Source organism: Sinohyriopsis cumingii, chromosome 14 (assembly GCF_028554795.1).
Source record: "Sinohyriopsis cumingii isolate HCF-2022 chromosome 14, ASM2855479v2, whole genome shotgun sequence".
NCBI classification, from domain to species: Eukaryota; Metazoa; Mollusca; class Bivalvia; order Unionida; family Unionidae; genus Sinohyriopsis; species Sinohyriopsis cumingii.
In genome coordinates, this window is record NC_142974.1 from 19,812,171 (window position 1) to 19,931,742 (window position 119,572).

Sequence of the window (119,572 nt, forward strand, 5' to 3'; positions counted from 1 at the left end):
CATGGGCAGTATGACCATTGGCAGTATGGCCATGGGCAGTATGACCATTGGCAGTATGGCCATGGGTAGTATGGCCATGGGCAGTATGGCCATGGGCAGTATGACCATTGGCAGTATGGCCATGGGCAGTATGACCATTGGCAGTATGGCCATGGGTAGTATGACCATGGGCAGTATGACCATGGGCAGTATGGCTATGGGCAGTACACACATTAAAGTATACACTTAGATATTTAGAAAACTATCCATCTGTATAACAAAAAGTGCTTTAAGATATCCTGCATACACACACCCAATTCACCATAGATTTCAAATAATTGTTATTTTATTGTTTTCCACTTAACATTTCCCTACCTCTTGCATCATTGCAGACAGCAGTAAAAACAAAATGTTGGGCTATATCTACCTTGAGTGGTTTCTTTATTTGTAATGGCCAGATTCTCATGACAACATGCATGCTTGGCGATGATTGCAAACCTGTGACAGTAACATAAAACCTTGCCTACCCCTAGCTGTTGCTTGGCCATGATTGCAAACCAGTCATAGTAACATAAAACCTTGCCTACCCCTAGCTGTTGCTTTGCCATGATTGCAAACCAGTCACAGTAACATAAAACCTTGCCTACCCCTAGCTGTTGTTTGGCCATGATTGCAAACAAGTCATAGTAACATAAAACCTTGCCTACCCCTAGCTGTTGCTTGGCCATGATTGCAAACCAGTCACAGTAACATAAAACCTTGCCTATTCCTAGCTGTTGTTTGGCCATGATTGAAAACCAGTCACAGTAACATAAAACCTTGCCTACCCCTAGCTGTTGCTTGGCCATGATTGCAAACCAGTCACAGTAACATAAAACCTTGCCTACCCCTAGCTGTTGCTTGGCCATGATTGCAAACCAGTCACAGTAACATAAAACCTTGCCTACCCCTAGCTGTTGCTTGGCCATGATTGCAAACCAGCCATAGTAACATAAAACCTTGCCTACCCCTAGCTGTTGCTTGGCCATGACTGCAAACCAGTCACAGTACATAAAACCTTGCCTACCCCTAGCTGTTGCTTGGCCATGATTTCAAACCAGTCACAGTAACATAAAACCTTGCCTACCCCTAGCTGTTCCTTGGCTACGTTTGCAAACCAGTCACAATAACAAAACCTTGCCTATCCCATGATATTGTTTCATTTGCTACCTTACCACAATGTATAATACAAGGAAAATTGGGGGTGGGGTGATGTAATATGTAAATTGCACACATAAATAAAATGGAGGTGTGTTTATAGATTTTTTTAGTACAGCAATCATTGTTTCAGAAAATGTGGTTCTGCAGGCCCAAATTAATATTATGAAATTAAAGGATTTTCAGTTTGATAAATGGTAATATTTGGTATATCAATGTGAAGGACTTATTTTTGTGCTTCATACATAATGGCAGCTAGTAAATGAGCTACAGACAGAGGAGACAATGTAGAACAAGCACCTATACAATGGTTTCAGTTACTGCAGTTATTTTCAAAAAGAGAATTTATTATCAACTTAGATTCCTGCAGTTTATAGAATTGGTAATTAAATACATTTCAAGATGATAACTGAAAGTCAGTTCATGACTTGTTTGTACCTACCTTGTGTATGGTACATCAACCAGATAATTCATTTCTTTCTTAAAGGCTTAAAATAAAATGCTTGTACAAGCAAATATTTTATTACCAAATTACTGTAACGAATCTGATTTATCAAATAGCTTGGTTAATCATTAGGAATGTATCAATTAAAAAGGGGTTGTGGCTTGTGCATCATGTGTAGCTAGTTTTGGGGGTTCTTTATTTTCATGGTTTGGGGGGTCTTCATTTTCATGGTTTGGGGGGTCTTCATTTTCATGGTTTGGGGGGGTCTTTATTTTCATGGTTTGGAACAACAACATAACCTCATTAAATTGGTGTAACCACATCAGAGAGAGAGAGAGAGAGAATGATTTCAATTTGTCACAAATTGAGCAATCTCACAAATAAAAACATGTGATATATACCAAAAGTAGAATTTATTGGTAAAATACCATAAACTAAATAGTAATGAATGATGTTCTATGTATACAAGAATACCATAAACTAAATAGTGATGAATAATGTTCCATGTTTACAAGAACTGTTTCAACAGATGATAAATGCAGCTCTAGGGTTTGAAACATTTTATTTCCACTCTGATATTACAAAATAAAATTAAAATTACAAAATAAAAAGCTGTTGTACACAATCTCATTGCATTTTATAACCATGTAATTTATGTTAAAAATGAGCAGCACCAAAGGAGATGAACAACCTATTTAATTCATTTACAAAGGAAACATACAAACATCTTTGTTGTCAAAATTGGTATGCTTTGACGCTTGATTTATTTTCGCAATAAAATCTAGTAGAAAGCTTTTTGCAGTGTCATTAGTAATGATTAACACCAGTCCATCCTGCATAAAAAAGGTAAATTATAGCAAAACTTGTCCAGTACAGACCATTAACAAGATGGAGGAAAAGTGTTCCTAATTGTCGGGTTTCAGAGGATATATTTTGCCATTAACACTATATTGCTGATAGTGTTAGGGTCCTTAGTGCTCTTACCATATTTTCTTGAGAGTGATATGGACCTTACTGTTCTCACAGTATTTTACTTAAGAGTGATGTAGACCTTATTGTTATCTCATTATTTTACTTAGAGTGATGGGGACCTTATTGTTATCTCATTATTTTACTTAGAGTGATGGGGACCTTATTGATATCTCATTATTTTGCTTATAGTGATGGGTACCTTATTGATATCTCATTATTTTGCTTATAGTGATGGGGACCTTATTGTTATCTCATTATTTTACTTAGAATGATGGGGATCTTATTGATATCTCATTATTTTGCTTATAGTAGCGGGGACCTTATTGTTCTCACAGCACAAGATTTTATTGACAGTTATGGGTACCTTACTGTTCTAAGTATTTTACTGATAGTGATGGGGACCTTAATGTCCTCTGTGTTCTACTGCTAGTAGATATAAAATTACTGACAGATATGTGTTCTTACTTTAATAATGGTATATTATTGATGCTTATGGGTCCTGTCTGCTCATCAGTGTTTTTTTAAAAATTGTTTTTAATACAAAAATACCATTTGAATTTAACAAAACTAATGTCAATGGTACATTTTATGCCCACTGTAACAAATTATTTAGATGACACCATATTTCAGTCTCTGTAAATTTGACCTAATGACTGTCAAATTCATCACTGCCTTCCTGGTCTCAGATGTAAAACTTACACAAAGTCTGTGGCAATGGACTAGAGTTATTTTGTCAGAGCTGTTTTCCTTCAAAGATTCCCTATGTCCTTACTTTTCACTTTTTTAAACCCAAAACTCAAAAGGTATCTTCCTTGTCTCAAATGCAACCATCAGCAAAGTTAAGTCAAGGCATATGGTAAAGGACTTGCATAGTTTTGTAAAAATTGATTTTCTTTCTTTCTGTCCCTATGATATTGGCCTTTGACCTTTCAATCACAAAATAAATAGGTGTCTAACCTGCCTTGAATGCCAGCCATCCACAAACTGAGGTAAAAGAAGGCAGTAAAGGAACACAGATACTACGTAGAAAACAGTTTTCTTCTTGGACTTGCTGTGACTTTGACCCCAAAATCTATCTTATCTCAAACCCATGTCATTTACAGAAAAGTTTATACTGTGGAAATGATTTTCAAATTTTATTTTCAAATCCTGTGACCTGGACCACTGACCTTTTCACCCCACAATTAATAGGATTTCTCTCTGCCCCAAATTCAAGTGATTTGCATGGATTTTTAATGGTCTGAACTGAAGTTGTTATGCAGAAACAAAATGTGAAACTTACTGAAGGACATTACATACATAATACATTCTTCATTATAGTATGCAGATATAACCTTTTTCAGGCTTAGCAGTGGGAAAGAAGAATAATTTTAAAATAAAAGTTCAGTAATACATAGCAGTGAGTTGGAACAAATTAATACAGTTTTTATAAAGTAACACTTTTTACATTTTTCAAAATGCCAGAAATCATTTATAGGTGTAAGCATAATATGTAAAAAGAAAGCATATTCACCATTACAAACTTTAAAAGGAAAACTTAATATTAAGAAGTCTTGTACAGTTAGTATACAATGTTTATACGCGATTGTAAGGTGATTCCAATTGCAAGCAACAGAGACCCTGATCTGCCACCAATGCTGTGCTGATCTGGGTCTGTGTTGTTCTAATGACTACTTCTATCAAACTGCAAAGACCAAGATCAGCTAGCCCATAATGAGATGGCAGATCTGGGTCTGTGTTGTTATTATGATTACTTCTATCAAACTGCATAGACCAAGATCAGCTAGCCTATAATGTGATGGCAGATATGTTTTTTTTCTAAAGATTACTTCTATCAAACTCCATAGACCAAGATCAGCTAGTCTAAAATGGGATGGCAGATCTTGGTACATGTATGTGCAGTCTGCAGTTGAACTCAACTTATACTGTAACAGTTTTTGGAAAATGAGGTAGATATATCTTTGATGTGTATAACTATAATGGAGCAATATTTTTTAAAGAGTCTTTTCACATGTAATCATTTACCCTATGATTAAAAATATCAGGAAAAAATGTTTTATAAGCAACAGATTTATATATCGAGCGATAATCATTGAAAAATAACAGTTTAGGCAGTAAATTCATGTATCGAGAAGTGGACCTGTTGTTTCTACAGGGGAATCAGTGTTCACTGGTATCTTTAAATTTGTTATTTATAACAAATACAAAATCCACAGAAACTGGTGCCCATTGAAATCCACAGAAACGAGGGCCCCATGAAAAATACTTAACTGTATTTCAATGTACAAAGAAGATAGCATAAAAAAGAATTTGTGATACAAGTTTAGAATTGTTACATATTGACTCTGATTCCTCATGATTATTGTATTTATTATATGCAGTGTATTCCTTCATAATTGTAGGTATACATTTACCTGGCTTTTTACACTGCACGAACAATAAAAATTACCAGTACTTAAATTTATGGATGTGTGATAGATGGTCCTGTTATCTCCTACAATGGACCATTTACATTGGGTCTTTATCTTTTTTGGTTAGAAGTGGTGATTGGAAGACACAAATAAAGATGAACATTGATAGCCGCAAGTAAAGTGAATGACAGTTACTACTGAGATACCATTCCATTCCATAAGTGTTTGCATAGAATTACTGACATTTAAGTTGTTTCAGGTTTAAATTTCTTAACTTTTATTTGAAAATGCTCTTAGAATCCAGCGAAATGAAGTCAGATTCCACTTAGAATATTTAGCCTGCATTTATTCAAGGCATGATTGAAGACAATAAACATTTTTTTAAATTTACTGAATATCTTAGATGCTTTCAATATAAAATTGCAGACAATTACAATTTACTTTAGTAAATTTTGCACTTGGTTGCTGACAAAAAAAGGCATTCATTAGAAACATTAATATAAAAAATTGCGAATACTGATGGCCAGGATGGAAATGTAATACATAAAACAGGATGGAAATGTAATACATAAAACAGGATGAACATATATTGTGAAATATTTTAAATCTCATTTCATTCTATGGCCAGATGCCAATACAAATACTCTCCAAAAACAATAAATTTTAACTTTAAATGCTTAAGACTTACTTCTCTTTATCTCTTCACAAGCAAACAACTAAAAACTTGTTATAATAAAATGGTTCACTTTAATTTATACAAGTAATTACCTTTTATGTGGGGCCCCCAAGTGGCCGAGCGGTCTAAAGCGCTCACCGTTCCGGATCACTGCCATCTCACCTCTGTCTGCGTGGGTTCGAGTCCAAGGCTCGGCTAGCATGGGTATGTGGGAAAGCTTGCCAGTAGCTTCTCATGGGTTGGTGATTCTTCCCTGGGTTTTCCAGGGTTCTTCCTTCACCAGTTATACTGGCCGCCATGTATAGCCTATCTTGTGCTGAAAATGGCATTAAACCCTAGAACAACAACAAAAACCTTTTATGTGAAGTTGTACTGAAATAACTCTGGACAATGGAGGTAACCATTCAAAGTAGAATCATTTCCTCCTAGGATTAAAATTTGAGTTACATCCCTTGATACAGCCTGACTTGATTTTTCAAGGCCAAAAGGACAACAAACCTAAATGCAGAAAAGTACTAGCTGGTAGACATACAAGCCATTCTTATTAACAGAGAATAGAAAGCATGCCATTGTAATTTGTAAACAAAGTAGCTATTCCATACATTAGTACATTAATCTCACTCTCTCACACACAGACACACACACACAATAAATAAATCTATTCATTCCAGACCAAATGGGAAAGTTGTTGCAATTTGCATTCATTTACAATATAACTATAATTTTCAATTTTAAGTAGACCAAAATGACAATTTCTATCAAAAGTGATGTAGAGCAAGCGACTAAATTAAAATTTCGCAGAGTTATGTACACATTAATGTTGTTGTGTACTGATGAATCTGCACTTGTGCATTTAGTTTGAAATACAGCATAAAATCAGTTCTTTTGTTTCTTGTAGTGTATTTTGTTTATAAAGTTAAGCCTTAGGTAAAATAAAAAAATATAAAAGAGCACATAATAAAAAGGTTACTGTATTTGTATGGGAAAACATGAACTCGTTTTGTCGAATGGATATACTGCACTCCCAAGGTCATGGAGTATCCATCTGAAAAAACTCATTCATATTTTCCCATACAAATGCAGTAACCTGTAATCATTAGATATCTTTTGGTGAAGTGAATCTGGGCATCCAGTCAGGAAGAGTAGCAGTAACAACGTTTGCAAAATGACCATAATTATGGTCATAATGGACGTCATACCATTTTCATTTCAGATAAACTAGGCATCATAAGAATTATTTTCGTGAAAACCCCAAGTTGATAGGATCAAAAGCTGAAATATTCATCTGTGGTTATTGTCCTTCAAACAGTTCACAAGCCGATAATCTATAACAAATGACAACATCTGCACTTAATTTATAACGTACATCCCATTCACAATAAAAAAGTAGATGGCTTCCAGACTTAAGCGGCTTTGAATGTAACAATATTTTTTTCTTCAATTTTTAAATCCGTTCACATATGATACTACTTTTTGTGACTGATGGAGCTGACGGCAGTGTTTTTACAATATCATAAGTTTTCTATCTAACTGCATTAAATGTATAATTATGCCAATTTTTCTATATTTAAAAATATTTATTATATTGCCTAATGAAATACTCACATTCTGGACATAATACTGATACATTCAAAATGTGGACCAGTCCAATTTCTTGGATTGGTTATTTTGAAAAAAGGTGATCCCTTTCTCTTAATTAATCATTATATCTTTGTTTAAGGTTCATAGTCAGAGGAATATCAAATGCACAACAAAACAAATTAATGTATTTATGCATTATTCTCAACAACCACTTTTTCTGTTATAAGAAATAATTTTCTTGCTATGAATAGTAAAACCACAACACTGCATGCTTGCCAAGCTATACAAAAGCACATTAAAAACCTGAATACATCCAATCCATCACAACAAAGTTGACAATATATTTACGTCTACACCAGTTGTCCAGTATTACTTATGAGACACAGAAACACAAGAACTGGGTATGTAATAATACAACAATATGTATCAATAACATGTAAAGTTTAGTGAGAACAAAATACACTGCGGTGTACACAAGAACTTCATATATTTATACACTTTTATAAATTCACAGACACTATTAAATTGGAGAAAATTTTGGGATTTTTTTACCGATATAACTTTTTCATATGGTAAGTTTTATTACATTAGCGTTGATTATTCTTACACTTGACAATTATTCAAATATTCAAGCATTCAAGTGATGCAGATTTGGTCTGATGCACTGTCCTGCAGGTTGCAAGACTTGACGAATCAAAACTAAAACCATCTTGGTTCTGTGGTTAGCATGATGGACTCTCAAGTTTGAATCCGACCATTAACGCAATGCAGCTACCATGGTGTGCCCCTGGGAAAGAAACTTTACTCCAACTATCTTGGGACTCAATAACTTCTTACTTGTGTTGCTATGCCGTAAGACACTGAACAAAATGCAAATAAAATGTTCACAAAATGATAGCAATGATTCAAGTTCATATGTTGTTGACATGAAAAGCTTACAAAATACGTATTGAAAAACATACTTATCAAAGACTACATATCATGATATATATTGTATCTTGACATCACATCTTCGACATTTGTGCGTTATTCCACAAGTCTGTTATTTGAGGGTCATGTCAGTAAGACTTATGATCAAGTCCTAAGGGTTGGCAGGTCTGCATACTTCTTGTACAGAAACAATTCTTAAACAATATATCTAATGATACTTGTATAAAGGAAAACCCATTCCTGCAAGAAATATGGCAATGATATGCTCAACGATATCAGATGATGGCACATATAACATGGTTTCTAATAAGTTTCAAGAACTAAAATTAACCCTTGTTAACTACTTTCAAATTAAAATGAGCACAACTTAGATCTGACAAAGGTTGTTTTCAATGAGAATATTTTTAAAAAATCCCATTAACTTAAATATTTTACAAATAAAAAATGCAAGCTGATATCAGACAAACGCTCATAGTATTGAGTCATATTAATTAAGCATTCCTTTCAAAAAGTCACTAACAAAAACTAATAATAATAACAGAATTCTCAAAGAATTTTTTTAATCTAAAAGAATTTTTCAATAAAACTAAAAACATGTCATTCAACATTTCATTATCAACATGTCATTCAACATTTCATTATCAACATGTCATTATCAACATGTCATTCAACATTTCATTATCAATAACTAAATCTGGCATTATTATATATCATTACATGTATAAAAGATCATGAGATTCATCTGAGGGAAGAAAAATAAGATTAATCTCAGCTCCTGAAAAAATGTTTAAAAAAGAAAAGACATCTGTGAATCATGTATTACAATACATTAATGCACATGTAGTAAACTAAAACATAATTCAGAATGAAGGTCAGTAACAATGGATGCATAGCACTTTAGTGTTAGTGCGGAGAAAATTTATAAAGTAACATTTTCCCTTTTTCTCTGACTTATATAAAATCACATCAGGATTCATCCGAAGCATCCTTAGAAAAGATGTAATATTTAAACATTTATTAGTTTTATTAGCCTTGACATGGACATCTGAATATTTTAAAAAGTTGGTGAATATGAACATGTAAAATTTTCTGTAACAAATTATAAAAAACACTAAATTGATAAAAAGGTAGTTTGTTGTCATTAATGATAATACTATTAGAGATTTTCCAGCAATTCTTTTCTCAACACAAATTAGACAGTTAAAACCTCTGACACACATTACCACTTAAGGATGAAACAATGATGAAGAATGCATTTTGTCAAAACTAACATCTTATACATGTTTAGTCTCTTCTGAGCAAATTAATAAAGCTTTCTGAAATTTTTTATTATTCTGCCTGTAAAGACTCACCGAAAACAAGAATTGCTCTGTACATTTAAAATCAGTACCTAACTATTATTTTATATTCTTAAACAAGTCTAAGGACAGTCTAATGGGTAATTAGTATTGTAATGAGGACACCTCTGTAAAGTCATCTTCTTCTTCATCTGTCTCCTCATTTTCATAAGCCACAAGATCTAGAATTGTCTCCCCTTGTAAGCCTGGTATCAATGCATTATGAAAGGTAAAATTTGAGAAATCAAAACTATCTGAAGCATTGGTTTTGGATTTACCTCCCTTCTTCTTTATAGCTGGGCTGTTTTTACTGGATGCTGGTCCATTCTGACGATCAGAATATATAAGAGATCTATCTGACCTGCTGGTTAACAGTGGATATGTGTTTATGGTTATCCTTGGTTCATTTGGATAATCTGGTTGCATTTCTTCCAATGCATCATCGCTTAATTCAATCCTAGGCTCACCAAACTGAGAGTCAGGTGTATTGGTTTGCACCCTTGGACTGGCTTGTCTATCAAACTCCTGATTATGTCGAGAATAACTAGTTTTTGAATCAACCCTATTTTCTGTTAATAGCCGACTACTATGACTAGACCCAGACCCAATGCGACTGGAACTAGATCCTGTGTAAGTTCCTCTACTCGAATGACTAGAGGCAGAACCCACCTTTTGTTTGTTGTCCGAATTTACAACTATTCCTTTTCTATCCCTTTTCTTTCCAGCTGAACCAAGCCGCTCAGTGTCCTGCGGGTGATGGACAGCACCGTTTTTTGAAGCTGCCCCAGTCTTGCATGCTTCCTGGGTCTTGCTCCCATGACTTGATGCAGAACCTTGTCTTGTTTGTCGTAAGTCTTGTCTACTCCCTTTACTGGAAAATGAGCCCCACTGACTTGTATCATGGCTGTTTCTACCACCATTTCCACGTTGTGAAATGCTACCCAACTGTGTGTTTGCCACTTTCTGATTATTCTTTGTCCCAGCAATATCAATTGATCCTTCCTCCTGACACTCGGAATGAGAATTGATTGTTCTGCTTCCACCAATTTCAATCTGATCATCATCCTCATGATAAAAACTTGTCTCTGTCATTTCCAATTTGACTTCCCGGCGTCTCCCTCTTCTTATACTTCCATGCTGTGATGAGTTATCTCCCATGGCTTGGAGAGCTGGTAAGAAGCTACTTGCAGTAAACAAACTATAATTGGGCATTACTGGCTCAGGAAATATTGATGAGTCCATGCTATCATCATGAGTTGTCACAGAATCTGACAGAATTTGTGAAGACAGTGAATTTCCTTCCATGGCAGATTGTTCAATTGCAGCAACTGCACCAACGTTTTGAATAGAAACATCACTTGCTCCAGATGTTGCACTTCCATGGCGACGACGACGGTTTCTTACTCCATGCCGCTTCTTCTTTACATGATGTAAAGCCTGCATAGCACTTGAAATTGGCTGAAATACAGGTTGTATTGCATTTCGCCTCATCCTCCTTTTCTTCTTTCTCTTCCTTCTTTGTCTTCTCCTCAGCTCCATTTCAAGTAATTCCTTATCCAAATCATTCAGTTTGCGGCTCATTGCAGATTCTATAGATTCCCTGTGAGAACCTTTGGATAGCTTTGACAGGTAGGATGCCAAAGATGCTATGTCTGAAATCAAAGAATTAAGAGTACTGATGGATATGAGGTTTCAAGTGTACCAGTTTATGTAAGAGTAGATGGGAACAAACCTCCAGTAATACCGCTAATTGACGATTTTTTTATTATCCAAACAATACAGCTCTAAATAATCTTTATATTTTTCAAACTATTCTTTACTCTATATGGCATAACAGAATTTACATTAATATTTTAAACATTATTAATGGACTTGTGGTGATTTTGTTTAACAAAAATTAACATCAGTGGAATAAGATCCAGGGGAGATAACTATTACTATGGTTAACCCATTCATAACAACAATGGGCAATGTCTGTCAAGAGATGAAAAATTGTGGAATCTGTTGTTGGAATATACACCAACTCGATGTGTTATGTGATTTGCCTTTGATGGAGCATACCAATTATGTTATGACAGCAACGGTTTTTCTGATTGTGACTTTCTTTCATTCTGCTGCCATATTCCATGTTCATGAAAGTAGTTCAGAGTATAATTCTCAAAGGTGACAAATTACTTCTGCGATTTCTTTTTCAACTTGACAGAAAAGGCAGATGATGTTCCAACTGAGTTGCCTCCCTTGATGGATAAAACTGACATGCTAGGCCAGTGGATAAATAACTTGTCAATGATTTTAGTAAGACCACCAAGTTATTATTCATAACACAAACTATGCTTGGTAAAAGAAAATGGACATTAAGCTATATGAATGGATGGACTGAAATCCCAATAAGCCAAAAATATCATCATACATTGGGTGGGGAGAGTGATGAATGATGACTACAAGTGAAGCTAGTGGTTACAGTAGATAAGCATATCAAAGATTTGATACAGAGAGCAAAATACGCAGTAACATTTAATAGATACCCAGTAAAATGTAATAGACACCCAGTAAAATGTAGTCAATAAGATACCCAGTAAAATGTAATAGACACCCAGTAAAATGTAGTCAATAAGATACCCAGTAAAATGTAGTGGGGAGGGGGTAAAACTAATTTTAATTATGCAATACTTACCTATAGCTATTGTTTACCTTACGGTTTCATGCCCCAAAAATGTGCCATCCATTTGATGTGTATACATCCTTGATTAGAGTGGAGAATTGTAAGCATGGCACAATTTCTTGTGCCTTGTCCTTGGTATGTTATATGCAAAAGAAGCACAGATAGTTCATCGTTCATCTTTTTCACAGATGACTATTACATCAGGATATCTGAGCAGGGTGGGAGAAGGGTATTTGACAATAGCTATGGGTAAGTATGGCATAAATAAAATTAGTTTTACCGGAAACTAAATATAAAATGATTTTGATACTAAGCGTTCCAACTCCTGGATTTAAACAAAGTAATCCGAAGTCCTTGGAAAAACCAAAACCGGAAGGAAAAGGTTACAATATAAGGATTTGGGAAATAAAATGAATGGTTAATGTAACACCATCGAGATAATTACTGTAGAGTTCAGGACGCAAACAGGCTAATTTATTTCTGGTGTTTGGCACACATCAGATCAATGTCCTTGAAAAAGATGAGATATCTGTGCTTGTTCTGCACAAAACATACCAAGAACAAGACGAGTTGCATGAGGAACTGCTTCATACTAACAATTCTTTATTCTAATGGTGTATTTTTTTGGCATCAAAAAGAAAGCTAAACAATAGCTATTGGTAAGCTATTGCTGCTATTAAATTTAGTATTTTAAAAATCTGTTATGGACATTATAGCTCACTTGCTACTATTGTATTGCTTTCCTTTTCTGTGTTGCCAAGTTCCTAGTCTGAGCTAAATTAATGCCTCATCCAATTACTAACTGATAGTACAGAATTGAAAAGAACATGGTCCTTGTCTGACTCTTTAGTCATAATCAGCATATGGAACATATTTTACCCAGAACTAAGACTAAAGGACATCAAATTAGGGTGGGAGATGGGTATCTTTGTAATAGTATCAGGTAAGTATTTACAAGTTTTATCTCCACCCCAATTTTTTTTAAAAGCAGTAATACATTATATCATGTTGTCCAACCTTTCTGATGCCATGGGCCACTGAAAAATGTTTTTCTTGAAGCCGAGGGATGCAGCAGGAAACTGAAAAGCAACAACTTTATTGCTGCTTGAGCTCTGGTGGGTCATTTAAAATCAACCCATGGGTCGCAGGTTGGACGGTACTGCATTACATGCTACTACTCGATTGCTGAATTTGCCAATCAGAAGGAAGGCTGAAGACCTCAAACAAAAACTGGTATAAAAAAATAAAGAAACTTGCACGTTTGTAAGGAGTGTTCATAGCTGTAAGCTGGTAGATGGCTTAGCCACATGTTGGGCTATCACAACTGGAGCCAACAAGTAAATACCTTGTTCCTGGTATGCCAAAGATTGAAGATAAAATGAGGAAAATGCTGCATAAGACAGGTAGGTATCAACCTGACCCATGTTCCCCAACTGACATGTCCACTTGTTTCACTGGCATTTCCAATCTGGTCACAACTGCTTGGAGCCTGGTGATAAGTGGCCAAATCCTGGTCATCTGTCAAAGACCTATCCAGAGCAAAAGATCTGACATGAACCCATCTGAGTGAGATTGCTGCTCTTCACTGTTGTCAGAAAGGTTGTTGTTGTAGGGTTTAACACCATTTTTCAGCACATGATAGGCTATACATGGCGGCCAGAATTAAAGGTGGAGGAAGAACCCGGGAAAACCCCGGAAAGAACCATCGACCCATGAGAAGCTACTGGCAAGCTTTCTCACATACCCACATTGGCTGAATCCGAGACTCGAACCCACACAGACAGAGGCGAGATGGCAGTGATCTGTAACGGAGAACGCTTTAGACCTCTCAGCCACTTGGGGCCCCTTGTCAGGAAGGTGTGACATTCTTATATCAGTTGCCAGAAAAGTAATGCAATGCAGTGGTAGCAGGTAATGTATCAACAATATTACAGTGGCTTCCCTTTTGAACAAACCCACACTAGTGGGTACCCACTTTTCACAGCCAGAATCCCTTGGCACTGACAAGTTTTTATTCGAAAGTACCCCTCAAAAACAGCCACCCCTCTAATGTGACCAGCGGCCAGCATATTAGTACAACAGTGTAAAGTTTAGCCCTCACAAGCTGCCACATTTTATTTTAATACATGTCCAGAACCAATATTTTGAATTCATATGATAAGGTATGTTATCTAATTATCTCTACTGATGTGTTTCCAGATGTCAGACTTCATTACTGAAGTTGGCTAACTTACACTATAACATGTACCACAAAGGAAATGGGCTCAACAATGATGTGACTGAGTTTCTGGGCTTCAAACAGCTGTTGAGTTCTTCTCTTTGATGATAATGACTGGACATAATTGTCAAGATCATAGCATGGTAAACAAATGCTAAATATAGGTTTTGTGGGTTAACACACAAAGAAAAATTCATCTTCAACAAAACAGTACACATATCACTTCTATAATAGACAAGGCATTTCACCTACCCTACAAAAGTTTTGTCTGCATAATTCAATTGCAGTAATGTACAATTAGCAAGATAGGAATAAATGGTCTTATGTTACGTGTTTAGGCTCTAATAAACAGCAACAAAAGAATGAGTGAAAACAATGAGCTTTGAAAAATTTAACAAATCATTTATTTCCCTGGATAAACACTGTAAAAATGAAAAAATAAGAACTTACGGTTTTAAGAATCAAATGCAAAAATAATCCACAAATTAAAATTTTGAAGTCCTAGTAATGAAATGTTCTAATGAAATTTGAGTTCGAGTGCCAATGAAAAATCCAAAATGGAAGGCGATGACGTATACTGTAGTCAGTATTGTGCTATTGTGTCTACAGTTCTTTGTTGATTCACAAATAATGATATTTCGATATTTGAATTTCCGAATAAAATTTAAATAAATTTCTTTGTCCAAGAATTCTGTATGAACACTCAAATATTTCCATCAAAAAGAATTGATCTTTTAGAATCCAAATAATCTGAATAAAAATTAAAATTCAACTCCAAACTGGTAATAAACAAACACTTTTCCAGTGTCCAAGGTAAAAGCCCAAACTGAGAAATATCTCTCTAAACATCACCAATAAATCTAACTACTGCATAATTTTGGAAAACACAGAATTGTGAAATAGGGCTGTTTACTATCAAAAGTCACATACTCCCAGTATGACCTCGATAAAAACCAATCATTTTACTCCAAGAATAAAATAAAAATATAAAGTTGTTTACTTGTCCCAGGGATCATATAACTAAATCTGGTTTCACTATAGACAAATGATTTTAATATTAAATTTATAATCTGCTACAAAAATTGACATATGACAAATCACTGCAATACAGGATTGGGGATGGTTAAGAGGTTAAAAATACCAATAATTATCTGTTAAAATTCCAAAAGTACACATTTTGCCAAAAAAATGTTCTAGGTATAGGAGCCTTAAAGTTTTCTTCTTAGAATCACAGCTCTTACTGAAGTATGCGTGAAGTAAAGGCCCCATTGTTATGCCTTTTCTATACTAGTTAATAAAGCAAATACTACTCTAGATGGATAATTAAAATCAAGTTACAATTAGCATGGAAAAATTAGAACCTGAGTCCGAGTAACGTCGTAATGTTCCAGCTATTGGGTGCATCATCCCACCTCGACGTCGTACTAGTTTTGGCATGGCAGCATGAAATGTTGACGACACTGAGTGGGAACTTGCACTGTTCATGTCAAACTTCATGCCTAAAATGCAAAATATTGGAAATTAATCATACACAAATCACAAAGGAGAAGGATCAAATATGGCGTAAATTCTCTCAAACAGCTTAAATGATATTTTAATAACAAACAATACTGGGATCAAATAACTCACTGATTAACTGACTGACTTGGGGACAGATATAAGAAAAAACAAAACATTTCCAAATATGTAGCCAAACCTGGTCTGGCAACCATTTGTGTATAGTATACTTTGTGGGTCTCAATTATACATGGCTTGGTAAAAAGTTACATTTCTGAAGGAATTAGCTTTGTGAATTTGGACATAAATTCTTCCATTTTCATTGAGGTGGAAACCATTAAAATTGGTACCCTATTAAAAAAAGTGAATTCACCGTACGTGATTTTTTTTTTATAGGGTTTAATACATTCTGGATAAAAGCAGTTTTTATATCATCACAAAATGACTCGTTTTATTGGGCAGTGAGAACATGTACTCCATAACTGGTTTTGTAGCCCTTTGAGTTAATTATAGGTGGGATGTACACAGCTTTGTCTACCATGAACAGTGAGAACATGTGCTCCACATCTGATCTTGACAACCACTTGAGTTAATTACTGTGTTTCCCTTTACCCTCAGCTGTGCTTCAGAACCCCTCAAATTTTTAACCTGTCCCCTCCCTTTTTGATAAAAAAAGATGTTTGTTTTCTACTAGTCTGATACCCAGTTCTGACACCAAGGGGATTTTTGACTCCCAATCTTGCACTCCTAGGGAATACACTGGATAGGTGGACTGTGTACATCTCTATCTTCCATGGACAGTGAGAACATGTACTCTACACTTGGCTTGGCCAACCCCTTGTGTTAATTATGAGTTGGCTGTGTACAACCCTATCTGTCATATATGAGGAGAACATGTACTCTACACTTGGCTTAGCCAACCCTTCAAGTTAATTATAGGTGGGCTGTGTGCAGCCCTATCTATCAAGTATGGTGAGAACGTGTACTCTACAGTTGGTTTTATCAACCCCTTGAGTTAACTGCAGGTGGGCTGTGTACAGTTATCACTTGGTTCTGCCAACACTGGAGTTAATTATGGCATGTATCAGGTAAGTGTTTTGAAAATTGATGGTGGTTATCTAATTCTGTTAAACTATCATGGGCATGAAGATCTAGCAACTCTCTGAGTGAAAGGTTTATTGTAATTTTCACCATTAGCAGATCTGACATTTAGAGGAACTGACATGGCAGAAGTTTTCAGGCAAATTCTCATAGGTTTTCAAAAATGTTTTGGATGATGTATTTGAGGAATGTATGGTTGTGACCATTTCTTTAAATAGTTAATACAGTTGCTTTTATTTTTTACTGAGATTTTCATATCATATTCAATGCCAATTTAACAGAGATTTTCAGATCATATTCAATGCCAATTAACTGGAGATTTTCATACCATATTCCTTACAACATACCATATGCCATGCCAATTTAATAGATTTTCATACCATATTACATGCCAATTTAATAGAGATTTTCATATCATATTCTATATTCTATGCCAATTTAAGAGATTTTCATGCCATATTTCACTGCAATATAATATTGATTTTCATACAATATTCCATTCCAATTTAATGGAGATTTTTATAACATGTTCCATTCCAATTTAATGGCAATTTTCATACAATATTCCATACCTATTTAATGGCAATTTTCATACAATATTCCATACCTATTTAATGGCAATTTTCATACAATATTCCATACCTATTTAATGGCAATTTTCATACAATATTCCATACCTATTTAATGGCAATTTTCATACAATATTCCATACCTATTTAATGGCAATTTTCATACAATATTCCATACCTATTTAATGGCAATTTTCATACAATATTCCATACCTATTTAATGGCAATTTTCATACAATATTCCATACCTATTTAATGGCAATTTTCATACAATATTCCATTCCAATTTAATGGCAATTTTCATACAATATTCCATACCTATTTAATGGCAATTTTCATACAATATCCCATACCAATTTAATGTCAGTTTTCATACAATATTCCATACCTATTTAATGGCAATTTTCATACAATATTCCATACCAATTTAATGGAGGAGTACAAGTTCAAACTGTCATGGAATAAGGCAAGAAAATAATTCGGTTTTGCATAAAATGAGGACAGCGTTAACTAGAGTAGCTTGTTTTTATTACCTTGACATATATGAAACTGGTGGATGGGGAAGTGTAGGTCGACCAGACTGAAACTGGTAGAGGGGGAGGTGTAGGTGAACCAGACTGAAAATGGTGGGAGGCATTGTTGTGCCAAACTGGTGGAGGGTGAAGTTGAGCCAGTATGAATCTGGGAAGTTGAGCTAAAGTGGAACTGTGATATTTTGGGGTTTTTTGTCCAATGGAAGTTTATCCAGTGTGGGTCGGAACTATATTTTGTTTAGTTTCTTTTTATACAACATATCGGTTACATGAACCGTCATCATTATCATTGGTAATTTCAGCACTGTGTTGTCATCATCTCAATCCTCATCATTATCATTATATATATATATATTATTCTTTTGTGAATGTATGTAGGGTGGGTGCGAGAGTCGGGTACTGCAAAGATTGTTTCATTTATTATTTTTGTGCCATCATCTTATCATACAATACACAAGTCTTGTCATTCACACACATTGTGTTTGTGTTATTCATTTAGTCCAAAGCCCACTCGGTTTCAATTCTGTTACACAAACAAGAGATATAGTCCATATTTTATCTCTTGCAATATCTCATGGTACATTGTGCTAAGGCATTGTATATATGGTATTTATTCAGATTTAAAGTTGTTGAATTGGCTCTGAAATGTATCCATTCCCTGATGGAATCATTGCATGCATCATCAATGTATGATTTGCTGAGAAATGTAGGAAATGCCAAAACTTTTGGTACTGTACCCCAAGCAACAGCCTGGAGAATCTTTGTTAAAAGGAATACTGGATCCACTACTTTGATGAAATAATCAGACCTAGTTTTTCCCCATGGTGTGTAGTATCCTCTTAGATCAATACACCAATCAATGTTGCATGACTGAAGATACAACAGTATCTGAGATATCGCTGATGCCTACTACTATAATGACAACAACCAAGGTAAGACAAAAATCAGGTCACTGCTGTATTTTGAAAGATTTTCTTCACATAAATATTATGATAAAAATAATAAATACATACCCAGAGGGTCATCATGGGTGCTTCCAAAGCTGATTGAAAGGCGTCCATTGTTCATCTCCTGTCGTCTTTCAAAAGCTTTTGCAATCAGTTTGTGTTTCTTCATCTTCACAGGTTTGCTAGATGGTATTCTAAAGGCTCTGAAATTATGTAAATTTTGTATGATGGCAGAATCTGAAGACCACTTTGAGTCTGTTGTAAATTAAAAAATGTATCTTTTCACATAATTAGAAGTCCATTAATGCTCACTATGAGTCTGTTGTGTGTGTGTATCATTTATATTTTGAACACAGCTTTAACAATTTTTCAACCATATGGTTACGATTTCTGCAGTGTGGCAGTTTATTGTGATGTCTAGCACTGGGTCATCATGTAGCATGATGTCCCACCCAGTTACATTATCCTGATACCAGGCTGACCAGTCCTAACACTAACCTCTTAACACTGAGCAGCAAGCAAGGCAGCTGTTAGTATCATTTTTTAAAGTCTTTGGTTTGACTTGGCCAGGGTTCGAACCTGCGACCTCCTGCATTCAAATCTGCTGTAAATTATAAATTGTATGTGATCACAGAATTACAAGTCCATTAATGTTCACGATGAGTATGTTGTAAATTCTATAACACATACAAACTGTATAAATTCTGGGGGCTTTGTTGCCAATATTTCAAATGATGAATGGTGTGTTGAATAGGAGGCATCATGTGGACACTGACACTTTGATCAAGGTATGTGATCTTGAATGAAAATTGTACAGAAACCATTATTTTCTTAATGACATGCCAAGGCCATGACCTCTAATCTTTTCACCCCTGAATCGATAGGTTTCTTTATTAGCCCAAGTGAAATTTTTCCAGAAAGTTTGGTCAAGCATCAAAACCATAGAACAAATGTGATTCTACAAAACCCAATACTTTTTTAACCACAGTAAATATAGGCTTTGACCTTTTGACCCCAAAATTAACAGGCCTCTTCCATATCTCAACTGCAACTAGGTTAAACTATGTGGTATAGAATCAAAGTTAATAAAAATAATTTTCTTCTTTAAGTTAGTGACCATGACCTTTTCCCTTAAAATCAATAGGTTTATACAATCATAATGTATACCTCATCCACAGCACTGGTCAAGCAGAGATGCTGCCAGGATTTTAACTAAAGGCTGGAGCTCCCCTTTGTCACAAAAATAATGGGGTAAGTAGAAAAAAGGAGGGGGAGGAGGAAACAGTAATAATTCATTATTTACCCAACACTACAATATCCATCTCTCTCTCCTCTTGCTCCACTCTGTTAGAGCTCTACTGACATCAGACTCTTTTAATGGTGTCGACTCTATAAGTACCAATCTGATGATTGTTTCTGAGGTTAATATGTGCTTTATTTACACAGAAATATTGTCCTGTGCTTGCTGAGATATCCCTTTCACAGTATGCTGTCTGAAGGGGCATACACATAGCTAGAACAAACTGAGCAACTGTTCTTTATGATTGTTGTGTACAATTTCCTCAGCTCCTAGGTATTGTACTTCAGTCTCCAAAAAAACATTTTTCATTAACATAAGCTCTGCCAAAGTTGTACTTTCTAAGTTCAGTGACCATTACGCAGATTTCCTATGTATTCCATAATGCTACATTAGGGTTTTAAATCCATCAGTACTATGGTGAACTTTTTAAACTGAGATATTTTGATCAAATAAATATTTTACTTTTTAATTTCATTTTAGACTCTTATCAATTTATCTTAAACCTTATAGGACTATAAAGTTTCATGGAACAAGATCCCACACATCTAAATTATTTGAGAAATGACAATTGCACACTACTTTTAAATTGTCTGTATTTTAATCAGGCTTGGTATTCTGCTTATTCTACATTTAATTTTGAAATCCTGCAGAAAGTGGGTTGGCCCGCATGCTGTCTGTTTTTGTCCATCCAGCATTTACCTCAGACTCATATTCAAAATCATAATTGGGTTCAAATTCACTCAGTGTAATCTTTATTACCACTTTCCCAGCTCCAATAATTTGATATTGTAGATAACTTTAAAAATGACTGTCATTGTCACTATCATCAACCATTATTTACCAAACTAAATCATCATTTGATGATGAACCGCACTGGGAATCAACCATTTTGGTCTTCTAAGTAGCATGGATTTTAAGCACACATCTATAAAAACTTCCTTGAAACTATAACAGAATGCTTGTTCCAGAGCCCAATATGCCAATCAAATTTAGTTTAACAAATATTCATGTCAAGCTAAAGATCCCAGATGTGTAAACAGTTGCCTACCTGAAAAGAGACAGATGCCACAAGCACTTTCAGGGTTAACATTTAAATAAAAATTGTATACTGCTCAGAGTACATTTTTATATCAGTGAATTTAATTTGTTGGAGTTCTTGCACATCATAGCTTTCCAAGTGCACAAATTCATAATTTATTTTAGCTACTCCCTCATTCATGTGTCCAGGTAGCATCCCTGGTGACGGTACATGGTTGAGAAATGCACTTTTTGTGAAGCAACCATTTTTTCCCCAGTGACAGCAGCTTTGACCTTTGACCTCTTACCCAAAGTATACACAAATCAACAAAGTTTATTATAGATCTATGATGCAGAATTAATATTATTGGAGAGAACACATTTTCTTCTTTCAGGGTCGTTGACCTTGACCGTTTACCTTTTGTTCCCCAGATCATTAAGCTTTGAGTAAAGACTTCAAAAAAGCACTGAAAGTAGACTGAGGATTGAAAAAGGGGTGGGATGTTTGGGGCTGAACTCAGAGTTTGAACTTTTTCAACTAAATAAAGTTGATTTTTCTCAAATTTCAACACAATTCTTTTTCCATACATTGTATGAAATAGATAAAAACATCTACAGACTTAATGAACAATGAATATGTGACGCTCACTTTAACACATTAACCCCTAGCGACAAGTTAACATGGCAGGAGGTAGTAGCCTACTGCCAAGCTCTGTAGTGTCATGGTCATGCATGATGCACTAAAGTGGGTGGTATTATACAATGGTAGACAGATGTAGCTCTACAATGATACCAAATAATCTGGGGGGCCCCGAGTGGCCGAGTGGTCTAAAGTGTTCTTCGTTACGGATCACTGCCATCTCACCTCTGTCTGCGGCGGTTCGAGTCTAAGATTCAGCCAATGTGGGCATGTGAGAAAGCTTGCCAGTAGCTTCCCGTGGGTCGGTGGTTCTTTCCGGGGTTTTCCGGGTTCTTCCTCCACCATTAATACTGGCCGCCATGTATAGCCTATCGTGCAGAAAACTGGCGTTAAACCCCACAACAACAACAATCAAATAATCTGGAATATCTATTTGCACTACAAAATATAGAGGGAAAAACCTCATTTTTTGGACCTGATTTTTTTCTACCCCAAATTCGCCCGTGGTCGGAATCCGATTTTGTGTCCGGATTTTAGACTTTTTGGTCTCAGATCTAAGGCAAACTGGTATGAATGTCAAGCAGACAGATGAACCTTTGCAAAAAGTAGGACAAGATGGGCATTTGGAATAAAGAGTGGTCTCGATACAAAAATAATCGTTCCGTTTAGCAACCAAAAACAAAAAAAAAAAAAAGAAAAAAAAAGAACTCCAACTTTCATCCTTCTGCTCATGCATGAGCCAAATGGCCAATGAAAAATGATGTTTCTAACACAACTAGATAGTATGTTATTGAAAGATCACCTGGGATTTGGTGTTTTCGGATCAATTCAGAAATAGCTTTCAAAATATGTTTCCTAATCGAATTTCAGACAAAAATGACAAAAAAATCCAGGGGTTAATGTGTTAACCTCCTTGGTAGAAAAAGTAAGATTTCCCTCTGGCTGACATCATATGGTCATAATTGTGCTGATGTACATTCAAAAACTACTACCTACATACATACTGGAACATGGACAAATAGACAGAAATGTGGCAATTGAAAATTCATAATTTTCAGAGATAATGCAGAATTCTTACATCACTGCTTACCTCAAGTGCAAGCCAGCCACAAAGTTTGGTCAAGCTCTCTGATTTCTCACATCATTGCTCACCTCAAATGCAAGCTAGCCATAAGGTTTTGTCCAGGTCTCAGACTCACACCACTGCTCACCTCAAGTGCAAGCTGGCCACAAACTTTGGCCCAGGTTTCTGAATTCTTATATAGCTGCTCACTTCAAGTTCAAGCTGGCCACAAACTTTGGCCCAGGTCTCTGAATTCTTATATAGCTGCTCACTTCAAGTTCAAGCTGGCCACAAACTTTGGCCCAGGTCTCTGAATTCTTATATAGCTGCTCACTTCAAAAGCAAGCTGGCCTCAAACTTTGGGCCAGGTCTCTGAATTCTTATATAGCTGCTCACTTCAAAAGCAAGCTGGCCTCAAACTTTGGGCCAGGTCTCTGAATTCTTATATAGCTGCTCACTTCAAGTGCAAGCTGGCCACAAACTTTGGCCCAGGTCTCTGAATTCTTATATAGCTGCTCACTTCAAGTGCATGCTGGCCACAAACTTTGGCCCAGGTCTCTGAATTCTTATATAGCTGCTCACTTCAAGTGCAAGCTGGCCACAAACTTTGGCCCAGGTCTCTGAATTCTTATATAGCTGCTCACTTCAAGTGCATGCTGGCCACAAACTTTGGTCCAGGTCTCTGAATTCTTATATGGCTGCTTACTTCAAGTGCAAGCTGGCCACAAACTTTGGTCCAGGTCTCTGAATTCTTATATGGCTGCTTACTTCAAGTGCAAGCTGGCCACAAACTTTGGCCTAGGTCTCTGAATTCTTATATAGCTGCTTACTTCAAGAGCAAGCTGGCCACAAACTATGGTTAAGGTTTCTGATGCAGAACTAATGCTATTGTGGAGAAACTAATTTTCATCTTTCAGTTGCAGTGATCTTGACCTTTTATCTTTTGACCCTAACTGAATTAAGCTTTTCTTCCAAATGCAAGTTTCATCCAGGTATGTGGCATTTTCCTTCCTTCGGTCACAGTTTCCTTACCCAATGAACAAGCCATCTAAAATGTTTGCTGAAGAACTCAAGTTAATATGTAAAAACGAAATTGGTAACAAATGGACAGCCTGATGGTCAACATCTTAACGGGCATATAGAAAGGAAGCATCTAAATCTGCCAGTATATTATTAAATCTGCCAATATACTCAAGAATTTGATGTGGCCATACCTGTCAGTAATTTTGTTCAGCTTTTTTCAGATGATTTGCTTTTGTTGAAGGCATAAACTTCACAAGAAAGTATCAGTAGATAATGGGAAATTATCTACAAAAATTATATATAAGAAGAAAATATATTCTTCAATTCAGCATTTTGAAGCAAATGTATGATATACTTTAACTGGAACATGATTCATACTTGTCTTTTCATTTATAGCTTAGAAGTTTCTGTTTCTTCTTATGCTAATTTGAATATAAGATACACATGTACTAAGAGGTTAGTTTTCATGCCGAGTTACTTCTGAAAGCAGAATGTCACAAAATTTGGACAGCTTGCTGCCCTGCTTACTTTAGCATAGGTGTGACCTACAAATCACACATTCTGCTGACAGTAGCATCAACACTAGTTAATGTTTTTTTAAATGCTTTTCAATATCATCAAAGTCCCAACCCAAGAAACAAGAGCTATCATACTGGGATTGAAAATCAAGAGGCTTTGCCCATTTATGTCCTTACAATCCCTGACCCTCATTCAAGGAAAAGGTGATCAGAACAATCTCAAGTTCTCAGCTGATGCTTTTCCGTTAAGCCTTTGGTCATGAACTCTTGAAATGATAGGGATCATATTTGGACTTTAGAACCAGTAATCTCTGCCATTCAGTACTACTCTCATTCTGACTATCATACAAGACAGAGGTCATATGTAGATGTTGAACAAGAGCATTAGTCCCAAACTCTTGTAAGGATAGTTGTCATATTCGACTCCAGCATCTGGAGGCTCTGCCCTTCCATATTCCCTACTCTTCTTCGTATACAAGATCAAGGTCAGTTGAAGATCCTGTTTAAGTTTATAGTTGAAGTTTATTTGTATGGCCACAGGTCCAAAACCCTAGGAGGGATTGCTCTCATAACTGGATTGTACAATCAGTAAGCCTATCCTGTCTTATACAATCACCTGTCTAACCCTCGTGCAATATCAGAGTTATTACCTGTCTAACCCTCAAAGTCAAAGTGATCTGAAAATCTTGGTAAATTTTTCATTATTTTTTTTGTTCGCATGTCATAAGTCCCAAACTCTGGGAGGAACAGGGCAGAAATGGAATATTAAATGTCATTTCCAATGATAATCTATGCAAAGGGGAATAAATATATGTAATACATACTTCCTTAAGAATCTTTCCCAAGCATCTAGTGAGGACCAGGTCCATGCCCACGAGCTCATTGAGATTCCAGATCCGAAGTAAACAAAGATGTGGAACAAAACTGCAACCACACTGGGCCGATCTTCCATCTGACAGTGTCCAGTAGACATTGTGTAATTTGATTTGATATAATCCACTGCCTCTCTGGCTTGACAACTGCAAAAAAACATTTTTATCATATACTCATATTAACATTTAAGGCAAGTTTAAATAAATTTTATAACAATGTCACAAGGCAAGTTTAAATAAATTAAGTACTTATAACAATGTCACAAGGCAAGTTTAAATAAATTAAGTACTTATAACAATGTCACAAGGCAAGTTTAAATAAGTACTTACAACAATGTCACAAGGCAAGTTTAAATAAATTAAGTACTTATAACAATGTCACAAGGCAAGTTTAAATAAATTTGCTACTCAAAACAATGTCATAGGGCAAGTTTAGATAAATCTGGAATCACAACAATGTCATAGGGCAAGTTTAGATAAATCTGGAATCACAACAATGTCATAGGGCAAGTTGAAATTAATTTAACAATCACAACAATGGCATAGGTCAAGTTGAAATAAATCTGGCACTCACAATAATGTCATAGGGCAAGTTGAAACAAAAATCTGGCACTCATAACTATGTCTGTGAAGTAAATTCTGACTCCACTCTTTTAAAACTGTCTGAGCAAAAAACCACCTCAATTCCTGCTCAGGTTTTTAATTAATCTTCAACTTTGCACCAAGAAATACAAATTTTAGATTATATAATTACTTGCCAGAAGCTATTTATACTAGCAAAATTGTAATTGTAATTACAGATTCTTAAATAAGCTTTTTCATTTTGGAATAGAGTTTAATTTTAAAAAATTCTTCTCAGTCTGCTTTTATAATGTACTTAATTATGGTAGTTAGCAAAAGAGTAAATTAATAATTTATAAATAATGATAAATATAAATAAGAGCAAGGTTACTGTAGAACAAATGTAAATAATTGTTCTCTTCATTTATTTTTGTTTGTATACATTACTGTGATTGTAATAAATTACATTTTCTTTTTTCCTTAAATTCACGGAACAAGGATTGAATCTAGTGATCCTAAAATTAATGGAATTTGGATTGATTCTAAAGGTCCTTAAATTTATGGAATGAGGACTGAGTGAGCCACCGCAGGACTTTTCCATCTGGAGTCATTTGCTTGTAATCACAAACTTTTCAAACAAAAGGCATGGATTATGAAGCAATGAACAAGTATTTTATTTTAAGGTAGTGACCAAAATCATTTTAATATGATTTGGTTGGTTTGTAAATGTGTACAAGTTTTAGACTTTTGATCGATCCCCTTAAGGTGGAGTTGAGGAAGTTGAATTTGGTTGGGAGATTAAGCAAAGGTGGAGATCAATGTATTGGGATGTGTAGGTATACTTAAAAATTCCTCTTAATCATTTACTGATTCTGTTAAACAAATACCCCTTTCAACACACACATGCACATACACACCTCAAATGAAGATGGAAAAGTAACAATGGCTCTGTTATCTGAAATACTACATATAGAAATTGCAAAACAATGCAAGCAAAGCTCCATACTTACTACAGATAGTTCCTGAAACTGATCTCCCAGGAACTCTCACGAAGAAATGTATACAGGTGTACAATGAATGTGATTCCCACAAAGACAATACCAAGGATGATGAAGATGACTATTAACAAGAAAAATATAAAATAAATACTCAGTAAAATATGTCTATCTACATATAAAAAATCAATCAATAATATTTAAGAAATAGGAATACTGATTAAATATAATCAAAATCCTAAAAAAGATCAAAGTCTCTGTATAAGAATCAACTGCCTACTAAGTACAGTTCCTGAATATTTCTTACATCTCTCTATATGGAGGTAATGCATTTCATTTTTGCAGTTATCAGTCATGGAAAAACAACTGAACTATCTGGCTACCTCACTAAAAATTAACAAGAGAAAATGTCTTCCAAAAAATCCAAACAGCTCTGTTACCCAGATGTTTCAGAAAATAGTGTGGATCCTGTCTAGCTTTGCTATTCACAGATTACAGATGTTTGAGAGTCATGATGGTTTGGATTCCCATGTAGCTTTGCTACTCAGATATCACTGATGCTTGAGAGTCACAAAGGCTTGGATTCCCATTTATCTTTGCTATTCAGAGATTACAAATGTTTGAGAGTCACAATGGTATGGATTCCCATGTAGCTTTGCTACTCAGAGATCACTGATGCCTGAGAGTCACAATGGCTTGGATTCCCATTTATCTCTACAATCCAGTATCTTAAAGGTCTAGATATGTTTATCTTAAAGGTCTATATATGCTTATCTTAAAGGTTTATATATGCTTATCAGTATCTTAAAGGTCTATATATGCTTATCAGTATCTTAAAAGTCTATATATGCTTATCAGTATCTTAAAGGTCTATATATGCTTATCAGTATCTTAAAAGTCTATATATGCTTATCTTAAAGGTCTATATATGCTTATCAGTACCTGTAATCAAGAAGTGTGCTCTCTCAAACAAGCATATGTAAACATTACAATCACCTAAAGTTTTGTCTAAAGTTGCGTTCTAGTAAAGTATGAGAAATATCTAAATTCCTCAATATGGAGATAAATGCTGATTTTAAACGACTCATGCCAATTACATACTGAGTCGGATTATGGTCCCTTTAATCTTGGATACAGCTTTCTCACTGAGAAACACTGGCGTGTCCTTCTGTACTGCAAGCATGGTTCTCAAACCTGTTAAAAGGATCAGTTCATTGTGTGTTAGTAAATTTTCATGTAATATTGTAATATATGGGATACATTTTCTGGCATGGAGTTAAGTCAATAATAGGTTCACTGATACTGAGATTCCTTAATACACAGTAGAGTTATTACTTACTTCACTTGAATTATAAAATATAAAGTATAGACATGATATTTGCTTCAAACGAGTGAATAATGGATATATTTCATCGAGTCGGTGAAAAACTCAGTATTTTCATGAGTGGCAAGTGAAAATGCTTAGGCTTTTCACACATGAGATGATATATAAGTTATACACTCATTTCAAGCAAATTTGTTCTTTTCATTTCATGCTCAAACACATCGGCAGCCGAGATATACTGTATAACACACTGAAGAAGCAGATTTCTTACTGGATCAGCAGTATAAAGTTTATGTTCTGCCGTGTTTTGCAATTATTCACATAGAAAATATAAGCAATAACATAATTCTCCTTCCCAATTCAAAGTAAATTAGAACATTAAGAAGAAAAAAAATCTGCATCTTGCTGGATTTGTTACTGTTGTAGGGTTTAATGCCATTTTCAGCACACAATAGGCTATACATGGTGGCCAGTATTAATGGTGGAGGAAGAACCCTGGGAAACCCCAGAAAGAACCACCAACCCATGAGAAGCTATCGGCAAGCTTTGTCACATACAAACCCATGCAGACAGAGGTGAGATGGCAGTGATCCGTAATTGAGAGCGCTTTAAACCACTCAGCCGCTCGGGGCCCCTGCTGGATTTGAACTCAAATCCTATTTACAGCTTGACTACACAAGTATCTAAGAATAACTTCAAAATTCATGGTTATAATGTTTAATCCATATCTATTGATGGCCTGTGGAAACAGTTCAATATTTTTCACTCCAGAGAAATATGAAGATCATTTCTCTCAGAAAGTAATTCATGGCTTAGAATATTTAAAAAAAAGGAATAATCCCCCATAATATCAAGTAATCAATAATATATGTAAAACCCTGAATAATCAATAATGCACTTATTGGTTAATTTCACATTGTGCTAGTGACAATTACCATTGAATCTGTTGGCACATGCCAACACCTCAGTATTGTTTTTTCTCATCTTACTCTTCCAGTTCTCGATGGTTATAGAGCATATAGTTATGTCCCTTTAGATATGTATTTAAAAGATTGAAAAAAACAAAGTGGAGGAGATTATGATAATGATAAATGATAAGAAGTTAAAATTGTCTGCCAAAATTAAACATTTTTTCTAAGCATTCTTACCCATTTTATTAATGACATTGTAATTTTTTCCTTCGAGATGAATACATACCTTTAATCAACAAAACAGTGCCAATGAGAAAACTGAGACCAACTGGAGCCAGGACAAAACCCCCACGTGCTGCTTTATTATAGTATCCAATAAAACAGATCCCACTGACTGAGTCTGCATCCACCTGACAACAAACAAGAAAACTGATGACGTGTGAAATGTGCAGTCATACTTTCTGTTCAAATTGCTTATTATCATTATGTTTGATCTGCTTTCTAAAAGATCAATCTGGACATTATGTTTGATTGATACAAGTCTGATAACAAAACCAATGACATGATAAAGCGATTTTCTAAAAGGTACAGTGTCAAACTGTGTCTGCCTTGTCATCACTGCATTCAACCCTTCACTGTCTCTCATAACGAAATGATATGGTATTTCTCATAATGAAATGATATGGTGTCTCAAAATGAAATGATATATCTCTCATAATGAAATGATATGGTATCTCTCACAATCAAGTGATATAGAATCTATCATAATGAAATGATATTGTATCTCATAATAAAATGATATAGTATCTCTCATAATGAAATGATTTACCATCTATCATAATGAAATCATATAGCATCTCTCATAATGGTGCCTAACTGGTTTGCATGCCAGAATAAGAATCACTGGGTTGTCAATATTTCTTTTAGCAAGATGATATAAGATAATGTTTCTGCTGACAAATGCTTAACAGCTATATTTTTACATTTACTGCAGGCACAATATAGCCAGTGATGTGCTGATGAGCTGTTAAACCCTAAACATAAACACATATTATGCTCATTGCAGTTGTTTTTAAATTCAATTCAACTTTGTATTCTATGCAGTTGCTAGTTTATTAAAGCATGATTTTAATATAAAATTATATGAATGTAACAGTACTCTCCCTTTAGCACTCTCAAAAATGGAAAACTCAACTTCAGTAAATGCAGGCCCATTTCATTCAAACTTATGAAAATGAAAGTAAGCAGTGATCAGAAGCAATACCACACATTCAAAATGTATTTTTGAGACCATCAACCAGAAAAACCCAGATGATAGGTGAAATGCAAAGCAAATAAAATGCAGTCAAAATGAATGGAATACAAATGAAATGAATTTCCGAACAGATTTAAATTAATATTTAATTTGTTACAACCACCTGCACATCAAGTGAATCACTCTTACCTGTGATATAGTTAGACAGATTATAGACAGAACAAGGGGCAGACACCAGCTGATGATGTGGAAGTATGCTGTCTTGCTGGTCAGGTTGTCCCGCATTGTACCAATGGCACTGAATGTTAAATCCCATGCATAGGCTAGTACTGCAAACCATACAAGCCCTGCTATTGTAAAGTAGTACACCAGTATGAAAATAATTGTACAGGAGGCACTCTCTCCAGCTCTGGAATAAATCAATACAACAACAAAAGTTCAACTGGTGTGATTTAGCTTCTGAGATTAATGAATAGAAACAAGATCTCTATGGAGAAGCCGAGTGTCTTTATGCTTTCCTCAGTTATTTATCTAAATTCCCATTCACATGGCCTCCAAATCTGATACTTCATTATTGGATTACACAGCTATAACTAGACCATTACTATTTTGCTTTAATTGGGACTTCTTTGTAAAAGTTACATGATGATAAAGTTTAATGCAAACAAAAACAGAAGCTACTAATAAATTTAAACATATAACATGCCTATATGATTTATAATATGCTCCTAAAATGCATCAATAATTTTCATATTTGCTCAGAAGAAGAAAAAAATCCCAACTAATCTCTACTGTGTCCATATGCTGATGTATTCCCTTCATATCTGACTTAACAAAACTTTTACCATAAAATATTTACATTGTTGACATCACTGCCCCCAAAAGCCATAGGTATGGTAACTAGGTATGACTATGTTAAATATTGTGAGAACACCCACTTAAACTATGGCTGACCTTGTCATGGATAGCATATTTCTCTCACTATGCTAACTGTGGTGAAAACACCCACTCAAACTAAGGCTGACCTTGTCCTGGATAGCATATTTCTCTAACTATGCTAACTGTGGTGAAAACACCCACTCAAACTATGGGTCACCTTGTCCTAGAGATATATCTCACTGTGCTAACTGTGGTGAAAAAAACACCCACTCAAACTATGGGTCACCTTGTCCTGGAGAGATATGTCTCACTGTGCTAACTGTGGTGAAAACACCCACTCAAACTATAGGTCACCTTGTCCTGTAGAGATATGTCTCACTGTGCTAACTGTGGTGAAAACACCCACTCAAACTATGGGTCACCTTGTCCTGGAGAGATATGTCTCACTGTGCTAACCATGGCAGGAATACCCATGCAAAACTATATCTGCTTTTGTCCTGGATAGTAAGAAGATTTGTCTCACTATTATAACTGTGTTGAGAACAACAACTCAAACTATATCTGACCTTGTTCTGGATAGTAGGTTTGTCTCACTATCCTAACTGTGGTGAAAACACTCACTGAAACTATGGTTGACATTGTTATGGATAGATTTGTCTCAATATGCTAAATGTGTCATGAATACACTTGCAAACTATATCTGACCCTGTCATGGATATCATATTTGCCATATATGTTGGGACATCATATCTGATGGGACACAGTACAACACAAATTAATTTTAAAAGTAACTTTTTTGTGCACTGTATGTTCTGGGACACATTGTATTTGTGTCAGTCATAAGCTGTGAGACACCTTTTAAATCATTTGAAAATTACATGTCGGAAAATGCACTCCAACTGAAATTTCATTTAATAAAATATAAAACTGTGTACTTGAGATAAAATTCTTTAATCTACTGCAGAAGCATCTCATCAACACAACCCTTCACCTGCACATGCACGATCCATTCTTTTCGTGCAAGAATATTTTTTAATAGTTTCACATACTGTGAAAAATTGTTAGAGGCAACACATCACCTGAAGTGGAAACTGCAAGGACTAAAGTCAAAATTTTAAAAATCTGCACCAATCTAATTCTCACACTTTTGACCCCCATCTTATTGTCAGTCCATCCAGGAATGCGATCAAAGTACACTAGAATTTCATCCATGTTAATGACCATAGTGTCTGCAAAATCATCTGCTTCTCTTCTGGCCTTTAAGAATTTATCGCATGATTTTATTTTCTCCAAATCTTCTGGACAATACTGGGTTATCAATGTCTGTGCATGAATCACTATATTGTGTCAATTTAAAAGTTGTTCTATTGTTTCAATTTATTTTCAAAATTCCCATAAACACCGGTGAAAAGAAACCAAAGTTTTCTCCCATATCTCGGTTGTCTTTGTGTATTCCACAAAAAAATCAGCACACTTAAAAGAGTCCATAGTCGGATACCCAGGTCAGCTTGCTTTGCAATAAAATAACCTTAGTATTGACAATTGACATACTATATAAAAAAAATGGCTTCAGAGTATCCGAAGTCAGCTTGCTTTGTAATAAAAATAACCTTTGTCTTTGATGTCCTGTCAGTAAGTTAAAAGAAGGAGTTTACTGCTTGCTGCCAGTTGTGTTTATTCATCACCCAGGCTTCTATGTGCTTGGCATCTGTAGTTGTCTGCGGGTAAATAGTAAGGATACTTTTGTAACCCAAGCTGGCAAAAAGATTTGTCACTTGCACTCAAGTGAATGTGTTTCAAATAATAATTTTTATTTGCAAGATACTGCCATACAGTAGACTGGGACATAATTCAATCTTGGTTATTTTGCACCATACACATTGTTATGCATGAATGGCAGTTGTTTTCAATTGATCTGTTGATTATTGTTCTCTTGTTTGCAAAATCAACTGCTTCTCTTCTGGCCTTCACAAATTCATCACATGATTTTATTTTCTGCAAATATTTTGGGAAACACTGGATCACCAACATCCGTGCACAAAGCACTATATTGTGTCACTCTAAAATCTGTTCCACTGTTTCAGTTTATTTTCAAAATTCCAGTGAATACCTGTGAAAAGGAACCAAAGTTTGCTTCCATATATCGGCTGTCAAGAAATTGGCGCACTTAAAAGAATCCATAGTGGGCTTCCGATGTCGGCTTGCTTTGCAATAAAATAACCTTTGTATTGACATCCTTTAAAAAAAAAAAGTAGCCAAAATCGGCTTTTGAGGTCGGCTTGCTTTGTAATAAAAATAACCTTTGTCTTTGACGTCCTGTCAGTAAGTTCAAAGGAGTTTACTGCTCACTGCCAGTTGTGTTTATTCACAAAATGGGCTTCTATTATCCTTGGCATCTGTAGTAATAATTAATACAAAGGAGGATTGATGTTTGTGGTTAAATAAAAATGATACTTTTGTAACCTGTGCTGACAAAAAGATTGTCACTTACACTCATTTGAATGTGTTTTCAAATAATGATTTTTATTTCAAGATACTGTCATATAGCAGACCTGGATATAATTCAATCCTGATTACTTTGCACCTAACACAGTGTCATGCGCGAATGACAGTTGTCCTCAAGATATTGGTTGATTATTTCCCTAATGTTTGCGATTTTGTTGGATCCAGTTTTCAGTCAGATAACATATTCAAACTTTTGAGCACAACTAAACACAATTTGTTTCTCAATGTTCATGTCAATAAAGAATGTGGAGTGTGTTACTGGACATAAGCAATACATGCTACAGTATGAAAGCCTACACTAGATATACGGATTTTGTGGATATATTTTATTCTTTAATGCTCATGTTGAAAAAAAGGAATAAATGATAACAATACAAGGAAGTTTCTTTCTTTTTATTATCAAATAAGCATTTTATCTATTTTATTGCAACATGCAGTGGGGGTTGGGAGCACAAATGCGATACAAATTTATTTTGTTTCTTAAGTCTTGGGACATATGACCTCGGTGAAAAAGTTTCACCATAAGTTCTGGGACAGGAAAAAAAATAATTATTTTATCGTGTCCCAATATATACCGGTAAATACGGTAGCAGATTTGTCTCACTATGTTAACTATGTTGAGAACAACAATTCAAACTATATCTGACCTTGTCCTGGATAGTGGATTTGTCTCACTATGGTAATTGTAGTGAGAACATTCAAACTATATCTGACCTGGATAGTAGATTTGTCTCACTATGTTAACTGTGTTGAGAACAACAATTCAAACATTATCTTACCTTGACCTGGATAACACATTTGTCTCACTAAGATAATTGTGTTGAGAAGAACAACTCAAGCTATATCTAAACTTGATAGTAGATTTGTCAAATCCTGTTGTTACTAGATAGAGTTTAGCAAGACTGTCACTTCTATGTCACATATAAACATCAACAAGTCAGGCAAAATATTCCAAACAATATTTAATATTCTTATGTGATCAGGGCAGTCATCTTCACTTGACTTTTTAATGTTTGTCAATATTTGATATCAATTTTACACATACACTGGAATTGTACATGCCAATAAAATGCATTTTTATATTTTTCAAAATAAACAAAACATTCTGTTGATAATTTATGTTTTAATAATTTTTTAAAGTTTTTACTTTTTATCCATTATTATGTATACATGTAACAGAATTCAAACATCTTTTTAGTTTCTATTTTATCTTGTGCTTTATGTTTACATTTATTTGGAAGGGTTATCTAATATTCTCTGTAATCTATGTTTACATTTGACTCATTTTACCTTTAGTTGGTACCATGTAGCCACTAGTGTGCTGAGGTGCCATAAAATACTGCTACATACATACATACACACACACATACATACACATACATACACACATTAATACATACATACAGACACACACATTAATACATACATACACACATACATAGACATAAACATACATACATACAACATACATATATACACATACACACATTAATACATACATACATAGACATACATACATACATACATACATACATACATACACATACATGCACATACATACATACATACCACACACACACACATGCATGTATGCATACATACATACATACATAACATACATACATACATACATACATACATACATACATCAGTGTATTGACTGATACTGGATAATAAATGTTTTACTATGTTCAATTATATGTGATCAGGAAAGACATTTGATCATTAATCAAACTCTGTAGCAAATGTTGAAAACCAATCAAACTGTGTATAATCCCTATATTACAGACATACTTTATTTGAAAGATATTGTTTCCAACCTGATCTGTGGTTCCTCTTTCCTGATGGTGCCATCTGACCGACACACAACGTCCTTCCTGACATTGCTGGAAAACTGTACCATCCAGCCAATACTACCCAGGAAGTAGCAGGCATTGATGAAGAACAAGATAAGGGCTGGGTACTTGTGTGCATTCTTCCAGTCAATGATAAATGTCAGCTGAAAATTAAGATACTGTAATCAGTATATGAGTGAAGCTAAGAAAACTCAAAGTGCTGCAGGAAAATATTTTGTTCAAATTTTTGATGGTTGGAGAAAAAGACAGGTTTTATGTTGGAGACAAGCATGTCAATATAATGATGCCAAGTTCTAGCTATTTGTATTTTGCTCCACATGTAAAGAATTTTCCAGGTGAGGCAATACGAGAACAACAAAAATACTCAGGTGACAAAACTAATTCAACAAGAAGGTCAAGGACTGCATGTCAAACCCCTTATCAAAGCATTATTTTAAGAAAAGGTGGAGCAAGCATGGCCTAGCTTCATAATGATTCATCCTATGTACAAAGAAACCCCATCAAGGGGTTTAGGAATTACAACAAATAAAATAACCAGAACCAAAACATGACAAATTTACATCACGTTAGCCCAAGATTAAAACGGAAAGCAAATGAGTCACAGAATTATTTGTTACCATAATAATTCATCTCAAACGTGAGTAAATTTTACAAAGGATTTAGGAAATTGTGAAATATAAACAGATAAAAAATTTGAAACTAAACCCTTAATAAACTGTTGCAGATGATGATGATAGTGCCAAAAAAGTAACCATTATGTCTCGTTTTTATTTCCACTAATTAGGGTCTTATTAGATGGGGATCATTCAAGGATTTTCCAAGCATACTAAGTAGTCATAAAATGGCCACTTGAAAAACTGGAGAAGGTTAAATCTATACATTAGCATAGCTGTTTCTTTAAAATAGGCATTTTTCTCAGTGAGAAAAATGATGACTGATGGTGGATTTTTAAATCTGAAGTAAAACTTCACGAAAATTGGACATGAAATGCTTCCATTATAAAGGGTTGAAACAACACACACACATATATATACAAGTGTGTGTTTTTATATATATATATATATATATATACACACACACACACACACACACACACACACTCTAGGGGGTACCTGTATAAGAGCCAGTCTAGGCTGATCTGAGTGCCAGTCTAGACTAGTTTTCTGAGTGACTGATCAACTGAATCAATATGAGGTGAAATATGTAAGCTGGTCAAATTTAAACCAAGCTGGGCAACTGGATTGGTCAGCAGACAATAACAATTTCTGTAATTGTTACCCGATTGCATACCACCAAACTAGGCCATGAAGACAACTGATTCAAAAGAAATAGACAATTACTGATGAACAAAAGCTGAATGCAGAATTTCAAATTTAATCAATTTACAACCAAATATTATCCAAAGTCATCTATATTTTTCAGATCCCGTTCACAATCTTAAAGGAAAAATCTCTTATACATTTTGGTTACACAGGAATTTAATGTCAACATACATGTATACTATGTGGAAACTGGTCAAATTTAGTTCTTCAACATGTACATTTGTACACCACAATGAAATCTGATTTTTGTTATGCAGAGAGTGACAATGTAAACAGGATCCAAGTTTCATAGCTCTATCTCATTGAGCATTAGAGAATCTATCAAGAGGTTTAAGAAATACAACCTAACCAAATGCTCACACTGGATAGGTGGCTGCTATGTTTAGTTTCCTATTACTGTGGCTCCAACATAGTAGTCAATAATCTATTCATTTTATTAAAAAATTTAAAACTTTATAATGTATTTATATAATTTCAATTTTTATTATGGATTGTCCTGCAAAGCATGCAAGATGCCATAAGGTGGTGTTTAACTGCCATATTTCTTACTCATACTGTGCACCCCTTTTTCAGTTGTCACTGATATATACACAAGATTCATTTCTCTATGCCATCCAGAGTTACAGTGAAAGAACAAAAGTATGATGGACATATGGACAAAAATGCAGTCTATGTCCCCTGTTTATGCAAAAGGATGGGGACAATACAAAGCAATGATCACCATCCATATCCAAACTCTATGTCCCCTGTTTATGCATAAGGCTGGGGACAATGCAAAGCAATGATCACCATCCACATCCAAACTCTATGTCCCCCATTTATGCATAAGGCTGGGGACAATACAAAGCAATGATTGGGGCCCTGAGTGGTCTAAAGCGCTCTCTGTTACGGATCATTGCCATCTCACCTCTGTCTGCGTGGGTTCGAGTCCAAGGCTCGACTAGAGTGGGTACGTGGGAAAGCCTGCCAGTAGCTTCTCGTGGGTAGGTGGTTCTTCCCTGGGTTTTCCAGGGTTCTTCCTCCACCAGTTATACTGGCCGCCATGTATAGCCTATCTTGTGCTGAAAAATGGCGTTAAACCCTACTACAACAACAACAACTGTCATTTGTATGATTCTGAAGGGCTTTATGTTAGCATGGTTTCTGTCATCTGTATGACCTTGAAGGGCTTTATGTCAGTATGGTTTCTGTCTGACCGTAAAGGGTTTTATGTCAGTATGGTTTCTTGTCAAATTGGGTCAAATTTTATTGAGCAGTTGTAATAACAAGTAATTTAAAGGTTATTCATTTTTGGTAATGGTGGGCCATATTTAATGATGTATAGGCATCATCTGTGTAAAATGCATTTATGCCAGTATGCTTTCCATCAAATCTGATTAATTTCTGTTCAATGGGTTTTGAGAAGTTGCTTGAAGCTTTTTCAAAATTTGTTAATGGTGGCCACATCTATGATGATTTGGTGTCATCAGTATTAACATGAAAGACATGCATGACAGATTCTGATTAATGTCAAACCTGGTCAATTGTATTTTACAATTTTAAAAGTCTTCTAACGGTTTTCCTTTTTTTCAATGGCAGCATTATTTGACAGCATAATGACCTCATTTGTAAAACTTAAAGGCCATGATGCCAAAATGCTCTCTACAAATCTGGATAAAACGAGTTCAGTGGTTTTTGGGTGGGGGTTTCTTGAAGACATTGAAAATAGCAATTGCTGATGGACCATGACAAACAACTGACGAATGATGCAATGCTATACCAACTTGGCCCAAAAGCAGTGTCATACCATATCCTGACTTGGTCCAATGGCAGTGCCATACCATATGCTGACTTGGCCATCCAAAAGCAGTGCCATACCACATGCTCACTTGGCTATCCAATGGCAGTGCCATACCATATGCTGACTTGGCCATCCAACAGCAGTGCCATACCACATGCTGACTTGGCCATCCAATGGCAGTGCCATACCATATGCTCACTTGGCCATCCAATAGCAGTGCCATACCACATGCTGACTTGGCCATCCAATGGCAGTGCCATACCACATGCTGACTTGGCCATCCAATAGCAGTGCCATACCACATGTTGGCTTGGCCATCCAATGGCAGTGCCATACCACATGCTCACTTGGCCATCCAATGGCAGTGCCATACCATATGCTGACTTGGCCATCGAATAACAGTGCCATACCATATGCTGACTTGGCCATCCAATAGCAGTGCCATACCATATGCTCACTTGGCCATCCAATAGCAGTGCCATACCACATGCTCACTTGGCCCAATGGCAGTGCCATACCACATGCTCACTTGGCCCAATGCCATTGCCATACCAAAGGCTCACTCGGCCCAATGCCAGTGCCATACCAAAGGCTCACTTTGCCCAATGGCAGTGCCATATTGTATGCTCACTCAGCCGAATGACAAACTGAGCTAACAAATCTAAAAGCAAATCTTTTACAAGTGTGAACCTGATACTATGGTCAACAGTTCAAGTGAGCTTGTCATAGACTGAACTGTTCTTACTTCAAAATTATTTCATCCCATTTATGAACCAATCCATCCAGTATTTCGTAAATATATGTAAACAGAAAACCTTATCAAACCCCACTGCTTACACCAGGAATGAAAAAAGTGGGGCCCAAGGGTCCCTACTAGGTCAATAGGTGGGGTAATTTATAAAAAGAAACTGTGCTTGCAAACATTCTTACCTTCGTTTTTTTTAATGAAAATTCAAACATATTATCTGTCTCTCATGCTGTGAACATTTTGTACTTGAAACTCAATTCATCATGCTTGAGTAACCATTCCCCACTAATCCAGCTTGGGATATTCAGTGTAAAATCAACTGTAACAATTTTTTATCCTTATTTTCTGGGGCTTTTTGATGCACCCTATGCACTCCATTGAGGTAACTTTCCTGCACTAAAGATGAAAAACAAGAATCAATGGTGCAGCCTTTAATGAGTTCTGCAAACACTTAACTGGTATCAGAAAAGTGACTGACATGTCGCACTTATAATTAACATGGCCTTGATAAAAGTACCTACATGCCCCACTTTTTTCATTCCTGGTGTAAGCAATGTTACATTGTCTATCAAATGAAACCCACAATTCCCCACACAACAAAGCCACCATATTATTAGTTTTATAACAAAGAATGAAACCGATAAAAATTTAGCACAGAAATAATTCTTCGAAATGATGTGCAATCAGCAATGAAAACTAGAGTCTTCTAGGGCTCACTGTGGCATGTCCTTTTTATCACATGTCTGATCTCCACCCCACCCCATCCCACTTATAAACCATGAGCTGGGGTCATAACCCAAAATCTATTACAAGTATTATGTGTCTTCTTCCTTTAAATTCATATACAAAGTTTGGTCACAAAAAAAAACTATAAAAAAAGTAATGTCAAGGTCATTTTTTATAGTTTCAAATTGCAACTTCTGCATAACTGACCTATGACCCCTCCATGAAACCCAAGAGAAGGGCCCAAAAAATGGTACCATTTTTGCAGATGGCCACTACTTGGGCAATCTATTCAGGAAGCTTGATGAATCTTCATAGGAAGGAATGGTTATGAACAGACGGAACAAAAGCATGTGCACCACAATATACCCACGCAAACAAGCAGCAAAAATAGTGTCACACTAACCTAGTTTAGAATTATATATTAAAACTTCACTTCCTCAAGTTCCAAAAATTTGAGGAATGATGAGGAACGACAAGGAATTTGCTCATGTAAATTTACCTCAGTAAAATCCTACATCCAACCCCTACAATCATGAAGGATAAGAGTCGACATGTTCAATTATGATATATTTTTAGCATCCAGCAAGTCAGTAAGGGACATAGCTCTTAATAAATATTGTGGGAGCACAATGTCAATATCCACATATTTGCACCATATTATCTACCAAGTTTCAAAGCTTCGATACAAACCTGCAAGACAAGTTACATTCACAAGTTTGTTTTAGATTACATTTAGCTGCAGGACAAGACTGGAACATACAAAAACAAATAGATTAGCGTTGTATAAAATATATGCCCCGACTGCAGTGCAGATCAAACAAGGTAAAAATCAAAATCAAAACAGTAAGAAAATTTGTATCAGTACGCACATCTTCTGATAAATACAAAATGCATACAGATTTCATTTATCTACCTATTGTGATTCTTGTTAAATTGTGCTAACCTATTTTAGTTTAAAACAGAAAAAGATCAATTAAGTTATTTTAAAACAATTAAAAAATTGAAAAATAGCCAGATAATTACCTGAAAATGAAACTGGGTCATATAAATATGAATACAAATTTGAATTTGATTGATGTGATATTCACTAAACTGTATTAACAATAAAAAATCCAAAACATGAAAGAAATGTGTAAAATGAATTTGAAAAATTTCTATAATGACCTAAAGATGTCAAATAGTGATAAAAACAATAAGCTGTGTAGAAAGCATCTACGTCCAGTAGCTTTTATGCTATCATTATAAAACGGTTTTCCAGCCAATATAGACTTAGAAAAGTATGGTAATATAGACAGATAGTCCTACAATGTAAAACATTGACCCTGATATATCTTCAAGTTCCATTAACCTACATTTTAGTTGGCTGGAAGCAGGGAATGCCAAAATCAGTTTAAAGGATGCAAATAATCTGAATGAAATAAAGCTATCTAAACACATTTTATAATATTAGTATATTTTTTATTTGTTTTGTTGAAGAAACATACTTCAACTTATTCTTATATTCCACTGCATTACAGCCAACTCAAATGTAGGTTAATGGAACTGAAAACATGTCCATTTATTTGTGTTCAATTTGAATTTATTAGAAAAACAGACATCAGATTATGTAAAGTCAACTAAAGCAATATGACTTTAATCTGAAGAAAAGCACAGGCTGCCAAGTGTGAGATATTCCTGAAAGTTTCACTTCTTCTGATGTCAGCCGACGTTGGAGCATGCTAAACAGCAGTTATTTTGGCAGTAAGACCTCGAACCCCAAAACACAAATATATGGGTTGATGTCTCACATTGTAGGACCAGACAGCATCAAATAGTCAAAGCTATATACCTCATTCTGTTTTTGCAATGGGGACAATCTAATGGTGTGAGCAGTGATTTGTCAATATACCCATTCACAAATGATGACCATAGCATGTACACAGTTTCAAGGGCATCCACTGAAAACCTAGACTAGCTGTGCTCACAAGATTGTATAATAAAGGGCAATAATTTAAACAAAAAGCTCATGCACAGTCACTCCACAAAAAACTGTGATGAGTTGGATTCACAAAATTATGACACAATGCATTCCACTGCAAAACAAAAAGACTGTAACTCTAACAATACTTGTAAGAGTGATTTCTTAATATCCACATTTTCTGAAGATGATTATAAGATTTACCAAGTTTCATGGTGATTTTAAGATTTACCAAGTCATGGTGATTTTATGATTTACCAAGTTTCAATGGTGATTTTAAGATTAACCAAGTTTCATGGTGATTTTAAGATTTACCAAGTTTCATGGTGATTATAAGATTGACCAAATCATGGTGATTTTAAGATTTACCAAGTCGTGGTGATTTTAAAATTTACCAAGTTTTATGGTGATTTTAAGATTTACCAAGTTTCATGGTGATTCACTAAACACTGCAAGAATAGTTGCATTCAAAAGAGTGTGTGTGTGTGTGTGTGTGTGATTTGGATTTTTAATGTGCCTTTACCAATTTTTCAGTCATATCGCTATGATGTCTGCAGTGTGGCAGTTTATAGTGATGTCTACCGCTGGAGCATCATGCTGCAGACATGTAGCATGATGTCCCATCCAGTCACATTATTGTGACACCAGGCCAACCAGTCCTAACACTAGTCTCTTAATGCTAAGCGCCAAGCAAGGCAGCTTTTAGTACCATATTTGTAAGTCTTTGGTATGACTCGGCCATGGGTTGAACCCATGACCTCCCGCATCCGAGAGATGAAAAGATGGAATGACATGAGACTTAAGATATACCCCACCGCTATATATCTAAATGCTCCAAATTAATCAGAATGTGTAAAAATAAATGCTTTACTGCAAAGTTTCACTCTAAGCCAAAAAAGTATACAGATTTACCAGATTAGCAAATCTTACAAGGTTAGTAAATTTATTTTTACTTACCCTGAAAAGGTAGACAGATTTAACAAATTAGCAAATATCACATACAAAGTTAGTAAATTATTTTTACTTAACCTGAAAAGGTAGACAGATTTAAAAGATTAACAAATTTTACATACAAGGTTAGTAAATTATTTTTACTTACCCTTTGATTCTCTTCTGACACAAGTAAATGAAAAGCAAAAGAAAGAGTTAGTATGCAAAGCTCATATTTTGTTAATAAGTTACAATATGAACAAACATGCAGTCTACAAATCTGAATATACCTTATCTACTGTGGTGAAAATTCTGGGCAAGTTAAACCAGTGTGAAGGCGATAATTTATGATATTCTATGCCCCTTATCACAGCCCAGGAGATTTAAATAGTGCTTGCTAAAATTCTATATCCTTCATTTTTCTTGACTTCAGTAAACACAGCTCATATATTAACATTAAAACAGAGACATAACTGTAAACTCTCACTTAAAACTACAGTCCAATGTAAACTGCATAGACCCTGGTTTACTGTTGCATTACGAGATGGCAGATCAGGGTTATGCCGTCTGTCAGGAGTAACCAGTAAAACAAAAACAAAGTAGATGATCATGATCTGCCAGTGCATTATGGGAAGGCAAATTAGATTCTATGTTGTTTGCAGTTGGAGTTTACTTGTACATATAAATGAGTAGATATAGTAAACATATCAGTTCCACGAATCTACTCTGCACAGTTCTGGTCTTGGATCTAAAAAGCATATAAAATTGTTGACAGTGAAGCATGAATACAATACAACATATTCAATCTAACTTTAGGGCTTCACTTTGTAGTTTTAAATGTAGAGTTCACAGTAACAATCTGTATCTAACTACACACAACCAGTGCCATGATAAAACCTTCCAAGGCCCTAAGCACTAAAAATATTATGGTGCCCCCCCCCCACACGTGAAATTTAAAAAAAATAAATATTAAAAGCTAAAAAGGTGGGAAAATACCAGTGTTGCCATCATTTCAAATCAAAATACTCTTACATGCAAATCGAAATGGCCATATACAATTCAGTGAACTTAATTATCAAAAATTAATTTGAATTTTATCGGGTGCCCCTGTTGGTCTGGTGCCCTATGCATGTGCTTAGTGTGCTTAATAGGTAATCTGGCCTGCACTGGATACAACTCTTACTCATTAACTTGTCAGCTTTGTTTTGTTGACATTTCTTATTCTCTTCATACAGTAACTGCATATAAGCTGACTAGTTTATTTCTTTATTATAAAACTATTCCCTTCTGTCACAGCTAATGCCATAGATACTATCTCCTTATTTCAGAAGTACTCACTTCATTCAGAGTAATGGCCTTAGATACCCACTATTATATATCTTTACTCCAGAAGTACTCATTTCATTAAACATGACTATCCTAGATACTCACTGTTATATATCTTTACTCCAGAAGTACTCATTTCATTAAACAAGACTGCCCTAGATACTCACTGTTATCTTTACTCCAGAAGTACTCACTTCATTCACAGTAATGGCCTTAGATACGCAATGTTATATATATTTACTCCAGAATTACTCATTTCATTAAACATAACTGTCCTAGATACTCACTGTTATATATCTTTACTTCAGAAGTACTCATTTCATTAAACATAACTGTCCTAGATACTTGCAGTTATATATCTTTACTCCAGAAGTACTCATTTCATTAAACAAGACTGCCCTAGATACTCACTGTTATATATCTTTACTCCAGAAGTACTCATTTCATTAAACATGACTGCTCTATATACTCACTGGTATATATCTTGTTCCCCAAAAATGCTCACTGCATGGTTGCAATTCATACTTACTGGTATATTTCTTTTTTCCAAAAGTACTCACTTCATTCACTATGACTGCCCTTCATATTCACATGTATATTTCTTCGATTAAAAAGTATTCACTTCATTCACTATGAATTCCCTTAATCCTCACTTATATGTTTCTTTATTGTGACAGTACTTGCTTTAATCACCGATTCAGCTTTAACCACTGGAATATCTCTTTATTCCAAAAGTATTCACATCATTCACAGAAAACATCCTACATTTCCTATGGAATATTTCTTTATTTCAAATGTAATAACTTTATTTACTGTGACTGGCTAGATACTCATTGGTATACTTCCTTATTCCAAAGGCAATCTCTTCAACAGTGATTATCCTAGATTCTCAATGGTAATCAATTCATTCACAGTGAAGTCCCATGATATTCCTCTCATTTGTACATCTTATCCCCCATAATTCCTAGCCCTTCAACCCATCAAATGTTGTACATTATTTGTACATTTTATCCCCCATAATTCCTAGCCCTTCAACCCAATATATGTCATACATTAAGTGATCCAAATGGTCGTTTTTTAACTAACATTTTCTTTGTCCATACAAATTTGACAATACACATTTTCAACTGTTATGGGTGACAGAAGGACAAAAGAAAATAAGCTTGGGTTCAGTTACAAAGTAATTAGTGTAATTGAGTAATTAATTACAATAACACAGTATTTGTAATTGTAATTGACATCTGCAAGCACATCATAATTGTCATTGTAATTGACAAAAGTAACTGAACCTAAGTCTGGAACATGCAAAGATACAAACACATTCTGTTAGGACATTTCATAAATATGAATATACTGCGAAGCTTAATGATGTTAGTATTACTAAACTAGGTCAATGTTTCAATACATAGGGGTCAACAAGAAACCATATGAGATACAGCTTTTATGTCCAATGTATTAAAATAAAAACTTCTTACCAGACAGAACAGAGTGGATGCGATACACAAAGAACCACACACAGCAATGAAGATATGGACTATATTGTGTTCATCTTCGGTGTAGAGTGGATTCTGACACTGGATTCCACAACCCTTGACCTCCTCGTACCAATTTGACTCAACAGTTGTCCTGATCAGAGGCGCAACACATGAACCACTAGTATCAAAAGTCACATCTTTCTCATAGTAGTTCTGAAAGAAAAAAGGAAGCAATTTAAACAAAACTGTATCAGTCTGCATATTAATTACTTTCACTTGTCTGTAACAAATGTGGCCTCACAAAACTTTGACTTTCAACCTATGTTTCAGTATGAAGTTACTCCTCATTTATTACAAGACAATTAACAATACTTAAAAATCGAATGACAATCTACACTGGAAAGGAAATAAGTCAGTAATGGCCTTTTAATTAGATATCATTTAGCACTATTACAGTTTTTGTCTAAAATTTAAATGAGTCCAAACTTTAGGTCAAAACTGTCCCTGTAGACAAAGAAATACAAAGTAACTGTAATATGTTTACTTATTAAATTAAATTCCACTGCCCTAATATTTTGCCTATTAAGAACTTCAAGGATCTTTCATTTTTCATTGTGCATGTAACTAAAATTCTTTCCCCAATTTAAGTTTTATCGGGCTGCGCACATATTTTAAAATAAGAAATTTATCAATTTACTTGACAAATATGGACACATTCTGGTACATTGAAACATTAATAACAAAAATACTATGAAAGCAGCATGTGTTTTATGAAATATCTGTATTATTTGGGAAATTAAGAAGCTGGGCAAAATGTAATTTTTCATTAAAGGAAAAATTAGCGAAACCAGTCAATAAAAAGGCTCAAGGAACAACAAAATTTTGTCTTTTACAGACAGGTGTCATGTATATAGAGGTGTCCACCACAGCAGTTTTCAAGACATCACTGAGATGTTCTTGTTAATACCTTGTGTTAATAACTTTTACCCTTCTGCTCATGTGCAAGCCAAATAGCCAATGAAAAACAATGTTTCTAACACAACTAGGCAGTATGTTATTGAAAGATAACCTGGGATTTGGTGTTTTCAAATCTATTCAGAAATAGCTTTCAAAATGTGTTTCCTACTCGAATTTCAGGCGAAAATGACAAAAATCTCCAGGTGTTAATGTGTTAGGGTACAGGTCTTAATGTCTAATTTAGATGTCCTTGTTAATCCATTATGTTAAGGTATTCTATGATGGCTAATATATTTCATTATCTTAACACAATATTTACTTAAAGTCCGTATCAATGATTACTGAGTGGTTACTCACTTTTTTTCAACTATATAAACTATATTGTGTTGCTGTGCTGTAAAGCAACAAACAAACCAACCAAGTCCAAAAGTCTGGCATTCTATGTACATGTAACAGCAAAACTTGAGTTACTTGGTCTTAACTGCTAATTTTGATTCAATGTTATAGTTTCATTTCAAAGTTACAGAATTTGACCTGCTCTGAAAATGATATGGGTGGTCTTGTTGAATAGGTGAAAATGAATGCATGTACTCAACAAAGGAAACACTTAAATTTCAAACAATGAAGCACTTATTCTCCATCCTGAGGTGGGATAGGACTGCACAACACAGATAGCCTTTACAAGCCAATGAACCATGACAACTTTTGACGACTTGAGAACTTCTAAAAGTTGAGATATTTCAAGTTGAAAAGTCTGATTTGTACTTAATTTGTGGATAACAGTGTCTGATATTACAACATTTAAAATACACAAACTCTGAATTATTACTGTTCTTATGGGATGGAAATTTCTCGTATGTATGTATGTATGTATGTATGTATGTGTGTGTTTGTACGTATGTATGTATTTATGTATATATGTATGTATGTATGTATGTATGTATGCATGTGTGTGTGTGTATGTATGCATGTACATGTATGTATATGTGTATGTATGTGTGTGTATCTATGCATGCATGTATGTATGTATGTATGTATGTATGCATGTATGTATGGAGGTATGTATTTGTGTGTATGTATGTATGTATGTATGTATGTATGTATGTATGTATGTATGTGTGTGTGTGTGTATGTATGTATGTATGTATGTAATATGTATGTATGTATGTATGTGTATGTATGTGTGTGTATGTATGTGTGTGTGTGTATGTATGTATGTATGTATGTGTGTGTGTGTATATATGTATGCATGCATGTATGTATGTGTGTATGTATGTGTGTGTATGTATGTATGTATGTATGTATGTATGTATATATGTATGTATGTGTGTGTGTGTATGTGTGTATGTATGTATGTATGTATGTATGGTTTAATGGCATGTCAGCACTATACTGATAATATAGTGCTGATTAAGAAATCCTGAAATTTTAACTGCAGTCTCCTAAACCTTCTATTTACAAAAAATAATGTAGCTGCCATGTATTTGGGAAATTTAATATAAAAACATTTAAAGGTTATAAAAGAAGTTGTGACAAAAAAGAAAAGCAATAAGAAAATCTCATATATGAAAGTGATGATTGCCCGCTGAAACATTTTTTTCTTGACTGTCGACTTGTTATGCACTTGACAGATTTAGTTCAAAAGAAAATCATTCAAATTATTTTCATAACTACCTCATTTGATGTTCATTACTAATCTAGATATATTATACTGTATGATCAAAGTTCTTTGGGTTGAAATATTCTCTGAAATATAACTTTCTTCATCTGTTTCTTTCCATGTATGTTTCTTTGCTTCAACAAGAATGATATTGCCTGCATGATTAGACCAGAATACTGAAGCAATGCGGAAAAACTGAAAGTAAAACCATAACATTCTGGTATGCTGACACTGATAGAAGAGTGTCTCGCTTCTCCCTAACATGAGCTCAACCAAAATTACAGTTAAGATGAAATTGCAATCTCCAATTAGAAAATTCCTATCATGTGGGACAATATTTGCATCAGAGAGCTTCACTAAACTTATCTCACTATTTGTATTTGTTTAGCTTTCAGTGGCACAATCAGTACACTATTCTCCAAAAATATTAACATGCCCACATTGCTGGTAGTCTTTATATTGTATCAGTCACACATACTGGCAATGTACGTGCAGATGCTGACAGGCTAAGTCTCCTTAGAGAAACTGTGTTGTACCCTAAATGGTTGAAGGTGCATGATGCTTTTAAGTTTAAGTACAGGGCAGGCAAGATTTGATCATATAAAACCAAAGACATTTAGAAATAATAGTTTAAAACCTTCAGCTGAAACTGATGATGATGGTATATGACTTTAAAAAATTTGAATAAAAAGTTTAACATTCTTTGTAACTGTGAAACAGTCCTGCTTAAGGAGGCAAGACATACAAGTGAGACAGGAAATACCAAACTCACAGAATGTTGAGACAGGCAGGACAGAACTCATAGCGTAACACAGACAGGTGAGACAGGCATTTATATCTCATAGCATATCAGAACGAGTTGAGACAGGCAGGATAGAACTCATAGCATACCTCAGACAAATGTGACAGGTAAGACAAAACTCATAGCATACCTCAGACAAATGTGACAGGTAAGACAGAACTCATAGCATACCTCAGGCAAATGTGACAGGTAAGACAGAACTCATAGCATATCACAGACAGGTGATACAAATATGACAAAACTCACAGCATATTGCAGATAGTTGAGACAGGCAAGACAGATCTCATAGTGTATCTGAGACAGCTGAGACAAGCAAGACAGAACTCATAGCATATCTGAGACAGCTGAGACAAGCAAGACAGAACTCAAAGCATATCTGAGACAGCTGAGAAAGCAAGACAGAACTAATAGCATATGAGACAGCTGAGACAAGCAAGACAGAACTAATAGCATATCACAGCATAAACTTCACATTATCAAAGAGTTTCAATTCAGTATAGCAAATAACACAGATAAATGTGACATTCAAGCTCTATAATGCAAAACTTTAAAATTAGTCATGCCCCCAAGTACAGAAAATGTGACTTTCAAACACTTTAATGCAAAACTGTAAAATTGTTCAAGCAACCATGAAAAGAAAGTTATTCTTACACATATATGACAAAAACTCCTGATAATTGCAATAGCTTCCATGTCTAGTTGAGCTTCTGTTACTATTGTACCTCACCATGCTTAGGCAGGTGAAACAAAAAGTGGGTATTTGTTTCCATGTCTGGCTGTGCTTCAGTTTGGACTAATTTCATATTCTCAGCAAGTTTTAAGAACTCCAATTCCAGCTCAAGCATGTACCTTTCATGACATTAAAAGAGCTACAATACACTGACTTTTCCTTTACTCAAGTCCAAGCTATTTTGTACAATTAAGAGGCATCAAATTGGTCTTGTATGGGATGAGTAATTCTTAAGTACTCTGACACGTAGAAAAGAAAACACAAGCTTTCATTGAATTTCAACAAGTGAGTGAGTGAGTGTGGGAGTTGATCTTATTCAATGCTTCATTCAATCTTCACAGGTTAGTCAGGGCAACCACTGCTATTACTGTATACAGATTGAAAATAAAGTTATATGTTCAATTGTCACAATGGAGACCTACCAGATTGTGAAACGATAACAAGGATTTTTATATTCAGTCCAATGTCCAAAAATAACTCAGATACCAATATACATGTAAATAACTCCTCAGTCTAAACTGACATGTGGAATTTCTAACTGCAGCAATTTGCAATCACAAACATTTTAATGGGCCTGGAAAGTGAAAAATTTGGCATCAAAATACTGTTGCTGCTTATTAGAGGTTCATTCCAAGAATAAATTAATCTGTAGGATCCCCATCAAGGTGACTATTCAAGACAGGTGATTGCAAAGTAAATATTACCTTTATGGTGATTTCAAATTAACCTTTAAAAATTGCATCAGAAATAGTTTTATTACCAAACACAAGCCTGTGCTCCATTCCCACAAAAAGAAGAACACTCATGGAAAAATAAAACTATTTATATAATCTGGCTGTATGTCAAATACTGGTGTGTATTTTTGATGCCGTATCACTATACTATGGTACAGATCCTGGTAGTACATGTAACACAGGACACCATAAATGATACAGATCCTGGTGGTACATGTAACACAGTACATCATAAATGATACAGATCATGGTGGTACTTGTAACACATTACACCACAAATGAACCATTCCTTTTTCTTACACATGAATAAGTCTGACAGGCTCCTGTTTAACTGGCATCATCTCAATTCTGGCTGCATTGATGACTATGACAGGATGATGTCAACAGTCAAATTCATCATCCCATTTGCAAACTTCACATCCTTTTACAGTCCTTACAAAAGGTAACGTTATCTATTAATTTTCCATCTTTCTTAGAAGCTTTTTTTAGAAGACTGTTTTCCTAGATAAGAAATTTTTAATTTTTATTCAGCACCTGCCTGTGCATGACTTCAGGCTCCATGTCTGTCATTTTGAGTCACTGCTATGCAACAGGTGGGATGTAATATACAGTTCTAACAATTTACAAGTTGATACATTTTTCACAACTCTGTTAGTGAGGTTTTAGAACAAAAAGTAATTGCCAACAACAAAACATTTAAACAAAACAAAAAGACTTAGGTAAAACTGTCCATGTGCAACACTATTTTGCAATCTTCCAGAGAAATTTAAAAGAAAGAAATATTTTAAGAAACTTCACTCTTTAATATAAATTTTCTGTTTCTTCAGATATTCACAGCATAATACAAAATGTATCACAATCAAAAATCCTGAATTGTGATACTGTACATTGCAAAACAATGTCTTGACCTGACTGTGCTACTGTACATCACAATGCAACGTCCTGACCTGACTGTGCTACTGTACATCACAATGCAACGTCTTGACCTGACTGTGATACTGTACATTGCAAAACAATGTCTTGACCTGACTGTGCTACTGTACATCACAATGCAATGTCCTGAACCAACTGTGATACTGTATATCACAATACATTGGTTTGAAATGTAATACTGCAAATTGCAATACAAATATTATCTTGTTGCCAAACCATGACATTGACATATTTCAGTTTTTAGCAGGATCTTCATCTTGTATATGCACATATAATATCATATGCTTACTTAAAAGTTGAGTCCAACTGCAACAACAAAGATCCTGATATGCCTCCACATAATGCACCAGCAATCACAAAGGCATTCATCAAATTTTCTACCATTCTCACTTGAACTTTCTGGTACATAATGTAGTGTGCAGTTATATGCTCCATCTGCTGCTTTATAGCAAGGTTCCCCTGTATTGCCCTTTAAAATAATGTCATTCAGATGGTGATACTAGACAGACAGACAGACATACTGGACAGACAGTGTGAGCACATTCCTTAACAATGACAAGACCAGAAACATGTTTATGGAGCATGGATGCCTCATCACATGGCTTGAAATGACCTGAATGCAAAACTTAATTAAGGTGTGATGGACAGACAATGCTTAACACATAATGCCCCTACAAATGTTATGGAAATAGAAAATGGTAACACTATATCCCTTACAAATGTTATGGATGGACAACAGGGGACAATATACACAGTGAATGCCCCTACCAATGTTAAGCATGAACTATGGTAACAATATATGGTAACAATATTATGGAAGGGGACAAGAGAAACACTAAAGAAGCTTTTGGTAACCTAGTTATCTCTCTAGTATTAGGTATTTACTACATCTGGTAGGTAATTAGGCCACTGGACAAGAAGATAACTGCAATCGTCTATCGTCACTAAAGAATCTGTCTTTGCTTAGTGTTTTGTTGACCATGATGCAGTGCTGAGTGATTTCTACCCCTCAAAGTATACAATTACTATGGAGGAAACAACAGAGCCAATACATATTTATATTGGGATGCTATAAAAAAATGTCTCTATGCATGTATATGTATTATACTATATACAAAAACTCCAGTCTCGTCCTTATTTAGAAAAGAATTCCTAGACCGAGACTGGAAGACCATCACAACACATAATTTTATCTATTATACCAAACAACATTTTTCTTCTTTTTTGTACGTAAATAAAGAAGTAAATAAATAATTACAAATTAAAAAATATAAAATGGCCAGTCCTAATACAAACACTATACAGAATTATTAAAACAATATAGCATGCACATGTAACACACATTAAATTGATCCTTGGCCAAGATCACTAAAATTTAGGGACCATGATATATATAGGTAACAGCCACAAGACCTGGTGTCTGAGGAGGGATTTATATGTCATAAAATATATACTGGCAAGAAAAACAAAGAGACCAGCTTTAGGTACCTTTTAAGTACTACTCAGCACACAAAACCAAAGACAACGACTCTGTCAATCAATGCATTATACATACTGTATTAGGATGCTGGCAAAAAGGAGAACGCCAGTACTTCATTTATAACAAACCTAAATGTACTGAGTGAGACTCTTGACTCTAGCTATTCAATGGACACTATTCAAAATGTAAAAGTAACGGATTGTCAGGGTCTGTATGTGACTTTGAAGATGCTAATATATACATGTATGAACATTTAAATATAGAAATAGGTTGACAGAATGATAAAGGTAGTATGGATACAATCTCAGTGAGTACCCCATTGCATGATGACATACATATAACTGATATGAAACTAAATACAAAAGTTTTAACATAGGTCACTTAAATGTATAAGGTATAGTTGGAAAAATTGACCAGATTAAGTTAATGTTGTCTTCCAAGGAAAAGAATATACATGTTTTAGGACTAACTGAAACCAAATTAAATGCTAACTAAAATGATATTCTATTTCACTGTCAAGGCTACAATAAACCATTACACAGGGACAGTGCAAGGGGGGGGGGGGTCTTGTATATATTAGGGAAGATGTAAATGAAGAAAGGCGACTTAACTTAAGTCACATGAAACTGAGAGTATCTGGGTGAAAATTTCTCAAAATAATGCAAAATCATTCCTAGTTGGTTTCATTTACAGGCCACCTTCCTCTAAAGCAATTTGGAATGATAACGTTTTGAAACAAATGGAAAATGTTCTTGCACAGGAGAAAGAAACATATATACTCAGTGATATAAATAAGGACCTCCTCAATACTCAAATAAGGAACAAATGGATGTAATTAATTGAATCATTAAGCCTAGTCCAGCTGGTAAATGGGCCCACAAGGGTAACAAAAAAATCAAGCACTCTTATTGATCTCATTTATACCAACCTACCAGACAATGTGGCTTGTGTTAATGTACCGAATGTTGGTCTTAGTGGCCACTATCCTACGTTTTTTGACAAGAATGGTTAAATGCAAGAGATATAAGAAAAATACACACAAAACGATCACTTACAGATCGTTCAAAATTTTTAATGAAGAACAATTTTTCAATGACCTATATAAAGTTCCATGGAATATGATCCAAAATTTGGATGGCATTGATGAAGCTCTGAGGGTGTGGACTGACTTATTTATAGATGTAGTCTCTAAATATGCACCACTGAAAGTACATTGAGTAAAGAATGAAATCCAACCTAATTGGCTTACTACTGAAATCCAAGACGTTATGAAAACACAAGACCAATTCAAGGCTATGGGAAACGATGCACAATATAAAGTATGGAGAAATAAAATAACAAGTATGATTAAAAAAGCTTTAAAAAAAACTTATTATCAATCATTGCTTGAAAACAAAAAGATCAGCACAAACTCCATTTGGAAAGTCTTCAATGAACTGGAGGAACACACAAAGATCAGACAAATAAAATTCTCTCACTTGGTAAATGACACGATTGTCACTGATGACAATGACATTGCAAATGTTTTCAATGATTTTTTAACCAACATTACTACAAAATTAAAAGAACCAGTGACAGAAAACAACTTTAAATTTTAATGAACTGAAAAAGTTCTGCAGCAGCAAAATCTCCAAGGAGGTATGTTTCTCTATTCCACTAGTATCAAAAAACTTTGTTAAAAAATGTCTTGGTGAACTTGATACCAAGAAAGCTACAGGACTGGATCAGACTGGTCCACGACTTATTAAATCTTCTGCCTTTGCTGTTTTAGATAGCATAACATTCATGATTTAAGTATTGCAACCTCATCTGTCCCCAAAATATGGAAAACTGTGAAAGTAACTCCTACTCACAAATCTAGTTCTAAGGATGCTGCTGCTAACTACCAGCCAATCTTAATACTACCAAACTTGTCAAAATTGATTGAAAAACATGTCCATTACTCATTCATGTCAAATTTAACCAAACACTTGCTGTTACACCCTAATCAATCAGGCTTTAGACAGCAACATTTATGTGAGACTGACTTGATCTCTCTAACTGATAAATTGCTTCAAGCACTTGACCAAGGTAGAATAATAGAATCTATATTTGCAGATTTCAGGAAAGCTTTTGACATGGTGGATCATGAAACCTTGTGAAGAAACTGAAAATCTACCAATGTGATGAAAGCACATCACTATAAGATTAATAATTGTCCTTTTTTGCCATGTTGAGATAAGTAATATACTGGTAAAACTAAAATATTATTTATCTCAACATGGCAAAAAAGGACAATTATTAATCTTATAGTGATGAACTATGTCTGAAATGGAAGGATAAAATTTGTAAATAGAGCAGCAGAGGGGGCGAACAGACCAAAAGCTTTTTGCACAATAAGCCCTCCCCACGGAAACTATTCGATAGAAGCGTTATTTCGTCGAAATAACACTTTTATTCAGAAAACGAGACAAAAAAAAATGTCCCCGATCCCTCGAAGAGTTTCCAGGGACAACCCGTGTTGAGTTTGCACTGCCCAACTTGGGTTACTTCAATAAATCTGAAACAGTTTCCGTGGCGGGGTCGTTATTGAAAAATCCATGGGTCGTGTCCAGCCCCCCCTCTGCTGCTCTACGAAATGAGTTTCCAAGGAAAAACATTTTTATGTTGCAAATAGTGTATCAAGTCCAATACGGTATCGTGTCCGCGGGTCGTGTAAATTTATTGTTACAAATCCGTGAGGTTTTCTTTGAGCATGACTGAAGAAATTTTTAAATTTATTTAAATCCATATCGCCACCACACCAGGTTTGATGAATATTTCTCAGCGTATGAACATCAACTCCATTGAATATCGCAAGAAGATTACAGTTATCCCTGATTACTTTTGGTATTTGTGTGTAACGTTGAGTAACATAAATGACATCAGTGTTTTTATGACGACCCCGGGAGAATATCCTTGCAGGATTTTTTTGTTTATCCAGCATCACATCATCATACACTACTAGGTTATTTTTTTCCCCGTCGAGGTCCTCAACGCTGGGAGCTTCTTCGATATCAGTGATAAATTCAACTACTTCCTCACCGTCTTCACTCAGCGCTTTTGCACTCTCATTAAAATCTTTTATAACATTATAGCATCGCTGATCGTCTACAGATGGTGCTACCAAATACAGCTTATCCCACTTCATCCACTTCATAATCAGGTTCAGCAACAACTGCGTTTTACCCGATCCTGACGGTCCAATGATAATCATTCTGATAGAATTTGGCAACACCGAATTATGCTTGATTGGCTCCCTTCGCCGCGTCGCAGAAAAGTTCCCCGCCGGTGCTCCAGGTCCACCTATAGTCCCTGCTGGTGGTTACAGAGCGATTGCTGTCATACTCTCCGATAAAGCCATGCTACTTGAAGGTGTTGGTGGCCGAATGAGAGTTATTGACGCTCCAGTAGAAAATATGTAACAATTAGATTAGTTTCTGAAATATAATGTCATACAGTCATGTTAATGTCACCTTGACTTCCGGTCAAACGAAGAAATTGCAATCGAAGAACGCAAGCACATGCGGGACATCAATAACACTAAAACGAGATCAACTTGTTGGTGGTCCAAACAAGCTGTCGTTGACTAATACTCAGATTAAACATTTTAATAAGGCACTAACAGCAAAAACCGGTGTCCGACTTAATTTCTCTGCTGCAGCTATCAAGGACATGACCAAAACCGGTGGAATATTTCCTCTTCTCGCAGCAATACCGGCGTTGATTGCCGCGGCAGCACCAGCCGTAGCAAAAGCTGCAGCGTTAGGTGCAGTTGGAACCGCAGCTGGAATGGCACTAAAGAAAGCAACCGGACACGGGTATAAGAAAAAAAAGGGGAGATCCACTCGCGGATCAGGGCTAAGACTACCAGGAACTCCACCATCATGGTATCCAAAAAAATTCTAACGCCGTTGACGCTTCCAGCTTCTAATTTTGATTTACTCGATGCTGTTAAAAAATTGCGTATAAAACATTTCAGAGGAGTATTTATGCGAGATCAATTACCGACGCGGCCGAATAATCCAGAAACTGGCATTATCAATCTCGACAACAAAGATGGTCCGGGAACTCACTGGGTTGCTTACGCGATCGATCCACGTGGAATTATTTATTTCGATTCGTACGGTTTAGCACCGCCAACTGAGTTTCTCAGGTATGTCCGCGGAGTGCCTCGCACTCTCAACAGCAGATTTTCTAAGAAATCCAAAGGATTTTCAATTCCAGTGTGGCAGTCGACGCTACCAACACAAACATTAATTGATCCGCCCATTTGTGGAAACGAGGTTTTAAATGTTCTTGATGCAATCTCAAGAAATCCAGCAACTCCTCCGCATCGAGTAGTGTATGAATATACCGCATCGAGAAATGCTAGGCATTTTCATGCTAGCATTTGAAAAACAGCAATAAGAATAATGGTGGATATTTACGGAAGACCTTTCACAAGAAAAGTCAAACCTGGCACAGATGTTGATCTCTCAAAATATGCGACCCGAGATGAAGTCGATAATCTTTTGAATATAGCTGGAGTTGACCCAGATGAAGTTGCTATTTTCCAAGACAAGCAAGGAAAACTAAGAACGAGCAACATTAAGTGGAATGATATAATTCGCAGAGTTCTTGGAGCTACCAAGGATAACTTCGTTGCATTTAGTGATGGCGGCCGGATCAAGGACTCGAACATATCAATCGCAAGCATCAAAGACAGTATTGATAAAGGTGTTGATAAATGTGTGAAAAAAGCCGGTGACACGATGACAGGCGAACTCAGCATGAATGGAAACAAAATAACCGTACTCAGAGATCCAGCCTCGAACGACGATGCAGCAAACAAACAATACGTCGACGCGCAGTACAAACTCGTTGTTGACCTAGTCAGCGACAAAGTAACAAAATCCGGCGACGTAATGACCGGCGGACTTGACATGAGCGGCAACAAAATAACCGCGTTAGCAAATCCCGAATCCGACCAGGATGCGTCAAACAAACAATACGTGGACATCGTCAACGGTAAACTAAATACGCTGCGTGCAGAGTATGATGTTCACGTGGGCGCGTTTACAAGACTTCGAAGAAACTTCTCAAAAACTGATGAGACCGTGGATAAGTTCTTTGGGGATCCTCCAGTCGTCGACACGAAACTTTCTGAAATCATACCAAATCTTACTAATAACGCCAACGATATCAATAAGATTAATACCCGGTTAGGTGTAGTCAGAACGGAAAAAAGTTTTTCAGATCAAGTTCAGATAATAGAAAATAACATTAACACGATCAAACAAACACAGCAGAATATCGTATCGGGTATTCCTGAGATCGTTAACAAAACCAGTCTGATTAAAGTCCCCACTGGAGTTACTCCCGGGCATATCACCAACATCGTATTCACGGTATCATCGGGATTCGCAACATGGTCACGACAAAATAACAACACTATCAAATATACAGCAACAACCACCGGTGTTTACAGGTTGTCTGTGTTTTCAGCCGCTAAATTTGAAATCTTCACAACATATCCTTGGAGACATTCCACCGATAAGTATTCCGGGGTTGTAACCGTAATACTAAACAGCGGAACCGAGGAAACATTTATGCTTGAAGCCGCCGACGATACTTTAACAGCAACATCTTACTGGTGGTGTTTGGAATTCGTCGCTTCAACACCTCAATTGGTTACCGCGTAATTGAAAATCGCCGGCGATTTTAAATAATAATGTCAACGTTGAAATCCGAAGGATTTCCAGATGCTCAACAATATCGATATAATCAAGTCCGTGAGTGGCAATCTGAGTTAAAAACTGTCATCGAAGTAACCAGTCAAAAAGTAAAAAAATACCGCAGACGCATAACAGTGTTAGACGTTATGGTTTATTCAGTATCTGCCGTTGTTGCATCCGCGGGAGTAATACTATCAGCGGTCACTCCGGTAATTGCAGTCGCGGCCACAATCTCTGTTTGTACGACCACTACCGCGGCAGGAGTTTTCGGCATCATAGCAAAAAAAATATCCTCGTGCGCGGTCACAAAATTACACGATTACACGACAAAATTAAATACAGCCACGACCGCATATCAGAAATTATCATCGCTGATATCATCATCGTTAGACGCGCAATCCAGCGACGCCGCGTTGATATCAGATTCTGAATTCAAACTAATGTCAGATGTGTACAATGACTATTTGAAAACTAAACAAATAAATAATGTCAGCGGGAACGCCACAGGAACTGCTTCAGCAAATAGTCACAAACACAACGCCGGTAAAAACAACGATGATATCAGTGTCCTCGACGACACCAGAATTCAGCATTAATTTTCGAACTCCAATTGCCGTGAACGAAATCGCGTTGTCGAAGCTCAGTGCGTATCACAGCTGGCCTAATGTCAGAGCGGCATCATTTTCCGGTCAGCAGCCAAATAATTCGTTTGTGTTTTCGTGGAAAACCAAAGCCGACTCTGACGAATTCGACTGGGATACAATTACGCTACCCACTGGGAGTTATCAGATCGAAGAAATCAACGCGGAGATACAACGCCAAATAAAACGAATCACCGGCAAGGAAGCCAAAATATCTGTGACCGCGCACGAACCAACGCTGTCTGCGGTCATTGAAATCTCAACACCGGGATACGCCGTGGATATTTATAGCAGCTCAATCCGAACAGTATTAGGATGGCCACGAGAACGACCCGAGGTTGAACCGGGTCCACCAAAACCATCGAAGTCGGATTTCGAGACCACGAAGGAAGAACTACACGACCTCGTGTACGGTGAGCATTTATTATTTCCAGATCAATTACGATCAGACCAAGCCCGGTTTTCAACATCAGATAGACTCCCCTTGGATATAATAGGGGTAGGTTTCGAAGACGGGAGATTCCGGGATTACCAGCCAGAAGACATAGAAGCTCATTTTTTTAATCCGATCAAACAAGCACATAAACAACAGCTAGACCTGTTGCGAGTATATTTTCAAGATTATATCTCTGATATAACAAAACCACGCACGAACATTATCACCACCATAGAAAAACTAAACAAACTCGTATCCACGATGGAATTTATAAATCAAAAAGTAATTCAACATCTACTGGATCTCAAAGGCGATTATGGAACCCAAAAAAGATCGAATTTTGCAGCCCGATTTGGTATTCCCGTGAAGGATATTTCAGATTTTAAACTTCCTGGATATAACGTGCACACACTGAGAAAATCAGTCCAGGATCTCATCGAGGAATCCTACAAAGATATTTCTGCCACGTACACGCGAACAAAACCACAGCCGGTTATTCTCAAGCACGACAACAGTACAGCATCCGATGGCAGACACGTATCTCCGGGGATCGTAAATATCACAGATGTTATTGCGGTCAATCTTGTATGTGACGTCATCGACGGTAGCTACAGCGCATCAGATAATACTACGGCGACGCAGGGGTTTATCCTGTATACGTTTACACCAAGAGACCCTCCTGGTTTTCTGATTGTGCAAGAACCAATCAATGTGGTCTATCTGCGGTGTAATAATCCGTGGTTGTCAACGATAAATTTTAAACTCACCGACCAACGGGGGGGGTTGTTGGACCTGCGTGGCGAGACTGTCTCCGTGAACTTACTGGTGAAGTCCTGAAACTCTTCGAGTTTCCACGCTCACGCATTTAAAAAAAAACAGTTGTATATAATGTGTGAATACATTCACGCACGAGTTCATATTCATGATAAGCAAATTCTTCACGAGGCAATAAAAACCGCATTTGGAAACTCAAAGAGTCAGCCCCCTAGGGTTTCCCTAGGGGAACAGTATTTCCCCGTTAAAATAATCGTTGACGTGTATGGCAACGAAGACTTCTTGTTAACGTCGTCACAATTAACACAGCTACAGCAAAATCATATGATCACAGCTTGGTGTCAACGAGAACAGATTATGAACTATTCTCATTGTTGTATTGATGTTGAAACGCTTAAGCAAATCCTGGAAGTCTAAGGACTTCTCTGGAAATGCAAAGCATTTCTCATGTAAAACTCGAAGAGTTTCCACGCTCGGGCAAAAAAAATAATACACTTTTTTTTTACCGTGGAAATGTGCTTTACACTTAAGCGGGGGGGGCTAGCGTTTCTCAGGTTCTACTTTCACTTTGTGCTGTGAGTCACACGCGGCGGTTTATACTTCCTTGTCGGCCTCGTAGTCACAAATACTAGTATTTTCGTCAGAAATGCAAGGCATTTCCGTGTCTAGATTCTTTATATAACCTTTTAACCGTCTCACCCTGGTGCTAATTAATTTTCGAGTCTCATACTCGCTTGACAATACAAGACGAATCTTCTCAACTGCACGGCACAGTGGAATAAATTCAGATACCTGATTTTCAGTTATCGTGGCAAGTGATCTGTAAATGCGATCTTGCAAACCCTTAATGAACCTATAACACGCGGGGAGATTGTTCTTCCCCGATTGTGATAGCTCATTCAAGGATTCAAAATCTGACATAATTGTTTCAGTGTCTAGTAAAATATTAAAACCTCGCTGTTGTAATTCTTTAATTTCAACAAGTATGGTATTTATATTTTCGTGATTCATATTATTATATATTTTTATATTTTTAAATGCATTTCTCGTCCAAGGGACTTCTCATGCTAGCATCACCAAAAACAAAAATAAACAGATAGATGATGAGCGGTTATCACTTACTGGGTACTCTTCACCGGCCTACGGTTCTTTCATGAGTCCTTTGTTAGGATTTTTTTTTCTTGGTCTTATATTAGACCTTCGTGTTGTGATTTTTCCCTTAGGCACCTCATGTTACCGTTTATTTTTGGCCAACACTCTTTCTGAATGTTTCTATTGGTGGGCACCCAGGTGACGTAGAGCTTTATGCATCCATCTATCTGTTTATTTTTGGGGGTCACTCACCCCATGAGGAACTTCTAGATCGTCAAATAACGGTCTAGAAGCTCGGGAGGGACGATACAACACAGAACAACCTTTACCTCTGATTCGAGTATGACAGCAAGTAAAGGCACAATGAACATGTAATCTTATCCTAACTTATCCTAAGACCTTATCCTATGACGACACAAACATGCAGGTGGGTCATTTTCTACGATCAGCAGCAGAGCAAAACCATCCATTGAATCGACCATTGGATGGTGCACAAAAGACACCCGCCATTGGCGGATTTAATTTATGGTTTTGCTTGCGCTGCTGACTTTCGATCGACCCAAAGGTCTTAGGGAGCGATTTCGTATATAACCCAACTGTTACTTGCGAGTTGGAAATTCGCTCTAGCAGTGGGCGGGACTTGTTTAAAATATTTTAATTGTATGTTTTCTCGAGCGCGGTCATATAACAAGCACAGAAGAGCAAAACAGTCGGATATATTCAGTAAAACGAGGATATTGTTTGTAAAAAAATATATATTCTACGGTAAATAAATGATTACATGTTATGAACTCGATAAAATATTTTATCAGGTTTGACTCTGTCAGGGGAAGTAAATCCTCTGACGACGACAACTCTGCAAAGCGTTACACACTCGTGGAGGAGTTATCGTCGTTTGTGTCAACGATAAGAGGTACATAACTAAATGTGATCTTCTGTTTGAGCTTCTTTGAAAATGCTGTTTTGTAGATCCCGGTTGCGACATGCTGTACAGCAGGTGTGTAAATATCGAAATACTTGCCAGCTGCGGTCATTGACTGGAATACAATTTCTTCACCGGTTGCGTTTATAGATTTAATAGCTCTTCTTGCAACTGTTTTACAACGCCCTGTGTTACCCAGTAAGCAGTTCTTGCCCTGAGTGACCACGCGAAGATTGTTTATAGAGTTATCAAGTATGTTACCGTTAATGTGATCAACAACAAGACCTTTAGGGATCACTCCATGGAAACATTCATAGACGAAACGATGACATAAATACCTCTTTGAGCACGTGGCAGTAAATCTTAAATAACCAGCATTATCAACTGTACCAACTGGTCGTCTTCGCGTGCAGTGTCGCACCGTGCCATCTCGGTTTGCCTCATAATTTGGAATAGTTGGATGTGGAACAAATTCTTGTTCGGGAACAAATTCTTGTTCGGGGACGAATTCTTGATTCATTATACTATAAGCAAATCATTTGTCTAATTCATAATTTGTCTGAAAACTTATTTATGTAATCACGCTCGGAGAAACTCAGAGAGTTTCCTGAGAGAGTGTTATCACAGTTTTTTTTTATCATAATACCGTTTTAGTTCTCGATAGCGTTTCCCCCACACGCTGAACATAATTGCGTTTTTCCTCGTACTCCAATGCCGCATCTGATACACGGTATCGGTCCTAGACTCCCACCGCGGACCTGTTGAGCATGTTGTCCACAGTATTCGTGTCTGCATGGTTTGCTACACGGCGCTGATGAATTTAGTTTAATCCACTTGCATTGGTGCATATAATATATTTGTCTATTTAAATACTTGTCTTAATTATAATAATGAGTTTTGAAAGACTATCCAGAATAAAACCTGGAAATCTCCAATTTCCCCGAGGTCGATTTGATCTTGACCGGTTAACTTTTGATCGACGACGACGAGAACTCACACTCGTAATTGGTGTTATCAAGAACGCCAAAGAAGAGTTTCGTCGTGATGGTGCCGCACATGTGTGGTCTTCGTATAAAATCATTTCTGAAAACGCCGACGTTTCTGAAAACACGATCATTGATGGTACCATCAACGATACAATCGCGTCGAACATAATTGGGTATCTCGATGATAAAAAATATTTCATTCAGATAAAATTTATCGTTGGCGTCGACGACACGGAAACAGGTGAAACAACGTGGATTATCAGAGACAAACTAGACCCTATTCTTGATGCCCGACGGGGAAAAACCGTCGTCGTAACCAAAGACTCAAACCCGGGAGTACTTGTTGGGATTGATACACCGTATTATGCCAGAGCGTATCCTGTGACCGCAGTCATTTATGGAATTTATCCGATGAAGAAACCACGCGTTGATAAACTCGCCCCGATGAAGATGTCAGAGTCATTGATAAAATCCCCAGGGTTGAATTGTGTAGCCGAGCGAGTAATGGAACATTTTAAAAATGCCGCGCGAGGAAACGGCCTAACACCGCTAAGACAGACTAAAATAGCAGCGTGGGCGGCAAAAGTAGTGGATGAAGGAGCGTCAATAAATGATGTTGCCGAGCTCGAACGATTACTAAAATTTCCTATAACGGTTTCATCGTTGACCGGTGAGGTATTGTACAAGAGTAAATATGATTCCCGTGGAGCACCAATAACTATTATCGATCATAACAGTCACGCCTGGACTGACTCGGTTAGGATATTTCCTCGAGACCGTGTTGTAAAGTATTATCCGGAATTGGAAAATGCTAGTGGTTCCACGAGCGGAAATGCCAGCATTGAAACTCGAAGAGTTTCCATGTTTGATTTTATTTATCAGATAAGTAAAACCGATCCAGTGTCGGTGTGGTTATTCCGAAGTGACCTCGAGGGAGAGTTTGATCAGTTTGTGAAACCCAACGGGGAGGTATACAGAACGGCGGCATTACATCACGAAATGAAAAAACTCGCAGAAAAATATCATGCGACGAACACTGATACGTTACTGACGCAGTGTTTTACTGTCCCGGGTGTTGTCACGCATATAGCCCGAGAACGAAATTCATGGAGACCAACCCCGAAAAGTTTTCTCGAGGATATTCAACAGAGCTGTATCGAATACGGGCACGGTGGTTTGTGGAATACCCAGTATGATCACCGCGATATGATATCCGTGGATATGACGGCGTGTTATCCAGGAAGTTTTCTTGGGCGGGGGGAATGTAGTGAGTATTTTAAACGGTTTGGTCATATTACAAGCTCGATGACAAGAGTTGCCATAAACGGACCATTGCCTGATTTTGACCTGACCGGGGTTGCTTGTGTGTCGTCGTTTAAACTCGCTACGGGTTTACATCCTGTGTGTTATGCTTGGTTTGGTAAACATTTCGTTGAGAAGCGATGGGCACCAATAGTGTTATTGCGATACATGCTTGACAGTCGAATACTGCTGTCGCTGACGGTCAGTACCGCGATTATATGCTACTGTCGTCAAACCGAAGTTTGGTTGCCAACTCCGCAAGTCACCGTAGAAATTGAAAATTTCCGAGAATATCCAGAATCGTTTATCGACACTATCATCGAAAGAGCTCCCCGAACTGATGAAAGCACAGCAAAAGATCTAGGACGAAGAATAATAGGAAAATTTACTCAAGGTGGAGCGTATGATCATAAACTACATCATAGTCGATTAATCATGGACGAGGCCGAATTGGATCTTATTGTCGCTAATGCCGCCACGAATAATACGTTTTGTACCCGCGAAGATGTGTTTCTGTCAAACGGGGAAAAATTAGGAACTGTTTTTAGTTATATCGACGGAGAATCATCTCAGTACACACATTTGAGATCTTCGATGCTAGCTTATGTATCAATAAACCTATTGTCGATGATTAATAGGTTTCCCGTTGACGCAGTGAGAGTTGCAACGGATTCATTCTATATCGATAAAAAACACTTAGCGGCGTTGAATAAGGTTATACCGAATGATCCATCGTGGGGTTCATGGAGAATAAAAAATGAAATGTTGCATGGATATTGTGAATCGGCTGATGTTGAAATCGAGGATGAATATCGCGGCGCAGAAATATCTGGGAAATTTTCAATTTCTACGACAACTTCGCTGCCGCCGGTGCACGATCCTGTTGTGAGACATAGAACAGTTTATCTCAACGGGGCTGGTGGTTCCGGTAAGACAACTCGCGCGATAGAATTATTTAGAAACTCTGACATGATTGTGCTAACACCCACACATAGACTTGCCAGGGAGATGAGACAACGGGATGTTAACGCGTGTACGTATCACAGTTTTTTCAAATACAGCGGCGGCACATGGACTCCTACGCGAATGGGAACGAAATATATCCCTGGAATAATCATCTGGGATGAGATAGACACTGTGCCGTTGGATACATTAAAACAGTTTCTGGATTGGTTGCTAAAGAAAAATACCGCAGTGGTGATGTGCGGCGATCATGGTCAACCACCGCCATTTACAGGTGAATCTCCACACGAGTGGCTGAAAACTTTTGTAGATTATTATGAGGAAATAACTAACGATGTTAGAGCACTCGATGAAACGCTGAAAGAGTTTAAGGCGTTGATCAGGCTACAAACCAATAAAGTCCAGTGTGAGATAATGCGTGAAATAATTCCGCAGACGGAGCTGAGCGACTTTTGGGAAACGTGGAAACCAGGTGATTTAATTGTGGCAAGTAGAAAGATAGTCAGGGACACACTTCAGCAGCGGTTATTTCAGTTACATCAGAAGAAATTTCCCATGTTGCCAGTGCCGTTGTGTTATAGACCAGCTGATACGCGATTGCAGAATACCGACGTTGATATTCCAGGGCGCCTGACTGCGTCGGGTCCGGAGAAACAGAATTTAGTATTAAATGATATTGTCACAGTTGATGTTGATGCTGTTGAACAGGCACTGAAAATGAGCAAATCCCCGTGGACGCTAGGATACGCTATGACCATCCACAGTTCGCAGGGACTAACTATTTCAGATACAACAGTTTGGATTGTTGATGATCGCATCGAGTGGTCAAATTTAGTTTATTTAGCCGTGTCAAGAGTAAGAAGGATAGCTCAGTTACGAAGAATTGTATTAGATGATGTTATCAACGACAGCATCAACAGATCAATCGCTGATGATACAATAAGAAAGAAATTAGCCGGTTACAAACAGAGCGACAAAAAAAATGGCAACGAGTTTGATCTCGACGAAACATTTATTATACAATTACAACAACAGCAGAATAATCACTGCGCAAGTTGTAATTGTTTATTGCTGTGGCAGTATTCGAAAAATAATCCAAGGCAATTTACCGTAGATAGAATAGATAGTAATCGCGGTCATACGCGTGAAAATGTGATGTTGACCTGTCTTGAGTGTAATCGACGCAGAGGTGCTGCTGCAGTTATTTAAGTGATCGAGGTGGTAATTGTGTATCCGTGGGAATCACCTGAAGTTGCTCGCGTGTGAACCCACGCTGAGGAGCAGTTGAATCTAATCTGTAGATTGCGTTTCTCCCAGTTGATCTGGTTATGCTGGATATCTTGTGTGTGGTAACACTCCATATAGGATCAGTTGCCCTTTTTTTTCCTCCTTCGAGTTCGCCGGGTTCGTATAAATACCTAACGGTGACATTACCCAGCAACGGGGACGCTAGCGTCGTTGGCTGCGTTGAAACACGTTCACTGACGCGGGGTATATATTTTTTTGTGATTGCATTTACAGGTCTCATGTTTGTTGTTCTGGTAATTTCATTATTCAGTGCGGCTATCACGTTTGGCAGTCTTGCAACCCATTCACGAGATCTCGTATCGTAAATGAATTCCCTCGCGTACTGGTATCCGAATAATCTCTCAGCGAGTGTTCTATTAAATCGCTCAACAATTGCCTGATCCCGATGAATTTCAGTATGTCCTCGTCGTATGGTAACGTTATGCTGCTTTGTCAGTGATGACACCGCGCCCTGAAATTCCTTGCCAGGATCAACTTGTAATAATCGTGGCCAGTTTAGAGGTCCTCGTTGATAAATTCGTTTAAACGCAGAGGCAACTTCAGTGGCTGTTTTAGTCGCTAACGGTTCTGCTTCTTTGTATCTACTGGCAACATCAACTACTGTTAGCGCGTATTTGTATGTTTTTCTACGGACAGTATCATGAGGCAGGAATAGTATGTCAGCCTGATGAACTTCATTGGGGGTACTAACATCAAAATGTGCAAAGTTGATTTGTCGAGGTGGTGGTAAGTAGATTTGCCATATTGCTTGTTTTGATAGCCAATTTTTGGCAACCTCGCGTGTTACTGATGCCGCGTTGGCGAGTTTATTAATTGCTGAGTTACTTCTCCAATATCCGATTGGGGAATAATAAATCGCTTCCATGGTTATTAATTATCCAGCCCCGATTACTAATTTAGATTTCATCGCTGATCTTATTAACCAATTAGCGAGTGACTCCTTAAGTGATTTATTTTTTATGGCGCTTAGGGCATGAATTAATTTCACATCCGCGATATGCCTGTCTTGTAGATCTTTACTTCGATAAGCAATATCATGTATGTGACACGCTGCGTCGATAGCGTTTATCGGATACTCGCCGGGTTTGGGCTGATCGTTGCTGTCAAGCCTGATATCTAGTCGTGTTCCCGGACCGCAGTAATTGTATCCTGGGAGATGTTTTTCTCCGGGATACTTTCCCCAAGGGGTACCTGGAAGTCGTCCGAGGGCGGCTGCAATGTCACCACCTCGTTTTTTTTTTGAAATTTAAATTTTTTTGTGCCACATCGCGTACACGTACCTGAAGTTGCTAGTCTGTTATTTTTTGTTGTAACCGTTGTTAGATCATTCGTAGGGGTTCGTGCCCGACACTTCACACAATATAGATCCATAATTATTATTCTTTGTATACAAATGGAAATTACAGACTTTTCTGCGACGCGGCGAAGGGAGCCAATCAAGCATAATTCGGTGTTGCCAAATTCTATCAGAATGATTATCATTGGACCGTCAGGATCGGGTAAAACGCAGTTGTTGCTGAACCTGATTATGAAGTGGATGAAGTGGGATAAGCTGTATTTGGTAGCACCATCTGTAGACGATCAGCGATGCTATAATGTTATAAAAGATTTTAATGAGAGTGCAAAAGCGCTGAGTGAAGACGGTGAGGAAGTAGTTGAATTTATCACTGATATCGAAGAAGCTCCCAGCGTTGAGGACCTCGACGGGGAAAAAAATAACCTAGTAGTGTATGATGATGTGATGCTGGATAAACAAAAAAATCCTGCAAGGATATTCTCCCGGGGTCGTCATAAAAACACTGATGTCATTTATGTTACTCAACGTTACACACAAATACCAAAAGTAATCAGGGATAACTGTAATCTTCTTGCGATATTCAATGGAGTTGATGTTCATACGCTGAGAAATATTCATCAAACCTGGTGTGGTGGCGATATGGATTTAAATAAATTTAAAAATTTCTTTAGTCGCGCTCAAAGAAAGCCTCATGGATTTGTAACAATAAATTTACACGACCCGCGGACACGATACCGTATTGGACTTGATACACTATTTGCAACATAAAAATGTTTTTCCTTGGAAACTCATTTCGTAGAGCAGCAGAGGGGGGGCTGGACACGACCCATGGATTTTTCAATAACGACCCCGCCACGGAAACTGTTTCAGATTTATTGAAGTAACCCAAGTTGGGCAGTGCAAACTCAACACGGGTTGTCCCTGGAAACTCTTCGAGGGATCGGGGACATTTTTTTTTGTCTCGTTTTCTGAATAAAAGTGTTATTTCGACGAAATAACGCTTCTATCGAATAGTTTCCGTGGGGAGGGCTTATTGTGCAAAAAGCTTTTGGTCTGTTCGCCCCCTCTGCTGCTAATAGTCTGTAATGATAGACTACTTGGTGTTTTGGTAGATAATAACCTATCATGGACTGAACATATCAAACTTATCAGTAAAAAGGTCAATTCAAGTTTATGGCTTCTCAAGAGGATAAGACATTTTCTCCCCAAAAGGCACATAAAACTATTTTATAACAGTTACATACAACTCTATTTAGACTACTGTAATACAGTATGGGGTAATTCAAATGATAAAAACATAGCAAAGCTGGCACATCTTCAAAAAAGAGCATTTGGGCTAATATCAATCCAGAAATAAAGCAAGGAAAATTTAGCTGATAAGTTGAAAATATTACCTATTAATAACCAAAATTGATTGAAAAACATGTCCATGACTCATTCATGTCATATTTAACCAAACACTTGCTCTTACACCATAATCAGTCAGGCTTTAGACAGAACCATTCCTGTGAAACTGCCTTGATCTCCCTAACTGATAAATGGCTTCAAGCACTTGACCAAGGTAGAATAATAGGATCGATATTTGTAGATTTCAGGAAAGCTTTTGACATGGTGGATCATGAAATCCTTTTGAAGAAACTGAAAATCTACCAGTGTGATGAAAGAACAATTAGATGGTTTACTTCTTACTTAAGTGAGAGAACACAACATGTTTACATAAATAATGTTCTGTCTGAACCTGAAACAATTAGATATGGAGTACCACAAGGCTCAATTCTAGGTCCATTACTATTCATTTTATTTATTAATGACCTGCCACTTTTACTAAGAGACTCAATATCATCTACAGATCTCTATGCAGATGACACAACATTGTCAGGCATCCAAAACACAAAGCATGAACTCAAAATTTCTTTACAGAATGCCCTAAACAAACTGGAAAACTGGAGCACATGCAATGGCATGGTGGTAAATACTGGTAAAACTAAAATATTACTTATCTCAACACGGCAAAGAAGGACAAACCTTGATAGTGATGAACTATGTCTGACATGGAAGAATACAAATTTGCAAATGGTCTGACATGACAGACTACTTGGTGTTCTGGTAGATAATAACCTATCATGGCCTGAACATATCAAACATATCAGTAAAAAAGTCAATTCAAGTTTATGGCTTCTCAGTAGAATAAGACGTTTTCTCCCTGAAAGGCACATAAAACTATTTTATAACAGTTACATAAACCCTATTTAGACTACTGTAACACAGTATGTGGTAATTCAAATGATAAAAACATAGCTAAGCTGAAAAAGAGCATTTGGGCTAATATCAATCCAGAAAGAAAGCAAGGAAAATTTAGCTGGTAAGTTAAAAATATTACCTATTAAAGACCAAATCTGTTTGAGAAAAGCCAAATTAATGTACAGGATATCCAATAATAGTGCTCCTGAATATTTTACAATCACTGTCCCAGTATAGGCTACCTGGCAATATACCCCATCTATAAGCCATGTCTACCAAACAGTATAAAATTCCCAAACCAAATAAGGAATTATTTACAAAAAGTTTCCAATACTCTGGAACTCTGCTCTGGAATAGTATTCCAGCTGAGATTAGAAATGCCCACTCTATTTCCTTCTTCCAAACCCAATATATCCAGTGGCCTCAGAGATGCAACTAAAATAAATAAATTCCTTTGTATGAGGGCCTCAAGGTAGATTAGTTCTTAGCTAATTGTGTTACCCTCTTTAAATAAAGTCATTATTATTACTGTTATTATTATTATTATTATTATTATTATTATTACCATAACATAGAAAAATGCAAATAGCAAAGAGCAACTCCTGAACAAAAATAACACTTTTTTCTTCCAAATTCTTTTAAATTTTTTTTAAAGACAAACAAACAACTACACTATGGGGGATACAGAAACACTTAAAAGCCTTTAAAATTTTCAGATGGCCATAGGTGGGACACTTCACAGGCTGATGGCTTAACATAGCTAAAGGACTTTGAAGTGCCCACAAATAAAACAGAATACAGTTCACTGTAAAACAACTTTGATAAATGGTCCAAATTGTTGTGGAACATGCAAGGCACTGTCAAATCAAGACATATTACAGTCTGAAGTTTCATTAAATTATCTTCACTGGTTTAAATGTTATACTTGCACATGGATAGAGGTCACTGATTTAGGCTTTCCCTGACTATGACCATGATGTTGGGGCAGGTGGCATGGATACAGTACATGACACACTGTCTAGTCATGATGTATAACTTCTTAAAGTTTCATTAAAATATCTAAAATGGTTCAAGGACTTTTTCTAAAAGGTATTCTCCAAACAAGGATATAAGATATAGTTATGCTGTCCATTCTGGTGACCATCCTCTTGAGACAATATCTGGCAATCTGTCTAATCAGCAAGTTAAATTAAAATATTTTCTGTGGAACAAATGTTATACTTCAAACAGTGTTAACAGTCACGCATATACAATAATGTTAAAAGTCACACAGTTAAATTCCTTGCCATTGAAGACATGAATCAAAAGCTGCACTTTGGACAAAGAAACAAAATTAAGAATTTCATTTTCCCTTACTGTAACTGTGACCTTAAGGCAGTGGGCATGTTTATAGTACATGACACATCGTCTACTCATCATATCTGCTTGTTTTATTAAGCCATGACCTGAACAAGCAAATGTTAATGGACAGATGAACAATGCCATGTAACATGATTTAAGACAGGGACATGTATATATACATAAAAATTAAATGTTACATACATCATCACAGGAATTCTGGAATGGCCACTGATTACACTGGAGGAACGTTGGCCACTTAGAACTGTACTTTTCCACAATGGCACATGGTCCACGTGTCCGCTCACACAAGTCTCGACTTGGCAGTTCAACTCTATTCAGTGTATTATTACATCTTGGCAGGTAAACTGAACAAAGGAATGGCTGAACAACTGCCCAGCACTCTGGAACTCTCTTCAACAGTGTCCAAAGTTCCAGGTTCTTTTTGGCATCACTCAAGCTGTGGGAGTCATTAGCGAAGATGAAGGAAGTGTGGGTAAAGACAACGGAAGTTCCAAGACATGTGGTTGGTGTTCCAAGTGGCTCACATGTGACATTGTGGTAACATGTCTGAGACAACACAGACACAACAGTGAAAAGAGGTACCACGAAAAGAAATTTTGTCAATGAAGAAGTGAAGGTTGACACCATGGCTGCCTGTTTTTAAACTGGTAGAAATATCCCTGCAACCTTCATTTTGGAGTAACAGGCATTGCATTTCCATCTGCAAGGAAACATAACAGTTGCTATTTACATTGTGTACATGTATATATTGCAATGCTGTACAGTGCACATATCAGAGCCAAGTTAAAATGAATTGTACATACTGTACCTTCTTAAAGTCATACATATTACAATACTGTACAGTGTGCATACATCACATTAAATTGAATTGTACATACTGTACCTTCTTAAAGTCATACATATTACAATACTGTACAGTATGCATATATGTCACATTAAAATGAACTGTACATACTGTACCTTCTTAAAGTCATACATATTACAATACTGTACAGTATGCATATGTCACATTAAATTGAACTGTACATACTGTACCTTCTTAAAATTATACAGTGTTTTAAATTGTTGATACTTTTACGTTTGATGAGTTCATTCAACCTGACAAGAGCGCATAAAGATCTCTACAATGTACAAAACCATACAGATTTTGAAACTCTGTCTTCTACTCTTATCTGTACTTTGTTTTCATAATAAAAAATCATTTTGATTTGATATCAAACTGTTCTAGCTTATACGGATCACCTTCTGTGATCTTTAAAAGGAATCATAATTCACAAGGGGGTCAGCCATATTCAGTCTGGCTCTGCTGCTCAACTTTATGAACAAGAAGCAATTTTTTTATGTGAAATTTTTATTATGAAATTAGAAAAATATATTTTCTGCAAACTTGGAGTTAAGTTTTGTTTTCTGATGAATAGATCCAAAAGACAATTGTTCCAAAACTGATTTGTCTCTATATTTGCTCCATTTATGACAAACCATTATCGCTTTTAATTCCAATATTTCTCTTTATTACTAGCAACTTGGAAACAGCATTGGGACAAAGGTCCATATGTGACAAGTCTCTTTTTGTGCTTTTCAATGAAAACCCTCTTGAATGGAACTCACTGCACCTTAACTGACAAAGCACTCTGTCAGGCCCTGAATATTGTTGTATTGATCCTTGTACCTGAAATTATTGGTATGTATTACTTAAGCTGTCATGCCAATCATGTCAAATTTCCAAAGAACAATGGGACTGGTGACTCATTACAGGTAGTTTGTCACTGTGTGTGTATTACTGACAGGTCTAAGAAGTGATCAAAATTCTTACAAGGCTGCATTATAACATACTATCCTGTCTTAAAAATTATCAAGTTTACCTTCATCTGATGTTTCAAAGCAAAAATTGGCCTCTTGAAACCCACTTGTGTGTTCACCCTAGACTATGGTAGGCAGTTTAATTAGAAAGGATGAGTAAACTTTTCTAAACAAATAGCTAGAATTTATAGGCACAATAGATCTTCTACTGCAGAATGAGTGACAGTTGAAAAATTTCTTTTTACATCTCAATATTTTTCCAAAAATTCATTCAAGTGACACTTTATCCTACTCCCTCCATCATTCAATCTTATTCAACATTTTCAGTAATAAACGTTACTTCAAACTGATAAATCTTTCTCCATACTGACAAAAGCAGCATTCTGATTAGTCAGAATATACAAGACTTGGAGTCAAGTACAATTTTTTGGTGTTCACTGCTGTTAGTTTTAATAATGTAATTAAGAAATCTATACTCTTATATCTGTACAATGATGTTAAATTAAGGCATCTGAAAATACTTAATAACCTAGGAAAGGGGCAGAAAAACATAATGTTAACCTCAAAGAATTATGAATTTTAAAAAAAAAAAGAATACATGTACCTACAACGAAATTGAGAAATTATTCCAAGGAAAACATAAATTTTACAATAGCTGACAACAATGAGATTCCTAATTCTGAAATTACTGAGTCAGAAATTATCTACTGTATTAAAAGTGTCTCTGTGTGTGTGATGAGGATTTTTAACGTAGCTTTAACAATTTTTCAGTCATATCACTACGATGTCCCACCCGGTCACATTATCCTGACACCATGCATATATGCAGGCCAACCAGTCCTAACACTAACCTCTTAATGCTCAGCGCCAAGCGAGGCAGCTGTTAGTACCATTATTGTAAGTCTTTGGTATGACTTGGCCAGGGATTGAACCCACAACCTCACGCTTCTGAGACAGATGCTCTAACCACTAGGCCACCAGAGCAGTGTGTATTAAAAGTCTTAAGAATAACAAAAAACTGTCAAATGACAAATATATAAAATGCTTTTCTTACATGCTTATGCTCCAATATTTAAAACATACATTAATATTTTACACTGGTTTGATTCCAGACACTTGGTTTGAAAGAAAAGTCTGATTAATTTATAAGGGGAAAGGTGACCCAAGCTCATGTGACAATTATAGACCTATCACAATTCTGAGCTGCTTTTGTAAACTTTTTACACATCTGTTCTTGAAAAAAGACTTCAGAAGTTTATAGATTTTCACAATTTTCTTAAAAGGAAGCAAGCTGGACCCAGGCAAGGCTATTCAACTACAGATTATATATTTGTCTTCAAGCTCTTACTGAAATGTTAAATTCTTGCAAGATGAAATTATTTTGTGCTTTAACTGAATTTTAGCAGCACTTTCAAGAATCAAATATTGTGCCAGTTATGCAGGAGAGCAATCCTTCAGTACAGTAAGGGTGTGAGGCAAGGTGAAAATCTTTTGCCAATTCTACTTATGATGTATCCAAAAGACTTCTAAAAAATATGTGAGAAAATGAGTGCACTAATGTTCAACTACATTTTTCTGATCACTATATCACTCATTATATGTCTTTCTTTCTTCAAATTTTTATACTACTTTATGCCAATGACAGCTATTTTTGGACTGACGAAAAATCTTTCAAACATAATTTAAAGGTGTAATATGAATATTCAATGTAAATTGAGTATTAATTTTGCAAGGACAAAGATTTTGAGTTTTGGCACATGAAAAGATAAATACAAAATTTACAACTTTGAAAATCTGGTAAGATATATGTGCTGAATTGAAATTCTTATGTGCTATCTTCTTAATATAAAAATCGAAGGTTTAAGTCTAATCAATACAACATCCATCAAATTAGAATTAGCTTTTATGATATATTATAATTATAGCAATTATTAACAGCATTTTTGGTTAGTTTCGTGTCGAATGTAGGTTGTAACCTAAAATTGTAAATATTCTTTTATGATGAATTAAAACTGTCACTGAACAAATTGGGTCAAGAAAAAAAAAGAAAGTGGCTCTCAAACACCATTTGCTTGCTTTTTCTATGCAAAGTTAAGTACTAATATTGCAAATTTTGAAACAATGGAAGTTCAGATATTTTTGCCATAATTTTGTCATTCTTTGAATAAAGGCCCAGTAAATTAAAATATTCCTTCACAAAAAGTCTGTGAAGTATTATTTATGTGCTTATGTCTCCATATTAGAATTTTGTGTCTCTAGCTCATCTGCCCCAAACTAACCAAAAAAACTGTTGAAAATTGTTATAATTATAATATATTAACAAAGCTAGAAAATCTTTTTGAAGTCCAAATTTAAAAAAAAAAAACATAGCATTTTGTATACAGTTAAATAATCTTATGAATGTGCCAAATTTGGTTTTGATACCTCTACAAATAAAAAAACGCTGGGTATGGTAAACACTAAAAATAATTCATTCTTAACCAGTATTAAGTTGACATTGTTTGAAAAAATTCATACAAAATACAATTTCATAAAATAAACTGTTATATTCTTCTTTCAAATAGCATTACCTGTGTGCAAATATTGATCAAGTTATTCAAATACAAAAATGATTCATGCTAATTTGTATTCAGACTTTTATAATCGTATAATCAGAGATCTAAACAATAAAGAGTTACAGTCAATTCAAAACCAAACAATAAAAATGGAGAACAAATTTTATATTTATTAGCCGAATAAGCACTTCCTGACACAAATATCAATAGAACTGAATTATATACAACCTGACAAAGACCCATGAAAAAATACTCGCAAACGCTTTTGAAGACATGAGTACGCTTGTCTCCTGAAGAAATAATAAATAATATCACAGACTCCCAAGTTTATCTCCCTGCAAATGTTTAGAGCTATGCTTTATACCGTCACTACAAAAACTCCGAGTACAAATAAATATGTTGCACATATGAAATCTATTCACGTCATTCTATTGTCACTGGCGAATACTATAACAGCATACATACTACTATACAAAACAACAGGACCTTAAGATTTCAATTTGGATTAAGATATCCGTACTCTTTTTAAAAGCTTCGTAATTCACCTTTGTACTCGAAAAAATTCCATTGTAGCACTATTGCTTGGCACCATGCATAACATTTCCACCGTTTCCACTTAAACGAAGCACGGTATTCTGATCCAGTTTCATTATACCTGTCATTTCATTTAATGCTACATTGATGTATGTAAGAATAAAATCCAAAATACCCGCCACTAGATGTGAAGTAGAGTTTATGAGTTTATCCGTAAATCTTTCGACTGCAATAACAGCTGCTAAGAATCAATATTTACATGCTTCGGGAAGAAAAAAAAAGAGACCAAACACAAACGAACTCCAAGACCGAATTTCTAAACTGTGCAGAATTTGGAATACACAATGCGCGGAATCTCGAGATATTCAAAAACAAAGTGTGTTGCGCATAAGTTAGGTGCAAATTTATTGGCCATAGAAGAAAAGTTTCTTCTTTTTCTATGAGAGATGATGATAATTAGAGATTTTATATATTAACAACACAGATATTTAACTAAATCCGAATGCTTTAAGTTTGCTTTTCTGAAAGCTTGTGAGTGTTCCATAGAAATCAAGAAAGTGGCTGCTGCTACCTTAATCGGCTGTATGTTAAGCGTATTGTTCTAGGCTTGCATTACTAACATTTGATTAGCCTAAACGTTGACTTATGTCCCATATACGTGGCTTTGGATGGCGTATCCTCCATTTTGGATTATACATATATTTAATAGTTATATACTTCTGATGTGTGAACACATATCATATGTGTGTATTTTGTACGTTCTTGACCTTGAATGTTTAAAATCGGTATGCATGGTATTTAAAGGCAGTAATGTGCAGCCATTTTAAACAGTGTGTTTAGCACTACATGTAATTGTAGACTATATTTTTATTCTTGTATAATTGACTTCTCTACGCTGAATTTTTAAACAAAAATGATAAACTGGAGGAGGGGAGTATCTGAAGTGTGTATGGGCCAGCCATTACGTATGTGCATTTAGGCACTGCGTGTAAATCGAAGAGAGAGAGAGAGAGAGAGAGCAGAATCGTGTCACCTGAAACGATATCCTGCATGGATTATTAAAATAAAACTTATTAATGGAAGAGGTTTTGCAGTTTTAGTAAAAAAGCATACTTCTATAGTCAGAAAAAATTATATTCTTTTGTTTATAGTCGGCAAAATTGGTCCTCCTTAATGTTTCTTTTTATGTCATGACGTTTAGACTGTAAGTAATACTGTCCACGTGACCAGTTACATACACGACCTTCTAAAAACCAGGAACTCTATTCGAACCTCAGTTGAAACTATTCACCAAACAACATAATGTTTAAGCTGCAATGAAAGAACAAGTCGGCACACACAAGCAAACACAGAAGAAAATATATATATATATATATATATATATATATATATATATATATATATATATATATATATATATATATATATATATATATATATATATATGTGTGTGTGTGTGTGTGTGTGTGTGTGTGTTATGTTTTACTAAATAACACAAAACATGGTTTGGTATAACTACTTTAATGGCTAGATTACAACTGACTTAAACATAAAACACACGCACACTAGTTTCTCATGCTAATGTTATCATAAGGCATATAGGGTTGCAACTGAGTGAGAGCCTGGAACTGACCTTAGGCGAGATATAGCAGCAGAGGAGGCGAACATACCTTTTGCTGAAACGGAACTTGAAAACTAAAAACCTCATACGAAAAAAAAAAAAGGTCAATGACGCTAAACCAAAGCCTCTAACTTTACTGAGAGTTTCTCTCCTAGAGTCTCTCTTGGGGTTACTTTTTTTGGTTACTTTATTTTTGTCATTTGTGTTTTTAAAAAAGATATATATGTTGTCGTTTACCCGCCTGAAGTATCATTGAGGTAGCGCCTACTCTGCTGCTATAATTATCAACCAAATATTTTATCAAGACCTACACGACATCTTGTTCTGGGACCGTGTAAATTTATTTTTTATTAATCCTTGTGGAACAGATTGTGCTTTTGAAAAGAAGTTTCTCAATCTAATTATATCCATATCTCCGCTGCACCAAGTTTGATGAATATTTCTCAGAGTAAGGGCCTATGTCTATCAACTCCATTAAACACAACTAAAATATTTCAGTTATGTCTAATTACTTTTAGTATTTGTGTATATCTCTGAGTGACATAAATTATATCTGCATTTTTATGTCTCACTCTGGAAAATATTCTAGCTGGATTTGATTGCTTGTCCAGCATCAAATCATCGTATACTACGCGATTAATAATAATAATAATAATGAGGACTTTGTATAGCGCCTAATCTTTAGAAGCTCTAAGCGCTTTACAACATGAGACAACACCTATAAGATAATAAAAAAAACCAACATATAATGATATGATTACAAAACAAACACCATGAAATTAGAAAACATTAAAAAACAGGCTGAGAATATTTCAGGTAGGAAACATTATTAGGTCTTTAAGTTTGTTCTTGCAGTCGAAATAAGTGAGTTTTGAGAGCCAGCTTGAATGTGATCACTGTGTCTTTGTGTCTAAGTTCAGTGGGCAATTCATTCGACGTTGCTGGGCCCAGGTATGCAAAAGAACGCTGTCCATATGACTTTGTTTTCATAGTGGGAATAATGAATATACGATTGTCTGAAGAGGAGCGTAAGTATCTTGCTGGTGTGTACACATGGGTGAGGTCGGATAGGTATGTTGGACTAGAGTCCGACAGTGAAACGTAGCACAGAGAACAAATTTTGTGTTTGATTCTGGATCGAATGGATAGCCAGTGTAGGGTACAGAGCAGCGGGGAGGTGTGCTCTGATCGTGGTACTCTAAGTATGATCCGAGCAGCTGTGTTTTGAACTTTTTGAAGTTTCTGGAGTAGATATTGAGATGAATCAGACAGAATTGAGTTACAATAGTCCAGTCTTGAAAGTACTAATGAACACACAAGTGTTTTAGTGGCATCAACTGAAAGATATTTGCGAATTGAGCTGATGCGTCTCATCTCAAGATATTCGGCCTTGCATATGTTCATGACATGTTGGTGCAATGTGAGAGTACTATCCAGAGTAACACCTAGGTTTCGTACTTATTGTGTGAATTTAATGTTGATGCTTACTGATATTTATTGTTTGAGGTAAAGGATGTGAATGAGAAAGTCTTTGTGTTGTGATCAGAATGGCCTCAGCTTTATCATCATTCATCTGCAGCTTGTTACATGTCATCCATGATTTCACATCAAAAATGCACCTCTCTACACCTTGGATGGTAGCATCAACTTCAGTTGGGTGGATAGATTTGTATATTTGGGTGTCATCAGCGTACAACTGGTGAGACACTGGATGATGATCTATGACACTTGAGAGCGAATGAGTTTACAGAATGAAGAGAAAAGGTCCAAGAACAAACCCCTGTGGAACACCACAACATAGATCAACTGGGCTGGAGTGTATTCCATTTGCAGATACAATTTGTGTCCTGTTGACCAAGTAGGACTTGAACCACAGTATCATGAATGCCAAATACATGCTGGAGACGGTGAAATAATATATCATGGTCTATTGTGTCAAATGCTGCAGACAAATCAAGGAGGGTGAGGACTGTAATCTTTCCGCTATCCAACGCAGAGAGAATGTCATTAACTACTTTTAGAAGAGTAGTTTCAGTACTGTGGCAAGGGCGATATGCAGATTGTACATTGCTATAAAGAGTGTTTGAATTTAGATGAGGTACAAGCTGGGATAGAACAACTTTTTCTAAGATTGTTGATATGAATGGGAGATTAGAAACTGGGCGGTAGTTCTTTAAATCGTTATGGTCTAGTGTTGGTTTCTTCAGCAGAGGCTTTCCAATGGCAGTTTTGAAAAATCATAGGAATTTCCCGGATGAGAGAGAGGTATTAATACCATCAGTTAGTGAAGGCAATACTGGATCTAAGCACTCAAGCAGCAGTGATGTTTGAATTGGATTAAGTTCACATGACTTTGGTGCACTCTTCATCACGATTGTACGTTGTTGTTGTTGTTGAGTTTAATTATAGTGGCGTGCGCACAATTGTGCATGTGCCACTTTTTCTGACTGCACCGCAGTCTGCTAGTTGTTCCTGGGGAAGGGGATGGTGCCACCTCCCCCAGGCTTTTATGGATTTAAGGAACCCTGATAGTTTGGCCTCAATCTGTGTGTCCATAAAGGTCCCTACAGTTGAATGGTTGGCTGTCATTAGTGGGAAGGAGAGCTCGGGAATGGTCCTGCTTGCTTTACATCGCTGGTTTCTTGTTGCATTTGCCTGGTGTTTCTTGCGATTTGTTTTTGTTATTTTTTTTCGATATTTTTTTTCTTCTTCAAAATGTTCAAAAAGGAGGGGGGATGTTCTATGCTGTTCATAGAGGTTCTTAGTAGAAATCATGTATGAAGAGAGATTTTCAAGGTTATTATGGTATTACTGGTCGAGGTGTTTAGGGTGTGTTTCCTACGTTATGTTATTTATAAGTTTTTAGATATTACCTCTTTAAGTTATTTATTAATTAATGTTTTTAGAGATTGAATGTTATTTATACTTTATTTAGCAAGAAACCGGAGTCCTAGCCGATTACACGGTTCGTTAAGGACATCTAGGACCGGAATCCTAGCTGATTACTCGGTTCGTTAAGGACATCTAGGACATCCAGTTTTGCGGTTTCCTTAGTTGTTATAGGTGCTTCGTAAGTTAATTATTTATTAATACTTTTATAAAATTGAACGATATGTTATGGGTTTTTATGTGGTGGTTTCTAAATTTATTTAGCTAGTTACTGGGTCTTTTGGTTTTGTGGGGATAGTAATTATATTTTGTTCCTAAGTCCTGCTGAGTCTATGAATTGATTTATATTTTCATATGCTGATTGTTTATTTTTATTAAAGTCCATAAGTAACTCTGGGCATGTGTGTGGTGATCCAATCTCTTTTTGGTTTTTGATAAATATTTTCCGAGCGGGTTGTTATTTTGGGCATATATTGAATACGTGGTGTAGATCTTCAGTGGTGTGGCAGTTAAAGCAGTTAATGGTTGCTGGTTTGGGTCCTATAAACCTTCCAAAACTGCTTGCTAGTTTAGTTTTTCCAGTTATTATCCTGTTTATGGTTTTCTGTTCTAAATAGGTAGCTGTATATTCCTATCTACGTTTTTTGGGGGTTTCATGGTGCTTTTTACCTTTTGTGGAGGAGTTCCAAAAATCTTGCCATGTTTGGTCTATATATGTTTGTGCGAAGCTTATTGCTTCTGTAGAGCTATAGTTAAGCTTGATAGAGTTTTGATCTCCTAGTTTGGTTTTTGCAACTTTGTCTGCTGTTTCGTTGCCAGAGATTCCAATGTGCGACGGTATCCACATGAGCTCGACTAATTGATGTGCTGTGGTGATATCGTCGATTAATTGGCATGCTCTGTCGAGGAATTGTTCCCTAGAGTGTGTATTGCGATTTTGGATCGATTTGATAACGCTTAGGGAATCGCTTATAATGACTAATTTAGGTATTTGGTTGTCTTTGATCCATTGTAGTGGTTCAAGTATAGCCCAGAATTCAGTGGTGTAAATGGAGCAATAGTCAGGTAATCTGGATCCCGCTTGTATATTGAATTCAGGGATGACTATTGCTGCTGCTGTTCTTGGTGGGTTGTTTGTTTTTGATCCATCGGTATATATTTTAACATAGTCCGGGTATTTTTGGTTGATTTCGTTTACCAGTACGGGTTTTAGTAAGTTTTCTTGTCCTTCTTTATTGCCTAATTTGGTAGCTTCAATGTTAATCCTTGGTGGTTTCTGTAACCATGGTGATTTGTTCTGGTCTGTATTGTTTGTTACCTGTTTTTTTTTTAGTAGAGGTATCTTTTCTCTTAGTTCAAGGATTACTTTGCCACTTGGTGTGATAGGTATGATTTTGGGTTTGAAGACAACTTTACACTTATTTATAGCTATTTTGGTGGGATGGTTGTCTGGGTGGGTATCTAATCGAATGGAGTATCGAAGGAGCAGTTCTTGCCTACGTAATTTTAAGGGTAGTTCTCCTGTTAGTGTTTGTAGTTCTTCTGATGATGTTGAGGGGAGTGTTCCTGTGCATAATAGTAAGGCTTTTCTCTGGATAGTGTCAAGTTTTTGTAGTACAAGTTGCTTAGCCGAGTTATATGCTTGGCAACCGTAATCCAGTTTTGATCTAAGTAGGCTTTTATATATCGTGAGGAGGGTTTCCTGGTTGGATCCCCAGTCAGTCCCTGTGATGTTCCTGAGTAAATTGAGATCTTTGTTACAATTCTGGGTGAGTTGTTCAATGTGCTGTTTCCATGTGAGGTGGTTCTCAAAGAACATTCCTAGGAATTTTACTACTGTTACGTATTTGATTAATTGATTTTGTATGTAGAAGTTTGGATAGACGAGGTTGTTATTTCGTTTGGGGGTGAATATGATTGCCACAGTTTTTTCATGAGATATTTTGAAACCCCATTTGTCCGCCCATCTCCCTATGTTGTCTAGGCTCTGCTGGATTTCTTTAACTTGTGTGTTATTGGCAGGATTTCCATTCCTCCATATGCCACTATCATCTGCAAATTGTGACAAGTTTATTTTTGTGGAGGCTGCATTGAGGTTAAGGTCGTTTACCATTAGGTTAAATAGTAAGGGACATATTACACTGCCTTGCGGTGTTCCATTTTCAAGTGAAAATTCTTCCGAATGGGTGTTGCCTATTCTTGTGGTAATTTTCCGGCCTGTGAGGAAATCGCCAATCCAGTTCAACAAGCGTCCAGTTATTCCAAATTGGTTTGTTTGGCCATTAGTCCATTGGTCCATACTAGGTCGAACGCTTTTTCTAGGTCGAAAAAAACCGCTATGAGGTTGCGATCGGTTTTCCTATGTGCGTTAAAAGCGAGTTTGATGTCTGTTTCCAATCTGAGAAGTTGCTCAGTGGTGGACCGTTTGTTCCGAAAGCCACATTGATTTATGGAGAGTAGGTTATTGGTTTCTAGGTGGTGTTTTAACCTATTTGCGATTATTGTCTCCATTATTTTGCAAATATTGTTTGTAAGGGAGATGGGTCGGTACGAATTTATGTTGTTGGGATCTTTACCTAGCTTGGGGATTGGTATTATTATGGCCTGTTTCCATTTGGTGGGTAGTTGGCCTTTATCCCATATCCTATTAAAGAGTTTGATTATGGCTATTGTTATATTGATAGGTAGTTTTTTGTAGATAATGTAACCTAACTGATCCTTACCAGGGGATGTTTCGTTTTTGGATCGTAGGGTTATCTTCCATTCATGTATTGTGATGTCGCTATTTAGGTGAGATTCTTTTGTTCCTTGGTCTTGAAACATTTGAGGTTGGGTTCCCTCCATTAGTTTTTTGTGTTCTTGAAAGTTTCTGGTGTGATTATTGTTGCTACTCATGTTCGAAAAATGCTTCGCTAGGAGGTCTGCCTTATTTTTATTTGTTATGGCATTTTTAATTTTTGGGGCTGAGGTAGTTGCTTTCCCTTTGATGGCTTTTATCTTGTCCCATATTTGTTTTGAGTTTGATTTTAGACTCAGTTTAGAGCAAAGGTTTGCCATAGATTAATTTTAGCAGTTTTTATAGTTTGTTTTAGTGCTTTTTCTTTATCTTTATATTGCTGGAAGTAGATAGAATTTTTGGTGCGTTTATATTTATTTAAGGCCTTTTTGTTTTTGTCTTTATGTGCTATAGTGCACTGTTTAGTCCACCATGGTACAGGGTTTTTATTTTGGATATTAGTTGTCTTTGGTATGCATCGGTTAGCTGCTTCTGTAATTGTGTCTGTTATGTTATCGTAATACATGTCAATACTTGGGCTTTCTAAGTTATCTGGATTTACTCTAGCTAGTAATAATTGGAATTGGTCCCAGTCTGCCTGTTGGTACCTCCATTTAGGTGGGGTTTCGTTTGGAATGTGTTGAGTTTTTGTTTGAATATTGATTGTGATTGGAAAATGGTCACTTCCTAACGTATCTTCCTGATCCACCCACCAATTTGTGATTTGAGCCAGTTTTGGGGTAGTGATGGTTAGGTCTATGGCTGAGAGAGTGCCATCCTCAGGGTTTAATCTGGTGTTCGACCCGTCATTTAAGATGACCAGATTGTTCTTAGTTATCCATTTTTCAACCATTTTCCCTCTTTGATCTTTCTTTTTACCTCCCCGTAATTCATTGTGTGTGTTGAAGTCGCCACAGATCATTAGATTGTTGTTGTTGTTATTAGTGATTGCCTTTAGTGAGATTAGGTTGGTAGGGCAGAAGGTACCCCCTGGGTCTTATGCATTTATTATTTGAATGTTTGTGGTTCCTATAATTATCATTACTGACATTATTTCGATGCTATTATTGATGTTTAGGTTAGGGGGTACTTCTGTTACTTCATAGTAGATTAGTGTATCTATTAAAAAAATTGCTAGTCCACCCCCTTTCTGCCCTATGGGTCGGTTTTTAAAGATTCCCTGGGTATAGCCTTGTAGTTTGGACAGGCGTTTGTGTTCTTGTGTTATGAGGGTTTCCTGTAGGCAGACCACGTCTGGTTTTACGGCCGTATTATTCAGTTTGTTCAGCAGTTCTGATAGGTTTTTAAAGATTCCTCTGCAGTTCCATTGCCAGATGATTTTGTACGTACGAAATCCATAGAGACAGGTTCAAATGCTGCTAATGGTTGCCGCTCAAAATCTGTATCCCAACTGTATGGTGACGACGAGTCAATTGAAATTGTGGTGTCAAGCTTATCTCTAATACTTTGTCACAGAAGAAATTTGCAAAGATGTCCAAAAGGTCGACTGGAGAGAAGGTAGTTGGAAGAGGTGTAGATTTGTTCCTTGACATTATCTTGTTAGTAATCTCGAAGAGCTCTTTGCAGCTGGAACGTTCCATGATGTTAGTAGTGTAGTAGGCTGATTTCGCTGCACGGAATATATTTGTAACATTCTTCTTAGAGTCTTCATAGATTTGCTTATGAATAGTGATCTGGTGGAAAGCCAGAGCCTCTCAGCTTTACGGCGGTCTCTTTTAGCAGTGCGAAGCTGGTCCCTAACACTGCTATACCATGGAGAACACTTTTAAATTGATACTCTGCACTCGGTAGCTGGGGGATGTTTGTCAAGCAATGAACGCAGGCAGTTATCGAGTTGTTCTGCGGTAGGAGGTAAGCAAGTTGTTAAGTTAGCTTGGATGTCGTGCATTAGTTTAGTTCTATTTATCATACGGAGGTTTTTCTTAGTAGCAGATAAAGGTGGAGGATTAGGGACTGATACGTCAAGATGTCATATAATGCAGAGGTGATCTGATGCAAGGTCATGGGATACCAGGGAGGACCGTAGAATGTTATCATCAGGTCTATGAAAAATCCAGTCTAAAATGTGACCGTGTTTATGGGTGGGTTGGTTAACTGACTGTTTCAGGTTGAAAACATTAATGGAATGTATGAGTTTTGATGTATTTGGGTTTCCGGGACAGTCAAAGTGAAAGTTGAAATCTCCAAGAATAATCAGGTTGCCACCTGTCGAATTTCCATAGTCCAGGAGATTCGGAAACTGCTTCAAAAATGAGAGAGTCAGCCAGCTTGTCTTTTTTCTATTAGAAGGAGGGTGGTATAGGCAGAAAAAAAATGGACTGACCTTTGCTCCAATGTGAGTGTGGTTTGGACTAGTTTAAATGATGTGTGGTCGAAATTGAATGTTGTGGTGTGGTTAAGACGTTGTATCATGGTGTTCTTTGTGATGACAGCAATTCCACGTCCGTGAGAATTACGGGGGAACGACTTGATGGAGTAACCAGTGGGTGTTAGATCCGCACACTTGGGCTCATCGCCTGATGTTTTTAGCCATGTTTCTGTCAGAAAAAATAGGTCAATATTCTCGTCGTTGATAAAATTAGTTATTTCTGTGCGCTTTTCCGGTGGTCCTACTGAATGGGCATTGAATTATGCAATACGCAGAGGTATCTCCTGGATAGTTGACACAAAGGTTGACTAATTAATAGGGATTTTAATTAGGTTGTCTAAATTAACGGTCGATTTTTTTTTTTGAAATTGTTGAGCCGAAATAAGGGAGATAACAGGAGTTCTTCTTCCTGTTCTACGCCGGCCAGCTTTGAAACACGTTTCTTTTTTCGCTTCTGTTTACATTTAGGTATTGATGAATGTAGTCCCAGAACGTTTAGTCTAGAGCACAGTGTAGTGTGGAGAGCCAAAGAGTGATCATTTAAAGCAATTAATGAGGGTCCATCGTAGCATAAACGGTTTGATTGGCGAGTATCACGTGATGGCCGTTTGTTCAAAAACAGTGGAGCAAGACAGCTGAGAAAAAGTATACTAACTCTCATTTCCAAAACAATGAGATGAAGAAACACATGAATTTAACAGATAATACATAATGAACACAATAAAATAGATGAAAACAGGCAACAAGCACAAATATCATGAAAACGGCAATAAAAAACAGAACAGCGGCTTCAAGCCGGTTAAGCGATAGCGGCCATTTTGTTTATATCTCAGAGTAATAAACCAGTCTAATTCATCTACGGACGGTGCTTCATCAATGTCAGTTATAAAATTAATAATGTCGTCGCCATCTTCATTTAACAAGTTTGCATTTTCATTAAAGTCTTTAAGTACATCATAACATTTCTGATCATCAACTGATGGTGCAACTAGATATAACTTGTCCCACTTTAACGATCTCATTATCCAATTAAGCAATAATTGTGTTTCACCTGATCCAGATCGACCAATTATAATCATTCTGATAGAATTCAGTAATGCTGAAATATGTTTTACTGGCTCTTGGTTTCGTGTCGCTGAGGAATCAATGACATCCATGTTGTAGAAATATAATAAATAATATGAATTTATACTGCGTTAATTGTAGAGCACATACTCATACGAGTATGTTGACAACAATAATAACAAAAAATAAAAGACGCGCACTTGCAGGTAAATATGTAAAACGTGGCACAAAAAATATATATTTATTTCTACCATTAAAATTGGTGGTGATATCGATACTTCATTAGGAAAATTACCAGGAAATCCATGGGCTAAATACCCAGGAGAAAAACATCTTCCAGGATATAATTATTGTGGTCCTGGTACCCGACTTGATATCCGACTTGATAACCAAGATCAACCAAGACCTGGAGAGTATCCTATAAATGATATTGATCAAGCAAGTCACGTTCATGATGTAGCTTATGAACGTAAAAACCTACAAGATAGACATATTGCAGACGTGAAGTTTATTCATTCGTTAAATTCTATAAAAAAATAAAATATCAGACAATCATTAGCTAATTGTTTGGTAAGATCCGCGATGAAAGGTAAACTAGCATTAAGGGCTGATAATTAATTAACGAATTATTAAAATAATGGAATAAATTTATTATAGCCCAAGGGAATATTGGAGAGGTAGAGCAGCAATTAGTAATCTCGCTGATGCAGCAAATGTTACACGTTCTGCTGCTGCAAAATGGTTAGCACAACAGGAAATATGACAAATTAACTACCACCACCTAAACGAATCCGGCATGCACATTTTGATGTCGGCACTCCTAAAGAAGTTCATCAAGCAGATATTTTATTTTTACCACACGATACTATCAAAACTGGAAGACGTCAATTAACATATAAATACGCGTTAACTGTCGTTGATGTTGCAATTAGATATAAAGAAGCAGAGTCACTATTAGCTAAAACAGCAACCGAAGTTGTATCTGTTATTGAGTGAATTTATCAACGAAGACCCATGCGATAGCCACAACTATAACAAGTTGATCCTAGCAGAGAATTTCATGGTGTAGTATCATCTCTGATAAAAATACATAATGTCGAAATCAGACGAGGACATACTGCAATTCATCGTGATCAGACAACAGTTGAACGATTTAACTGAACACTTGCTGAGCGGTTATTTGGATATCATTATGCGAAGGAAATAATTCAAGATACGAGATCTCGTGAATGGGTTGCAAGATTGCCAAGCGTGATAACTACATTAAATAATGAAAGTACTCGAACAATTTCTATGAAACCCATTAATGCAATTACAAAAAAACATATACCAATACAACGACATGATTTTTCAAAACAATCAGTATTAGGTAATGTTACTGTCAGATATTTATATGAACCTGGTGAACCTGAAGGTTTTACAAAAAGAGCGACTGATCCTATTTGGAGTGTAACAACACATAAAATATATAGCGTGGTAAGATCTAGGGTATACCTGCAATCTACAAACTAGATTCAACTGCTCCTCAATGTGGATTTGTACGTGAACAATTACAAGTAATTCCTGAAGACACACAGTTACCACCACATTCACTTTTGAAAACTAGCACCTCGACGTCGATTACCTTCAAGACAGGTCAGCATCATATTTTCGCGTGTGTGACCAAAATTACTATTAATTCTGTCTACGGTAAATTGTCTTGGACTATTAAGAATATTTCTCCACAACATTACTGTATTACAGCTCACACAGCGATTATTTTGCTGTTGTTTCAGCATCATTATAAATTCAGCATCACGGTCAAAGTCGCACTTATAAGCCAACCCATACGAATCGAATAAAAATTCCACGTGGGTCAATTGTGTATGCCACCCAATGAGTACCAGGTCCTGAATTATCATCAAGATTTATGATTCCTGTTTCAAAACTGTTTGGTTGATTTGGTAATTGGTCACGCATAAAAACGCATCTGAAAGGTTTATGTTTTTCTAGCAGCATCAAGTAAATCAAAGTTAAACATTGGAAGAATTGGCGAAGTGTTCATGGAAGTCTCAGACCTTTTCCGTACTGATAATGGGTTCCCGGTAATCTTAGACCCCTTCCCTTTTTTAAAATATCCTTTCCCTGTTATTTTATCAACAAGCATGCTATCAACCTTTCCGGCAGTACCGCTTAAAACACCAAGAGCAGCTGTATTAGCAATGACTAGGGCTGCAGCGGCTATCAAACCTGGTATAGCTGCAAGAAGTGGAAATATACCACTGATTTTAACTATATCTTTATCTATATCTTTAATAGCACTCGGAGAAAGATGAAGTTGAACCCCGGCTTTTGATTCTAAAACCCTATTAAAATGTTTAAGTTGAGTCTTGATTAATGATAATTTGTTTAGTACACCACTAGAAATTTGATCTTTTTTGGTGATATTTTTATTCCGCATTTACGTGCAAGTTTTGATTGTAATTTTTTCACCTGACCGGGAGTCAGAGTGTCATTAACGTGGCTATACGACATTTTTATAATATGATTAGTGATTTAATTACATGTTATCTGCTGGAGCGTCAACAACTCGTATTGTTCCACCTGCACCTTCAAGTAACATTGATATATCTGACAAAATAACTGCAATTGCTCTGTAACCATCAGCGGGTACGTCGTTTATGCGAATTCGGAAATGTATATCGACGATAGTTTGTCGTGCTAAATCAAGATGCTCCAGCGAAAAGTAATAGATTGGATATAAGTTTGTAAAATCTAATTATGATATTTGCAAACCAATATCTATATTTTGATCACGTCCCATAAGCGTCATCAAACGATGATATGCACGTGCTACATAACTCGATTTTTTTTTCACCTAAAGCTGACCTCGTTCCCGACCTTAATTCAAAAATCAATGAGACAAGTAAACAACTTTTTAGTTTTACCTTATTCTTAGAGTAAAATAATTGGTTTTAGTTAAGATCATACTGGGACTACGTGCTTATAGACGCAAGTACTTCTCGAAAATTCTAGAGAGTTGACCCTCATCCGGGATTTTTTGTTTTGCGTTTTAAGTTACTGTACGATCTTTGTTTATAGATATATCTCAGTTGGGGCATTTTCTTTACACTGGAAAGTGTATGTTTGTGACCAGTTTGTGAAATACATTATAATTTTTATTCAAATTGTTTTGATTCTAAAAGATATTCTTTTTCCTGGAAATATTTGAGTGCTCATACAGAATTCTTGGACAAAGTCATTTATTCAAATTTTATTCGGGAATTCAAACACCGGAATATTATTGTTTGTGAATTTAAAAAAGGACTGTACACATCATCTCTATACTGAATACAATATACGTCATCGCCTTCCACTTTGAATTTTTCGTCGGGACTCGAGCTTTAATTCATTAGAACATTTCATTACTAGGACTTCTAAAATTTAATTCGTGGGTTATTCTTTGATTAATTTTGGAATTGATTCTTTAAACCTGTAAGTTCTTATTTTTTCAGTTTTACAGTATTTTTCCAGGGAAATAAATTTTTTGCTAATTTTTTTAAAGCTTGTTGTTTTCACTCTTTCTTTGGCCGCTCCTGTGGCCTAGTGGTTAGAGCGTCCGCTTCAGAAGCGGATGGTAGTGGGTTCGATCCCCTGCCGAGTCATACCAAAGACTTACAAAAATGGTACTAACAGCTGCCTCGCTTGGCGCTTAGCATTAAAAGGTTAGTGTTAGGACTGGTCGGCCTGGTGTCAGGATAATGTGACTGGATGGAATATCATGCTACATGTCTGCGGCATGATGCCCCAGTGCTAGACATCACTATAAACTGTCACACTGCAGACATCGTAGCAATATGACTGAAAAATTGTTAAAGCTGCGTTAAAAATCCACACACACACACACACACACACACACACACACACTTTCTTTTGTTACTGTTTATTAGAGCCTAAACACCGGATCACTGCCATCTCACATCTGTCTGCGTAGATTCGAGTCTCGGATTCGGCCAATGTGGGTATGTGAGAAAGCTTGCCAGTAGCTTCTCGAGGGCCGGTGGTTCTTTCCGGGGATTTCCCGGGTTCTTCCTCCACTATTAATACTGGCCGCCATGTATAGCCTATCGTGTGCTGAAAAATGGCGTTAAACCCTACAACAACAACAAGAGCCTAAACACGTAACATAACAATATATATTTCCTCTTGAACTCAAGTTACCACAATAGCAGGCTAAATGCAGCTGTCCTTGTGGTGGTTAATCTAGATTATATTCTATTTTGAGCACCACGCCAGGGGCCTAGTTGTTAGAGCGTCCGCCTTGGATGCGAGAGGTTGTGGGTTCGAACCACGGCCACCAAAATCTTACAAAAATGGTACTAAAAGTTGCCTCGCTTGGCGCTCAGCATTAAGAGACTAGTGTTAGGACTGGTCGGTCTGGTGTCAGGATAATGGGACTGGGTGGGACATCATGCTATGTGTCTGCGGCATGATGCCCCGGTGCTAGACATCACTATAAACTATCTCCTTGGCATCCGTCCGTCTACGGGAGACGATGGCGTAGCTCCAAAGTAAGCTTTTGCTTATCCTTCTTTTTAGCTCTCTTTTCAGCTCGTTTTATTCTTCTCTTTTCCTCTGCGTTTTAAACTCCCTGCCTGACAGCTAGACGCCAGCTGGAACGGTTGTTTGCACAGCTCTCCCAGTCGTTGACATTGATGTTTGCTGTCTTCATATCCCTCTTGCAAACATCTTTGTAGCGCAGATGTGGTCGTCCAGTTGGGCGTGCACCTTCTGCTAACTCTCCATATAACAGGTCCTTGGGAATGCGACCTGGGTCCATTCTCTTGACATGGCCGAGCCAGCGAAGGCGCCTCTCGCTGAGTATGGAGAACATGCTGTTGATGTTGGCGCGTTCTAGAACCTCTGTGTCGGGTACTTTGTCCTGCCACTGGATGTGCAGAATGCGCCGCAGACATCTCAGGTGGAAGCTGTTGAGTTTCCTCTCGTGTCTTGCATAGGTGGTCCATGTTTCGCTGCTGTAGAGAAGTGAGCTGAGCACACAGGCTTGGTAGACACGCAGTTTGGTCTTCTCTGTGAGGTTGGGGTTGTTCCAGACCCTCTGGTTAAGTCTGGCCATCACTGCTGCTGCCTTGGCAATCCTGCTGCCCACCTCAGAATCAATGGAGAGTGAGCTGGAGATGTTAGACCCGAGGTATGTGAAGTTCTCGACAACTTCCAAATTGTACCCATCGATGGAGACAGAGGGAGGGGAGTCTGTGTCCTGTGCCATGACATTCGTTTTCTTCAAACTGATGGTCAGTCCAAGTTCCTTACATGCATGGGAGAGGCAGCATACCAGCTGCTGCAGTCCATCTTCCGTGTGTGATGTCAAGGCTGCATCGTCGGCAAAGAGCAATTCACGGATGAGTACCTCTGTGACTTTAGTCTTAGCACGGAGACGGGCGATGTTGAACAGCTTGCCGACAGCCCTGGTATGGATGTACACTCCCTCGCTGCAGTCCTTGAATGCGTACTGGAGAAGCATGGAGAAGAAGATGGCAAAGAGTGTCGGTGCAAGGACACAGCCTTGTTTGACTCCGCTAATGACTGGGGATGCTTCAGATGTTGCACCACTGAAGCACACTGTGCTGTGCATGTTCTCGTGGAACGACATAATGACAGCAAGCAGACGTGGGGGGCAGCCGATCTTCTGCAGGAGTCTGAAGAGTCCACTCCGACTAACCATGTCAAACGCCTTCGTCAGGTCTATGAAGGCAATGTAGAGGGGCATCTGCTGCTCGAGACACTTCTCCTGCTGCTGACGTAATGAGAAGATCATGTCTACAGTTGACCTGCCGGCTCGAAATCCACACTGGGACTCTGGGTAGACGCGAGAGGCTAGGATCTGCAAGCGCGCCAAGGCAACACGGGCGAAAGCCTTTCCGACGATGCTGAGGAGGGAGATGCCCGGATAGTTGTTGCAGTCGCTACGGTCTCCTTTGTTTTTGTACAAAGTGACGATGTTGGCGTCACGCATGTCCTGTGGGATGTATCCCTGTTCCCAGCAAAGGCAGAGGAGTGTGTGTAGGGGCTGGAGCAGTGCTGGTTTTCCGCTCTTGAGGACTTCAGGCGGAATGCCGTCGCTTCCAGGAGCCTTCCCACAGGCAAGGCAATCGATGGCTTTTCCGAGCTCTTCCAGGGTGGGCTGTGTGTCTACCTCCTCCATGACAGGCAGGTCTGGAATGGCGTCCAGGCAGTTCCAGTGACATTGCTTTGGGTTGCATATAGCTCGAGATAGTGCTCAACCCATCGCTGCAGTTGTTTCCCCTGGTCTGTGATGACTTCGCCCGTCTTGGACTTGAGGGGGGCGGTCTTGTAGCTGGGGGGGGGGGACCTGTCGCCTTTTTGATACCCTCATACATTCCTCTTGTATCCCCGGTGTCAGCAGCTGTCTGTATACTGTTGCAAAGGTTCAGCCAGTAGGTGTTGGCACAGCGGCGGGCGGTCTTCTGGGCGTTATTCCTTGCAATCCTGAGGGCTTGTAATGTTCTGGGGCTAGGTGCAGCCTTGTATGCCAGGAGGGCTTTCCTCTTTGCCTCAGTCACGGGCTCCATCTCCTCCCAGTTTGCCTCATACCAGTCGACATTCTTTCGCTCCCTCTTCGCGTAAGCTGTGATGTTTGAATTGTACACAGAGTCACGGATATGGGACCACTTGGAGTCAATGGTGTCATCACGTGTCACTTTGGTGAGGGCTTCGTTCAGTTTGCTGATGAACTGCTGTGTTTTCTCTGGGTTGCTTGCACAGCAGGTGTTGATGCGTGGGTGACCCTTCTTCTTGGCGTGGTGCAGCTTCTTGGGTAATATTCGCACCTTGCTGGCCACGAGGGAATGGTCCGTGTCACAATCGGCACTGTGGTAGCTGCGGGTAAGGAGGACACTGGCCAGTTCTGCACGCCTGGTGATGACGAGGTCTAGCTGGTGCCAGTGGCGTGAACGTGGGTGTCTCCACGACACCTGGTGGATCTCCTTGCATTTGAAGAAAGTGTTGGTCACACATAGGCTGTGGGAGCAGCACATCTCCAGCAGTCGCTGACCATTCTCGTTGATCTTGCCCCTTCCGTAAAAGCCGAGACAGGTGGACCAGGCCTCATGGTCAGCTCCCACTCTAGCATTGAAATCTCCTAGTAAGTAAAGGCTTTCATTGTTGGGGATACTGGATATTGCCTGATCCAGAGCCTCATAAAACTTGTCTTTCTTCTCGTAGATGGAGCAGAGGGTTGGGGCGTACACACTGAAGATGTTGACCGGGCCTAAGGATGTTGACAGCCGGAGGGCAAGGATTCTCTCAGTACCTGATGATGGAGGTTCAATGAAGGCGATTAGCGTGTTCTTGACGGCAAAGCCTACACCATGCTGCCTAGGTTCATCCAAGGGCTTCCCTTGCCAAAAGAATGTGTAATTGGCTTCCCTGATGGTGCCGCTGTCGGCCAGTCGGGTCTCCTGGAGGCAGGCAATGTCGATGTTCAGTCGGGAGAGTTCTCTGTCAATGACGGCAGTCTTCCGTGCATCGTCGATCTGCTGTAGGTCAGTGGTCAGTCCAGGATACATGGTCCTGATGTTCCAGGTTGCAAAACGAAGAGTTGGAGTCTTTTTATTTCTTCTTTTAGTCTTTCCTGGTGCAGAGTTTTGTGGCCCATTTGTCGAGATGGTTCTCTAAGCTCCATGCACCCAGTGAAGCAGGCAGGCCATGGCAGGCAGCACCTTACTGACTGGGGGCTGCCCAGCTTGAGGCGGGCGGTAGCTGTCCAGTGAGACCTGGTGATCTCTCCCACCGTCAGAAGTAACCCCTGGCGCCAAGCTCTACGCCAATTGAGCTTTGACTTAGAACCGGTAAACTGCTACTTGTCGTGTTGTGCCGACGCCGTACGACTACGCTGGAGTGTCCTCTCCATTGGAGCTATGAAGCCTGGGCAGGGTGGTATGGAGAATCAGCTGTTGCCCATGCAGCAGATCCCCCCTCTCCACACAGCTGGTGTGCCCAAGGGAACGACGAATGCCGATACAGCTTGGCACCAACGGCGTCGCAGGAGTTGCCGGAATGACGTTGAAGTCAATGTCATACCGCCTTTGGGACTCCATCTCCGGATTTTCTGTCGGGGTTTACTCCCTTAGCCTTTCCCATGAGTGGGTATAGCCACAAGGCAGCAGAGGTTTGGAATCGGAGTTTTCCTTCTCCTAGATGAGCTACCATCCAAGGTTTACGAATCCCATCTACCCGAAGCAACTGGTTTTAAGGCGCCAGTGGGCCGCCTTCACCACTTCTCCTCGTGGTAGAAAACATGGTCTGCCGGGCTTCAAATCTAAGCCAATCGCGAAGGCCAGGAGCTGGATTTTAGTTGACAGAGGCAGTAAGAGACGCAAGCCGTATGGGGCATTTTGGAGGATTGGGGCGCTTGTCTCCCACTCCCACCCCGGGCAATGTCAACCTTAGACCACTATAAACTATCACACTGCGGTTTTCGTTGCGAAACAACAGAAACAATGTTAAAGCTACGTTAAACATCTAAACCACACACACACACACACACACACACACACACACACACACACCAATAGAACTTGTCAGCTTCGTTTGCTGAACCAATAAGATTAGATGTGACATATACTGATTATAAGACTGTTGCATAGTTTGAATTTTGTGGACTATTATGTACACTGTTAACTCAGCTGCATTCGAATCATACAAGAGACTTTAAACTGTGATGTGCGATAGAAACATGCAAAAGATCTCGATCTTAAGTCGATACTGTCCTTTCACCTCAAATAAGATAGAATCAAACAAGTCAGAGACAGACACCGCCGATTTCCCAGCAGGAATACGGACCTAAAATCCTTTAATATTAACGAGTCAGTCTATGCTGCATGCGAAAATTTCTTGCCGTCACTTTGCTCACAGGTTGATTATGGAAATCGTCGTCGAATCGGCAGATCATCTTTCGTTCTTGAACGGCTTTGTCTTTCTCGATCGTGGTGGCTATAGCGGTGGTAATGCATGCTGATGAATGATTTCATCATGCTAGGTTGTGTTTATGACAAAGCATTTCTTCTCGTGTTGAATCATTGTCGTCGTCTCTGTCGCTTCACTTCTCGCGTCTCGATATATTTGTACGATGGATACGTAACACTCGTATACAGCTTAAATATATTGCAATCTCCCCATTTAGAAATACCTGACGTAAATGTTACACAGTTAGTGCAACATCTTGATTTGTAACAATACGTATTCGTTTCTAAGAGTGTATATTTGTCTGCAAGTATTAGCTTCTGTCAACATATCATGTCCCTTGTATCCTTATACAGTCTTTTTAAGAATGAGGGTCGAAATATATTAAAATGTGTGTCTGTTTGTCATCATATCATTACATTTGGTTACAGTTTGGAAGTTAATCATCTTCACGCGTTTAAACGAAGTACAATGTATAGAATGATGACTCACAGTTGTGTCATAATTCATTTTCTAATAGTAGGAGGCCATTATTCTTCTTGGAAAAGCGACCCCCGGTTAGGATTTATACGAGAGTCAATATTCTGCGTTACACTGGAACAGCGAGTAAGTGTGACCGCTGTGGTCACTTCCATCCTCAACCCCACCCAACGCCAACAGCCCCTCCTGAGCGGGAAGTGCAGCCTTAGGTCATATTTGAAATCACTTAAAAGAATTTTTATATTTTTTCCTACATGCAATTCCAATAAAAGCAAATCCGAAACGATAGATCACATTTACAGTGAATTTACTTTTAACCACTCTTTTGAGTGTCTGCAACCAAAATTATATATTTATCATGCACCTCGTCGCTACTTATAATACCTACAGTGGTCTTTCTAAAGCAAGGTCCCACTCTAGAGAGGTATCCTCTTTGATGCGGTCGCCTAAAAAGTCGTTAAAATATTATATTTTATTCATTTTAGTCCCATCATGGAAGGTCACCTATTTTATATCTCCACTTTATGATTGCAGTGGGGTCGACCTAGAAGAGTAGGACAGTCGTACTTCCAAATTTAATGAAATTCAGTCCAGTACTAAAGGAGGAAAGTGAGTGTTAACGAAGTCGTTTAAATAATACATTTAAATTCGACTTCATGTTATAAAAATTAATCTCCAAGTTTTGTTTAAGTGTTTCTAGTAACGAGTACATGTACTAGAGACCTCGACTGATCACGAAAACAGTGACAAAGAAAGATTATTTCCGAAGGAGAAAAAATCCCACAATAAAAGGTATAATTTTTATCATCGAACTCTAAATAGATGAGAAATTATTCATATTTATTTTTGATTACAATGACATTGTACTTTCTCAATCGTATTTCCTTCAAAAATATTGAAAGAAGTCCTACATATAAATGTAATGTTATTATTGTGAACTTACATGTTGTTCACTTTTACTCTGAATTCTACCAGTACGCGGCTTTAAAATAATGTTCTAAATCCGCCATTGTGCAAATGGAAATGAAGTCGATCCATGAGTTTTCTCCCTTTACTATATAATATAATCTAAATGTACACTCTTGATTCTTCATTCTGATAAAATCTCTCGCTAAGTGTGTGTTACGTCTCTGCTCTCCGTATAATTGGATTTGAATTGTCTTTAGCGACAGGGTTTCTTTTTAAATATCCTAATCGAATAAAAGAGTTAAACAGGCATAGCAGCAGAGAGGGTGAACAGACCATAGAATTCCGACAAAACAAATAAAACAAACAAATAAATCATCTCGTAGAAAGGTCAAGATTTTACAAATGAACTTTTCCTTGAGATGTTTTATTTTTGCAATGACCGATTGTACTAATAAAACCTCAGTTTGAAATAGTAGCTGAAAAAATAAAGTACTCTACGTGTTTATTTATTTCTTGTTTATTTGTTTGACGACCAACGTTGGTAGGTACCCTCTCTGCTGCTCCTCTTTTGCTGATATTAATTAAATTATTATGTTATAATAAAAATGATACATCCAGAATCTCATACTGCAAGAACAGCTCGAGAACGATTAGAAACAATTAAAAAATTTCTTCCTGTCAGAGACTCATTTAGAAAAAATCTGCAAGCGCGGCAAGAAGCAAAAGTTGAGTTTGAAGAAGACACTAAAAAACTGTTTAAGCCCGTCACTGCGGCTACTGAACAAGTTACAACTGTCATCAAAGAAGATCTTCTTCCGGTATCAAAACAAACTGCGGCGCAGGCTGAAAAAATAGCAAGAAGAACTAAACAGGCAAAGAAGATTTTACGAGACCTTCCAACTGGCATAGCCGGGGAAATAGCTGCGGCTCAGCCTCCACCTGTTGGTGAGGAAATACTTGAAGGTATTGGAGAACTTCGTGCTGAAGTCGCCGATGTGAGAAAAAAACTTGCATCTGAACCCAAATCAGCAGAGGAAAGCTTAAGATTAATTGCAAGATTTAACGAAGGAGTTGTTGAGGAAATTAGAAAAACTGAAAGAGAGAATTTACCTGAGATGATATTAGATAATATATCTAATAAATCTAGTATTTTAAAACCCGGTCATGAAAAAACAAATGATGATAATTTCATTAAATGGATATATCGCGTATATTACAATAAAAAACAAGCTAGAGGTCAAGAATTTAAAAGACTTAAAGAAGAAGTAAAAAGACTTTATAGAGAGAGACGGGAACAACCAGAACAAGGAGAGTCCTCCCAGTATCAGCTTCCTCCACCTCTGCAACAAATAGAACAACAGCAATCTTCTTCGCCGCAGCAAAGGTTGAAGTCGGAAACTAAAAAGGCTAAAGAGTCACTTAAATCACCCCCCTCGAAGAAAATTTCTTCGCCTTTACATAAAATTTCTGCACCGGTTGTAACATTTACACCGACAGGTTCACCACATGGATTTCGAGAAGGTGACTCACCCCCGGCCACCACTGAAGTACTTACTTCGGTAATGCAACCACCAGTATTTAAAACACCTCAAGATGAACCTAAAACAGGACGTGGTTTATGTCCTGATAATATCATCAATGACGTGTCACGGTTAGAAGTTCTCATAGGAGGAAAACGAGCTGGAAATAATTCACCAGAAATAACCAATGAAGCAGCTGATATTTGTCGGCGACTATTTCAAGGTGGTATCATGGATATCGGCGTTTACCGAGAACTTATTGATGAGCTCGTTGATGACTAGTTGTTAGATAAATGGTAAATAAAATAAGATGATTGTGCATGATAATCATCGTAAACCCACACAGGTTAGAGCGGTAAACTCACGATTACCAATCTATAGTGTTATTTACGGAGATGGACTTGGTGATGTCATTCGGGGATTATTTACAAGGATAGCTCCAAAAGTAGCACCTGTTGCAAAACAATTATCGATGAAGGCTATTGATATTGTTCGTGATAAAGCTCCTGGTGCAATTGTCAATGTTGCTGGTAAGGCGTTCTCGGCGATCAAGGAAAGACTAGCACGATTATTGCGACGAAAACAACAACCACCGGTGAAACTGGCAAGTACTGAGGTGATGCCTGCAGATGTTAGTAAAATAATAAATCAAGCTGCAAATCAAAAACTAACGGCGTTAGCAGATCAAGGACTCGGTGAATCTGGAAATAATATCTCAAGTTTGATATCAGGAAGTGGAACTTTCCGAGGTGGAACTTTCCGGCGGCGGTGATCAACGTGTTAGACGAAAAATAATTATAATAAAATGTTCAAGCGCGTATCCGACACAGCATTTGACATGGAAGCACCCGTCCTTAAGGATGAATCTGTACGTGATTATCAATTTTATTCCTATGACGCAAAACAACCAGATCAACGTGGAAGAATTGAACTACAAGTTCATGACACAAGTAGATACTTTTTACCCGCTGATGCCTTTCTTGAGGTAGAAGGTACAATTATAAAAACGGATGATACTAATTACTTAGATCCAGTAAAAATTGGTTTTGTCAACAACGGGATCATGGCATTATTTAGTGGCGCCACATATATGATTGATGGAAAAAATATTGAATCAATTCAGAATGATGTCGACGTTGCTACAACAATAATAGGATTAGCAAGATATTCTGATGATTATACAAGATCAGCAGGTCCCACAATGATGTTTGTGAAAGATAACTCCGATAACCCTGAAAGTAATCCGTACAATATAAGACGACCAAGAAATGATGCCGATACCGCTGATGCTCCTGTGTGGCCAGTAGTTCATGGTTCTAATGACAATTTCAACTTGGGATTTGCAGCACGTAGAAATATGTTGCTAGGAGGCAATAGAGGTTTTTCATGTACAATTCCACTATCGCATATTTTTGGATTTTGCAGGAATGTTAAAAAGGTTATTTTTGGAGCTAGACACACTGTTGTTCTTGTAAGAAAGAACGATGATAATGATGCTCTGTGGACGCTGGTAAAGGAATATTATCGAAACTTTCACTGTGGATGCCGGTAATGACTCCAACGATCGCAGAAGAACAGCGATTAATTTCTTTCATGGATGCAGGTGGTAAATCCTTGTTATCATGGTTAACAACAAGCACAGACAGTATGCAAACTAACGTTAACGGTCAGTTTACATGGCATATAGCATCACAACAGGGTGTTTCTGCACCACGACATATTTTTATTGCTTTTCAGAGAACTAATCGTTTAAACTCACAAATTCACTCTCATATGATATTTGACCAACTAGGTCTCACAGATATTTCTTTACGGATAAACGGACAACAGGAACCAACAGAAAATGTACAACTAAATTATGCATTAAATCACATAGGACGTGCATATCATCGTTTGATGTCATTTATGGGGCGTGATCAAAATGTTGATACTGGGTTGCAAATATCACAACTAGATTTTAAAAACTTGTACCCGATTTATTATTTTTCATTAGAACATCTTGATCTATCAAAACAATCTGTCGTTGATATACATCTCAAAGCAACATTAAATACCGGTGGTGTTGATTACAGAGCGATCGCGGTCATACTTAGCGACAAGGCCATGTTACTTGAAGGTGGCAGTGGTCGAATGAGGGTCGTTGATGCACCGGTGGAAAATCTTTAATCGTGTTATTTAGAAAAATATATTTTATATAAAAATGTCGTATGGTCATGTTAATGTTACTCTGACCCCGGGTCAGGTAAAAAAGCTTCAAACAAAAACCGCCAACAAATGCGGAACTAAAATATCACTAAAACGAGATCAGATTGGTGGTGGTCCAAACAAATTATCGTTGACAAATAATCAGATTAAACATTTCAATAAGGCTCTGGAATCAAAAACTGGAGTTCAATTCCATCTCTCCCCGAGCGCCATCAAAGACATGGTTAAAACGGGTGGTATATTTCCATTTCTCGCGGCCATTCCGGCATTACTAGCTGCGGCTGCTCCAGCCGTAGCAAAAGCGGCCGCGTTAGGTGTTGCTGGAGGTGTTGCTGGAGCGGCGGGTAAAAAAATTTTCGAAAAAGTTACTGGTGGACGATATAACAAAAAAAAGGGACGCGGCTTAAGATTGCCGGGATCTCGTTGGGGGAGAGGCCTAAGGCTTCCAGGGTCATTTCGTTAGACGTTCCAGCATCAAATTTTGATTTACTTGATGCTGCTAAAAAATTAAAAATATCCGCCTTTAGAGGTGTTTTTATGCGAGATCAATTACCGAAACAACCAAACAAACTAGAAACAGGTATTATTAATCTTGACAAACGTTCTGGACCTGGTACTCATTGGGTATCATACGCGGTTGACCCGCGTGGAATTGTTTATTTTGATTCGTACGGGTTAGCTCCACCTGTTGAATTTATCAAGTATGTCGCACCACTCCACGCAACAACTAGAGGTTCCAAAGTTTGGTATTCAACGCTACCCACACAAACAATGACAGATCCACCAATATGCGGCCGTGAAGTAATTAATGTACTCGACGCTATATCAAAATCATCCAGGCCGCCACATAAAGTCGTGCACGATTAAACAAGCAACCGATTTGTTGCGCGTAAAGCATTTTAAACAACGGATCTTATATAATGGTTGACATTTACGGAAGATCTTCTACTAGTAAGAAAATAAAATCCGACGTTGATCTGTCAAAGTATGCGACTAAAGATGACCTCGCTGATATCATGAACCTGGCTGGAGTTGACCCAGATGAGGTTGTTATTTTTCAGGATCGATATGGTAAACTAAAAACCAGCAATATCAAATGGAATGATATAGTCCGGCGAGTACTCGGTGCAGTTACGGATAATATTCCCGTGTTTACTGACGGTGGTAGAATCAGAGATTCAAGTATGTCACTTAAAACCATCAGAGATGAAATTGCAAAAAGTGTTGCTAATCGCGTGAGAAACACCGGTGACACAATGACAGGTGAACTTAACATGAACGGGAACAAAATAGTAGCTGTAACAGCTCCAAAAACTGACAACGATGTCGCAAACAAACTATACGTCGACGACGTGGGTGGAAAACTATCCACGCTACGGGCCGAATATGATGTTCACACGGGCGCGTTTACAAGGCTTCGAAGAAATTTTCGAAAAACCGATGATGCCATAAATAAGTTCTTTGGAACTCCTTCCGTCATTGACATGAAACTCGTTGATATCAAAAGTAACCTAGACACGATCAAACGAACACAGCTAGACATCGTAGCGGGAATTCCTGAGATTGTCAGTAAAACCGGTCTGATTAAAATTTCAGCTGAAATAACTCCCGGGCACATCACAAACATCGTATGCACGGTATCATCGGGATTTGCAACATGGTCAAGACAAAATAATACCATCAAATATACCGCAACAAGCACTGGCGTGTACAGGCTGTCTGTGTTTAGTGCTGCAAAATTTGAAATATTTACAACGTTTCCATGGCGTCATTCCACCGACAGGTTTTCCGGGGTTGTATCTGTTATATTAAATATCGGAGCCGAGGAAATATTTATTCTGGAAGCAGCTGATAGGACATTAACCGCAACGTCTTACTGGTGGTGTTTGGAATTTGTAGTTGAAGCACATCAATTGGTTACTGTATAAAAATATATATGGACGGTGCACAATACAGATACAATCAAGCGCGTGAATGGCAGGCTGCGCTAAAAGATCAAGTTGATCAATATACAGTAAAAGTAAAAAAATATCGACGACGATTGGTTATCGTTGATGTGATTGTTTATTCAGTATCCGCTGTTGTTGCTGGAACCGGTGTAATATTATCAGCGTTGACAACGATGGCACCAGTAGCTGTAACTATCTGTATTTCAGCAGCAACAACTATTGCAGGTGTGCTTGGTATCATCACAAAAAAAATATGTACTTGTACGAACGAAAAATTATCCGATTACAAAATAAAATTACATACAACGACGGTAGCGTATTCGAAATTATCCTCGTTGTTATCAGCGAGTCTCAGTGATGGAATTATATCTGATTTCGAATTTTCAATGATAACCAAAATATACGACGAAGGTATCGGTATTAAAGATACAAGTATCAATAATGACAGAATTACTCCAGCAGATCGTGACCAACACAACTCCGTCAAAGATAACGATGATCTCGGTAAGTTCAATTAATCCTGAATTTAGTGTTAATTTTCCTACTGCAATTCCGGTAAAAGAAATAGCACTAGCACAATTACGAGTATATTACAGCTGGCCAAATATCAGATCAAAATCATTTAATGGTACGCCAGCAAATAATTCGCTCGTATTTACTAACAAGAACAAACCCGATGGAACACCTGACTGGGTTGTTGTTGGAATACCAACTGGCAGTTACGAGATTGAAGAGATCAGTGAGGAATTTGCGCGTAGAATAAAATCAATAACAGGAAAAGAATCAAAAATATCAATTAATGTTCATGAGCCGACGTTGTCCTCGACGATTGAAATAAACTCGCCTGATTATGCCGTTGATATTTATCAATCTTCAATCAGATCCGTGCTAGGATGGCCTGAAATTCCCCCGGTGTATGAAGGACCACCAGAACCGAAAAAGTCTGATTATGTCACGGATAGGCAATCATATCATGAAATTAATCCATCATACGGGGAAAAACTACGTATTTTAAAAAGTAAATCAATGCTTGGCCATTTTATCTTTCACTATGATATTGAGGCATGGACTTTTATAAATCAGGGGGAAACAGGACATGTTTTGGGTTTTGATCGGAGTGATATTATTAAATATTTTCAGGAAATCAATCAAGAATGTAAAAAACAACTAGATCAACTGAATCAATATTTTAACGAACATATTTTTGACATATCAGCGTCATCGCGTGAAAAAATCATCACGCGTGTGGAAATATTAAATCAGCTTATATCAGATATGGAATATTTTAATAACCGAATAGTTCAAGCGATGGTTAGTTTAGAATCATTTAAAAAATTTGAGGCATATAAATGGTTAGAAAAATATAAATTAACAGAAGCCGATGTACCAAATTTTAAATTTCCCGGGTATAGTGTAACCGAGTTAAGAAAATCTGTCAGTGATGTCATTGATGAGTTTTTTCCTAAAATACTCCATGCATGGAGAAAACTAGCACCATTGGCAGTTGTTCTCAGATATGATAATGATCCACATGGCGGCGGAAGACACATATCCCCCGGGATCGTTAATATAACACCGACGGTCGCGGTCAATCTGGTTTGTGACGTAATCGATGGCAGCTATCAAATAGATCTCGGTAGATCAAATCAAGCTCAACAAGGATACATCCTGTACACGTTCACACCACAAGTTCCCCCTGGAAGTTTAATCGTGCAAGAACCAACTAATCCTGTGTATTTACGGTGTCACAATAATATGTTAACGCGAATCAATTTTAAACTCACAGACCACCTTAATCGCTTGATTGACATACGTGGAGAAGAACTTGTGATAAATCTGTATGTGAAATCGTAGATCTTTATGTAATGGAGGGTTTTTACACACGAGGATTTCTTAACAGTTAGAAGAACATTTGTAACAGAGATTAGACTCAAATTCGATCAACTTAAAAAAAATAAATAAAAAAATATTTTATTATTACTGGCACAAATTTGTGTTTGGTACAAATTAATCGGCCTTGCAAAAAAAAAAATTTTTTTTTTCTGAAAATTTGATCATTTTACACTACATGTGGTCAGCGTTGACATGGACCCCAGTTACCAAAACTTTCATTTTCATTATCACCAGCAATGAGGTTACTCTGGATCGTTTCACCAGTAATGAGGTTACTCTGGATCGTTTCACGATCTAACATAATTTTTCTTAATAGTCTTATGCGAGTACTAATCGTTTTCTTTGCCTCATACTCGTGGGATAATAGCAACTTAATTCTTTCTACGGCGGTAGAAAGAGGAACGAACTCCTTCACATGATCATCTTCTACGGTAGCTAGCGACTGAAACATTGCCGATTGAATCCGTTTTATGAGCCTGTATTCAGATGATAGTGTGTGTGTCCCCATGGTTTTACGTTCTTGTAAAATCTCAAAGTCAGAAACTATTTTTTCAGGATTAAGTTCATCAGATATATTAATTCCATCTTTTTTTAATTTTTTAATAGCGACAATTACATCATTGATATTTTCATGGTTCATTATATAATATATGAATCTTTAAAATAAAAAAAAATATCCCAGAACCCCTATCGAGTGTATTAGCGAGTTCGTCGGGATGTTTCAGGGACAGCACAACCAAGAACTCGTAGCTTGCCACCGCAATCTACCAAGTTCATTAGGCAAATATTCCCTCTACGAGAGCCCCTAACCCGCCAAACAACGGTCTAGAGGCCCAAGAGGGAGGACAGCACAGTCCTCATTAAACTCGTAGCTTGCCACCGCAATCTACCAAGTTTAGAGGATATACATATAACATATAACTAACTAAGGACAGCACAGTCCTCATTAAACTCGTAGCTTGCCACCGCAATCTACCAAGCTTAGAGGATATACATACAATGAAATGGTTATATACAATGAATGAAGAGCCCCTATCGAGTGTATTAGCGAGCTCAGATTATGAATGAAACGGCACTAACTAAGGACAGCACAAGGACAGCACAGTCCTCGTTAAACTCGTAGCTTGCCACCGCAATCTACCAAGTTTACAGGATATACATATATACAATGAAATGGTTATATACAATGAATGAAGAGCCCCTATCGAGTGTATTAGCGAGCTCAGATTATGAATGAAACGGCACTAACTAAGGACAGCACAAACATGTACGCTCAGCAAAATCACACCCACAATAATTAATCCAGTGGGTGATACGAAAATATGTATCACCCACAAGTCAATGTTGTGGGTGGGAATTTTGCTGAGCGGGGGGGGGGGTTTGCGGTTCCCCCCACTATTATAAAAATCGCAATTATGCGTACACCACCGACAAATTGTCAGCCATGGGGATTCGATCCTGGACCGCGAGCGCCACAGTCCAATACCATACTGATCGAGCTATCAAACATTGTTACGAACATATGTTTCGGAAGTTAATATATAGCTAAGGAACCAATATTTACACTAAACAGCGGTTTCTGAATCATAACAGTTTCTGTATTTATAACAGTTTCTGAATAATAACAGTTTCTGTATTTATAACAGTTTCTGAATAATAGTTTCTGTATTTGTAGCGGTTTCTGAATAATAACAGTTTCTGTATTTATAACAGTTTCTGAATAATAACAGTTTCTGTATTTATAACAGTTTCTGAATAATAGTTTCTGTATTTGTGGCGGTTTTCCTAAGTAGACTGAGAATCAATAAACAACAGTTTCTGTATTTGTAGCGGTTTTCCTAAGTAGACTGAGAATCAATAATAACAGTGGCATTAATGCACCAGTCAAAGAACTTTCCAGAATGTAAGTTCAGTGAACACACAACTGCAGGTCGATTACAATGAGCAACGGTTTCTGTTTCACACACAGCTTCCTACGGATCAATAACATTATCATGTGTTGTATGATGGGGAAATATTTAAAAAACATAAATAATACTTCTACGAGTAATTAGTTACGATGTAATTAGTTACGATGTAATTAGTTAAACTGACTAATTACGATCATAAAAAACCAACCATCTACGAAGAAAACTATATATTACAAAGTAATCTCCCCTTATATAATCAAAAATTCAGTAGTGTATGGAGGACCTACTGTGACATAAATTAAAAAAATAATTCAATGTGGTGATGATAGTTAATAATGTGGTGATGATAGTTAATAATGTGGTGATGATAGTTATTGATACTTAAAGATAATTTTCTGTTTATATTTTTTCGATAAAGCTGTTTTATATATATTTTCTGCCACTCTTTGTACTGATTGCGGGTGAATATCAAAATATTTCGCAGCAGAAGATATTGAACGAAACATAATTTCTTTGCCAGTTTCTATGTTTGAGGAAATTACCGCCCTCTTTCCGATTGTCTTACATCTTCCTGTATTACCGCGTGTATTATTCTCGCTGTGAGAGATAGCTTGTAAATTGGATAAATTATTGTTTTGAGTGTCCCCGTCAATATGATCAATAACAAGACCGTCATTGATCACTCCGAAGAAACATTCATACGTAAATCTATGACACAGATAATGTTTCTTTTCCCCCCCGCATGTGAACATTAGATAACCAGCATTAGTAATATAACCAACTTGTTTCTTCAACTTGCAGTGTCTGATGATACCATTAATATTTGATTCATAGTTTGTTATGACAGGATGTGGGACAAATATATTTTGCTCCATTATAATAATATTATATGTTTAAATCATTGTTTGTCTGAAATCTTGATATATAATCCCTCACGGATTTTATAGCGTTTTCACCGCTATTATTTTTTTGTCATAATATCTTTTAAGCTCTCTGAACCGTTTCCCGCCGCACTTCCCACATAATTCTGTCTTTCTTCGCACTCCAATACCACACCGTAGACATGGTATTGGTCCTAGACTTCCTCGTCGTATGTTTTGTGAGTGCATCCAACAAAATTCCTTTCTACAGGATTTGTTGCATCGATTTACTGAGCCGATCATCAACCATCTGCATTGGGACATTGTATATATATAATTTTCTTTATTTAAATATTTGTTTTAATTATATGAACGAGTTTGAGAGATTATCCCAAACTAGGCCTGTTAAGTATAAATTCAACCTTGACAGATTATCTTCTGACTTGCCAGTACGAGATCTGGTTGATCCGAAAAATAAAAGTTTGATCTCGAAAATTCACGACGCCAAGAAAGAATTTTACACGGATGGTGCATCTCATACATGGTCAACGTTCAAGATTATACGCAACACTGTCACGGACGCCACAATGAACGACAAGCGAGCGGCAACTATCATTAACTACATCGCTGAATACGAGGGCAATCAAAAATATTTCTTCAGAGTAAAATTTATTGTATTAACAGAAACAGATAGTTGGATTATCCGTGACAAATATGATCCTGTCCTTGGTAATAATAAAACTATCATATTAAGTAAAAATTCCAGACCGGGTCTATTGACTGGTATTGACAAACCGTATTATGAACGAGCATATCCTGTAACGGCGGTTATTTATGGAATCTATGAGATAAATAAAAAACCTAACGTTGATAAACTAGCGCCGATGAAATTTTCAAGGTTAAATTGTGTGGCTGAACGAGTAATAGAACACTTTACAAACGCGATGCGTGGAAATGGATTAACTGATTTAAGGCGTGAAAAAATAAACTCGTGGGCTGATTCAGTTAAGGATACCGGTGCTACAATAAAAGATGTTGCTGAGTTAGGAAAAATATTAAAATTTCCAATAACTGTGGCGACAATAACGGGAGAAGTACTGTACCAGTCGAAATATAAATCGAAAGGAGCTCCAATAAATATTATCGATCATAACGCGCACGCATGGACTAACGCGGTAACAATATTTCCACGTGATCGAACTGTTAGATTTTACTCCACAGATAATTCTGGGGCAGATAATTCTGTGGCAGATAATTCTGGGGCAGATAGTATGTTTGATTTTATCAACGAAATAAGTAAAACCGATCCTGTATCGGTATGGTTATTTAAAAGTAATGAGGAGGGTGAATTTGATCAGTTTGTCAAACCGAACGGTGAAATATATCGCACAGAATCCCTCCATGACGAGATGAAAAATCTTGCGACGTTTTTACAGTGCAAGCACGCGGAAAATACTGACAAATTACTAACTAATTGTTTTACCGTTCCATCTGTTGCGGCTCATTTCGCCAGAGAACGAAATTCATGGAAACCAACACGATTTGATTTACTCGAGGACGTACGCGCAAGTTGCGTCGAATATGGACATGGCGGATTATGGAATACCAAATACAATTACAATGATGTTATTTCGGTTGATATGGTTGCATGTTATCCAGGAAGTTTTCTGGGATACGGAGATTGTTCTGTGTACTTTGAAAGATTTGGTCACCCTACAAACGAGATGACGCGAGTGGCAATTAATGGACCATTACCTGATTTTGATCTGACTGGATTCGCCTGTATTGAATCGTTCGAGTTTAACGAAAATCTTCACAAGATTTGTTATGTTTGGTTTGGCAGACATTTTTGTGAAAAACGTTGGGCACCTATAGTTTTGTTACGATATATGCTAGATTGTGCGATACTGACATCGTTGGTGGTCAGTGAGGCAATTATATCATATCATGCACAGACCAAAGTTTGGTTGCCCATGTCAGATTCTGAAGTTATTAGCGAGTTTAAGGATGATATTCCTAATAAACTCAAAACCGCAAAAGATCTCGGTAGAAAAATTATAGGAAAATTTACTCAAGGTGGTGCATATGATTACAAAAGACATCACGCACGATTAATTTTAGATGATGCCGAGTACGATTTTATAATCGCTGATACAACGGCGAAAAATACATTTGTAAATCGAGAGAGTGTTTATTTATCCGACGGAACAAAATTAGGTACGATCGTTAGTTACATAAATGACGTATCCCCGCAATATACTCATCTAAGATCTTCCATGTTGGCTTATGTTTCCATAAATTTATTATCGATGATTAATAGATTTCCTGAGACCGCAGTCAGAGTCGCAACGGACTCGTTTTATATTTCAAGTAAATATTTAGAATCTGTTATGAAATTTACAAGTAATGATGAACGATGAGGTTCGTGGAGAATAAAAAAGGAACTATTACACAATTATGTAGAATCAGCAGATGTTCCAGTGAGAGATTTTTATCGTGAGGGTAATAAAATATCAGAAATGTCGAAGGCACCATCGTTGAGTGATCCAATAACCAGATATAAGACAGTATATCTCAATGGACCTGGTGGATGCGGCAAAACAACTCGAACGATTAATGTTTTTAGAAATTCAGATATAATCGTGCTGACACCCACACATAGACTTGCACGTGAGATGAAACAGCGGCAAGTACAATCGTGTACGTATCATAGTTTCTTCCGATGGCGCGGAGATACATGGACTCCTGAACGGATGGGAGAAAAATATATACCTAAAATAATTATTTGGGATGAGATATGCACGGTGTCATTGGATACATTAAAAATGTTTCTTGATTGGTTGTTGACGAAAAATACCGCCATAATAATGTGTGGCGATCATGGTCAACCGCCGCCCTTTGTTGGACCATCTCCACATGATTGGTTAAAAAATTTCGTTGATTATTATGAAGAAATAGATGATGATCATAGAGCTCTTGATGCAAATTTGAAGGAGTTTAAAAAATTAATCAGATTACAATCAAACAAAATTCAGTGTGAAATAATACGTGGAGTGATCTCAGAGACATCAATGAGTGATTTTTTGAACTCATGGAGACCCACCGATTTGATCGTAGCAAGTAGAAAAATAATCAGAGACGCTTTACAACAACAGTTATTTCAGCTGCATAAAGAACAATATTCAGAATTACCTGTTCCGTTGTGTTATAGACCATCAGATACACGAAAACAGAATATTAATGTTGATATTCCAGGACAGACTGAGAAGCAAAATCTCGTATTAAATGATATTGTCGCCGTTGATATCAGTGTAGTCGAAGATGCATTACGCGCTGACAAATCTCCATGGGTGTTGGGATACGCTATGACGATCCACTCGTCGCAGGGATTAACTATTTCTGATACACGAGTCTGGATTGTAGACGATCGCATCGAGTGGTCAAATTTAGTTTATTTGGCGGTATCGAGGGTCAGAAATATATCTCAATTACGTAGAATTATAATTCCTGAAATCGTTGATAAATTTAACATCATCGTTGATGATATAATAAGAAAAAAATTAATCGGATACAAACAATCTGACAAAAAAAAATAAACGCGACTTTGATCTTGATGTTGAATTTATTATTGAGTTAAAACAGCAGCAGAACAATCATTGCGCAAGTTGTAATTGTATAATGTTATGGCGGTATTCGAGTAATGATTCAAGACAATTTACCGTAGATAGAAAAGATAATAGTCGCGGTCATACACGAGAAAATACCATGTTAACCTGTCTTGAGTGTAATCGACGTAGAGGCGCCAGCGCCTTGGGTGCTGGCACTAGTGCTAGTTAAGTGATCGAAATCACCGGACTGATCGCGGTGGTAGTTGTGTATCCGCGGGAATTATTTGCAGTTGTTCACGTGTAAATCCACGTTGAGGAGCGGCCGAATCTAATCTGTAGATTGCAGGTCTGGAAACGCCTACATTTCTTCCAGTGGATCTTGTCACGGTAGATATTTTGTGTGTGGTAACACTCCAAATAGGATCAGTTGCTCTCGCGCTACCACCTTCAAGTTCACTAGGCTCATATAAATATCTGACTGTGACATCACCTAATATTTTTTGTTTTCCAGCATCTTTTCGTTGTGTTGGTATATTTTTTTTTGTGACCGCGCTAGTAGGTTTCATGTTGGTTGTTCGTGTGATCTCATTATTTAATGCAGCTATCACGATTGGTAATCTTGCAACCCATTCACGAGATCTCTTATCCTGAATAAATTCCCTCGCGTATTGATATCCAAATAACCGTTCAGCAAGTGTTCCATTAAATCGCTCAACAATTGCTTGATCACGATGAATTGCAGTATGACCTCGTCGTATTTTGGTATTATGTTGTTTCATCAGCGATGATACTGGACCAAGAAATTCCTTACCAGGATCAACCTGTAGTAGCTGTGGCCATCGCAGACCACCTTGTGGTCCGAGTCCTCGTTGATAAATTCGTTCAAACGCATCGGCTACTTCAGATGATGTTTTCGCTGATAGCGGCTCTGCTTCTTTATATCTACTTGCAACATCAACTACGGTTAGCGCGTATTTGTACGTTTTTCCACGCACAGTATCATGCGGTAAAAACAGAATATCAGCTTGATGAACTTCATTAGGAACACTGACATCGAAATACGAGTACTGAATTTGTTTAGGACGTGGTAGATAAATTTGCCATATTGCTTGTTTAGATAACCACGTTTTAGCAGTAGAATGTTTAACCGCCGCTGCATTGGCAAGTTTACCAATTGCTGCTTTGCCTCTCCAGTATCCTCTCGGCGAATAATAAATTGATTCCATTATTAATTACCAGCCCCAATCGCTAATTTACCTTTCATCGAGGATCTTACTAACCAATTAGCTAATGATTCTCTAATATTTTTATTTTTTATAGAATTTAATGAATGAATTAATTTTGCATCTGCAATATGCCTATCTTGTAGATTTTGACTTTTATAAGCTACATCATGAGCATGACAAGCTCGATCAATAGCGTTTATTGGTTCCTCGCCTGGTTTTGGTTGATCTTGATCATCGAGCCTGATATCGAGTCGAGTACCAGGACCGCAATAATTATATCCTGGTAGATGTTTTTCTCCGCTGTATTTAGCCCATGGAGCACCTGGAAACTTTGACATCAAATTAGCAATATCACCACCGCGCTTATTAGGTAAAAACGAAAATTTCTTTCTACCGCATATAGAACATTTTCCACCGTACGCTATTTTTTTATTTTTTGTTGTAACCGTGGCTAAATCAGTAGTTGGAGTTTTAACTCTACAGCGTAAACAATATAAATTCATGTTATAATATATATGGATATAATTGATTTCTCAGCAACTCGGCAGCGAGAGCCAGTTAAGCATCATCCTGCGCTACCGAATTCCATCAGAATGATTATCATAGGACCATCTGGATCGGGTAAGACGCAATTATTACTTAATCTGATAATGAGATGGTTGAAATGGGATAAGTTGTATTTAGTAGCACCATCCGTTGATGATCAACGATGTTATGATGTACTTAAAGATTTCAATGAAAACGCGCGATTACTGGATGAAGATAATGATGTTATAGAGTTTATAACCGATATTGATGAAGCACCATCCGTAGATTCCATAGACGGATTTATTAATAATTTAGTTGTATACGACGATGTGATGCTAGATAAACAATCAAATCCAGCCAGAATATTTTCCCGAGGTAGACATAAAAATACAGACGTGATCTATGTTACTCAACGATATACACAAATTCCGAAAGTGATCAGAGACAACTGCAACATTTTAGTTGTGTTTAATGGCGTAGACACACACACGTTGCGAAATATTCATCAAACTTGGTGTGGTGGTGACATGGATATAATTAAATTCAAAAATTTCTTCTCACGAGCGCAAGCTACCCCGCATGGATTTATAACAATAAATTTACATGATCCAAGAACAAGATATCGTGTGGGTATTGATAAAATATTTGGGTAACAGTGGTGATGATAAAATTAAATTTAATTAAACAGATATCATTAATACAATGAACAACTGTGCGTGGCTGCGTCAAGGAACCACTAACAATTGTAATAAAAAATGCCGTGGAGAATATTGCAAGAAACATAATTATCTTATAAAGAAAAACCCTCATGCTGGTCCACGAGGTTGTGTTGGTTGTAACAACGGCGTTAGAGGATTATATCAGATTTGCAAAAATTGCGGTGGAGATCGATACAGAAGTTTGATGATATATTAGAAACACAGAAAGAACATAAATCCAAAAATAGAAAAACCACCATCAGAACTTGAATATTACTTGAAACATAGAACAAATTCCGAAGATTCAGATGAAGATGAAACAGATGAGGAGAAAGGACAGCGAGAACGCGTTGAAAAATATTCATCAAACTTGGTATGGTGGTAAATTAATAGCAGCAGAGAGGGTACCTACCAACGTTGGTCGTCAAACAAATAAACAAGAAATAAATAAACACGTAGAGTACTTTATTTTTTCAGCTACTATTTCAAACTGAGGTTTTATTAGTACAATCGGTCATTGCAAAAATAAAACATCTCAAGGAAAAGTTCATTTGTAAAATCTTGACCTTTCTACGAGATGATTTATTTGTTTGTTTTATTTGTTTTGTCGGAATTCTATGGTCTGTTCACCCTCTCTGCTGCTGGCATATATTGAAATTCAACTTAATTCGCAGTCATATTTTTGTTTGTTGATAAACATGCATAGCTTTGTATATCGGTGGTCACCAGAATTTGTTCAGGGAAATCTGTTTCCCTTCCAGTCTAGTTAAATTTTCTTCGGTACATTTTGGAACACCTACAGTAGCTATCTGAAGCGTTCTTCCATCTGGAGATAATCCATGGGTATTGTGATATCCGTTTCCTACTATATTGATAATGTCATCTCTGTCAGCAGCTGTGTCATATGGGTATTTTAAATCTTTGGTGGTGTTAATAAAATACTGCTTTCCATCTGTCAGACCCAAACATAACACTTTACTACTATGTGTCCAATATGGCTTTCTCGGATCTTGGTTACTTTGTGGGTTGGGGGTTGGCAGTGATTCTGGCCACAATTAGTATGAGTATTTAAAGAAATTCACAGCCACAAAGATATTATTCAATATTTTAGTCTTTTGGCTGCACACATCTTGTTTGGTAAAAATTGTTTGTGTTAACTTTAATGGGGTAAATCTTACTCAGAATCATGAAAAGCAAGAGTCTAATTCGTGTTAGGTATTTGCCTCCAATTTATGGAAAAAATTATTTGTAAAAGCAAAATAACCACTTCGACGAATGCATTTCGGATGGCTGCAATTTAAACCCAATGCTAAAAACGAAGTGATCCAAATACCCGATGCATAGGACGATGATATTTATTTCAGTCAGTGATAGCTTTTTCACATGTCCTTTATTAAATGTTGCAGCGTGCAATTCAATTGGATTTTATAAGACTAGATTCTAGGTCGCCGTTTACTCTAATTTCCATTGTCAGAGTCCGTTTTATCCAATATCAGTTCAATTCACAATCAATAAGTTTATGCACTATTGATAATTTCGACATACGGGCTAAAACAGGCTTGACGCCCTGTTCTGGTAGGGGAAAACATGTGGTTCGCTCAGTTTTTATCCTTAATCTTGCCTTGCAAGTGTCAAATTTTGTTATCACAGAATTTCTGAAAATGAATCTTGGAAAATCTTGGGAATATATTTCAAAATATTATTGGTTACAAATATTTAATTTCAAAACAAAAATATCTGGTGATTTGCATAGGCGAGCCACGAAAGCTCGAGTTATTTCATTATTATTATTATTATTATTATTATTAATGAATTATTATTATTAAATTTATTATCATTATTATTATTAAGCATTTTGTCTGTTTTGCGCCCCCCCCCCCCCCCCCCCGCGTAAAGGAAAGAAAGGTTGGACGTCCTTGCCATATAAATTAATTTGGAAAGATAACTTGTGGAAGCTAACTTGTACGAGCGAGAATTTGGTCAAGACATCATATAATATCATACTCCCCATACATTAGTCCGTCAACTAAATTTTGATTTGTAAGGATACGTGCTTGTTTGCAAAATAAGTTTTGGTTTGTAAAGATACGTGCTAGTTTGAAAAATAAATTTTGGTTTGTAAGGATACGTGCTAGTTAGCAAAATAAATTTTGGTTTGTAAGAATACGTGCTAATTTGCAATATAAATTTTGGTTTGTAAGGATACATGCTAGTTTACAAAATAAATTTTGGTTTATAAGGATACGTGCTAGTTTGCACACAAAAATTTGGTATGTAAGGATACGTGCTTGTTTGCAGAATAAAGGATATGTGGTAGTTTACAGAATAAAGGATATGTGGTAGTTTACAAAATAAAGGATATGTGGTAGTTTGCAGAATAAAGGATATGTGGTAATTTACAGAATAAAGGATATGTGGTAGTTTACAGAATAAAGGATATGTGGTAGTTTGCAGAATAAAGGATATGTGGTAGTTGACCTAAGATGACTCTTCACTTCCTTTTATTTGCTTTTATTTCTCCATAATTTGATTTTCTATGTCCGGAGAAGGACACATTTGTAGAATTACTCGAATGGCAAACTAGAACTAGAACATGAATAAAAACTCTGGATAATTCGCCTTTGTAACCGAAAAGTGGGAGAAAAAAGGAAATCAATTACGCTTTCCAACATGTACAGAGAGTCTATGGCAAGAAACTGCCAGCAGCCAATTGCACTGCAGGAAGCCCCCTTTACATTACTATTACTACACAATATGGATGTTGCACCCCACCCCAAAGGCAAGTATGACTTAAGAGCTCAACGTATAGGATTTAAAAAAGAAAGAAAATAACTCCACCCCACCCCAACAAACAAACAATTAAAAAACTATGAAAAAAAAGACCAAAAAAACAAAACACCTTTCTCTGTAAGAAAATGTAGACAAATGGTGGTCTCTCAATTGACAAGAAGTTATCCAACCACACCATTCTTCCAAATCAAACAATACAGGTATCAGGTCACATAAAAACGTTAAAACTGCTAATTCTTATAGAGCAATATGAATCCAAACAGGCAGTTGCACAACACCTTTAGATTCAATATTATTGATTGCTCCAGTAATCGTCCCTTCCACAAATGTCCAACACCTGAAATATTTTTATGCCATATCCAATACTGCTATAGAATCGAAACTAATTGCCATGGAAACATTGTAAACGGCCTCATTAAAATCCATGTATAAAAAGACCTCTGCGAATCCACCTGATCTGACCAAGTAAGTATGTGGCAGTATATAACAATTTCTATCGGAGATCCACTGCTGAAAAATACTGAACAAATAAAATGTTCTACTGATTGGAAGGATTGTTCCTCTTTGAATGTAATTTATTTTTTTAAAGCTAAAGAAACAAAACAACTTCAAATATTAATGGTGTTCGCTTTGTGCAATAATGATGTAATTTTGCATCTGGAACTATATTTTAACGCACAAGAATTGAGAAGTGCAATATGTGAGCTCGAATGAAATGAAATGCCTAACATAATTTTGTCTTTCTCGATCTAGATTATTTTTCTTCTAGAAATGATATGTGACAAACATAATAACAAACAGGCTATGATTTACTATTGCGTTATAAAACTCGTTAAAATATCAACCATTTTACTCGCTACGAATACGATTCATGACAAGTACAGACACGGTAAGCCAAAACTATCGCAACCCTAAAAACAAAAACAATCTAATTTTGCCTGCTGTTTAAAAAATAATAACCGTAGCCTCTCGTCGATTTATGAAGAACACAAAACATTATGGCTAAATTATAACATTTTGTCTTCTTTTACAAATTTGAGTCTCTCTCTCTCTCTCTCTGTTTCTCTGTCCGTCTCTCTCTCAAGAATAACTACGAATGCAGAATCATTTGCGCATCAACGAATTTTGTTTTGGGAAGGTGCAACAATTTGATGTCCCTTTCTAAAACCGTAAACAGAACAACTCCGTGTGTTGCTGTAAAACTAAGGGGGACCCCCGAAACTTACCTACCACTCTTTAAAACTGATCAGCATGGAGTGATGGGGGAGGGTAATGTTATCGTATCATCAAATAAAAAAAGTATCAGTAGGGGTGGATGTAGGTCCTTGTAGGCCCTAGACACGCGGGTAAACACTCTTCAGTAGCATGGTGTTCGCAGACCCTAGGAACAGTGCCTACCGTGCCTATTGAATAGTATGGCCCTGAGTATGATGCGTTTGATTGTAAATGATGGTGCCTGATCATGTAAATGATCATTATATCACACTCGCAATACAGTAGTTTGCAAGGATGGATGTTGGCTTGTAAGAAGGAGTGTTTGTCTTTCAAAGTGAGCCATTGTCTGGTAGGTGTGTATCTGTCTGTGTATCGGTGTGTTCCATTCCAATGTTGAACTTTAAAAAATTATATATTTATATAAAGATATACCGGAAATAGAAAACTAGCCACGATTTGCTTCGAATAGACGCCAGCCCTTACAATAACACATACACCACCAGATAATATAGCAATATACATACAGCAGACACAGAGCAATATGAAATCTACTGGCACTAGATTACCGAGAAACCAGAGGGAGGAAACCGGCTTTTGATTTGTGTCTGGAGAAGGGAGTAGAACCTCGCAGTTTCATTCTCTGGGAACACTGGGAAACCAGCTCGGGCTTTCTGGCAAGTATCTCAAGTATATAGAAATACAAATATCTAATAAAATGTTTGAGACCAAATACTTTAGAAAAAAAGAGCAATAAAAGAGCAACATAAAAGATAT

At 37.0% G+C, this 119,572-nt stretch overlaps 1 protein-coding gene across 1 annotated transcript; it reads right to left on the reverse strand.

The window, feature by feature from the left end:
* Nucleotides 1-2,019: 2,019 nt before the first annotated feature.
* Nucleotides 2,020-77,577, reverse strand: LOC149783376 (protein smoothened-like). The gene is made up of 12 exons (XM_089931606.1): nt 77,294-77,577; nt 72,574-73,093; nt 46,039-46,251; nt 35,739-35,917; nt 30,724-30,943; nt 29,566-29,689; nt 28,146-28,238; nt 27,060-27,168; nt 25,441-25,635; nt 19,122-19,258; nt 15,770-15,907; nt 2,020-11,180 (listed from the first exon to the last, which is right to left on the reverse strand). Exons 2-12 carry the CDS (start codon nt 73,018-73,020, stop codon nt 9,634-9,636), a joined length of 3,402 nt encoding a protein of 1,133 aa, XP_089787732.1. The 5' UTR covers nt 73,021-73,093; nt 77,294-77,577; the 3' UTR covers nt 2,020-9,633.
* Nucleotides 77,578-119,572: the final 41,995 nt, after the last annotated feature.

Bases quoted from the DNA above. Each gene is read 5' to 3' on its own strand.
- LOC149783376 (XM_089931606.1), bottom strand. From the start codon at position 73,020: ATGGTGTCAACCTTCACTTCTTCATTGACAAAATTTCTTTTCGTGGTA. The intron at 35,918-46,038 runs GTAAGAAGTTTT...CTTAATTTTCAG, and splicing joins CATCCACTCTGTTCTGTCTG to CTGACATTTATCATTGACTG. The intron at 30,944-35,738 runs GTTGGAAACAAT...GATTTATTCCAG, and splicing joins AAAGAGGAACCACAGATCAG to AGCTGGAGAGAGTGCCTCCT.